We start from the raw sequence: 144179 nt of genomic DNA on the forward strand, positions 1-144179 counted from the left end.
TTTAAGACCTGATAGTAGGTAGTGGATTCTTAAAGGAGGTAAGAGGAGGCCTGAGATGGACTACTGATGTTTAATGTATGTAGAAGTTTTAATTAGCTTTACTGTAAAAGTGTGGAAATATATAGAGTGGATAGTAACACATATAGAGTGGTGGGATTCTGGAGAAGCATGGGAAAAATACAACTGGAGTAACCTATGGACTGAGGTTAGCAGTAATAATATATTCTTGCATCTATGCCAAAGATGTACTGTGTTGATAGAGGAGTGTTGTTTGGGAATTCTGCATTATGTGCATGACAGTTTTATAACTTAACAACTTGTCATAAAAAATATATAGAAAAAATAATAATAGGGTGAATTGGGGGAAAAATACACCAAATGTAAGATACAGGCTATAATTAGTAGTAAGATTTTTACAATATTCTTTCATAATTTGTAACAAATGTCTCACTACAATGCAAGGTGTTGATGGATGGTTGATGTATAGGACCCCTGTATGATGTTATGCATGTTTGCTTTGTAAGTTCACCACTTTTACTATTCACTTATTGTTCCCTATGCTATCGCGAATGATCCACCCATTGGAAATGGCCACACATCTATAGCCATCAAGTGGATCTGTAACTACAGGCATCAGAATACATACATATCAGGAAAGCAAACTTCAGAAAATGAAATTTTGATCATATTTATTTCTTTTTCTCTTAATCATCAAACCCATCAGGTAATTTCTTATTTCTGAACCATCACAATGCAAGAAAAGCAAACTCTGTCACCATTTCAATTGACAAATGAAATGTATTTTTGAGATTGATTAAAAGACAATATACTGCAAAATGTATTATAAAGAAAAATTATATTTTTGGGAAATTAATTATTATTAACAGAATAAGCATACTGATACAATTCTTTCTTTGAAATATTTCAAAGTCATAGTGAATATAAAATATTCAGTAATAAATGTACATCTGTTTCTTTTTCCAGCCCCTCCCTATCATATTAAAAGTATTTTTTAAATGGTCATATGTGAAAAGAGATTGTTCTTAGAATATAAGAATTTGTAGAAACTATGGTTGCACATGCATTTAAGTAAATTTTTAAAACTTAATTGCAAGAGTATGAACATTAGTCATGAATGTGGTTAAGCACTGAAATCCGGGATTGTTTTATTTTGTTGATGAACACAAACTTACCTAACTTACCCAACAGCTTCCGCCTACTCACAGTGTCCCTTAAACAAGTTTTTAGTTGACAAATATATTTAATATATTTAACTATTTGTATTTTTCAACATCCTGCCATCCCTATTGATGGATATGCATCTTTCTAAAATAAGTAATAAATGAAGTGTCTAAAGGAGCATTTATTGTCAAAAGCAAGTAGAAATTTGGTGCATATGCTTTAATAAAAACCAGGAATTGGCATTCAATGATAATGTAATTCTATGTTTTCTATATATATATTTAATTTCTATTTGATAGTCTATTATTTTTTATAAGGATTTGAGTTTTTCTATAGTGATATCCTGATCCACAAATTATCTAGAAGCTAAACAACTATATAAGAAATCAGCAATGTTAAAAAATAAAAAGCCAAAAATATTTACCATGTCATATAAAATGATGTTATTTGTGACCGTAGTTGCATGGCAAAAATACCTCTAAGCATAAACTGGTTAAGATCAATAGGAAAGGGCCTATGGAAGTCATGATGTCTTGACGTCCGATAATGTGTGTCTAATCCCAAGTGTTCTTTGCCTGAAGCTTTAAGGGGTGAATTTTATTTCCACCTGTTTTATTATCATCCTGTTCACAATTAAAATGGGGAACATTTGTTATTTTTCAAAGATTATATTGATTAGGCTCTGAACTCAATGTTTGCCTTCTTGAATTAATAAATGAGACCTATATGGTACATGACTTCCTATTATCACCAAGTGATCAGAGGTAAGATTGAATCCATGGATTCTTTAGACTACTCTACATTGATGATCATGATGACTGAAATCCTCAAGCACAAGTAGGAAAATGCTTGTGATTGATTTATTCAATTTGGTAAGCAGTTCCATATGTATTTGGAAGGGAGCCTAAAAGCAAACCTGACTGAAGTTTGTCAGTCATCTGCTGGAATGGAAAGCTCGTTTTTATCTTTCATGTACTACTTCTTACACCTATTCCACAGCTTATAAAAAATTATGTAAGAGAGTGGATATAGCTCAAGTGGTGGAGCACCAGCTTCCCATGTATGAGGTCCTGGGTTCAATCTCCTATACCTCCACTCCCCAAAATTAAAAATTTGTGCCACCTACTCCTAACCCCACTGTCCTCTCCTTATGCCAGCTCTCTTTCAAAATGCCTGGAAAAGTACTTGTGCTATTCTGGGACTGATAACACCTCCTTTTCCAGCATCTCTCAAATCTTGACAATCATACCCAGGTTTTTATTTCTATTGGTGGATTTCTGCTATAGAAGTTCATCATTAATGGATTCTCTGTTAAAAAATCATTATTCTACTGGTATTGATTGCTATCTTGCCACTTAGACCCCTCATGACTAATAATATATATTGGACAACATTTGTATGAATAAGATGTATTCTATATACTAAATGGATAATCAATAGTAAGGGAAAGTAGAAGCTAGGGACTGTTAGGTAATAAACTCAGAAATGTGAATGAAAAAGATCATCTTATAGGATGTAGGGACAATCCAGAGATTAGAATCTAGTCCTCATTTTGGTTATGGCACATTCCAGAGCAGTCAACAAAATGGCAGATCTAGAGGTTGATCCCTAACCTCTAATTTTAGAGGACCAAGCATTCCATTGCAATGACAAGTAAAGTATATGGCTTGTAGAATTTCCAACTTCCTCTGAGACTGCCATTCAGTCTCATAGAAAACATAGAGCAACTTTATATGAATGAAATTTCTCCTCTGGAGTAATAGGAAATAATATTAATAATGATAATATTTAATAATCATTATAATTATACCATTTGCGATTCTTTACAATATGCTAATTCAACATAAGATTTTGTTTAATCCCTCAACAATCCTGCAAGATTAATGTAATAATTTTAAAAATAATAAAACACAAGTTCAGAGAATTTGATTTGTCTGAGGTCAGTCCTAAATGTCAAAACTGGGATTCAAGATTGCACCCAATGTCCTCAATGCCCTAGCTTGTTCCACCACATCATTTACTTCTATGCTTCTAGTTTAGTAAATAATGCTGTAGTGCCTTAAAGTGATAGAGACCTTAGTATCTCTAGACATCAGCGTAACTTAATTTGCAAGTTTAGCTTTGCTTGATATGGTCAAATATCTAGTTAATCTGTTTATCTATGATAAATTTCAGTATTCATTGAGCACCAATGGCCTTTGCATAACATTGTACATTGGGTTCTGGGTAATATAAAAATTGTAGAGAGAATAGGAGACATAAGAAAGATGTAGACTTAAGAGATATTTATTGATAAGTGATAATTAAATATAAGCAAGCAGAGCAAAGAGGCCAAACACACTGAGAAGCCACAGTTAATAGATAAGGGAAGAGGAAGAGACAAGCATAAGAAGTAGTTGACAAATCACCTGTATTAGTCAGGGTTCTCTAGGGAAACAGACCCAACAGGAGATATCTATAAGCAGTATGAGATTTTTATAAAATTGTCTCACGTGACCATGGGGATGTACAAGTCCAAATTTCATAGGGCAAGATGCAAGCCAGGAAATCAGATGAAGGTCTTCCATGAGTTCCCTGGTAGATCTGGCTATATGAATTAGAGATGGGAATTTGTTCTCTGAATGCTGAAATTACTTCTCCATTTAAGGCTTTCAACTGATTGGATGATATGTCACTCATTTCTACAGGTAATCTCCTCAGTTGATTGTAGATGTAATCAGCCATAGATGCAATCAACTCACTGATGATTAAAGTCCATGAAATGCCCTTGTATTACAATTATTTCAGTGCTTGCTTAACCAAAACAAATGGGCACCATTACGTGGTCAAGTTAACATATTAGTCTAAAGACAGTACACCCATTATCACTTTATAGCCATACATATCCCCTTAAACCATACTTAATCTCTAAATGAAAACAATAACAGATATAGATATGTAATATATATATAGCATATTGTAAAGAATTGCCTGACAGTACTCAACTATCCTGTGTACAACCGAAAATGTACTAAATCCCACCTGGGGGTGGAGGATATAGTGTAACATTCACTCTTAAACTTGGCATCCTTAAATACTACAACATGAAACTAAAGAAATGTCATATGACAAGGGGAAAGATAGGGAAGAAAGAAAAGATATTCATTTTATGTACTTATACAAACATACTCAACAATAAAAGGAAGAAATATTCATGATCATCACAGTCTTCATTTCTATAACTGGTCATGTGATCAAAGTTCATATTTATTACTACCTTCTTCTACTACCCATTCCGTGTTCCCTTCACCCTCAGCAAGCACCTCACCTGGCCATGGTTCTCTGTTTCTGTAACTTAAGGTAAGCTTTTGTTCACTTGACCTAGAACTCTTTTGCTTATACAGATCAAGTAGGAATTTAGTAGATTACACATCTATTTCTCTTCTAGGTACCCCATGATGTATTTGCCAATGCCATAGGTCTATGCAACTCAGACTCTTTTGATTGTTATTTGAGTCTGCCTTTCATTGTGTTAGCCATGCCTACCTTGTCTTTGGTAATAAAGTGCTGCTACTTAGATTCTGCAAGGTGGGGATCCAATGATCCCCATAGTTTTTAAGGATCCTAGTTCCCTGACAGCAGTTCCCATGTAATATCTGACCTACAGAGAAGAGAAACCACAGAGCTCTTCAGGGAAGACTAAGATAGTCTCACAAATTTATTCCTCATTGTCTTGATGAAATGTGTGCCCTCTGGATATTCCTGGAGTCAGTGCACATCTTAGATGATAAATCCATTCTAACATTCCATCCTTTCTAAGCCTTTGGTTCCCCTCATCTTCAGTATACCAGGTTAATTCTGTCATCTCAACCTCAGGCAATGGCAGCCATCTTTTGGCCCATGTTCATCTAGCCACCTGAACAAACTGTCGTTTCTATCCCCTCAACCTACAGCATGGAATATAGTATCTCTGCTTAGTGGGCCCATAGCAATAAGTTCATCCTGTTCCAACTTTATATTCCTTCCACCATTACTCCATAAACATCCCCACACATATTCCACCTGATTTCTGTCTATATAAATTGGAAAATTCATGCAGTTCATTGGAGTATAGTGTTCTTCCTCATGAGTCATATTTTGTACTTTACCTCTTTAGGCTTGTGGTGACTAGTCTACTTATAGATCTGAAAGATGAGAAGTGGTAGGAGTGGGTAAAGAGAAGGATTAGAAGTTTCTTGCAAATCAGTTACCTCAGGGCATTCGATTGGAGTTTCATCTGGTGACACAGGATTAATCTCTTCAAGTGGGGATTGGATGGCAGAAACATCTTGGGACTGTCTTGTAGTCAGATGGTTGTCTCCTTGAGGCAGCTAGAGGTTGGGTGGTTGTCTACTCAAGGTGGGGAAGAGGTTGGGTGGATATCTTCTCAAGGCAGACCATTACAGGTTTATCTGGCAAGGTCTCAGCAGAATTTAGGGTTTCAATATCCCCACTACTGTCATCATCAATGCATATGTCTCCCTCCCAATCCTCAGAATTCCACTCCTTCCCAATGAATGTGCTCACTTTAAAAGCAGATGCTTTGCAAGGTTGAGATTTTAGTTTCCCTTGTAACTGTGCTACTCACACAATGAGACTCTGAGTCTTGTTTTCAGAGATCTCAATTCTGTGGCTGCACAAAATAAGATTTTCTTTCAGGACACACATAGAAACTTTCATATCATTCATGCAGTGTTTACAAATTTGCAAATTTGAAGACTTCACCTCATTCCTTTGTTTTGTAACGGTATCCAACTTATTTAGAAACTGCTGGCCAATATCATTATACATTTTATCTCCACAAAACTCTGTTAATGTTAAAAAAAAAAACTCTTACTCAGAGTCTTGCCTTATATAAGCATGGAAGTAGTTGTATCCAGTGGTGATATTTTGTGTATCTCTATTGCCAACTCACACCCTCAACTGTCAGTGGCCAAATGATTATTGGAAACAGAATCATTAGTGTCCTTAATTCTAATCAGAGTAAAGTGTAAATTGTGAAAATTCCAGAGCCAATTCAGTAACCCCATTTTGAAAATCCGTTTCTCAAGAACCACTAAGCTATAATTTTCAGGTACCAAATTATAATCGTCAGGGTTCTTTAGGGAAATAAAACCAACAGAAGATATCTGTAAATAGTATGAGACTTTATAAAATTGTCTCATGTGACCAGGGGGATGCACAAATCCAAATTCCATGGGCACTCTGATGAATGTCCTTAATGAGTTCCTCAGGAGATGCTGGTTGTCTGAAGTAAAGATGGAAATTCTCCCTGTGAATGCTAAAATCACCTCTACTTTTAAAGTCTTTAGCTGATTGGATGAGATGGCACTTATTGCTGAAGGCATTCTCCTCAGTTGATTGTAGATGTAATCAGCCATAAATGAAATCAACTCACTGATTATTAAAGTCTATGAAATGCCATTTTATTACAATTATCCCAGTGTTTGCTTAACCAACCACTGGGTACCATTACCTGGCCAAATTGACACATTGGCCTAACCATCACTTCACTCAACCAAACTTTTTTAGAATTTTTTGTATAAGTAGCTGAGCAAGGTACTAAGAGGGATGCAAAGTAACAAAAGTCCTAGTTGAGTCTGATTCATTTTCTAGTAGTAATTATCATCTAAAATAGAAAATACTATCAAAGATATAAAGAAAAAGCTAGCTGTTAAAAAGTATTTACAAAGTATGCCTGCAGTTCAATAAACATATCTGGTGCAGTGATTCTCAAGCATTCATTCAAATTAGAATAAGCTAGAATAGTTAAAAGAAATACAGCTTCCTGAGTTCCAGGTCTGTCTCGGAATCAGAATCAGAATCTCTAAGTAGAAAAGTTTTTCTCTTTTCTTAACATTCTTTGCTCTCTTTATCCTTCCTTCCTTCCTTCCTTCCTTCCTTCCTTCCTTCCTTCCTTCCTTCCTTCCTTCCTTCCTTCCTTCCTTCCTTCCTTCCTTCCTCCTTCCTTCCTTCCTTCCTTCCTTCCTTCCTTCCATTTTTTTCTTTACTTATTTTTCCATGTAATTTTGATGAGAAGATGTGCCAGTTTAAATTTATTAATGCATTAAAAAATATATTTTGACAGGAAAAGAAGCAAAGATAATTTTTTACATAATCTGGAATATTCAGTATAACTTCATGGTAGAGATACAATTTTATAGTTCTGGAAATTAATTGTTGGAGAAAGTGATGAAAGGATCTACGTGAGAGGAATAGAGAGGAAAATTTTAGAAATATAAGTTTTTAATTAGTTATCCAATTTATAATGCCTTTGTTGCTGGTATGTTCTAGGCCTTACTAAAGAAGAAAAAGAAGGTAAAATATTGGCATACTAGTAAGACTTTTGCTTATGTCTCAAATGTAGAAAGTCTAATCATTTTATGTTATTTCTTAATGTTCTTTTATGTGAGAAGTTCTGCTTTCATTGAAATTCCCAAAATGCTCCACTTTTATTTGAAAGTACTTAGAAAACATAGTTGCTGTTGTTTAAAGTAATTTAATTTGAGATATTTTGATGCTCTTTCTGAAAATTCAGGACATCGGTATCACAAAATATCATTATGAGAACTATGCAGAACCCCAATAAATTTGGTTAGGTCTATTGTGTAGAAAACTTGACTTACAGTTTGATTGTCAAATATTATACTTGTAAAATATTAGATGAAACAAAACACTTCTCTATATAGTGTTCCTATTACAACTGCACTGAAAGCTCAAATAAGTCATAAGAAGGATTGTGGGGATTTCAGTGAAGCAGTTAAAGAGCTTTTACATTTCAAAAATTTCAGCTACGGCATTATATGTGAAACATGTTAGGGAATATTAAGTCAAATCCTGCTGAAATGGAAGAGAAAGTAAAAATGATTTAAAAAAAAAGAAAAAAGGAGAACTATTAGTTATAGCAATTATGTAGTAGATAGTGGTAAAGCTGAGAACATAATCTCATTCTATTCCAATCTTTAAAAAAAATTGGACTCCCAAGGAATTTCTGAACAAAATACCTTTAAATTAGGTTAAATATATCATGATAAAGAAATTTCTCTTAAATTCTATCACTCTGGTTTCTAGATATAAAATCTACTAATTGCTCTTTCCGAAAAATATCTGGGGTCTGTAAGAGAACAGTCAAGTGCTAAAGTTTGAGACATGGGTGTCCCATGTTAGCCTACAAAGAAACAAGAGAAAATAAGCTTTTACTACCGTTACCACCCCCACCTCATTTTTAAATGAAAATAAACAAATAATAGCTTTCTTTCCCTAAGGGACTCAATGAAGAGAAAGCATTAAAGCTCTCCCTCCACCATCTCTTTGTCCTTCCCCAGATTAAGGAACTCTTTGTTCTTGTCTCAAAGCAAGATGACTTGGAGACTATGAACATCACTCAAGATAAATTCCTGCCAGAAACACTGATGTGTTTCCTTGATGCTGTCTTAAGCCTCTTTATCTGAAAGGCACACCAAAATCTCTTTTCTATCCCTCCAAATTTTTTTGTTAAGGGAGCACCAGTCAGCTAACTAGTTCAGAAATTATCAGAGCCAGAACAAATTTGAATTTTTAAAAGTAAATACTTGGGTATATCATGTTGCACACAGAAATATAAACAATAAAAACTGTAGAAAGAGACAATCCATAATAGAATATTCCAAGTCCTCATGGTGGATTGCTTTCCAGTAATATGAAGATTTAATCTCCACTGTTCCTTTTTTCTTACTTTTGTTGCCTTGTCACCTTATGAAGGTGGCACTTGAAAACTATTTTTTTAATTAACACAACAAAACCCCCCACACTTTTGTTCTCAATGGTAATTTGAACATTAAGTCAGTATTTAGCACAGCTGTTCACACTCCATAAAATAAAGTTTCCCCTCTAGTAGGAACAATGCATTTTAAGCCTCCATTTTGCAGGAGATTTAGATGTGTAACTCAGAGCTCAAAAGATTTAAAGACGTGAAATCAAATACAATAGCTATAGTGAAAGGTGGAAAGTCACAAAAAGCTTCAACCATAGAAAAGTAGCATTAAACTTTCAACTTAGACATTTAGAAATGAAATTTACAGATACCAGTATTAGAAGAAAGATGATTACCACAAAGTATTGCTGCAAGTTTTAATATTAACCACTTAAAAGATTTTTATTTCATAAATTAAAAGAAAGTTACAGATTCTAAGTAGACTCTCAAACAGTGAGCCTATGCTAATTCATTTAAAAGCGCCTCTAACATTTTTTTACTATTTCCCAGGTAATTTCCATGTAGAATTTTACATTGCTAAATTCAGTCATCAGAGGTATGTTTTGAATTAAGCCCAAAATGTAGATTTATGTGAAATTGAAAACATCTGAGTCATGTAAATATTACTTGTAGAAACATAAATTACTATATTATATTAATATACATAGAAAAATAACATACAATATCTTACATTGTCAATGAACCCAATATGTATTTATAAATTTATGGGCAAACTAAAATTTTTATTATAAAATTCAGAAAGTCAATTTTATGTAAGATTCTTCTAACAGCAGAGAAACAGTAGAATTAGTCTATACTTTATTGCATCAATTGCATATATATCAGCTTATATTGTTCCTTCTATAAGTAGTCAGAAATGATTTTTTTCTATCTTTATATTCTTTCTCTTACACCTTTTTCTAGAAAAACTTAATTTACAAGAATATTTGTGAAATTAAATGGTTCTCTATTAATATAACATTTCATGCATGATGTGATATAGTTTCTTATTCAATATTCAAAAAATCTTTAAGTTGGACTCAAGTGACTCTTCTACTAAAAGTGTAGCTATAATTCTATTTTTTGAAAGAAAACAATCTTAAAAACTGAGAACTGCAACAACCACAAATTACTAAATATTTTCATATAATTAAACTTTAAAATTCTAGTACTCTCAATATGTCTACCCATTCCATAAAGAGATGGTAATAAAGGAAATATAAAGAAATAATTTTTGCAATATGAAGTTACAATGACTGTTTCAGTTTCCAACCTGTTAAAACAAATACCATGCAATTTGTTGGTTTAAATAATAGGAATTTCTTGATAGTTTTGAAGATAGGAGACTTCCAAAATCAAGGCATCAGCAATTTGATGTTTTCTCACCAAAAATTGGCATTCTGGGGCTGACTGCTGGTGATCTTTGTTGCTTGGCTGTTCTGTCACATGGCAATGCACATGGTGGTATCTTCTTTCTCTTCCAGGTTCCATTGACTTCCTATTTATGACTGTTCCCCATAGCTTTCTCTCTCCTCTCAGTCTGAATTTCATTTTGTTTAATCTGGACTAAATTTTAACCTGAATCACTTGGGCTATACCTTAACTGAAGTAACATCTTTAAAGATCCTATTTATAATGGGTCCACACCCACCAACATGGGGACCAAGACCATGTCCAAACTGGAGTGCACAAGTCCATTCATCCTTACAACCAACACAAACTCAAGACACACTGTATAATCTATTTCTGAAATAGGCCATGTGTTTGCTTTACCTGTGAGTCCATGCAAAAGCTGACTTTCATAGCCTAGCACAATAAAATTTATTCTCTCCACTCAGAAATCCATTCTTTACCCAGCACCAGGAATAATTTTCCTCACATGCCATTTTTAATATGTCACTCTCTATTCAGGAAATATGTTGCCCCTTATATTTCAATAATGTCACTGGGAATGCCCTAAAAGATCTAAAGAAGAGCACTTGAGAGTGAATAAAGTCAAGTCATAAATATTCTGCCATGGATTCACTCATTCAGTCATCAAATATTAATTACCTACTATGTGCCAGGGACAATATGAGTTGCTTTGAAAGCTGCTGGCAATAAAGAAATGAGGGAGAAAGATGGCCCAGATCCTTTTCCTCATGTAGGTTACACTCTCATGAATAAGGCAGACAATAAGGCAGTGAACAAATAAATGATCTAGATCACAGTTAAGTCAGCCAAAGACCACCGGGAACAGCCTTAATGAAACAAGTTTTGTTTATTACTCATTGCAATTAGGGAGAACATACTCACCTTATGGAATTATGGTGCCTCTCAAGAAGAGAGTGTTAGACAAAGACATATTACAGCATTTGGGCTTTGATTGGGTGAATATTGGAGAGTGCCTAAGGGAGCAGAGGTCTGCTCTAGATTTGGTGTTATCACAAAGCAGAGGCAATTCTATGGTTGGATATCTCAAAACCTTACCCTTAAGGAAAGCATATTAGAACAAAGTTAAAGCAGCATCTTGTAAAACTCTGATAGTCTTTTATTTAGTGAGAGAATGGGATGTTGGTTATTCTGTGGGTTGCACAGTGACCTTGCTGATATGAATGTTTAGTGAGATTATGTCCAACAGGAAAAAAACATGGTTTAGCTTTAAGAGTCAGATCAGCTAATAATAACATGAGGCCTAGGTTTGAGCATCCCATCAGTTGCTGGATATCAGGGGCTGCTTTTTAATTTTTTTTTTCTCAATACATTATTCAGAAAATAAGATAAGGTGATATCACCAGTGGTAGAGTGTTGGCTAACTAACATAAAGTGGTCAAAGAAGACCTCTTTGTGAAGATGACATTAAGCTAAGACCCAAGGAATAATGATTTGGAGGGCTGAGAATATGGCATACCAGGCGAAGGCAAATGTAAGGAACCTGGATGAGAATGGGCTGGACATGCTTGAGATAATTAGAAAGGACAATGTGTCTGGAACAAAGTTAGTGGCAGGTAACAGAAGCCAGAGACAAAGTGTTACTCTGCAGTAAAGGGTTTTCATTTTCATCTAAGAGCAATGGGAAGCTCTAAAAGGCTTTAAATACAGGTGTGTGAAGTGACCAGTTAGAGACTACCACATGCTAAGCCCAAACCCAGGTATCCCAGTTACCAGTTCAGCATCCCTCAATCCCCAAACCTATGGAATTCATTCTAAATGTCCACTGAACCAATATTGACTTTTGCTTTAAAAGTAAGATGTGGCAACCCTTTCCACCAAAAATGATTAATTCATCTCTCTGGGTTTCAAATCTACAGTGAGGAGTTTGGGCAAGAAGATGACTATAACTCCTCTAATCCTAAAAATCACTGGATTTGTCATCAAGGGCTATTAGAATCATATTGCCAAAAATACAACTCTGTATTTATATCATATCTTTCTTGAAGAAGTTCAAAACACTTCAAAGACATTTTCATATCAATTCTCACAGCATCCTGTGAAGGCAGGTAGGTGGGAAATATTATTATTCCTATTTGACATTTCTGTACACCTACTCATTTGATTATAAGATCATTTTAACTGAATATATAATTCTTTCACATAAAAATATATGCCCAAGAGAAAAATGTTCATAAGAAGAATAGAGTAACTTTGAACTATGATCACTGACATGTGCTAAATGACCTCAACTTAGGCTAATACACCAGTGACCCTTAAGATTTTAGTATAGATACTATTTCACCTTCCTTTATACATTCCCTTGAAAAATGTTAGGAATATTAAGAAAATGGCAGCTATATATATATTTTTAATTTGATGCGTTTTTTTGCTTTAGTAGAGAAGTTGTGGGTTTACAGTAAAATCATGCATAAAATATAGGATTGTCATGTACCACCCTATTATTAACACCTTGCATGGGTGTGGAACATTTGTTACAACTGAAAATAGCAAATTTTCATGATTGTACTATTAACTATATAGCACATGGTGTAACTTATAGTTCACTGTGTAATATATAGTTCCATGGATTTTTATAAATTTTTATTCTGTTTCCAATATATACTATCTAACGTTTTCCTTTTTAATCACCTTCAGAATTATATTTCGATGCTATTAACTACATCACAATATTATGCTACGAGCACCACCATCCTTTACCAAAACATTTATACTTTTTAAAGTAGCATCAAACTGAGGAAACTAGGTCTATGTTATGTACATACTCAGAAGACAGTATATATTATATATTTAATGAAGTATTAAAATATTCTGAAGTCTAAAAAGCTAAAAAATCTGCTATTAATATAAATTATTCTTTTATTTTCTTTTAAGAAAAATATCAATATATGATGATTTGTATTGAGTAATACACTTTTAGCAAACAATATTGCAATTTCCAGATTTTTCAGATTGATAAAATCACTCCACCTCAATTTATGTTTCTTCCCCTTTTAAAGGACAAAGAATAATATCTCTAACTCATGGTCCTTCCTTACTTTTAGATTTTTATCTCATATCATTCTCCCCTAGGCTTCACATGCATCAGATTCACTGATCTTCCTTTATTTATTTACTTTTTCTATCAATAAATATTTATTCAACATTGTAAGGCAATGGGGATAAAATATTGAATAAGAGTAAATAAGGTCGTGTTCCTCATGGAGTTTACCTGTAGTAGGGAAATAAATTAAGAAAAACTAATCAAAGTAATTGTATATTTTCAAAGATGCTTTAGTGGAAATAAGCAGTGACATGGATGGATGTGACCAGGCAGAGAGTACTTTTTAGATATGGTGATTGAAGAAAGCATCCCTGAAACAAAATTTGAGCTAAGGTCTTATGAAAAGGGACCACCCTTTGAAGAGCTGGATTAACGGATTTTAAGCAGAAAGAGCTACAGGTCTCAAGGACCTGCTGCTGAAATGCAGATGTGGGTAATCGGGGCAAGCTACAAAATTAGCAGGCCTAGTTCAAAACGAAAATGTAAGGCCCTTTATTTTGAAATTATTAAAAATTTCAAGATGGCAACTGCAGAGCATTAAACCAATTTTGAAGCCCTTCTGAGCAGGGGCCCTTGTGCTACTGAGTAGGTACACACCTATGCATCCGAGCCTGAAGAAAATTGGGTATGGTGAAAGTGGTGGCTCTCTGTGAATCGGCATACTCTGTGGGAATAGAGAATAATAGGATTAGAGAGTTCCAGACTGGTTTGCTTGTTCTGGTAACAAATGCTGTGGAAGACTCGGACTTCTCAAGAGTGTATGAGAAACAGGAAGTTATGGTCTAGAAAAAGTGTGCCCCTTTTGGTTTGTTTATTTATTTGTTTGTTTATTTATTTTTGTCTTAGTCATCGTTAATAAAGATAGCACCAAATACCAGATTGATCCTGCCTGAGTACTAAAACCTGCAGGCTGTTCCTAGTCCTTACCCTAGTTTTTTTCTTCCAAGAATAGGGCAGTTAGTAATTAATACAAGATTATAAAAATATTATATAAGTACACTGAGAGCTATTAAAGTATGATGACAGATCATCAACCCAATTTAACATTTTTCAATTTTTCATGTAATTTGATTAACCAGGGATATCAGAGGTACTTAAAACATCTGCTAAAAATTGCATAGTGAGTCCAGAGAATGCAAAAATCATTCTTCTCATGGTTTGCACAAATAATATAGATTATTCAGAATTTGTGACTAAACCATGTTCATCTTCAACAACATAATTATTAATATGGATTTTTAATTCCTCACCTACAAGGAATTGACCCCCTACATTGCCCTCAGTGCAAAAGTTATACAGAGAAGTAAATATGGTTTATCCAGTATGAGGAATTCTGACTTCCCACAGATGAATTAGAAAAAGGATTCACATTTAGATAACAGTTTGAGACTATGTTTCCCAAAAATATCTGAGAGTAAATATCAGTTGGAATTCTTTTTTTTTAAACATAAGGATTCCCACATCTATTCCTGGAGATTCAGTTTCAACATGCATAGGGCAGGGACCAGGAAATATATATTTTAGAAACTAAAGTACTTCTTATGAATGGATATTTGGAGAAAAACTAATATAGGACTCTCAAAACCAACAGAACTGATAACATTTTGAAAAAAAGGGCTGGTATGAATGTGTATATTAATCTGTTCCTGATTTCTTGAAGAGATTAAAGAAAACACCTATTAGAAAAACCTAGGAAAAACTACTGGTTCTTTAATAAGATGGTTTTATAATAGGTAAGACTAGGCTGCATTGAGCCATGACTCAATTATTTTTTCACTTTTTTTATTTTTAAAGAAGTTTTAGATTACATTAACATTATATAAAAAATATAGGGGATTCTGATATACCCCACCCCTCTCCAAACTACACTTTCTCCCACTACCAACATCTTTCATTAGTGTGGGACATTTGTTACAATTGATTAACACATTTTGAAACATTGCTTCTAACCATGGTCTAAAATTTACACTTTGAATTGCACCATTTTATAGGTTTTGACAAAATGTATAATGGCCTATTTTCACTACATTTTGTCAAGGTTTAATTGGTTCAAATTTCTATGAACTTATATTTTCCTCTGAGGAACTATAGCATACATGCAAAATTAAGTATTTTTTCCATACCAAACAGTTTGTGTTCTCTCGGCATGGAAATCAAGATGTTTAGAAATATAACTTCTGACGTAGTCCTAGGAGAAAACTGGCTATTACTTGGAACTAAGCTACTATCCACATGAATGTTTTCCCCCCAAAATTTTGGGTTTGCCAAAAATTTATATGTGAGTATTAGAAAAGGAAAGAAATCCTGTCTTGGTCTCCCTTCTTGCTCTTGCAGGTCATTTGCCTTGTCTGTTGTGTCTAACTGAGATTACATGCACATACTTTGGTTAATTCAAAAATGAAGTCGGCATGAGTGTGTGAGCAGAGAAAACATTCACTCCTTCTTTAGATAAATATATCCTAAAAATAATGCTTATTTTCAAACTTTTTACTAATTTAAATTTCCAAGTAAAAAGAATCAGATTCACTATGTGCCTTATATGTAAATGTGAAAATTTTCAGCAGCACTGTGTCCTAATGAACTTCCCCAAAACTCCCAAAGCCCTGGGCACACTTGTTGGGGTTCACTAAGAATAATTAATTTTCCATTTATAGTTGTCCATTAATCTATGGAAAAAGACCTGGAATAAACCCCCAAACTATAAGCCTCCTTCCTATAACATCTTCCCAAGTGCTAATTCAGACACTAATCACAAGAACTTCATTAGACAGATTCAACCCAAGCTTAATATTTTACAGAAAACACTGACTGAAATTAAATGTTTTGTCCTGCAGCAATTAGTGAATCTAGTATTTATAATGCAGAGGTCCCAAGTATCCGATATATTATTCAGCAACTACATAATTGTTTCTTTTTTTGTGTGTGCGTGTCTGCCTGCCACATACTGCTGTTGTTGTGACAGAGCTTCGGCAATGGGGCCTAAGCATTTGACCCTGAAAGACTGCCGATCTGATCTTGTCCCCCTCCTAGGCTTTCCAGTATTGAGCTTACATTACGAGGCTCTTCCACTATCTCTAGTTTCTCTGCTCTACTACAACAGTTACTTTACTGGTCAGTCTACTTCTTGAGAATATTAATGGCATAAATTTTTTATGAGAGTTATTGCCATTTTTTTTTTTTTTGGAATGCAGATCTCCAGGTTTAGCAGTTGCAGATTGGATTTGAAAGAGAAGAATTTAAATGAGTAATGCTGCCAGAAGATATAACTTGTTCACTGATTTAGAATCATTGAAATGTCTGACAGGAAAGACTATGTGTTGGCAATAGTGCTTGATCCATGTTTCAAGAGAAAAATTGAAACTATCCTCACATGGGTCGCAGCCATAGATCACTAAAAGAGCTCATAAGAAAAGGCTGCAGGCCCTGCCTTCTCCATCATCCTCTTCCAGGGTGGAGTCATAGATTTCAAAATTAGATGTGTCAAAGCTTTCACAATTCATTGCTGAAGCACATGCCTAAAACTGTCTCTTATTGAAAAAATATATTAATTATATTTCTGCTTTTTTATCATGTAAATTTAGAGCTCATGAAAGGAACCAGATGGACAGCTTTCAGAAATGAATCCTTCCTTTGATTAAAAGACAAGAAAGAAAGTTTCTACACATTCCCTCTCTGAAAAGCTTCCTTCTAAAACTTTTTAGCATTTTTAAATGGTTTGAAATTGTGAATGCCAAGTTTCTGTGTGTGTGTCTGTGTGTGTGTTGGGGGGATAGGGGTGGTAGTATTCCACAGAATCTAAGTTTTCCAGTAAGTATTATGTTGATTAGATTATTTGGACTTATAAAGAGGAAAGCATTTCAATTAAACAGCATTCCATACATGATGTAAACTCAAAGCTTTATAAAAATTAACAAAACACAACTCTTAACTTTTCAAATTTAATTCTTCCTGTTCTGAAATCTCTTACATAGCTTATTATATGCATTTATTTTTCAGAATTTTTGTTACTAAATAACACATCTAATCAGTAGGAATGTGAATTGTTTTTTCTTGTATGAAATAAATATTTACTGTGCCCATTCTTTTTCAATGTCTGAAAAAGACATTGTTGTAAGAGACATTGTTAGTACAATCGTGAATAAAAAGACACTATTCAGTCTTTGAGCATTGGCATCCTAGTAGAAAATGCAGATGAGCCAATGCCAGGGAAAGTATTAAGTGCTGGGAAATCAAATTAAGAATATCACTTACCCAAATTTCGGAGTCAGAGAATAAGTTTATAGATGAATAGGGGATCTTGCAAATAGTTGACTCAGTAAATTTGGTTCATCTAATGGCTGATTGTGAGTTTTGCAGGTGGTTTTAGTTGGATTAGTAGACTTTATGTCTTTGATTCAGTTATGCAGAACTTGCTTCTTATTAAAACTTAGAAATCCATAGCTTAACTTTGTTCATGAAGACTCTGGTGTTGAGAAGATACTACTTGGATATTAGAAAAAGAAGTTATGTATGAACAAACAAGCAAACAAATAAGAGTGTTATAAATAAACTCAATAAGGAGGCCCGTCAAGGGTCAAGAGGAATGACTCACCACCATGTAAGATATATCTTAGTAATGTATTAATGTTTATTTTTTTGTCTCTATTTATTTTTTTAATGTAACATTAAAAAAATATGTTACATTAAAAAATATGAGGTCTCCATATACCCCTCACCCCCTCACCCCCCTCCTCCCCCCAAAACAACAACCTCCTCCATCATCATGAGACATTTATTGCACTTGGTGAATACATCTCTGAGCACCACTGCACCTCATGGTCAATGGTCCACACCATAGCCCACACTCTCCCACAGTCCACCCAGTGGGCCATGGGAGGACCTACAATGTCCAGTAACTGTCCCTGCAGCACCACCCAGGACAACTCCAACCCCCAAAAATGCCCCCACATCACATCGCTTCCTCCCACTCCCTACCCTCAGCAGCCACCATGGCCACTTTCTCCACACCAGTGCCACATTTTCTTCGATTACTAATCACAATAGTTCATGAATAAAATATCAGTAAATCCACTCTAATCTGTACTCTATTCCTCCATCCTGTGGACCTTAGAATGGTTGTGTCCACTCCACATCTATATCAAGAGGGGGCTTAGATTCCAGATAGATGCTGGATGCAATTCTCGTGCTTTCAGTTGTAGGCACTCTTGGCTCCCTGGTGTGGTGATTGACCTTCTTCACCTCCATGTTAGCTGAGTAGGGTAAGTCCAATAAACCAGAGTGTAGGAGCTGAAGTCTGTTGAGGCTCAGGGTCTGGCTATCACATGGCCAGTCCTGAGATTCAGGTCCCCTGGGTATATATTAAACCCCAGCACCAACTACAGTTCTGGTAAAAGTAACAGGAGAGGCTTGTGGACAAAGATCACATCTGAGTCCAGCTCCATCACACAGAAACACAAACTCCAAAGTAGGGCCAACTGACATGGCACTGAACTCTATCTGCCATGACCATAGACCCTGTGGGCCTCTGTAGCCCTCAGAAGAACCAATACCTGGGGTTGTATCTACTTTATCTGTCTCTGGGACTCTGCTGAGGTGTGCATAAGGGCAACCCTTATGATAACCTCCCAGCTCTTTTTTGGAGACTCATAGCCATATAAACTCATTTGTCCTTTCCATTTCCCCCTTTTAGTCAGGTCAAAAAGCATTTTTTTAACTCCTGGTATTATATGTAAACTGAGATACTCTGCTGGTCCGAGTTGACCCTTTTATTCAAGGTCATTTTCTAGTTACATCATCAGCTGGTACTTGGTAGTAATCCCTCGGCACCAGGGAGGCTCATCCCCAGGAGTCATATCCCACACTGGGGGGAAGGCAACACATTTACATGCTGAGTTTGGCTTCAAGACTGGCCATGTTTGAGCAACATGAAGGCTCTCAGGAGGTAACTCTTAGGCACCCTGCAGCTCTAGGCCTTGTTCTTATTTCAGGTGCACAGGCTCACAAGCATAGTCATTGGTATCAAGGGCTCATTGTTGGACCTTCCTTCTTTTTTTGGTCTTTGCCATTGCACTTGGGGGATTGTTGCTGTTCCTTTAGGGACTGTGATAGAGCACCCCTGGTTAGGAACGCAACACTCCCTCAGTTGTTGTTTTTAATAGTAACCACTATGAAAGTATCCAAACATTTTTATGTACCCTCAATATATGCCCTGGAGAATTCCCTGCCAACCATGTGTCCCCAGTCAGTAACATCCCACACCAGTATTCCTCCCCTGCCATGGTTGAACCTCTCTGTGATCCCAAACTTCTTCAAAAATAAAGCCCAATATATTGCCAGGTTCCATTAATAGTAAAATGGAATATAGTGATGAGTTTAAAGATTAGATATAGAATACATATTAATTTAGAAAAATTAAGGTAAAAATAAATAGGGTATCAAAAAATTTAAAAATGCAAAAGCTTTGTTTTTGATGTTTTGCCTTCCATCACTGCAATAAGTGTTGCCCTGTATGCAAATTGGCAAGGCAACTTCTTCCATCTTTTCCTCAGTATCTACATCCTTTCTTTTTCTTTTTTTTCCTAATTATTAAACTTATCTTCACAAAAGTTTTAGATCACAGTAATTCATATATATAATTACAGTACTCCCACATATCCAACATAAAACCCTTTTCCCTTCCACAGCAATAATCTTTTTACATGCTCATACTATATTTACTGAAACCGATGTACAGATATTGAGACAATATCTTTCAAACAAGGTAATATTTGGGTTTACATTGTGGTTTATATTTTAGATTATACAATTTTCTAAATTTTTAGTTTTCTTATGTTTTACATTATGATTTACATTTTAGCCTATCATCCCCTATACATTTTTGGTGTAATTTAACATGTCTTATGTCCATCCTTGCATAATCTTGTGGAACACTTCAATTGCCCACACAGTTACATTGATTCCATCTTTTCAATACCTCTTTACCCCTCCCCTCAGGGCCCACAGTGACAGTCGATCTTCATTGCTTGAAGGGCCATGTTCAGAGATAATTGCAACAGTGTTGAGGGCTTGACATGCTCAACTTCCCTAATGCACTGGGAGCCACAATTTCTCTTGAGAGATACAATTCCCTCTATTTGAGAACATCAGTCCTCCCCAGGATGTGGGTATACCTTCACTCTCATTATATGGGTCTCTATCCAATGATATAACCCACTATGGCAAAATGAGCACTCACACACTCTCTAGAAGCCTGTCCTGCATCAGATTATCCCCTTTAAGTGTCTGAAACAGGTAACCTTCCTTATTATATTTTTGAAAAAGTTTTCTCAGCATTATACTTTCAACCAAATACCTGACAATCTCCTATATTCATATGTTCAAATTACCCATCCTCCCACCCCTAGCCCCCCTCAAGCCTGCAAAGCCCCACCTAAAGGTAACCCTATGCCCCCATTTTATCCCTTCCTTGTACAAATACTTACCTCCAGCTTATCATAGATATCACCCATGTAGGTGTCAGCTTACATCCTTCCTCTACCCCCCAATTTCCTTTAAGCCTATCATTCAGTCTCTAGCTCTTTCAGGTAGCTTGGTTTACTTATTTCATATCATTGAGATCATGTAGTATTTGTCCTTCAATGCCTGGGTTGTTTCACTCAACATAAGGTTCTCAAGATTCATCCATGTGGTCCTTTCCTCAGCTGCTGCTAAGGTGCTCCGTTCTTCCGAGGAAGCTAAGGCCGCTTTGGGGTGAAGCCCTCATTTCATCCGGCGACTAGCACTGCGCCTGGCACTCGCCCGCACAATGGCTTCCGTCTCCAAGCTTGCCTGCCTCTACAAGGCCCTCATACTCCATGACGATGAAGTCACAGTCACGGAGGATAAGATCAATGCCCTCATTAAAGCAGCTGGTGTAAATGTTGAACCTTTCTGGCCTGGCTTGTCTGCAAAGCCCTGGCCAACTTCAGCATTGGAAGATTTATCGGCAATGTAGGGGCTCGTGGACATGCCCCAGCAGCAGGTGCTGCACTAGCGGGAGGTCCTGCCCCCACCACCACTGCTGCCCCAGCTGAGGAGAAAAAAGTGGAAGAAAAGAAAGAAGAATCTGAGGAATCAGATGATGATATGGGGTTTGGTCTTTTTAACTAGAGCCCTTTTGTAAAATGTTCAATAAAGAGCTGAACTCTTAAAAAAAAAAAAAGATACATCCATGTTATCACATGTGTTTGCAGTGAATTCGTTCCTAAAGCTGAGTAGTATTCCACTGTATGTATATACCACATTTTATTTATCCATTCATCTGTTGATGGGAATTTGGGTTGATTCCAACTTTTGGCAATAGTGAACAATGCTGCTATGAACATTGGTGTGCATATATTGGTTTGTGTCCTCATTTTCAGTTCTACTGGGTATATACCCAGCAGTGGAATTGTTGGATCATATGGCAAATCTATATCTAGTTTTTTGAGAAACCACCAAACTGTCCTCCAGAATGGCTGGATCCTTCTGCATTCCCACCAGCAGTGGATGAGTGTTTCCGTTCCTCCACATTCTCTCCAGCACTTGTAGTCTTCTGTTTTTTCATAGCTGCTAATCTTATGGGAGTAAGATGGTATCTCATTGTAATTTTGATTTGCATTTCCCTAATAGCTAGAGATTTGGAACATTTTTTTCATGTGATTTTTGGCCATTTGTATTTCTTCTTTGGAGAAGTGTCTGTTTAAATCTTTTTCCCATTTTTTAAATGGGCTGTTTGTCTTTTTATGTTCGAAATATAGGAGTTCTTTGTATATGCAGGTTATAAGTCTCCTATCAGATATATGGTTACCAAATATTTTCTCCCATTGTGTAGGCTCTCTTTTCACTTTCTTGGCAAACTCCTTTGAGGTGCAGAAAGCTTTAATTTTGAGGAAGTCCCAATTATCCATTTGTTCTTTTGCTGCTCGTGCTTTTGGTGTGAAGTTCATGAAGCCATTTCCTATTCCAAGGTCCTGTAGATGCTTCCCTACACTTCTTTCCAAAGTCTTTATGGTCCTGGCTCTTATATTCAGGTCTTTGATCCATTTTGAGTTGATTTTTGTATAAGGTGTGAGTTGGTAATCCTCTTTCATTCTTTTATATATGGATATCTAGTTCTCCAGGCACTCTTTGTTGAATAGGCCCAGTTGAGAGGGTTTGGTGGCTTTATCAAATATTATATGACTATATATATGAGGATCTATATCAGAACTCTCAAGTCGGTTCCCTTGGTCTGTGTATCTCTCCTTGTACCAATACCATGCTGTTTACACTACTGTAACTTTGTAGTATGTTTTGAAGTCAGGTAGTGTGATTCCTCCAATTTCATTTTTCTTTTTCAATATGTCTTTGGCTATTCAAGGCCTCTTTCCTTTCCAAATAAATTTCACAGCTAGTTTTTCTAGTTCATTAAAGAATGCTGTGTTGATTTTTATTGGGATTGCATTGAATGTGTAGATCAGTTTTGGTAGGATAGACATCTTAATAATATTTAGTCTTCCTATCCATGAACAGGGAATATTCTTCCATTTATTTAGGTCTTCTTTGATTTCCTTGAACAGTGTTGTGTAGTTCTCTGTGTATAAGTTTTTTACATCTTTAGTTAAATTTATTCCTAGGTATTTGATTTTTTAATTTACTATTGTAAATGGTATTTGTTTCTAGATTTCCTCCTGAGCTTGCTCATTATTGGTGTACAGAAATACTACTTATTTTTGCAATTGATCTTATAACCTGTGACTTTACTAAAATCATTTGTGAGTTCTAGAAGCTTTGTTGTAGACCTCTTAGGGTTTTCTTTGTATAGGATCATGTCATCTGCAAATAATGAAATTTTGACTTCTTTTCTAATTTGAATGCCTTTTATATCTGATTCTTGCCTCAGTGCTCAAGCAAGTACTTCTAAGACTATGTTAAATAGAAGGGGAGAGAGTGGGCATCCTTGTCTTGTTCCTGATCTTAGAAGGAAATATTTTAGGATTTCACCATTGTAAACAATGTTGGCTGTGGGTTTTTCATATATACTCTTTATCATGTTCAGAAAATTTCCTTGTATTCCAATCTTTTGCAGTGTTTTTATCAAGAAAGGGTGCTGTATTTTGTCAAATGCTTTTTCTGCATCTATAGATAGAATCATGTGATTTTTTCCCTTCAATCTGTATATATGGTGTATTACATTGATTGATTTTCTTATATTGAACCATCATTGCATACCCGGAATGAATCTCACTTGGTCATGGTGTATAATTCGTTTAATGTGTTGTTGAATATGTTTAGCAAGTATTTTGTTGAGGATTTTTGCATCTCGGTTCATTAGAGAAATTGGTCTGTAATTTTCCTTTCTTGTGGTATCTTTGTTTGGTTTTGGTACTAGGGTAATGGCATCATAGAACGAATTAGGTAATGTTGCTTCTGTTTCAATTTTTTGGAAGAATTTAAGCAAGATTGGCATTAGTTCTTTCCAGAATGTTTTGTAGAATTCACCTGTGAAGCTGTCTGGCCCTGGGCTCTTCTTAGTTGGAAGGTTTTTAATGACTGATTCTATCTCTTTACTTGTGATTGGTTTGTTGAGATCATCAATTTTTTCTTTCATCAATATAGGTTGCTTATGTGTTTCTAGGAATTTGTCCATTTCCTTCCTCTGAATTGTCATTTTTGTTGGAATATAGTTTTTTCAAAGTATCCTCTTATAACAGTCTTTATTTCTGTGGTAATATCTCCTTTCTTATTTCTTATTTTGTGTATTTGCATCTTCTCTCTTTTTTTCTTTGTTAGTCTAGCTAAGGGTTTGTCAATTTTATTGATCTACTCAAAGAACCAGCTCTTGGTTTTGTTTATCTTTTCAAGTGCTTTCTTATTTTCTATTTCATTTAGTTCTGCTCTTATCTTTGTTATTTCTTTCTTTCTTCTTCCTGTGGGGTTACTTTGTTTGTTTTTTTACTAATTCCTCCAAATGTGCAGGTAGTTCTTCAATTTTTGCTCTTTCTTCTTTTTTGATGTATGACTTTATGGCTATAAATTTCCCTCTCATTACTGCTTTTGCTGCATCCCATAAGTTTTGGTATGTTATGGTATCATTTTCATTAGTTTCAAGGTAGTTTTTAATTTCTTTTGAGATTTCCTCTTTGACCCACTGTTTTTCTAAGAGTGTGCTGCTTGATTTCCATATCTTGTTGTGAAATCTGGGCCTCTGTCCCTTGCAGATTTCCAGCTTCACTCCACTCTGGTCAGAGATATTATTTTGTATGATTTCAATCTTTCTGAATTCATTGAGCCTTTCTTTGTGGCCTAGCATATGGTCTATCTTTGAGAATGATCCATGTGCACTTGAGAAAAATGTATATCCTACTGTATTCAGGTGTAATGATCTGTATATGTCTATTAGGTCCAGCTCCTCTAATATACTGTTCAAAGTTTTTGGTGCTTTATTGACTCTCTTTTGAGATATTCTGTCCAAAGTTTATAGTGGTGTATTAAAGTCTCCCACTATAATTGTAGAGGCATCTATTCTTTCACTTAATTTTTCCAGAGTTTGCCTCATGTATTTGGAGGCACCCTTGTTAGAAGCGTAAATATTTATGATTGTTCATTCTTCTTGAAAGATTATCCCTTTCACTAATATGTAGTATCTATCTTTGTCTCTTACAATTGTTTCACATTTAAAGTCTATTTTGTCTGATATTAATATAGCTACTCCTGCCTTTTTTTTTTGGTTATTGTTTGCTCATAAGACTATTTTCCAGCTATTCACTTTCAACCTCCTCGAATTCCTAGGTCTAAGATGTGTTTCTTGCAGACAGCATATAGATGGGTCATATTTCCTTATCCAATCTTCCAGTCTGAATCTTTTGACAGGTAAATTTAATCCATTGACATTCAGTGTATTACTTTCAAGGAATTATTTATGTTAGCCATATTTTGTTTGGACTTGTGTTTGTCATATTTTGTTCGTTGTTTTTCTTCTCTTTTTGTCTTTTTTGTTGCTCTTACATTCTCCTCCAACTCTGCCTCTCCTGTTTTTTTTTTTTTTTCTTTCTTCTTGCAGAACTCCCTTTAGTATTTCTTGAAGGGCAGGGTGCTTGTTGGCATACTCTTTTAATTTCTATTTATCTGTGAATATTTTGAACTCTCCATCATTTCTGAGTGCTAGCTTAGCTGGGTAGAGTATTCTTGGTTGGAAATTTTTTTCTTTTAGTACCTTGACTATATCATACCACTGCCTTCTTGCCTCCATGGCTTCAGATGAGAAATCAGCACTTAATCTTATAGAGCCTCCCTTGTGTGTTTAATGGTTCTTTTTTCTCTTGCTGCTTTTAGAATTTTCTCTTTGTCTTGAGCATTGGAAAATTTGACAAGTATATGTCTTGGGGTCGGCCTGTTGGGATTTATGGTGTTTGGGGTGCATTGGGCTTCCTGGACATGTACATCCATTTCCCTCATTAGATTTGGGAAGTTTTCAGCCATTATTTCCTCCAACACCCTTCTGTCCCCTTTCCCTTCTCTTCTCCTTCTGGGATGCCTATAATGTGTATGTTTGTGAATTTTGCATTGTCATTCATGTCACTAAGTCCCAACTGGATTTTTTTCTATCTTTTTATCTATCAGTTCTACTACCTGTTTGATTTCAGATGTACTGTCTTTCACGTTGCTAATTCTCTCCTCTGCCTCTTCTAATCTGCTGCTATTTGCTGAGAGTGTATTTTTCATTTCTTGAACTGTGGTGTTCATCACAATCATATCTGTTATCTTTTTGTGTGTCTCCAATTTCTTCTGTATTCTCTCCAAGTGTTTTCTTCATATTGTTAATCTCTTCCTTTATTTCATTAAGTTGGTCCCTAATATATGTTTTGAGATCTTTAATTATTTGTCTGATGTTCTGCTCCTCTTCCTGGTTTTTAATTTGTTTGTTGGATTTGGCCATGTTTTCCTGATTATTGGTTTGGTTTGTAGTTTTTTGTTGTTGTCTGGTCATCATTTTATCTTGACAGGTTTAATCAGTTCCTTAGCTTCTTTGTCTAGTCTTGGGGATTAATTAGTTGTTTTTAGTGCATAAGAATTATGTCTTCTCTTTGTCACTTTGTTCTTCTTACTCTATTTTCTTGTTGCTGGCTAAATCACTTTGAAGGAAAATATTAGGGCCAGGGAAAGCAAAATGAGTAAGAAAAGAAAATGTATAAAGTAGTATTGGTAATAAATGTGAACAGCAACAATGTGAGATCTAGGAGAATGGATATTAGACTCATGTAAGTTGTGTAGAGTTATAGCAGTAAGTAGAGTACTTATAATGAGACAGTCAACTGAATATGGGGAGGAATATAGTATGAATTAAAAGGCCAGTGTTTTCATGAGAGAGGGAAAGAGAAAAGAAAGACAATAATATCAAGAGTGGATAAAAGACAGAAAACAGAACTAAGTTATTAGAAATAAAAAGTCAGACAATTTGGGGACCAAAGAAAGGGAGGTGGAATGTAAGAGAAACAGTAGATGATGGAGGATAGAAAGATGTAGGGGAAGGGAGATAGTGTAGGTGGCCAAAATCAATACACACAGAAAACAGGAAATGGAGGATGAGGAAACACAGCAAATGTGAAGCATTCCCTGCAGCACCTATTATATAAAGAAAATAAAATAAAAAAGAAGAAAAAGAGAGAAAAGAAAGAAAGAGAAGAGAAAAATGGAGGGTAAAGAAAAAGGGGAGAAACAAGCAAGAAAAAGAAAAAGAGAAAAAAACTAAATAAATGAAAAAGGACCTTGGGGGATAAAACAGGAGAAAAGACCAGGAGACAATGCAATGTTAGCAACCATGACAAAAAAAAAAAGGAAAAGAAAAGAACCAATGTTTCAAGCTAGGAATCCTCTTTGCAATTAAATAAAATGCTTAGGGATCTGACCTTCCCCCTTTCTCCCTTCCTCACTTCTCTCTCTCCCAGGGCAGCAGGAAAGCTGCCTGAGAGGTCTGGTAGGAGATTCAAGTGGGTCCTTGTTGAACCAACTCAACACAGAAGACTATGACTCTTTATTTCCAGCGTGAGAGCACCTACACCTCACCAGAAACCCCAAATATGCTATTGGAAGCTTGGATAGCACGTCCTACAGTCCCTCCCCCTTAGGTGTGCTAGGGGAGGTCTAATTGATTTTCTAACTCCACCTTCTCCCAGACGAAGTTTCCTATCCCAGTACATTTAGGTAAATTGGACTTCCTTAGCAGATTCACCTCTCCTTTCTTCCCAGATTCTCCCCAGGTCAGCTGGTATACTCCTCCAAGCTCAAGGAGAGAAAAAAAAACAACAACACAAAACACGGAGGGCTAGGGTAATCAAGGACCTCAGATGGACTTCAGGGCACAGTGGATTTGGGAATGGGAAGTCCATGATATTGCAGACTCAAGGTGTGTGAGTCTCTGGAGCATGGGCTACCAGGGTTTAGGGGATACAGACCTGGGAACCACGCATCCAGTTAACACGGGTTTCGGGAACACCGCAGCACAACAAAGTTTTCAGGGATTGCCATGGCTGGGCTGCCAGTCCTAGGGGAAGGGGTTCTGCCCACAACTTCTGACCTCCATGTCAGAAACCCAAAATTCCACCTCTCACAAGAATCTCTTCTGTCACTGTCTCACCAAATCAACATCCAGACATCTCCTGCCCTGCAAGCCCCCGAAACAGCCCGCTCAGGATTTGGGAACACCGCAGCACAACAAAGTTTTCAGGAATCACTGCAGCTGGGCTGCCAGCCCTAGGGGGAAGGGTCTCGCCCAGAACTTCTGACCTCCATGTAAAAGACCCAAAATTCTACCTCTTACAAGAATCTCTTCTGTCACTGTCTCACCAGATTGAAGTCCAGACACCTCCTGCCCTGCAAGCACCCAAAACAACCCAGTCCAGCAGGACTCTGACCCTACTCAGCCGCTTCTTTGCAGGAGAGATTATGAGGCGCACTCACTCAGATGCCATCTTGCCCCGCCTCCTGTATTAATGTTTAAAAGATTTCTCCTACCTTGTACTTTTAGCTCCAATCTCTTTAATGTTCCCTGAGAGTTATCACTGAATGAGAGGAGGGCCAAGTATTTGTTTCTTCTTAGAGTTCGGCCAGACCTGAAGCATCATTTCTATTTCAGCTTCCTTCCTCTTTTGGTCACATTGGCTTTGAGCAAAATCTAACCCAAGAGACAAATGTAGAATAAAACCAAAGGCCAGACATGGATTAATGCCTTCCTTATTGATCTTGCTATAAAATAGATTTGTTGGTGTAACAAATCCTATTACTTTATCTTATTTGGTGGAAGTTGTGCTGATTTTCCTGATTAATTTTTAAGACTGGTTAAATCCAGTATTTTTTCTCAGATATTGACAAAATGCCTAATTGACTGTTTGGTGATATTCCATTATATGATTCTTTCAGGAACTGGAAATTCAAAGTTTTTACTTGGTCATTACCATCTTTTGGTTTTAGTAAGGCTCAGATCCCTAACTCTCAAACATTAGCTTTTAAACCAAGCCTAAAATAAAATGAATAATACACTTCCTATTATATGGTGCTCTGTCTAAATTTTATATTGAAGGATCTGTTTTCCTAGATTGATATAACATCTATAAATAGCATTAAATCATAAAATTATAAAATTTATTTAAAATCATGATTTATTTCATATATTAAAAAATTAACTCTGCCTTGTAACATGATACAGTTTTAATTCTGAGAAGGATTTCAGAAATGTTTCTTCAGCTGAACTAATTTTCATGGTGGTAAGTATAGAAAAGTATGCTTCCTTTGGACTAAGTTCATTATCTCAGAACTGTTCACCTCCTAAAATGTTTACTAATGTCATAACCCTCCTCCCCTCACCCAATCCCCTTGGGAGGTCCATGAGAATAGGGACCTTTGCTATCTTGTTCATCACTGTGTCCCCAACATTTATAAAAACCGGCCCAGAGTAAGTGCTCAGAATATATTTATTATTTGAATGAATGATGAATAAATGAATATGTGAAATGTATGTAATCATATAGTCATTATTCTGTCTTCCATTATAAATAGCATAAAGTGTAAATGAAATTATTTTTTGTAATGCTGGTAAAAACTCATATCTTTTATTGTGCTTTGCCAGGTTAACAGTATATACAACATTTTATTGGATCCTCGTAATCATTTTGTGAGCAAAGCAGTCTCTATTTCACCTATTTTAAAAACAGAAACTTAAATCTGTTCAAGTAGGTGACAGGCTGAGAGTACAAAGCTATTGAAAATGCAGATTTGGAAATCACTGGAGTCTTCGGTGAGAATCAGGGTATGGGGTGAGGGCCTAGACTCAGGAGCCTACTGCTTGGTGTGAATCTGGGCTCTGTCTTTTGGGCAAGTTACCTCATCTCTCAGCACTTCCACAGACTCATCATAGATTCCCTGTGAAGAGCAAAGGAGTCAACAGTTTAAAATTGCTTGGAACACTGCCTACCGAATGGAAAACATCCACCTGATATCAACTTCAGTATCCAACAAAGGGTTCTTTCTATCTTGGGCTAGAAAGAAAATGCTTTCTTCAAATTTTCTTTAAAATTTACCTCCAAGCACATATTTTATGATACATTTTAAAGCATGACAACCAATGCATGATCTAAATGTTATATATTTTAGCCCTATAATTCTAATCTTTTGCTTTACATTTATAGTATTATTATATCTTTCATAATTCATAGATACTATTACAAAGTTTCCATTTCATTTAAAACACTCTATGTGAAAAGAAGTGGTAAATGGAGAGAATTTACTCCAAGTCGACAGTGAATCAGAATTTTGGGGGAATTGACAGCAGTAAAAACATCTCACCTTTAGGGAGATAGTTCACTATAAAGTGTCACTCTCCATCTGTATGGACAAGGTTACTATTTCATCTCTCAGCTAGGAAACAGTTCTTGTCTTAATTTTAATTAGTTTTGGTGATATGTAATAACTAAAGAGTGTGAAATTTTCTGTTAGGAATGAGAATACCATGTCAGAGAATTAAAATAGATATCTGCATTTTTTTCAAAATTAGCTGAAATCCATGTCTGATACTTCAGAGTAGTTCATGCCACTTCAAAATAGGTAGGGAAGAAACAGGTTTTCAGTACATACTATTGTTACAACTGAAGAGTCATGTGTAAAAAGTAACATTGGATAATTCATCTTGCTACTTATACCAAACTAACGTTCAGATGCTATAAACATTTAAGAGTTAAAATTAAAACCAAAGAAGTATTGAATAAACATAGGTGAATAATTTTACAATCTTGGGGAAGGGAGAATTTTTTGAGCATGACATCAAATGGAAAATCAATAAAGAATATATAATAGATTTCATTACATAAAAATGCAAAGATTTATATTACAAACATAAAGAAACTTTAAATCAAATAAAAGTTTATAAACTATATCAGCTAAATGTAGGAAAGGCTAATTATTAAATATGCTAATCTATAAATAAACCTTACCAATCAACAAATTAATAACAAATAACTCAATTGAAAAATAAGCAAGGCAAACAGGCAATTAACAAAAGAATAAACACAAATGAACAAAAAATATATGAAAAGATGCTTGACCTCTCCATTTAGGTATTCCAAATTAAGATAGCACTGAAGGTAATATTTTAAAGATCAGTTTAGATTAATCAGTTGGATAATTCCAATGTGCTGGTAAGGGGGAGAGCAAATGGATATTATATAAAGATGATGCCTATAGAATGGTACAATATTTCTGGAGAGAAATTTGCTAATAGATACATAGGTAGACAAATAGAAAAAGAGATAGCTAGATAGATAGATAGAATATACAGATCCAATTTGCATAATCTCACTCAGAATTTCTAGCTCTAGGAATTTAGTTTATGCACATAATCACAGTGGTGTGTAAAGATTTTATGTTTATATATAAAATTTTAGATTTTAGACAAATCTAAATGTCAAAAATGCAATAGTTTAATTATGGTATACTTATATGATATAATATTAATATTATAGTCTATGAAAAATGTGACTATAGTTCTTGACTGATATAGAAAAATGTCCATCAAATATGTTCAATAAAAAAGATTTCTACTACATTTAAATTATGACCTCTTTTACTTTAATACCTGAAAAAATGTCAAGAAAGCTTTATGCCAAAATATTTTTTTTAACCAATATAAAATGGGGGTATTTTTTTACATATTGTCAAAGTCAACCATTTCGCATATACAATTCAATAATTTTAATAACTTTACTAAGTGGTGGAACCATCACTCTAAATCAGTCATTTTTCAAGCATTTTCTTTCAAACAATAAGATCCTTCATGCCCATTTAGAGTTAATCCCCATGCCCACTCCCAGTGTCTAGAAGTCACTAATCTACATTCTCCATAATTTATAAACTTGTTCTATATTTGTCTTTTGGGAACATTTCTTAAAAATGGAGTCATGCCATATGTGGTCTCTTGCGTATTCCTTCTTTCACTTAGCATAATGTTTTCAAGATTTACACAAATCTAATCATGGATGAGTACTTCATTCCTTTTATGGTTGAATAACATCCAATGTATGCATATACCACTTTTTTGTTTATCCATATTCATGGATGATGGCACTTGGGTTGTTTGCAGTTTGGGACTATCATGTGTATGTCAATACCTGCATAGACATTATCTCTGGATTCTGGGTTTAGAAGTGCTTTTCACTTTCTTCCATATACATTACTGTATGCGCCTATACTATCTTAATAATGGGGGTGGATTAGGTTACATAACACTTTTCAGTGGGACTTAGTATAAAATGAGGAGACATCTGGTTGGTTTAGAAATTTAGATCCCAGTTGAACATGCTTTGGATGCAATTTTTTTTGCAAACCTATGTCCTTTAAGTCAAAGTGTATAGAATCTGCTGATATTCTGTAGGAGGTTAAAGAACTAATAAACGCTCTTTAAAAATAAATACATAAAAGCCACTTCTGCCTATTGAGGTGGGTTGACCCAATTATTATTTTTCTACCTGGTCTCTGTTTTAATTTAAGTCTTAACTGTTTGAGTATTTTAATGAAAATATGTTGAAAAAACAAATATATGCATACACATAAAGATAAGACACATCATATACAAATCACAATACATCATAAAGAAACATAAAATTAATATAAATAGAGAACTTTCTGAAAATAGGTGGCTGTTTGAAGGCCTGCAAAGATTTAGTTTTATGTAGCTGGTTTTGATATAATGCAGGTTTTTTCAAAATCAGTTGCATCCCTTGTATCCACCTATCAATCCATCACATACTTATTAGATCTCTTATATGATAGAAACTTATTGTGGGAGCACTCCTTTTTTGTTCTAAGGGAAGTTTAAAGAGCTACACTTGTGATTATTTAACCTTTGAAAGAATGATTTAAGGTTAAACAACAGTAGGAAACAGCAAGGTTTAAGTATCTATTACTTGTTTTTTGTTGTGCTTTCAAATCAAAACCTAATTAATAAAGAATCTATTGGTTAAACAATAAATTTCTCACTCAAGTGAACTCATCCTTTGAAAATTTATTATTATTGTTGTTGTTTTATTAGTGATATTTTGAGAATTTGTATATTAAAATTTGGGGAGAAGTGTATATTTTGTTTCTTTTATTTTGTATTTTAAAACCTGCCTCCATCATGCAACACTGAACTGAGATATAATTGGCAGCTGTTGAAGTCTAGATGAATAAAGTATCTTTTGTAAATAAGGGCTATTGTGGACGTCTTGTTTGGCCTTGAATGTGCAGAAAGAAATGTCAAGTAGTAGATGAGGGATACCCCTTCTCTGATAGCTGACACTACCATTGGCACTGCGTTGTGGGAGTCATATCTGCAAACTGGGCTGGGTGCATTACATTCATTGCCAAATGAGTTGAATTCACTGCTAGATCTAGAGAACTTTGTAAAGTCAAAGTGCTTGTAGGTTAGCCTGAGAAGATGATATACTTCACAACAGACAATGGAAATCTTAGACTGCAGTCTAAAGTGCAGTAGATACAAATTAATAACAAGTATTTAAAAACCTCCAGCCTTCCTAGAGGAAGTTCATTGCCTCCTTAACTTTCAGGTTACTATTCTGTAAAATTGAAATAATAATAAACTACCTCATTGGGTGAAGGTGAATATTAAATGGGATAATTTATAAAGCTTTTAGCACAGTTCCTGATAACATAATGAATACTCAAAGAGCATTTGCTATTTATTGTTATGAAGTACATTTTAAAAGTATTGGTGAATTTTCACAGGGCTTATTCTTTAAAAATTATATCAGTGTATGCCAGAGTAGTGTGGAATTATTGGAACAACATTTTGAAAAAGTGTTGAATAGAATCTAGGTATTCTTTGTTTCTTTAGGAACCCCAGAATTACATATGAAGCAGGCTCACACTCATCTAGATCAATAGATCAGTGATGGGAAATGTTTTCTGTCACAATTATATATTGCAATTATAATAATATGCAATTGTAATATATTAATCTCAAAATATAGAAAGTGAATTTCAAATTATTTAAACATTTGTCCCTATTTACGTAATTATTTCTTCTTAACAGAGTTCAATTTCTTTGGTTATAAAATAAATGATTGTTTACTGTGAACAATATCAAACTCTGCCCCCTTATTCAGCTAATATGGTTATTGATTTATTAAAAAAACTTTAGTTTTAAGTAATTTAGACAAATAGGAAGTTGCAAAAATAGTACAAAGACATCTGGGTACCATTCACCCAACTTCCCTCATGGTAACAACTTGCTTAATTATAGAGCATTAACAAACCAGAAATTGATTGACACTGTACAATTGGTCTACAGATCTTCATTAGATTTCACCAATTATTTTGTCTGTTTTTCTGTATAGTTCTATGACATGCTACCACATATATATAACCATGTAACCACACACACTTTCAATATACTTTCAATATATAGAATTGTTTGATCACCACAAAGGAACTTCTCATGCCACCCGTGTATAACCACATCCTCTCTCCCCTTTCTGAAATCCTGGCAACCAATTTTCTGTTCTACATCTTTATACAATTGACTACTCTTTTTAAAGGATATAATTTCAGTTTAGGACTCATCTAGGAAATGTTTAATAGCATTTCTTATCTGTTGTTTAAAATGCATGCAGAGAAATTATAGATTCTCCATTGGGGATCTATGAAAATAGGGCACGTAATTGTAAGAATTCACAATATTAACTTTTAAGCTCTGGAAAAAATTCCCCAATACATAACTTTATTTTTTGAACTAGTGAGATACTGATCGTCCCTGACAGTGTTTTGTTTGCAGGGGAAGAAGCTAATTGTTGCTGGTCATGGTGTCCTGATCACGGTCCTGGATAATTGTGATTTTAGAAGATCATGGGAAAAGAAAACTTAGGGAACACTTGCCATTTTACATGGGGAAAAAGAAACTCGCTGCTTTGAAAAACAAAGAAATATTCTTAGATTTCAAATGAAAGTTTTTACTTTTTTAATTCCAAAGTTTACAGAGCATATATAGTAAGAATTTGAAAGAACAGGTGAGGCCATTTTTATTGTTTTAACAAGTGTGTATCTGAAATAAAACAATAAAATGACTTTCTTAAAGTTAGTAAATTAATTTCTGAATAACAATGTAGTGATATTCTTAAATATATATATTTGCATACTTTGAAAACTTAAAATTCTTGAAGTTTTTCTTTCTCCTTCCCCAAAATGAAAATTAATTCATTTGGGCTTTCATGTAATATGTACTCACCACCCTCTAGTTTCTATTATCAAGAAAAAGTGATTTGTAGTTTTGAACAGAAATGAAAATAAAATTTGTTTATTTTTCACAACACATGTTGCAAGTAAATTTTAAATATATGAAGCATGACAAGCAAAGCATAAGTCCCAAGAGCTGAAGTGCGTGGGAATTTGGGGAAGTTCATGCTAAAAAAGACTAAATCCATATTACAAATGGATTTAGCTCAACGAGTTGAGAATTCAAAACCCCGAATTCTTATTGCCTCATTAATGTATAATGTGTTATGTATTAGAATCCTATTACAGCATTAAAATACTTCTTGCTTACTTGGAACAGAAGGTCTTTTTTTTAAGAAGGAATATCTTCATTAAAATATAGTAGTCAATCTTCTATCTAGTAATATACTGTCCCATCATTGTTTGTTTTTTATTTTTAATTTGTATTTATTAATAAATACAAATACGTTTCCCACAGGAGATATGAAGGAAATCCTAGGAAGAGACACATAATAAAAAGTAAAAAAAAGAAAGAAAGAAAGAAAAAATCAGGATCATGGAAAAGAGTTATATAATAGTCTGCACATCTAATGTGATTTGGCTTGAAATTTGGATCTGAAGTGTCTAGCAGCAAAGTCAAAATGGATACTTTAGTCATACATTCTTATTAGAAAGTAGGAAGGGTTTAAATTCCTCAGGTAGAAATAGTGCCCATTTTATTCTTGAGACACATATATAGGACACTATGTCCTCAAAAAATTGTGTGGCAAATAAAAACAAGTTTATTTTGTATTTTCTTGAATGTTCCCTAACCGAACTTTGCAGTACAATATTAAAACAAAATGTTGTGAATGTGATTCTATGGATGATAGCAAACCCTCCCCAGAATGTGTTTTTAGCTATTTCTGGATTCCGTGGGGATTCCAATAACAGTGTTTTCTTTGAGAGGAGAGAATAGGGAAAGCGTTCCATATTTATTCTCCCTGGCCTAAACGAATTTCACTGAATTATGTACCCTTCTTGTGGTCTTAAGTAATCTAAGTTTGAGCTAAAAATATTTTTTCTTTTCTTAAATTTTGTTTTTTAAAGGAGCTTTAGATTACATAAACGTTACATTAAAAATATAGGGCGTTCCCTTATACACCACCCTCTCCCCCTCCCACACTGTTTCCCATTAACATCTTTCATTCGTTTGGTGCATGTGTTACAATTGATGAACACATATTGAGGCCTTGCTACTAAAAATGGCCTATAGTTTATGTTATAATTTACACTTTGTACTACACACAATTTTTTAGTTTTGACAAAATGTTTAATGGCCTATATCAGTCATTGCAATGTCATGCAGAACAATTCCAACATCCCAAAAATGCCCCAAATTACACCTATTCCAACCTCTCCCTTCCTCAGAACCTCTGGTAACCACTGCTTTTATATTAATATTACAAGTTTTCCATTGCTAGAAGAATAATGTTTACTTTAGTCCATAGTTGCATTGCCCTCTTGGTTTTTCACTCCTCAATCTTGAGGATTTGGGGATGGTGATGCCCACTCTGCTTCTGATTGAGTGGAGCCTTAGATGCCATGACGCAGATGCGTAGAACAGTCTTGCTTGCATTTGCAGATACTCTCTGCTTCTTGGAATGGGCGTTGTCCATCATCATCCTTTTTCAGTTGTCCTAGGTGAGTCTGGTCAACTGAAGAGTGGGTGTTGGCTGCAACTCTGCTGAGATTAAGGGCTCAACTGGCATATGAATAGTCTGAAGATTTACCTCTCTTATACATATTAATGGGTAGAGTGCTACTTATAGGTTCAAATAAATGGGGCAGAAGAACCATGTATAGGAAAATTATAAATGAGTCTAATTCTGATACACTGGAGGAAACAGGTTATCATATATTCAAAGAGCTAAAAAGATTTTAAGGAACAGCTGAGTGGTCCCCTGAACTTAACTTTTGAAAAGAGCCCAGATTGCTAATATTCTGCAAAACTATTTGGCTTTAAAACATATGGATCCCTAAAACAGGTGACAAAGCTGGCTCTCTACTGTCGAAACATAGCTTATCCTAAATAATGTCCTAAACTGTTTAGAAGAAATTTCACTACTACTCAAAGAGGCACCTATGAGCAAAATTAGCAGTTTCTTCCAAATAGCGCATAACTTTTTTTTGCATTGAAACTAACTAAATGCATCAAGATAATTGTGACAGTTTACAGTGGTGGGAAAATATCAACATACCTAGAAAGTACCCAATTTGGAAACAAATAATTTTCTCTTTCTTTTAGATCACAAAATATGCTATTATTTTATGATGGACTTATAAGTTTTTAAGTTTAATAATGGACTACTGTCTTCCTTCCAACTCCTCTCTTTCCTATGCTAATTGTTTACATTCTTCCATGTTATTGATGTCTGGGATAGAAAAGCACTAACTAATTCATGTGTAGGAAGAAAAATGCATTTATTCATATCTGAATGAAATCAAAAGAGCAATTCTTTCTTTCACAAGTTCACCATTTGGTGACAATGCAAGATGTTCTTGCTTGATTTAAATACTAGGTCCTGAAAGAAAGTACCAAATAATAAGTAACTCAGGTTATGTGAAAATATTGAAAACAAAACTTTCTTCAATCTTTTATTGGCAAAAATCGAGTTCTCTAAATTTCACTGGGAAAATTGCCTCTTGTAAAATGTCAATGAAGCTTCCATTTATGTGCTCTTGCAAACAAATGGTGAAGTCCATTACCTGGCCTTTCAGCATCCAAGCAAGTTAATGAACTCAGAGGACCTATCTGAGAAGAGCTATTTGCTGTGAATATGAAGAAATGGATGAAATTATAGCTTCCATGAAACAAGAGCTAAGATCAATACAACTTGCCTATACAGAAATCGGTGGTTCCTGGACAGATGAGCATACAGAGGATTTTTTTTTAAATGCATATAATGCCTAATCCAAGCATAATTACAGGTAAAGAATTTAATCTTAAGAAAGCACTATATCCTCTTAACAAAAGTTTATTATTTGCTCACTTGACTTTAGCTTTCTCTACACAGGTTATTTTTTCTCAGTACCCTTTTTTTCCTTCTTTGATTCACCAAAAAAGAACAAGTAATTGAGCATACTCTGAAGAAGTAAAATCATCTGGCAATTGTTTGAAACCTGACAAAAGTCATTTCAAGTTCCTGTTCTACCATGAACTTTCAATTACTGTGAACAAGTTATACTTTACCATAGGGCAAGAATTAGACAACAAGAGATGAAATTGCCTAGTGCCAAGTGAGTGCTAAATAAATAGGATTATAGTTACTACGTTTTATATAATGAACTTCTACTTTTACTTCTGATGATTTTTGCACTCCTCAGGATAAGTTCTCTTTTTCTCTTATTGAAACCATGACAAGATCCAAAAAGCACATCCATGACCTTAGTTTATATCCATGGATTCCTTTCCATATTGTCACCAAGGAGCAATTTCCATGCCACAATTTTGACATAATAGGTAGATGTGGTAAAGAGGAAAGGGAACATGGGATAGTAGAGAGCTGTGCACAAGGACTATGAAGTACAATTCAATGCTACCTCCTGGCCTGTATTTCATCTTACCCTTTTCTTTCTATCGACTATTAATCAGCATTAACATGCACGGAAGTCTCCTTTGAAATTTTAATCAATTTAACATTGGTGTATCTATAGATTAGATGAAATAACTTTTGCTGTCTCTCCCAAGAAACTCTGTTATATGGAGGGCTTACAGCCTCATATTTCTTAATGTGAATTTCTAGATATCCTTCTATTTCAATCTTGTTTTCAAAGAACAAGGTAGAAGATGACAATAGTAATGAAGATTAACTGAAAGACTAATTATTTAGTCACTGTTGGGGGGGGATGAGGCCTACAGCTAAATCGTTCTGTCACAAATATTCATAACTTGTTCAGTTTAAATGCCAGATTTATGAGAGCAGGTGATCCATCTCTATCATGAGCTGGAGTCTTTATTTAAGTTAGGTTCAGAAGAACCCTAATTTTTCATACAAAGCTATTCACTGTATATCGATCCTAGAACATTGTTCTTTTTCCAATTCCCTATGTACTGTGTCTTACTTATAAAACACAAACATTTAGATTGAGTCTTCAATGATTATGATACAGGAGAAATCTCTGTATTTTTCATCACTCACAGAACAATTGTTTTTGTTTGTTCCCAGTTAGAATGACATCTAGATTCATTTGGTTGGTGACTAGTTTGCATCCCATAAACCAATGTGAATTAATTGCTAATTAGTAGATTTAATTGCATAAAGGAGGCACTTTATTTTATTCCTAACAGTTTGATACTATAAGTATTTCAATTGTAGCATATATCTAGCATTAAATTAGCACATGCCTTAAATGTCGACTTGGCTCTTGTGAGTTAATGTCACAACTAATGTAGAGAAGACTTAATTGTTACATGTGCTTTGTAACATTTGTACAATTATAACTATGCCTAATTAAAATGAGCACATCAATTAAGATTTTTTCCTACTTTCCTTAGATAATAATTTGCATTTCATCTCAGTTAAGAAAAACTATAAACAAAAATTTTTCAAGGAAATTGCTAAATTATCTGTGAGTAAAAATGAAAATTTAAGATTTCAATATTTGAAGAGAAATGGCTGTGGCTTAAAAATGCATTCTAGTGATCATATTCCCTAGAGCTATGAACTTTCTAGCTCTTAGAGCTATGAAACATTGCTTTTGGTCAAAATATATTCAGAACTCCAAGCAAATGTCTGTATATTGACCTTTCTCTTCAGTTAATTTTGAGGTATTGCTATAAAGATAGAACAAAACATCTCAAAATCATTCTAACAAATATTTTTCTCAAGTGATTTGTTCTTGAAGAGGGAGACACATCTCTAATATGATTTTTAATTGGGGTCTATCAAACACAATCCAAAGTTCACAGTAGGCCACTTAACCCTTAGTTTTTCTTTCCCCTTACTGTTTTTAAGTTTGGGATACTTATCTGGCTACTATAAGCTGCTGACTATGCTTTTATCATTTGTAGTAAGAGCAAAACTATCGATGGTTTTGACTAATCCATACATCTCCCCAAGGCAAAAGAATTTATCCAGTTTATCTGCTAGAACAACGGAAGTTTGTAAAAGGCTGTTATTTAAATCCAATATGACATGCACATTCTTGAAAAAGTCATGAGGCCAAGAACATATCATTCCATGCTAAAACTCAAGAAAAATACTCAAAATAAGACAAGATTGTTTCTTTTGTTTTCTTTGGATGTGTCTTCTCTCACCATTTACTCAATACCATCAAGTTGCTCTATGGCCTCTGATAGCTCCCAATGAATCAATATTCCATTTCTCTAAAGTGAGCTTTTCTAGCTACCTCCCACTTCTGGAAGTGGCATTGTTTCTTCCCTCTTGAGCCCATAGCAGATATTTACATCTATAGTTGATCACAGTACTCTTTCCTACTGCACCTCAACATGGCCTCACACTCCTTAATCTTGCATCCAGGATGACAAAATTATTCAATCAGAATAAGCAGATAAGATAAAAATTATTGCCATCTTTTGCCCTAACTCATCTAATAGTGGAAATATCAGACAGGTAAGGAATAAATCAGGCCATGCAGTTTTTAGTGTGTTTAATATTTCTTAGAGGTTGTTTGGTTTAGAATACAGTTCCCTGAAGTATATGTTGGTCAGACATTCCAGATATTTTATGCAATATGGGGAAGGAAGGAAGGGAAGAAGGAAGAGAGGAAGGGAGAAAGATAGGAAAGAGGGATTTTATGCTTAAAAAATTGCATTTGGTATGTGTATTAGTTTCCCATGGATGCTATAACAAACTACCAAACATTTAGTAGTTTAAAGCAGCACAAATTTATTATCTTACAGCTCTGGAGATCAGAACTCTGAAATGGCTTTCACAGGGCTGAAATCAAGGTGTCAGCAGGATTATGTTCCTCAGTCTGGACGCTCTAAGGGAGAATCTCTTTGCTTCCCTTTTTCCAGTTTGCAGAGGTTGCCTGCTTTCCTTGAATCATGGACTTCTTCCATCTTCAAAGTTAGAAAGGGTAGATTGAGTCCTTCTCACATCCAATCACACTGACTCTCCCGCCTCCCACTTTCATTTTTAAGGATCCTTGTAATCATATCTCAAAATCAGTAACTTAATCACATCTGCCTTTTTTTCTTTTCTTTTCTTTCTTCCTTTTTTTTTTTTTTTTTTTGCCACATAAGGTAACATATTCACAGGTTCTAGTGACTAGGATGTGGACGTATTTAGGAGACAAACACAAATATGTCTCAAAGGATTCTTTCAAAGATTAATTTTATAATACATCCAAAGTGTTTAGCACAATGCTTGGTACTCAATAAACGTTGCCTATTATCTTTATTGGAACTATGCCTTGCATAAAACATACTGTAAATTGTTGAAAAATGAATGACTTTGCCAATTATTTGCGATTAAATAATTTAATGATGAAACTTCCTTTAGTTCTTCACTATGTATCAATAGGAAATAGCTTAGAATACTTAAGCTCCTGCATATTAGCCATACTATGAATTTCATTCAATAAAAAGATTTATCTATCTCATACACTAAATAGGAACTCAGAGACACTTTTTGTTCATCTTGACCATCTTAGTAAAGCTAAACTTCCCATTTTAAAGTGTAATAAACCATTGGTAACTACGATGTATACTTCATATTATTACCTAAGACCCTACTGAAGCTTTTTCATTACCTGTAATATTCTCAATCAATATGCATTTAGCTTAATAAACATTCTAAAGTCCATGTTTTAGTTTCTTTCAATGTAACATTTTCATGTGACATCCAGATCCAGGAGGAATTTTTTGTTTTGACACCTACAATTAATATTTAAAAACTGGGTGGAATAAAATTAACATCTCAGTGGCATCAAAACAAAATCCGTAGTGGTAGGAGGGACATCTTACTTGTTCCTAGACAAGTTAGAGAAACTAGCTCTAGTCTAGTGACTTTTAAAATTGGAAAATTCTTCTAATTTTCTTAAGCCAGGATTTCATATACCCAAATTCCCTAAAGCATTTTAGACCATATAACTAGATTTAATTTTGCTTCGCATTTTACTTTCAAGCCCTCAATTCCAGCCCAACTGAAAAATGCATGATATAGGAGAAGGAGCCTACGAGTAGTATATCAAACACTTATGTTGAACTACTTTATGGGATAAAAAGAATGGAATTTTGGGAACAGATCTGGATTCAGTCAAGATACATCAATGACTATAACTCAAATTTGGGTTCTTCCTGCTGCACTTCATTTTGTTTCATCTCTATCTCTCAGTAAATGAAACCTTCATTGTTCTCAGATATTGCACATTATTTCCCCAGAACTTTAACTGCTTTAAAGTTATAGTAAGGTTAATTTTTTAAAAATATTACCAGATTTTTTAGTTAATTTCATTTAAATAAGAAAGATAAACCATCAAATATAATAATCATAATAATATGTCCATGTTTCTTTCTGCAAATAAAGGAGGAAAACATCTCCAGAACATTCCGACTTGGAAATTAAACCTAAAAGTTTTGTTCAAATGATTTGGCTGATACGTTGAACCTAATTGAAATAGTACATGTTTAAAATATCTCTATTCAAAACCTATCCTCTACAAGACCGCTGAAAAAATAAAACCTAACCTTGTTGTTTGCATAGGGAAAACTATCTGGTAGGCTTTCCAAGGGATTTAAGTGGTAATATTGTTTACAATTCCAGAGTGCCAATTTTTGAAAGTTCTTTCTGTTTAAATAAATATGTTAAATTCTGACCATTTAATCTGAAACTGAATTTCCAGATTCCATCTAAATAATTCTACAAATTGATTATTTTGATCCTTAGTAATCTAATATTGTAAAGCTAATGTAAATATGATACAAATGTGAAATATGACATATAAACCTGTGGAGAATACAAGTTAAATATAAGTTGGTTTTACTAAGATGGCTAATATCAGTAGAAAATCATCAATTATTGAAAATTAAAGAGTTTCATAGAAATGACTAAAATTAAGTTGAAATTTTTTGTGTAAATAAAATAATCATATTAATTATATATTATCAATGAATAATTTAATTAACTATCATTACATAAATTTGAGGCCCTTGTTGACTAAGTTAGAAAATGTAAAATAAGGCCAGCCCATGGAAACCATGTTGCCATCTATTTTTTAAAAATTAATTTATGTTCTGTGCCAATAGCCAGAGATGGCATGCAGAGAGCAAGAGTACTAAAACTCCCTTCCAACCTAGAAAATCACTGATCATCAAACTTTTTCCCACTGAGCCTAAAATCTGGCTCCGAAGTAGCTCATAGCATAGCTTTCTAAGTAATTACTACTAATGTATTACATTTGGCATGTGAGATAAAAGTTATTTCTCATCCCTAAAATTAATTATCCCAGTAATGGTTAAATTATCTAAAGAACCAGTGTCAAACCAGTTGTTTTTTCATGAATGCTTGGGCATTAACTTGGATTGCTCCCATAAGTACAGTATTATAGAGACAGAAAACCATAATTTATTTCCATGTGTAATATATGAAAAAAAGATTAAATGGAACCAAGGTTCCTTGAAAACAGTTTTAATACATAATTTAAAAATCGACAGGAATTCATTATATTAACAAACACTGAGTAATAGTATGGTTCAGATACTCTTCTGAACTCTAATGATACAGCAATAAAATTTTTTGAAATCTCAAAACTTCCTGCCCACATGAGGTTTTCATTAATGTTAAATTGGATGAGAAGGAAAATAAATAAATAAATATTTAAAATGCACATCCTGTTAACTTGTGATAAATATGTTGGAAAAAGACAGAGAAGGGATTTCAAATTTCATCTTTGACCTGAAAAAACTTGGAAGTCAGCACTACTGTCCTTACAATGACAAAAATTTGGTTGGACAACCTGAAAATCAACACCTTACTTTTGACCTATCAGAAAACCGATATCACAAGTAAAGACCATAAGGACAAAAAAAAAGAGGCAAAAGGAACTATATGTAAGCTGTAGCTGTAAAGAATGGTTGATAACGTTTCTCACAGGAGTAGAGGTTAAAAATTCTGAAATCACGATAACTGTATAATGGAATTGATCAATCAAATGAATGGATGGCAGATTTTGGGAGCCAGATTTCTCCCTGTAGGAGTGGGAAGTTGCAGAGAAACAAAAAGAGGCCAGAGGGATCTAGTTAGTGTTGAAGACATCAGTATAAACCCATGTTCAGGTTAATATAGATACATAGGAATACGTATAGAGATATTTCTAAATATGCATATATTAGTGTGTTGAAACTGTTCTTTATCAAGTGGTGGATGTTTCCCTCTATCTAATTTTCTGATAATTTTTATCATGAATGGGAACTGAATTTTCTCAAATGTCAAATTGATATATGATTTTCCTTCTTCATTCTATTTATGTGGTAGATTTCAACAATTAAATTTTAAGTGTTGAACTAAGTAAGACTTTCATACCTGGAAAAAATTCTATTTGGTTGTGGCTTATAATTCTTTTATACATGACTGGATTAAATTTGAAAATATTTTGTTGATTTTTGCATCTATGTTCATGAGAGACACTAATCTTTAGTTTTGGTTTCTTGTAATATCTTTACCTGCTTTTGGTAATAGAATAATGCTGGCCTTGTAATAAGTTAGGAATCATTCCCTCTGTTTCTATTTCCTGGAAGGAAGTACGAAGAATTGATACTATTTGATCCTTAAGCATTTGATATAATGCACTAGTGAAACCATCTGGGTCTGGTGCTTTTTGTTTCTGTGGGGTTTTTTTTTGAAGATTATTAATTACTAATTCAATATCTTTAATAGTCCTAGTCCAATAATCTATTTCTCCTTGTGTAAGATTTGGAATTTGTGTCTTTAAAGGAATTGATCTATTTCACCTAAGTTATCAAAGGAGTTTTGGGACATCTCCGGAATTTCTGCTTCAAATATTTCTTCTGCTTCTTTCTTTCTTTCTTCTCCTTCCAATTACTGTTTGTTACACCTTTTGAAATTGTCTCACAATTATTAAGTGTACTGTCTTTTTTTCTCCTTTTTGTAATGTTTCCCTTTCAGATTGGAAGTTAGGAGATAATTGCTATTAACCTATCTCAAAGCTTCCTATGGAATGTGAAGGAATTTCCTTTCCTCGTTTAGGATAAGGCCCTGGAAAAGCCATTTTCTCTGGAGAGTTGACCTTTGTTATTTCGTCTTGATTACTCTTTCTCTTCCCTAGCCAGAGCTTTTAAGGGACATTTCTTGTGTCTTCACCATGAGAACTTGTTGTTATTCCCAGAAAAACTTTATTAAGTTGTTTAGTGTATTATTTTATATCTCATGAGCTTGTGGCTTGTTAATCTTCTGGGATCCATGGGTTTATAGTTTCCATCAAATTAGTAGTATTTTCACTGTTATTTTTTCAAATATTTTGGTTGTCTTACACTCCTCTTTTCAAAAGGCACTATATACACATATATTAGGCCAATCGAAATTGTACCACAACTCACTGACATTCTGATTATTTTTTAAATATGTTTTTTTCTCTGTATTATATTTTGGACACTTTAAATAACTAATTCTAAAATTCACCACGTTTTTCTACTACAATGTCTGATCCTCTCTTGATTCCATACAGTGTATTCTTTTTCATCCCAAACATTGTAGTTTTCATTTCTAGAATTTCAAATTACATATATTTGATATATCCCAAGTCTCTGCTTAACATGCCTGTCTTTTCTCTAACTTCTGCAAAACATGGGAGTAGTTACAATTACTGTATTAGAATCTGCCTACTAATTCTATCATTGTTTATGTCTATGTCACTTCTAGGTCAGTTATTATCGATTAATTTTCTCCTCACTTTAGGTTATATTTTCCGTCTTCTTTGCATACCAAGTAATTTTTATTAGATGCCAGACATCCTGAATTTTACTTTATGGATTACTAGCTAATTTTCTATTTCTATAAATATTCTTGAGCCTTGTTCTGTGACGCAGTTGTGTTACATGAAAGAAGTTTGATCCCTTTTAATCTTGCTTTTAAACTTTGTTAGAGAGACAAGAAAAACCTTTATTTTAGGGCTGTACTAATCAGGATTTTCTAAGGAAACAAAACCAACAGGAGATATCTGTAAATAGTATGAGATTTGATAAAATTGTCTCATGCAAACATGGGGATGCACAAGTCCAAATTCCATAGGGAAGGCTGCAAACTGGGGGCTCCAAGAAGGTCCTTGAGTTCCCCAGGAGACACTGGCTGCCTGAGATAGAGATGGAAATTCTCTACCTGAATACTGAAATCACTTCTCCTTTTAAGGCCTTCAACTTATTGAATGAGACATCACTCATTGCTGACACCAATCTCCTCAGTTTTTATTGTAGATGTAATCAGCTATAGGTACAATCAAATCACTGGTGATTAAAGTCCATGAAATGCCCTTGTGTTACAATTGGTCCATGATGCTTTCTTGACCAAACAGCTGAGGACCATCACTTGGCCAAGTTGACACATTAGCCTAACAATCATATAACTAATTTTTCCCCATTACAGAGGCAATTTTCCTCAGAGTACTCTACATGAAGGCCCATGAATTTTGAAGTTTTTTGGGTCCATTCCCAGCCAAGTGTTTTAGTTTGCCAAAGGGCTGCTAATGCAAAATACCAGAAATGAGTTGGCTTTTATAAAGGGGATTTATTTGGGGTAAAAGCTTACAGTTCCAAGGTCTAAAAAGTCCAACTGAAGGAACCATAAGAGGTTCTTTCTTACCAAAGTCAGCTGCCATGTGGTAAAGCAAGATGGCTACCAATCTCTGCATAGGTCTCTCCCTTACCCTCTGGGCTGCACCATCTTCTGGAACTCAGCTGTGAGCAACCAGGCATAAGACTTATCTCTTACCAGGTCTCCTTTTCTTAGGTTTGGCTGCTCTGTTTCTTCTTGAGTTCAGCTGCAAGCTTCCAGGCCTATAACTCATCTCTCCCTAAGTCTTTACACTTTGAGCTTCTCCTTTCTTTCACATGGCAGGATCAAATATGGCTGCTCCTATTTAATGTGACTCCAATTTTATCACACCAGCAAGAAGGCAGAGTCTCAATCTAAGGCATGCCTCACTGACCAGTCTAATTGAAAATGTCTCACACTCACGGGAATGGATTTAGTTCATAAAAATAATCTTTCTCCTTTGGGGATTCATAAAAGAATTCCAAAACTGCCACACTTAGTAATGGTTCTTTCTGTTTTTTTTGAGGATCTTCCACCAACCTAGCCTTAGCAATTTCTTCCCACTCATGTGTTGATCAGGATTCAGCTGAAGTCTTGAGTGGTATCTCTCTCTCTCTTTTGCTCTTGCTCTCACTTCAACTCTCACTCTAGCTCTAGTTATCATCTCTCTCTAGCTCTTTCACCTGTGGGGCTCTATCCTGCAAACTTTACCCTCTCCAAATTCCCAGCTTCATCTACTCAACTCGGATTTCCAGGCTCAGACAGGGTTCGGGGCTCCACATCTGCAGTTTATTCTGAAACTCCTTTCAGGCATTAAGCTGCAACAATCATAGGCTTACCTCATTTTTTTTTTTTTTCCTACTCTACATAGATCACTATACTGAGTTTCATAATTTCTAATATCTAAAGTCTGTTGTTTCAATTTTTTCCTGGTTTTAGTTTATCAGGTTGAAGTGTCAATCCCATCCCAGTTTCTCCTTCCTGGCCAGAAACAAACAAACCAAAATATCTGAAGGGAAATTGTAATCTGAGTAAAAGTATGTACAGGGTTCTGGGAAATGGCACTGAAGAAGGTAGGCATAGTCTGTCCCTCTCACAAAAAAAAAACAAAAAGAGAGAAAGCCAGGACCTATCTAAAGCAGCTGCTTCGGATATATATATAGAGTGGGAATGTGCTCTGAGTCATCCAGGAGGGTCCTGGAAAGATAAAGCAGCTAAAGGAAAATCATGAGTTGCTCACCCCTGTAGCTAGAAACAGCACATATACTGCACCCTCAGGGCAATGGACTGGTAGGGGACATTCCCTGGAAGGAAGAGGAGTCTGACAGAGGGTAAAGAGTGTTTGTTTGTTTTTTGTGTTTTTTTTTGTGGTTACTTTTGCCATCTAACCCCACTTTGAGGCTTGGAAAGGACCCTACCCAACCAGGAGAGGGGAGGGATATCTGCTCAGGCAGGCTGTCCAGTCAGCAATCCAGGGAGAGAAAGGAACTTGATTAGAGAAGGGGCAGGACAGGTGACTAATCAGCAGAACTCTAGCAAACTATAGTCCAAAACGCCTGGGGTAAAGGGGACAGATAGCATTCTGAAGCTGATCACCTTAAGGAGACAATTTGGCTCACTGGAGGAGTTCATGACTTGCATATATAAGGACAGTGGTTTGACTCCCCAGTCTGGGTTATCAGGCATCCAGCTAATACCTTATGACAGGGAACATATAGACATTCTTTTAATTTTAGGTTTACTTGGACCCATTATTTTCTTTTTTTAAAAAGGGAAGGCTTTTTTTTTTTTTTTTGGTTGTTTTTTTTTTCTTTTAGTTGTTGATGCTTTGTTTCTTGTTTGTTGTGTTTCCCTTTTCTTTGTTTTCTCATCTTTCTTTTCTTTTGCCAATTTTTTCTACTTTTTTTTTTCTTAACACCATTTTTCTATCTTCTGTTTTCTATTATTTTCTTTCATTCTATGTCTTTTTTTTGGGGCCTTCAATTTCTTTTTTTCTTTTCCTTTCTTTCTCTTTTATCTGTTTCCTTTTTTTACTTCTTTTTTGTTGTTTTCCTTTGTTTTTTTCTTTTCCTCTCTTTTCTTTATTCCAGGATTTTAATCCAGTCTATATATTTTTCTCCATGTTTTCTTATTTCATTTTTTCTATCCCATTTTTGTTTTTATTCTTCTGAACTTCATGATTTTTTTTACATGTTTGTTTATTTTCCTAGGTCTTGTATGGTTCCTCTATACCATTTTTTTAAAACTATTGCTGTAATTCTTTTTCTCTTGTTATCTCTATCCTTTTCTCTGGTCCTAATTCCTTTTTTTTTTTCGAGGGAATGTAAACAACAAAAAGGAAATGGAATAAGAGGAATCAAGTGTCAAAGTGAAACCTTACCATACACACAAAAACAACAAAAAAATAAAACTCTAGAGTAGAATGGGAAACTAAGCAACCAAATAAACCCATCAAGATAAAAAGCTGCTTAGATACACACACACACACACACACACACAAATTACAAGCCATACTAAGAAACAGGAAGACATGGCCCAGGCTAATGAACAACTAAAAACAGGAGGAGATGCAGAATTTGGAAAAACTAATCAGAAATGTCCAAACAAATATTATGAATCAACTTAATGAAGTGAAGGAAGAGAGTAAGGATATTAAGAAGACACTGTGAGAACATACCAAAGAAATTTTAAACATATGTAAAAAGATAATGGGTATGATGGTGATGAATGGACAATGTAAGAATTAAAAAATACACTGGAATCACATAGCAGCAGATTTGAACAGGAGAGGAAAGAATTAGTGATGTGGAAGACAATAACCAGATATCAGACAGATAGAAGAACATTTAGATAAAAAGATAGAAAAAATCCAGCAGTCAATTAGTAACTTGGATAAAACAAAATGCACAAGTATATGCTTTATAGGCATCCCAGAAAGAGAAGAAAAGAGAAAGGTAGCAGAAGGAATGTTGGAGGGAATAATGGCTGAAAATTTCCCAACTCTAATGAGGGACATTGATGTACATGTCCAGGGAGCACAGTGCATCCCCAAACTATAAATTCTAACAGGTCTAACCCCAGACATATACTGGTCAAATTGTCCAATCCTTAAGACAAAGAAAGAATATTGAAAGCAACAAGAGAAAAGAAATCCATCACATACAAGGGAAGCTTGATAAGATGAAGTGCTGATATCTCATCTGAAACCATGGAGGCAAGAAGATAGTAGTATGACATAGTTAAGATGCTAAAAGAAAAGCATCCAGCCAAGAATTCTCTATCCAGCAAAGCTGGTGTTCAAAATATTCACAGATAAACAGAAATTAAGAGAGTTTGTCAGTAAGAAACTTCAAGAAATACTAAAGGGAGTTCTGCAGGCTGAAAAGAAAAAACAGGAAAGAGAGAGTTGGAGGAAATTGTAAAAATAAATAAAAAGATTTATAAACAACATATGACATACATAAACCTAAAGAAAATATGGTTAATGTAAGTAATTCCTTGACAGTAATAATACTGAATGCTAATGGCTTGAACTCTCAGATCAAGAGACATAGATTGATAGAATAGATAAGGAAATATGACCCATATATATATATATATATGCTGTCTGCAAGAAACTCTCCTTACACTGATGGATGTAAAGAGGCTGAAAGTGAATGGTTGGAAAACATTTTTACATGCAAACATAACCAAAAAAGGGTGAGAGTAGCTATATTAATACTGACCAAAATAGACTTTAAAGCAAAACTATGGTAAGAGATAAAGAAGACCAGTACATATTAATAAAAGTGGTTTTCTATCAAGAAGAATAATCACAAACATTTATGAGCCTAACCAGGGCACCTCAATAAACATGAGACAATCATTGAAAAAACCAAGTGGAGAAATAGATGCCTCTACACTTAAAGTGGAGGACTTTAGTACATAATTAACACTATTAGACAGAACATCTTGACAGAAAATCAATAAAGAAACAAAGACCTTAAATAATACATGAGAGAACCTGCACCAAACAGACTGTACAAAACATCACACCCAAATACAGCAGGATATACATTCTTCTTGAGCACACATGGATCATTCTCCAGTATAGATCACATGTTGGCCACAGGACAACTCTCAATGAATTCAGAAAGATTGAAATTATACAAAGTAATTTTTCTGACCACAATGGAATGAAACTGGAAATCATAAGGGGGAGAGAAGCAGATTAGGCATGAAGTTATGGAAGTTAAGCAACACACTCTTAGACATTCAGTGCATCAAGAAGGAAATTGCAAAAGAAATTAGTAACCACCTTGAAATGGATGAAAATGGCAACACAACATATCAAAACCTATGGCATGCAGCAAAAGAAGTGCTGAGAAGGAAATTCATAGCTATAAATGCCTATATTTAAAAGAAAAATTAGCTTAAGTCCAATACCCAACTGCACACCAGGAGGAATTAGAAAAAGAAAAGCAAACTATCCCAAAGGAAATAGAAAGAAGTAAATAACAAAGATTAGAGCAGAGCTAAAGGAAATGGAAAATAAGAAAGCACTAGAAAAATAAAACCAAATCCTGGTTCTTTGAGAAGATTCATAAAATTGACAAACCCTTAGCTAGACTAACAAAGAAAAAAGAGAGAAGATGCAAATAATAAAATAAGAAATGAAGAAAAGGATATCACCATTGACCTCACAAAAATAAAGAATATCGTAAGAGGTTACTTTGATATTTTGTATGCCAACAAGAGGGATAATTGAGAAGAAATAGACTAATTCCTAGAAACACAAAAACTGCCTACATTCATGAAAGAAGAAATGGTGAGCTCAACAGACCAATCACAAGCAATGAGATTGAATTAGTCATCAAAAACCTCCCAATTAAGGAGAACCTGGGACCAGATGACTTCACAGGTGAATTCTACCAAACATTTGGGAAAGAACTATACCAATCCTGCATAAACTCTTCCAAAAAATAGAAATGGAGAGAATATTGCCTAATATCACCCTAATACCAAGCCAAACAAAGATGTCACAAGAAAAGAAAACTAGAGACCAATCTCTCTAATGAACCTAGATGCTAAAATCCTCAACAAACTATTTGCTAATCGTATGCAACATCATGTCAAATGAATTATACACCATGACCAGGTGGGTTTCATCCCTGATATGCAAGGATGGTTCAACAAAGGAAAATAAATCAATGTGACATACCACATAAACAGATCAAAAGAAAAAAAATCACATGATCATCTCTATAGATGCAGAAAAAGCATTTGACAAAATACAGCAAATACAGCACCCTTTCCTGGTAAAAAACACTTCAAAAAATAGGAATAGAAAGAAACATCCTCAACATGATAAAAGGTGTATATGAAAAACCCACTAACATCATATTCAATGATGAAATCCTAAAAGTTTTCCATCTAAGATATGGAACAAGACAAGTATGGCCACTGTCACTGCTCTTATTTAACATTGTGCTAGAAGTTCTTCTCAAACACATAGAAAAAGATATAAAAAGTATCCAAACTGGAAAGGAAGAAGTAAAATTTTCACTGTTTGGACATGCCATGATCCTATAAATAGAAAGCCCTTAGAAATCTATAACAAAGCTTCTAGACTTATAAATAAATTCAGTAAAGTGGCAGATTATAAGATTAATGTGCAAAATTCTGTAGCATTTCTGTATGTCAAAAATGAGCAATCTGAGGAGAAAAATCAAGAAAAAAATCCCATTTACAATAGCAACTACAGGAATCAAATACCTAGGAATAAATTTAACTAAAGATGTAAATGACTTTTATGCAGAAAACTATACAACACTGTTAAAGAAAATCAAAGAAAACCTAAAAATTGGAAGCATATTCCCAGTTCATGGATAGGAAAACTAAACATCATTAAGATGTTCTACCCAAATTGATTTACAGATTTAATGCAATCTCAATAAAAATTACAACAGCATTTTTTCCTGAATTGGAAAAGCCAACTATGAAATTTATTTGGAAGGACAAGGGGCCTTGAACAGCCAAAGATATGTTGAAAAAGAAAACTGAAATCTGAGGAATCATGCAACTTGATTTTAAAACACACTACAAAGCTACAGTGATCAAAATTGAATGGTATTGTCAGAAGGATAGCTATACTGACCAATGGAACTGAACTGAGAGTTTTGATATAGATCCTCTCATACAGAGTCAACTTACATTCAACAAAGTCACCAAGTCCACTCAACTGGGAGAGAATGGCCTCTTCAACAAGTGGTGCTTGGAGAACTGGATATCCACATCCAAAATAGAGAGAGGAATACAATTGCACACCATATACAAAAATTAACTCAAGATGAATCAAAGATCTAAACATAAGAGACAAGACCATAAAGATCTTGGATGATAATATAGGGAAGCATCTACAGGATCTCATATTAGGAAATGTTTTCATGACCTTACACCCAAAGCATGAGCAATGAAAGAAAAAATAGATAAATGGGGCCTCCTCAAAATTAAAAAATTTTGCACATCAAGGGGTTTGTCAAAATGATAGGAGCCTATAACCAGAATACACAAAGAAATCTTACACAAAGAAAAGAAAAAAAAAAAAAAAACACCCTATTTTAAAAATGGGCAAGTGATTTGAATAGACACTTCTCCAAAGAAGAAATACAAATGACTAAAAATCATATGAAAAGAGGTTCAACATCACCAACTATTAGGGAAATGCAAATCACAACTACAATGAGATATCATCTTACACCCATTAAACTGGTGGCTATTAAAAAAAAAACTTGATGCTAATGGCTATGCTTATGAGCCTGTGTGCCTGAAATAAGAACTAGGCCTAGAGCTGCAGGGTGCCTAAGAGTTACCTCCTGGGAGCCTTCATGTTGCTCAAATGTGGGCAGTCTCAAAGCCAATCTCAGCATGTAAATGCGTTGCCTTCCCCCCAGCATGGGACATGACTCCCAGGGATGTGCCTCCCTGGCACTGAGAGATTACTAACAAATACCAGCTGATGATGTGGCTGGAGAATGACCTTGAAAAAAGGGTCAACTCAGACCAGCAGAATATCTCAGCCTACATGTAATATCAAGAGTTAAAAATGCTTTTCGACATTGAATAAAAGGGGGAAATGGAAAGGACAAATGAGTTTATATGGCTGTGAGTCTCCAAAAAGATCTGGGAGGTCAATAGAGGGGTCACCCTTATGCACACCTCAGCAGGGTCCCAGGGACAGATAAAGTAGATACAACCCCAGGTATTGGTTCTTCTGTGGGCTACACAAAGAACCACAGGTTCTATGGTCATGGCAGATGGAGTTCAGTGCCATGTCTGTTGGCCCTACTTTGGAGTTTGTGTTCCTGAGTGTGATGAGTTGACTCAGGTGTGATCTTTGTTCACAAGCCTCTCCTGTCACTTTTACCAGACCTGTGGTTGGTGCTGGGATTTAGTGTATACTCAGGGGACCTGAATCTATGGACTGTCCATGTGATAGCCAGGCCCTGAGCCTCAACAGACTTGCAACTCCTACCCTCTGGTTTATTGGACTTACTCCAGCCAGCTAACAGGGAGGTGAAGAAGGTCAACCACCACACTAGGGAGCCAAGAGTGCCTACAACTGCAAACAGGAGAATTGCATCCATCATCCAAGTGGAATCTAAGCACCCTCTCAATACAGAGGTGGAGTGGATGTAACCATCCCAGGGTCCACGAATGGAGGAATAGAGTATGGATTAGAGTGGACTTACTGATATTCTATTCTGGAACTAATGTGATTAGTAATGGAAGTAAATGTAGCATCGAGATGGAGAAATTGGCCATGGTAGCTGCTGAGGGTGGTGAGTAGAAAGAAGAGATGTGACGTGGGGACATTTTCAGGACTTGGAGTTGTCCTGGGTAGTACTGTAGGGACAGATGCTGGACATTGTATGTCCTCCCATGGCCCACTGGGTGGACTAGGGGAGAGTGTAAACTGTAATTGACCATGTGGTGCAGCAGTGCTCAGAGATGTATTCACCAAGTGCAATGAATGTCCCATGATGTTGGAGGAGGTTGTGGTTATGGGAGAAGTGGGGTGAGGGGGGTGGGGGGTATAGATGGGGACCTCATATTTTCTAATGTAACATTAAAAAACAAATAAAGGCAAAGAAATAGGAAAAAAAAAACAAGTCTACAAGTTTTGGAGAGGATGTGGAGGAAGGGAACACTTATCCACTGCTGATGGGAATGTAGAATGGTGCAGCCATTGTGGAGGACAGTTTGGCAGTTCCTCAGGAAGCTAGCTATAGAACTGCCATATAATCCAGCAATCCCACTGCTGGGTATACACCCAGAAGAATTGAAAGCAGTGACATGAACAAATATATGCACACCAATGTTCATAGTGACATTATTCACCATTGCCAAAAGCTGGAAGCAACCCAAATGCCCATCAACAGATGAATGGATAAGCAATTTGTGGTATAAAAATGCAATAGAATATTACTCAGCTTTAAGAAAGCATGCAGTGTTAACACACAGAATAACATGGCTGAATCTTGAAGACATTATGTTGAGTGAAGCAAGCCAGACACTGAAGGACAAATGTTACATGACCTCACTGATACGAATTGAGCAAATTGAGCACTCAACAGAGCTAGAGTCTGGAAGACAGGTTTACAGGAGACAGAAAGGAAGAAGAGGGTTGTGAGCAAATGCCCATATGGACAAAATCTATGATAAGGTGGATGGGTATACTTGTTTAGTGGATGGGCATGACATTGGTGTACTGATGCTTTTGGGTTCAGCATTGCTTATCTCTGAGGAGAGTAGGGTAGGGAGTTTAGTTGGACTATCCATGGAACTGTGGGTAGGACTGGCAGAGGGAGGAGGTGAACTCTGGGGATTTGAGAGCATGTGGTTGAAACTACAATATTGGGAATGTTCTTTTGGCAATTATGGCAGGGGAGTGTCTAATAGAGGAGGGTAGACCTGTATGTCAGGTAACTATGTTGTTGCAAGTAATATGAATCTTGTTTTTCAAGGAGTGAAGCTTGGTGGTTGCCATGGGTCCTGAGGGGATGAGGAGGGAGAAATAGAATTGATGGAACATGGGGCATTTGGGGGATGATGGACTTGTTCTACATGATCTTGCAATGATGGATACAGGCCATATTAAATTTCATCAAAATTTATAAGTGTATCATCCAAAATGAAATCCATAATGTAAATCATTGACCATGGATAGGAGCAATGTTTCAATATTTGTACGTCAATTGTAACAAATGTGCCATCCACACATAAAATGTTATTAATAAGGGAAAGGGAAATGAGAAAAGGAGGAGGATGGTGCATATATTGTAATCCTCTGTATTCTTTACATAATTTTTCTGTAACCTAAAGCTTCTTTGAAAACAAAATGAAAAAATTAAGATGCTGGGGGAATAACAGAAAAAAAAATGTCACAGTACACACAGGACATCTGATCTCACAGTGATGGAAGACATAATGTAAAATTTTTTTAATTTTTAAAAAATTTTATATATTATTTCTATTACAAATTTTTTAAATTTTTGTATTTTATTTGTTTTGTTTTGTTTTTAATGTGTAGTATGCTCCTCTCCTTTTAGGGAGAGATACATGTTTCTTTCTCTTCTTCTTCTGTTTTTTTTTTTTTTTTTTTAATGTTACATTCCAAAAATGAGGTCTCCATATACATCCCCCCCCCCCCCCCACTCCTCCGTTTCAACAACCTCTTTCACTGTCACGGCACATTCATTGCATTTGGTGAAAAAATTTTGGAGCACTGCTGCACTACATGGATAGTGGTTTACATTGTAGTTTACACTCTCCCCCCATCCACCCAGTGGGCCCTGGCAGGACATACAATGTCCCAGCAGTACCACCCAGGACAACTCCAAGTCCTGAAAATGCCCCCACATCATATCTCTTCTTCCCTCTCCCTACCCTCAGCAGCTACCATGACCACTTTCTCCACAGCAATGCTAAGATTTCTTCCATTACTAATCACAATTGTTCCATAGTTGAATATCAGTAAATCCACTCTAATCCATACTCTATTCCTTCAGCCTGTGGACCCTGGGATTTTTAAAGCTACATTATTATTTCATTTTCTTATCAATTGTATTTGGTTATTTTGTTGGCTTCATTCTTGAAGAAGTTTTGGATCACAGAACGGTTACAACTGTGGCAGGGTAGGATCATTGGTGTGAAGTGTCAGTGATGGGGAATACATGGGAGGAGGTTCATCCAGGGCATACCTATAAGGCATATGAATGTGTTCAAGTGTTCATGGGGCATTGTCATGGTGGGTGGAGATTCACATACTAACTGAAAGAATATTGAATTCCCATCCTGGGGAGCTCTGCCACATTTTCTAATGGGACAGCAAGAATCCCCCAAGTACAAAGGCAGTGACTAGTAAAGGAGGATGGAATATTGACAGACCCTTGATATTGATGACTGTACTTATGAACATTTACTTTGGACATTAAAACTTAGCCTAGTATTATAGGTTGCCTAAGAGGTACCTCCTCAGAGCCTCCTTGTTGCTCAAAAGTGGCCTCCCTCTTAGCTAAACTCAGTATATAAATGCATTACTTCCCCCTGAATGTGGGACATGACTCCTGGGGATGAGCCTCCCTGGCACTGAGAGATTACTAACAAGCACCAACTAGCAATGCAACTGGAAAAAGACCTTGACCAAAAGGTGGAAATGGTAAAGACAAATGAGTTTATATGACTAAGAGACTTCAAAGTAAGTTTGGAGGTCATCTCAAAAGTTATGCTTATGCACTTCTCAGGAGGCTCTCATTGACTGCCAAAGTAAATATCACCTCAAATAGCAGGGCTCCTGAGGGCTCTGCAGACATCCCAACACTATCAGGGCAGACATCTCAGGAATTTGGTGCTCAGCCAGTGGGCCCTACTTTGGAATTTATGCTCCCCAATGTGACAGAGTTGAACTCAGTTTTGTTTTCCCTACACATGACTCTTCTGCCCCTTCTATTTGAACCTATTTTTAGTACTAGAGTTGATAGGTCTATGTCCAAGAGACAAATCTTTGGGCTGTCCATATGCCAGTTATGTATCACAAGCTAATGTACCACACTAATGAGGCATGTTGTTAATGTGGGAATATGTGGGAGAGGTAGGGAGTGTATCTTATGGGAACCCCCTTTATTTTTTATGTAACACTTATGTAATCTAAGTATCTTTTAAAAAAATAAATAAGTGTATTTTAAAAATGTATATATAGGGGGCAGATGTGGCTCGAGTGATCGAGTGCCTGCTTCCCACATGGGAGGTCTCAGGTTCAGTTTCTGGTGCTTTCTGAGAAAACAAAGAAAAACAACAAGCAAAACAAAACAAAACAAAAAAAACTCAGGAAAGCCAATGTGGTGCAGTGGTTGAGCACCCATTTCCCAAATACGAGGGCCTGGGTTCAATCCCTGGCCACCAGCGCCTCAAAAAAAAAAAGTATAGACACAAAAAAATATTTGCACACCTCATTCTTACTAGTGAAATAATGAGAAACTGTCTTTCTGAGATTGAGTAAGAGACAAAGATGTCTGATCTCACTTCCTCTACTCAACATTGTTATAGTCATTTTTGCCAGTAAACAGGCAGTGAAATAAGGCAATACATGCAATAACAGGCATAGTTGATTGTAAACAAAGAAATAAATCTGTTTGCATGAAATATGGTTTATACATAGACAATCCAAAAAATAACAATACACATAGAATTAAAATTTGCTAAATATAAAATCAGCATACAAAATTATCTTGAGCTCTTCTACCAACCACATTTAGAAATCATATTGGAAAATGGTGACAATTTCAAAAGATAATACTTGATGAATTATATGTCCTTAAGGTAGGAAAAAAGTGAACCTTGACCATACCTTATACCAAATAAAAATTAATTCTAGATTTTTCATAAAACAAAATATAAAAGGTAAAATAAAAAATCATGGGGGAATATCTTCATGACCTTGGACTTGGCAGGGTCACAAAAATGATTACTAAAACAGGAGAAGATTGATAAATCGGACTTCATTTTAAAATTAAGAACATTCTCTTATCAAAAGACACCATTAAACAACTAAAAGGGCAAGTTACAGAATACAAGATAATATTTACAATGAATATATCTTACTGAGGAGTTGGAAACAGATTATACTAAGATATTGTACAAATAAATAAAAAGAAAACAAAGAATCAAAAGCCTTACAAAAGTCACTTCAACAATGTGTTTTGTATACTTACAAAAGCTAAAAAAATAGTAAGCATGTGACAATGTGTTCAACATCATTGATTCATCAGAAAGGTGAAAATTAAAATCCCATTAACTACAACTACATCCCCTATAGAATGGATAAAATAGAAGCAAAACAGTACAAAACTGGCAATAACATGTTACCAAGAACGCAGAATAGCTTTGACTTTCATACACTCTTGAAGAGAATGTAAATTGGTATAGCCATTTTGGAAAACTGGCAGTACTTATTAAAATTAAATATAATCTTGCATGGTAACCCATTGTATTAGTCAACCAAAGGATGCTGATGTAAAACACCAGAAATCTGCTGGCTTTTATAAAGCCTATTTATTTCAGGGAGGGGCTTAGTTACCAGCTCATAAAGCATAAAGATACTTCCCTCACCAAACTCTGTGGCCACTGGTTGGAGCAAGATGGCTGCTGATGTTTGCAAGGGTTCAGACTCCCTCTTCCTCTTAAGGCTCTGTGATCCCAGCTTCTTCCAGTATCAGCTGTAGGCTGGGATAAGTTTCATTTCTCTCTAGGCTCAGCTGCTCTGTTCTCTCCATAAGGTTAGCTTAGACTATCAGGCTCTCTCTCTTTCTGGGGCCTCTGCTGGTTTATGGAGCCATCTCTATTCCTCTGTGTTCTTTTCCTATGTGTTTACTTCCTGGAACTCCAGCATCCAAAACTCCAACCTCCCTCCTCTGCTATGCAGTTTCTCTGTGATTCCCCACCCCCCCAAGGGGGCAGGAATTCCATGTCTTACTGACGTGGTCCAATCAAAGCCTTAATCATAATTTAATCAAGCAAAAGTGAAAACTCTGAAGTTAATGAAATCTAAGATGCCCAGAGGAACAGACCAGTTTACAAATACAATCCAGTATCTATTTTTGGAATTCATAAACAATATCAAACTACTATACCTATCAAATGCTTCTCTTCAAATATAGCCGATTGGAAAAGAAATGTACAAAAATGTTCATAGTAACTAGTGACGCAAGTCAGAATACTAGTTGTTTGGAGGAAAAGGGTGGTATTGACTGAGGGTAGAGATGCATGAAAGAGATCTTGTAGATTATCTTGATCTGAAACATGTTTACATGTATGTTCACTATTTAAAAATACATTATATTGCATACTTAAGATTTGTGCATTATAGTTGCCTTCCACTATAAAAGTTAAAAAATATTTGTCAAAAGCTAAAATTTTCTATGTAATTTTCTAGATGTAAAAGATAAAATAATATATAAGACCAACACAATTTCTACTCTCATGGAAACCTAATGACAGACAATATACAAATAAGCATATGTAGTAACAAAGATAAGAGGTAAAGGAAGTCATTTCTGTTGTAAAGGTACTATACAATCTTTCAATTACAATCTCATTGAAGGGAGGAGCAAGCCTTGTGAAGATGGGTTGGGCGCATCAGAGGAAGAGAGACTAGTAATTCCAACACAGAATCTAGAGAGTGAACATGCTTGCTCTATTTCAAGAACAGGAAGAAGTTTATGACTACAGCCAAAGATGTTAAAAAGAAGTGGAAGAAAATGAGCTTTGAGAGGAGTACTTGTAGGCCATGATAAGGAATTTAAATTTATTTCTAAGTAGAAAAATTATAAGCACATTTTAAAAACTCCTTCACATTTTCAAATGTACTTTGAAACCACCATATTCAAAACACAACTTCATTATTTCCTTTGCCCAAGAGTTAGAAGCTCCAGGTATCATGGGTATTCCAAATTCTAAATTTAAGATAGTCTCTGCAACAATTAATATTGAGTTTTATCACTAAACCTCAGAATACTTTAGGAATAGCTATACCTTCAGTTCACCATGTATGTGTAGCTCCAGTTGTGTGTGTTGATAGTAATAAAGCTCATTGACAATGGAGTACAATGAAAAGGCTACAGAATTAGGAATCAGGCAAACTTGGATTAATCTCACCTTCACCAATTGTACCAGTGAACAAGGAATTATCACTGTTATTACACTCTCGTATATAAAAATGGGATGATATAAGTTGAAAGATAGTATAAGGATTTGACATGAGATTATTATTTCATTAGATATGTACCAGGCCTTCAAACAAATAAATCAGCTCAGAAACAATTAGAGGACCTTTTAACCTGCGATTATTCATCAATTGCATTTATTTATACCTGCAGCATACTCTAAATGACAAAATGTATTTAGGACATCATTTCCTTTTGCATCTTTGTCTTCCAGGAAGCTTGAACTGACCTGGTATACATAAACAATTATTCTTATTCAAGCTATCATTAGCTGATCTTTTATTTAGACCATTTCAAATAATTTCAGGAAATATGTGGAATACATATGGAATACAAGCACAAATAATCAGTTCTTCCTTACTGCTTTTCTTTCTGACAATTTTTTTCCTAAAACTGGAGCAAACTCTCCATTTTACCTTCATTAGAACTTAGCTCTTCTCTTGCTCATATTACTTTTACAACCATCTTCTAAGTTGAAGTTTTTTCCAAGAACTTCTTCATAAAAAGTTATATATTCATTTTGCCGTGCCTCGTTGATTTCTACTTCAATCTCCTTGTGGTCAGGGAACATATTTTGTAAGATTTTCATCATTTCAAAATTTTTAAGATTTGTTTTATGACCAACAACATGTCCTATGATGGTGAATGTTCCATGTGCCTTTTGGAAAAATGCATATTCTGTTGTTGTTGAGTGGAGTGTTCATTAAATATCAATTAAACCCCACTAAATGATAGTACTGCTGAGCTCTTCTATATTCTTGCTGATTTTCTATTAGTCCATCTATTATTAAGAAAGGAATGTTGAAGTCTACAATTATGAATTTTGGATTTGTTTGTTTCTCCTTTCAGTCCTGCTAGTTTTTACTTTGTGTATCTTGAAGCTCTCTTGTTAGGTGAATACTAATTTAGTATTTCCATGTCTTCTTGGTGAATTAACCCTTTTATCAATAGGAAATGTCACTCTTTATCCCTGATGAATTTTTTTTTCTTAGAAGACTATTTTGTCAGATATTAGTAAATTTCTCGTAGACATTTAGTTGTAGACATACAGTTGGGTCATTTTTTAATCCAATATGATAATCATTGTCTTTCAATTGATGGCTTTTCCCCATTTCACTTAAAATAATTATTGCAATGTTTGTATTTAGGTCTACCATTGTGTTATCTGCCAAAGGGGTGCTGATGCAAAGTACCAGAAATCTTTTAGTATCAATAAAGTGTATTTATTTGGTATAAAAGCTTACACTTACAAGTCCCTAAACAGTCGAACTCAAGGCTACTTTCTCACCAAAGTCAGTTGCCATGTGTCAGTTGCAAAGTCAGTTGCAAGATGGTCGCTGATCTTTGCCTGGTCTTTCCTTCCTGGTATTCTTCTTAGGCTGGCATAAGACTTCCCTCTCAGGGCTTCTATAACAGTGTCTGGCATAGGGCTTATTTCTTTCTGGGCCTTCTGATCTGCTTGGCTGCTATGGTCTTTCACGAGATCACCTGTAAGCTATCAGGTGAATGACTCATCTTTCCCTGGGGCCCCAGGATTAAATATGACAGAGTTTTCTCTTCCCAAGTGATTCCTGGAGTGGTTGTTCATTTATATTGGCCCACCAAGGAGGCAGCGGCTTAACCCGAGTCACATCTTACTAGTGTGGTCAAATCAAAGCCTGAAGCTTAACACGTAATTTAATCAAGCAGATGATTTAATCAAGGCCACCTCAATAGAACCCAATATAATCAAAGGGTATCACACCCAGAATAGATTAGTTTACAAACATAATCTTTCTCTTTTTGGGATTCATAAATAATCTCAAACTGCCACAACCATTTTATTACTTATTTTCTATATTCTTTCCAATACCCCCCCCTTTTTTTTTTTTTGCCTTCTTTTGGATTACTTGAACATTTTTTAGCATTTCATTTTAATTTGCCCATTGTGATTTTTGCTATCTAAGTGAAATTTTTGTTGGAGTCTAGAGGGATTGAAAAAATGCATTCTTAACTTTACACAATATGTTTAGAATCTATATTTTACTACTTCCATTGAAATGTTGAACTCTTACTACCATATATATCCTTTTACTTCCTACTCTTATGTTATTATTGTCGTGTATATTACATCTAGAAACATAAAAACACCATCAAATAGTGCTATATTGCTAGGTTGTAGGGTTTTTTGTTTGTTTGCTTGCTTGCTTGCTTTCAACTGGAAGCTTATTTCAAAGAACTTAAGAGGAAGAGAAAATTAGTCCATTATTTTTTATCTAAACAGTGTTCCAATGGGAACTTTCTTATAATACTCCTTAGAGTCCTTACTGATCCAGTATCTATGACATCATGTCATTGGTGTCTCCTAATTTTATTTTCCCATCTGAGTTGAGATTTTCATGGTTCTTCACAGGCCAAATGATTTTGTTTGGCATCATGGGAATTTTGAATTTTATACTATCAGACTTGGGGCATGTTTGTCTCTAATGAAGAATGTTGATCATTTTTTTATCAAAATTTTTGTCTTTTTTTAATACATAGATCATACAAAATGTTACATTAAAACATATGAGAAGTTTCCGTATACACCACTCCCCACCCCACCCCCATTCCTCCCACATCAACAACTTCTTTCATCAGTATGGCACGTTCATTGCATTTGATGAATACATTTTGGAGCACGGCTGCACCACATGGTTTAAGTTTATATTCTTTTTACCTTCTATAGACTGTTTCCAATATCAACTCAGTTTTCAGATCCTTTGCAGTGCACCACCCAGTGGTCAATCTGAGACTTGGCCAAAGATCTACCCCATAACTCAGTTCTCAAAGTCTTTAGTGTGCTAATTAGTACTAAATTCATGTTTGCATAGGTCAGGAGTTACCCCAGGAATTAATAAACAGCTTTATAGGTTTTCTTTCCCTAGATATTTCATCTTTATAATCTCACTGGTATTATTCAGTACACTGGGCTCCACTTTTTGGTCCTATGTTGGCTAACTCCCCTTTTGTGATTGCACTGCCTCTTGGACCAAGTGGAAGAAGCCTCTCCACAGAAGGGAAAGGAAGCTTACCCTCCTCAGAGGTCTGACTGTGGGACTATCTGAGTGTGGCATGCAATATAACAGAGAGAAAGGTTAGAGAGAGAGAAAAATTATTTCCCCCACTTCTCTGAGTTCTGTTAGGTACATTTTCTGCAGCTTGAGCCAGAACTAGGTTACCTTTTGACCTCTCTGTGCCTGACCACAGAGCTCACTTCCAGATTTTGCTTAGCACTGAGTTCAGGCCAAGAGATACTGGAGGAAAAAAATCAGTAAACTCACTGTCAGTCCAGTAATACTTCAAATTCTGATTTTCTTCCCAAGCCTGCCTGGTGTTATTTACTTTTCAGGTTTTTCATAGGCTTTTCATGAAACCTGCCCATGTTTTTAGTTGTATTCAGTGGAAGAGAAAAGTTGGTATGTGTCTATGTCATCTTTTCCAGAATTGGCAGACCATTTTTTTCCATAGTTGATACTTTTCAACATTTCAGAACAATTTAAACCATCATTAAACTTTTGTAATTAGTTTTTTTATATTTTAAATATTTTTTTGGTGTTAGATTGACTTCATTTGTAATGGAACAATTTAAAATGGTAAGATTTGACTTTAATACTTGAAATTTACACCATTCTGTTGAAGTCATTCCAAGCTTTTGAGGAATATTTCCTATTGTAAATTCCTTCTTTTTAATTTCCTATTTCAACCACACCTCCAAAGACTGCCCCTCTTCCATAAGAGTTCACTCACTTCCATTCTGGAAATGTAATCTTTATAAATGTTAATAAATGTTGATCTCAAAATGTTTTTACTTTTCATTTTAATACAATAAAAAGAAAAATGTATCGTTCCTTTTTCTTTCACAAGATTTACCATTATTCATTTCAACTATTTCCTCTCTTTCAAATTTGAGGTCAATTTTAGAAATATTTCTCTCCATAAGAGAATACTTTCATAGAAACTAAACAAAAATATGAAAGTTATTTTAACTAATACCTAATGACATTATTTTTACTCCTATCTGGAGTCAGATATGTTGTTAGGCTGAAAAGTCTGTTTGAAACTTTAACTCCAAATATTCTACCCATTTTCAAGTATATCAATTCATATATCAGTTTTTGTTTTCGTGTTTTGTGTTTTTTGGTTTTTATTCTGTTTATTTTGGGGTGCTGGAATATATCTTATAACCTATATAATCAAATCCCTATTCTATAGGAAACTGGATCCCAAAATGGCTAAGCAATGTGGCCAAGATTATGTAGATAGTACCGAAAGTGGAAATAGATCACATGACACCTGAGACTAATCTCCACAAAACATCATCTCTCTTAGAAGTTCAGGTTTAAAGAAACCAGCTTAAATAATTAGTATATAATTTTCAGCATCATTTTTCTTCTATGAAGATATTTATCTTCATTATTATAATTAAATGTTGGAGTATCATATGAAATCAAATATATATTCTCTAAATATATATTTAGAGAAACTGATATGGTGAGTTTGACTCAGGGAAAATGCTAATAACTCAGGTTTGATCAATAAATACATTAAAGCTTCTACAAATCCTACAACAGATTCCATGCCTAAAGTTGCCTGACAAATTCATTTGATGAGTTAAATGAGAGGATACCTTCTAATTTGTTTTCATATTTAATTATCCATTCATTCTTTTGATTCATAGGCAGTAATTTCATACTGTTGATTCCCTCTTGACCTTGTGCTTGTAACTGGATCCTGAGATCTGGCTTGTGGCCCAGAAATATGTAGAAAATTGTTTATATTAGCAGCAAGCTGCCTTAAGCTGCAATGCTTTGATTTAACGTTATAACTGTACTAAAAGTAGCATAGCTTTCCCATGTACTCTCTATTCTGTTCAAATCCCTTGTCATTATAACAGATGTTTGGATTATTGTTCTGTAAACTATGTCAGAATTTCAATCTCTAGTATCTGTTTATTATTCTCCAAGGGTGATATTACAAATGTTCTCATACTCAGTTAATACTTATAAAAGTCTGTCTTATTTCCCACTAAAAAAACTTAGAAGAAAGTTTTAATTAAGCAAAATAAACATAACTAATTTTAGGAAGAGAGTTTTTAAGTATATATAAACAAATGGTTGGCTAAAAATGGGCAACATTTCATAGATTGTTGTAGCCACTTAAAATACTAATGTTTTTATCTTGTCTTATAAGATATTGATTTAAAAATTATTGAATACATGTTTAGTTAAAAGTTAATATGCTATAATTAAATGCTTTTATTCTGACACTGATATATAATTTAATTTATACAAATCCTATAAAAGCCATATCTGCTGATAAATCCTCGTGGTTTAGAAGCATGAAATGCTAACAAAAATAAAAGAATTGTTAGAATAAAAGAACATGAAGCCCAAATGTTCACAAAGATATCTGAAATATAAAGGGAGAATACCACTACTTAAAATGGAAAACAGGGTTACTGACAGCTTTTTAAGATACATTTTTGAAGCCCGAACTATTGGTTTCCTCCTGTTGTTTGTGTGAATTATGGCAGCTTTTACAAGGGCATGAAATAAGATATCCTGAGGTAACTTGGTCCAAATGGATGTTGATGAAAAGCAAAATCTCTGAAATATCATTTGTTTCTCCTTTCTATTTTTATATTTTAATTTTTGTTTAAAAAACAATTGGGATGTTCAAAATAAGGCCCATATCAAATAAAGGAGCATTATGCCCACTGATTACAAGAGACATAAGCACACTAATCCTCTGAGAAATAATCTGACTGTTTCTAGAAAGCAGGGTCTCTAGTTGAGTCAGAAATATTTACATGAAAATAATTTACTTCTCTCACTTGCTGCAAACATATTTTGTCTTTCTCGTTATTTCCAATTTTTATTGTTTTCTTTTGAATATAAAGATGGTGTAAAAAAAGAGAAAGGAGAGAGAGGAGCCTACTTTTTAAAAATGATTTAAGAGAATGACTGAATTCTTCAGGGAAATAAAAGGAGAGGAGAAGAGAGTTTAAGGAAAAGGGTCAATTAGCTACTCAATCAGCCCCTTAGAAAAGGTGCTGTAGCTTTATTTCATTCATTTTGCCCTGAAGAGTGGACACAGTCAGGGGGTTCAGCGAGTCTGGGAGAATACCAACTCGCATTACATTTGCATTTAGGATTTTAAAACTGAAGGCGAGGGGAAAAAAAAAAAACAAGGTCAGCTTTGGAAATGATGAATGCCTTTTTGCTGAAAGCTGTACTGAACGTCCTTGAGTTTAATCAAAACTATTTGTTTTTAGTCAGCTTTGCTGTTGTCTCTTTTACTCTTGTCCACTGATAGCTTGACATTAATGACATCATAAATCATGTGAAGTGGCGGCTTGGGTTTGGTAGCATTTCACGTGTTTGTTGAGATGTCCTGGACTATTTGAGGGGCTGGTGCAAGGTTGGCTATCGTTCTTGACGGAATCTTTAGTTTATGGCATTATTTGGTTGGTGAAAGCATGCATTGAATTATTAGTGTGATGAGCCTTCATTAAAGAATGTCTGGCTCCTTGTTAAATGCAGACTTTAGAAAGGATCGAATGGATATATTTATCTTTAATTCTATTTATTCAATAAATTTTCAAAAAGATGATTTTTAAAACCAACCTTAAAATAAAGAGCAGGTCCTCTGTACTTGTCAATTCCTACGGCGATCCAATGCCTGTAAAAAAAAAAAGCAGCAGTGTGTTTGCACTGTTCACATTTGTACATTGTGTATAGAGACTTCAAAACAACTTGAACAAATCTATCATTTACACTTTTTAAAAAACTCTTGTTAAGCATAAAGCATCATCTGTACATTGGAAACATGTTCTTTGAAAAATGTCTAGCTTTTATCCGTTTTTTGTTTCAGAGTGATTTCACTGATCCTTCTATGTTTTATGGCTTATCTATGTGACTGTGTGTTTAGAACATGCTTTTTATCATCATTGTATTCTACCATTTACAAAAGAAAAGATTACTCTTTAACTGTTATTTATTCAGTGGAATTTTTTATATTGCAAACTTATATAGATCATAAGAAGAATATACAGATCATTTGCTTTCTTATCAGGTCAATTGCTTAACAAGTTAAACAATGAGATCAACTTTGTTTAAAAAGCTAACTGGCAAAAAGAGATGTCTCTTCTGAAATCATGCAGAAGGATGTCATCTGAAATTCTCATTGCATATTGTAAAAAGAGCCTTTATACTTCACAGTGTTGATGAGATAGTTCAGCCCAAGTACATAAACACATATCCAAATTTTAACAGAAATGTAGTTTTCACCTCTATCCTAAGTGGATCAAAATTAGAACATTGCTACACAATCTCAAGACAAGATACTGAATAAAAAACTTCTAATAAGATCAATCATTTGACATCTTGGATAATATAATCCTTTGGTTTTAAACTGAAATTGAGGAGGGGAAAAATGTTGTGCATAGATGTAAGTACAGATTCTTAAAACTATCACTTTAGATATTTATCACCTATTTTCATATAAATTACAATAATTTATTTCTCCAGTTATCTGTGAAGCAAAAAGGAAAGTAATTTTGTGACAATAACCTAATTTGATATAACACAAAAAGATTTTTATTCTTTTTTCAACAAGATATATTGGCAATATAAATGAGTTACAACACTATTTGATTCTTCCTTCAAATAGAATTGGTCCCTGTTATAAAGAAGAATATCTTTTCTCCATGACTCAAAAGATGGCAAAATAATTATAATGATAAAGCAAATCACAGTTGAGCTAGCGTATATTTAAGATAATATAGTACAATTCATTGTGAGTTGTGCCTCGACTCTCTGGGTTTTTTGCCAAAGCTAAATTAATATTAATATGAATTCTTAACACTAGTGGTACTACCTTAAGACATGTTCTCCAAAATATTTTTTATGATTTCATGGTATCTCTCACTATACTCTACAGATAATATTGTTCTTATGAAGGAGAATTTATTATATACCTTTTCCCACCCAAACTTCCCCTACCTCTTTTATGCACATATGTCTCCCAAAAAATGACAAAATGTCTTTTTTTTAAGTCATTCATTTAATATTTAAGAGTCTTTGCTTTGATCTGATCTACACATGACAGGATGAAACAGGCATTATTTTTCTTCATACCCTAACTATGTGCTATGATTATTCCTGGTCCGTGTTAACTTCTTTTGATTTAGATCCACCAATAAATTACTACAGCCACAGGAACAGAGAGAATTAGTTTGGCTTGCTCCAGAAGAGGAGCAATGATATGCCAAAAGTTTGGACCTCTTGGTATGCAGATGGGATCACTTCTAAGCTCAGACCAGAAACAGTTTTTATTTTAGATTTCCAGATGCAAAATTTTCAGTTTTTCTCATCTGCCTGTCTTGAAAATTTTCCTAAAACATCAAGTGTATACTTAGCAGATCTCCTTTTTCCCAATAACATAAACAACATTATGTTGTTTACGCCCATAAGTGGGCAAATAATGTGTTCCTGGTAAAATAAATAAATGGCAGCATTAAATTGATTCATTACTTTTACTTCTAAATGGTTGATTCTAAGCAATTCTACTTTCTGAACCATTGACAAGAGTGACCTAAGTACTTGGAGAATCTACCTTACACAAAATCACCACAACCTCCCCTCTTGCAAATGTGAGGGTATATACATGCACTCACATATACATACACATACCTGTACATGCATATATCTACTCATACACAAATACATACCAAGCTCAGTTAAAATTACAGTTTTGAATTAACTGTAATTTCATTTATCTTGAAGACTTTCATTTTAATTTATGCTCTTATTGGAAGCCTGATGAAAACCTTCAAGATGTAAATCTATTCCAAGTGAACCAAATCCAGGGCATATATAAATAGTGAATGATGATAATTACAGTGAAGGTTCTGGGATATTATTTAATTCTAAATAAATACATTATATAAATGTGTATTGCGTGACAGTATTTGTATAACAATTTGTTATTGAAATCCTCTGTCTGGGTACCAATTTGACTTATTTTACAACTAATTGTCTCTTATAACTAATCATGAAGTATATATATAGTGTGTAAGTAAAATAATCTAATTTGACAAGGGACATATCAAAAGGAAAGAATTTGTGTCATAAAATACATTGTAGCAGCTTATTCTCATAATTGTCAAATGCAATTTCATAAATACATTGTCATAAAAGTCTTTGAAAAAACTGGTTGCATATTAAGATGGGATTTATAGAAGAATGCAGCACTCAATATTTTGAAAATGTGTCTAGTGAGGGGGAAAATCCTTATTTTTGAGCCAGTACTCCAGAATGAAAGTGCAGGTTCACAGGAACTACCAATGGTAATTGTCCTTCAAAGGCAGTCTCCTTGTACAGTTAACTAAGTTAAGCCAAGTATAGATAAATAAGTTCATTCTCTAAGAGTAACAAAATTGAATCTGGAAGATAATTAGCATTTGGATGTACTCCATAGAGAAATTTTTTTTAACCAGAACTTTCTACAAATTATATTCTAAATTTTATTCAAATTCAAAGTTGATTCTTTAAAACGTACTAAACGTGGTCTACTGGTAACTGATGGAAAGCAATGAACGGTTTCCTAAGACTTTAGATATTGACAGAAAACAGGTCCCCCACATGTGGTTGTACAGGTTGTTCACTGTACAAGAAAATGTAGCTTTTACTCTGTTTGCCACTCCATGCACCCAGGTTAGGGTTCCTTTTTCTATTTCAGATAAAGACAAAAGCTTATCGATCTGAACATCCAGGAGGCTGCATTTGTCTAGAGAGGGTGGCTTTTTCTAATATAAATAAAGTTGCCCGTGAACTATTCATAGGCCTTTGTATAAAAATTTTTATTTAATTAGTAAGTGAAACAATTACACTCAATCTCAAAAGTGAGTTTTGATTTGCATTAGGTGAGACTAAGCCTTACCAAAAACTACATAAAAAAAGGAAAATTTGGAAGGAATATCTTCTATGACAGCCTAACTTCCTAATGATGAGATACCATCATTTTCCCCTTACTAAGTCCTAGTAATCAAATTGTTAAGCAATTTTTTGTGGCTATTATATTTTTAGTATCTTTAAACCTCTTCAAATGGTCATGGATAAATGTGCCAACAGCTTACCTACATCCACGATAAGACTATTGAGAAAAACACACCCACCTTTTCACTCATGTTCACAAAAGTTAAAATAAAAAACTGAGCTAAGAAAATCTCTGTGGAGAAGAAAATTTCAAGAATGTTCCAGAATTTTCCAATTGAAGCATTAAAGTACATAATTTGACCTTATTTCCTTAGGTTATTGATGTGCTAGTGCTAATCTTATACTAGGTCAGGGTTAACCCCAAAGAATAAGCTACTGAGCCTTGCTAATATCTTTGTGGTACGTGTTAATAGCAGTCTGTCTGGCTTGTGACTCTGGTTTCCAAGTCTCAACTTCAAATAGTATTTTCTGTAATAAATACAGTCAAATGAGCATGGTACCCTATGCAAAATGCCTTTTCTTCATTAATTCAATTAATATTTATTGACTACCTACTATGTGAAGGCATTTGGAGGAAAAAGGTTTAGTGAAAGTTTATGTGTCCTCTCCTGGCACATGAAGAGATATCTAGCATCAAAGAGTGGGAAAGGCAGTTAGTTTCATCTATATCTCTTTGTGATAATTTCTTAGATTTAATGAGCTAGTCCTGGGATTTACTTTCTTCTATTTAAGTCATATTGAATATGTTTAAGGATATTTTAAAATATAGGAACCTATTATGTACTTGTTTGTCTTGAGAGTACTCGTAAGGAACAGAAAACCACAAGAGGTATATGACGTATGAACTCCAAAGCAGTATTTTACTATGAAAGCACGGAACCCTGCTGGCATATGTAATTTAATGTGCACCATGCCTCCCCTAATTCAATCAGGCTTCTACATCCCTTCTTTTATATTCCAATTGGATTCCATGTGCTAAAGCCATCAAGATTTTCAGGATGAAATGAGTGCTTGTATTAATCCTGCAATTTCCATTTAAAACACAGCATCGATTTGATTAATAAGGTTTGATGCTGAATAATTATATGGCAAATATGTAGGCTATAGGAAAACCACAGATGTGACCACCAGCAAAATCCTTGTGGGAGAAGGGGGTCAAAGGGAAGCAATGGCCATGACTGAGGTGATGAATTCTTTGGCTTTTCTTTTATGCAATTAACAAGCAGGGCTTCTATTAATTTGCCGCCCCCAGAGCCTTGACTGGTCAGATGCGTCTGGGTCAAGGGTCAGAGGGGCAGAGTAGGGGTCAGCATCACAGCAGCCCTTGAACAAAATGGGAAAACCAAAGAAATCCAAATGAAATGGCTGAGTATACATTCTGCACTATGGAGGGGAGGGGAGGGAGTGCATCTCTTTAATGTTAAGATTGCTGTTTTAGAATAATAAAAGTGTTCTCTGCACATTTAATTCAAAGTAATCAATCTAAGGTGCAGTGCTTGAGCATCCAATAAAAGAAAATCAATGTGGTCTCTACAAGGGAAGACAAACAATGCTCGCTTTTACTAAAGGGATTATAGGTTAACATTTATTCAGTGTATTGTAATCTGATGTCAAGTGGTATAAAATCAAGCCAACAATCCATTACTACCCGTTATAGGCTAGGTGCTGATCTCATGCAAATTGACTTTTCATAGAACTTATTAAATCATTTCTGTGTTCTTGCTATGAAGCATTTTTCTACAGTGGCTGAACTTCAATGAATTGTACTTCACATTGTGAATGAAGACATGTCAAAAAGACAAATACTTGTCATTTAAGTTTCTTAACACAAGTTTCTTATGTTTCCAGTCACTATTTAATTGTATAAAATACATATTATTTTATGTTCTTATTAAAACTAAAGTGACCAACATAGATTCTGAGGGGAGAGAGATGGAGGAATAGGTATAACATGAGGCATTTTGGGAACATTGGAATTGTCCTGAATGACATTGCAGTGACAGATCCAGGCCATTATACATTTTGTCAAAACCTATAAAATTGTGTAGTGCAAAGTGAAACTATAGTGTGAACTATAAACCGTGGTTAGTAGCAAAACTTCAATATGTGCTCATCAATTGTAACAAGTGTACCACACTAATGAAAGGTGTTGTTAATGTGGGACAGTGCATGTGGGGGGCGATGGTATATGGGAATCCCCTATATTTTCTATGTAACATTTATGTCATCTAAAGCTTCTTTAAAAAAATTAAAAAATAAACTAAGAATTTAGTCATGATACTCAACCTGGTTTTTTTTCTCCTAAATCCTTTCAGTGCACTACCGCAAATGTCATTGTACAAGTTCATCTATTTTTACAATATATTGAGATAAATTGGTAATGTGTTTCCAAATTTTAATAGAATTAAGATTTCTTTATAATTTGAGACATATTTCATGCTTTACCAGTACTTGTACGCTTATTATTTTGAGTCTAGTTACTTTAAAATCTGTATTTCACATTCAAGTCATTGTGTGAACAAGCTATCTTTCTGAATTGTAACCTTTTATAAAGAGATTATGTGGATTCTAAAAATTTCGAATTAATAATTGTTAGTATAGTATGGCATCCCCACACCTTGGCAAAAAGGATTTATGTGATTACTGCCCCCATCCCAAAATTAATATTTGAAGTATTAAAACAAGTTAGTGATCTCTCATTAAACATAATTTTAAAAATGGCTAGCAAATCTGTCAAAGTTAATGTTCTCTCAAAGCAATCATGTTTATTGTTGGAATTGTGGCCACTTTTAAGTGTGAGGAAAATCATTACCACATGTATGAAAATATTGGTGATATTTTGCAGATTGTATTACTCTGCAGCCTGGTGCCACTTCAAAACATTTCAGAATTGCTTGGTAGTAGAAAGGGAAATTGAATTTGACACTATTTTTATTATAAAAGCTAAGTTTAGTTTTACCACTCTTGCTTTGATAGACCTTTTAGCTTTTTATTTGTTTAGACATAGAAGTTTGCCTACTTTTTTAAGACCAAAAAATTATAGCCTATTATGTTAAATATTTACCGTAAAATTAAAGATATGTAAAAATGCATTGTATTTTAATCTATGCAAATATTAGTATTTCCAAGAATGCTGAAATTTGTAAATGATATCACAAAAATACCCCCTTTTCTTTCTTAAATATTGTGATTTTTTCCTGACATTTAGATGAAAATAGATTGTACTCTTCCTGATTCTGAATAATGATAGCAAAAGAAATGTAAACCATATTTGTTCTGCTATGCACTTTTGCTGTTATTGTCATGTTTTGCATTTTACATCACTTACTGACTTTTTTAAAGATCCACTGAAAGTACCTACAAAGTTTTTGGGACAAATTGGAACTAAAAATAAATCTAAAAAAGTAATTTTGGCCAATAAACCCAGAGTTCTAATACCAGCCACTAGTTTGCCTGTCCAAGTGATATTTTAGTCAAATTTGTCCCATTTACTTGAAGTACCCATAAAAGATGATATTGAAATCTTAAAATCTAACTTAATAGAATTTGATGCCACTATGTAACACAGCTTGGGTTAATTAGACATTTTTGTTCAAATGTTGAATTAACCCAAAAACAATAATTTCTTGATATTTAACTTTAAATTGAAAACCAAATGAAATAAGTATGTTGAAATGTAGTTATCATATACATATTGTGAATTAGAAGCCTGGATTCTCTCCAAGATGTGGAATTTCCAGGATTTTCCATGAGCCCTAATTTCTTGTCTCATTACCATTAATAAAATAAGGTAGAAAAACTTGCTCACTTCTCCTGGTCATAATTTGTTACTGTACTCCTCCTTCTACAGCAAAAAACAAAAAACAAAACAAAAACTGCTTTAAATTAAAAAAATGTAATCAGAAAAAATGCAAGTGGAAAAATTGATAACTTTTCATTTTTTATTTGTGAAACATTAGTTCACTCTAGGGGATCTAGATAACACAAAATCACTTCACAACCAGAAGATATGAACTTCAGGCTAACAGCAACGGCAAAAATAATTTCAAACTGCAGGAAAAACCACTTCATTTTGAGCACAATGTCTGAATGCCTTCCACTGGACTTTAAATAAAAAATGGAAAACATTTTAGCTAATATAGGAAAGCACTGAATATGTGGCACTGAGAGACATTTTTGATGTTTTTGCATTTTTGCGCAGAAGAAGCCATAAAAGGTTACCAATGGTGTATTGTAAAACCACAGATGAGAGTGAATTTTAGATAGATATTACCATTAAAGGTGATTGAATATCAAGGGTTTAGTAGTGCTTATTATACCTGTTGTTGGGAGACTTCAATTCATTATTGTAACAGAAAGAACACAGCATTGCTGCTGTCCAGGACATGCTTGTAGTATTGATTGGGTTTCTCCAAAGTCTTCTCTTAGGATGCAGAGTGCAGTCAAACATGCACAACATCACTCAGTTCCCCTGATTCTGTCATGTGCTCCCTGTACCTCAAACTAAAGCAGCCTAAGACACAGAAAAATGCTTCTTGATTTGAAATCAGACAAGGCTCTAAGCCTCACTCCAGGGGCTATGCAGATGTGGTGACCTTTCTTCCAGAGACCAGATTTTACACTCAAGTTGTCATTAAAGCTCATTTTTCCCTAGAGGTTCCCAGTCAACGTGTGCGCTCTCTCCACTAGGGTTAAAAGTCAGAGTGGCACCATGCCCACCACACAAACTAAGTGAAATGGAAGGTAAATAAACGGGGGGATGACCCTCCATCCTGAAAAAAAGCCATCACCACAGTCCAGGCAGATGCAGCCAGGTCTGGTCAGAATTGCACAACTACAGGAGAAACAGTTCTCCTATGTCTTAAGAAATGCATACCTCAAATTGGCATTTCCTCCTTTAAAATTTCAAGAACAGTAATAACTACTGACTCAGCCTGTGTGGATCTAGAAGCTCTGCAACTTTCTATAGGCTGTATCTATAGGCTTAAATTATTAATCTGATCATTTAAGACCAAAAAAAAACCAGGAAGTCTTTAGTGGCAAACACAAACTGGTTTGGGGACTTGAATTACCAGAATGACAGAGTAAGTGTAACATCACTAGAATTAGCTGAAAAAAGTTTTTGGTTGTTTTTCCTTTTTTCCCCCTTGCCTATGTAGGTTGCCAGAGGACAAAACAACCTTTTTTAAAAATGCCATGATCTCTCAAACTCATAATGCAGCTCAGTTTAGGGTTATCTCATGTTGGGAGTTAAATCATGTCACCACTGAAAGACATGTTCAGGTCCAACCCCTGGTCCTGTGGGATTGAGCCCATTTGTAAGGGACCTTTGAAGATGTTGCTAGTTAGGGTATGCCCAGACTGAACGAGGGCCTTAATCCAATATGGCTGAAGTCCTGATAAACAAAGGAAATTGCACAGCGAAAGAGAAGCCACAGGGAGCAGCCAGAAGCTGTAAGTCACAGGAACTCAGTATAGAAAGCAGAAGATGCTGTCATGTGCACTTGTGACAGAAAAGCCAAGGAACCCCAAAGATTGCTGGTCAGCCAGAAGATACTGAACACAAGGGAAATCAAACCTTCTAACCCCTGAAAACGTGAGCCAATAAATTCCTGGTGTTAAGCCAACCGATTGTACGGTATTTGATTTAGCAGCCAAGAAATGAAAACATCTCATAAATGAAATTTGGAAAGAGGAAATTTCTCTAATATCCTAAATGAATCAGCCTAATGTTGGGTGATATTCTTGACCTATTTATACATTATTTTTCCCCCTGCAGACCTATGTCAAGACTATGCCTCACTAAAGTAGAAGGCTTTCTGCTTAATTAAGTACCCCTTGATTTGTAATGCCAATGCAAAGAGCTCTGTTTTCTCCAAGTATTGCAAAAGAGGAGGAATGATCATAACTGAATTGCTTCATAAAAGCATTTCTTAAGACTTTAGGAAATTCCTTTATAGGGAAACTGAGAACTAGGCAAGGTATGTCTAAATTAAATCAAACCTGCAGAAATTAAATTAATAGCAATAACTGAATCTGGGATTTACTCCAATATCTAAATATGAGGTATAAACCTAGTATCTGGATTTGCCCTGACATTTTTAGTTTTCATCCACAGGTTTTGGATAATACTCTTACTTAAAATGGTTTTTCATGTCTGTGGTGGTTTAGAACTATACAGACCCCAGAAGATTATATTTTTAAAGCTAATCCATCCCTTGAGGTATGGACTCATTTTAAGTAGAATTTTTGATGAGACTACTTCAGTTAAGGTATGGCCCACCTCATTCAGGATGGGTCTTAATCCTTACTGGTGTCTTTTATAAATGGAATGAATACAGAGAGAGAGAGACAGGGCGGGGGGTGGTTGGGGGGTGGGTGGAGAAAGAGAACCCCAAGGGAATAAGAAGCTGAAAGCAACAAAACTCAACTCAGAAGAGAAGGGAGAGACCAGCAGATGCCACCATGTGCCTTGCCATGTTGCAGAGGAACCCAGGATGACTGGCATCCAGTCTTCAGGAAGAAAACATTACCTTAATGATGTTAATGTGGACATTTTCCTGGAGTCCAAATGTAAGCTAATAATTTCCCATTGTTTCACACCAACCCATTTCATCATATATGCTTTGAGCAGCCTAGGAAACTAAAACAATATATGTTTAAAGGTACAGATGTACTGCAGTGTATGTTGTAGTAGGAAGAATTGGATTGCTTATTAGAAGACCTGAGTTTCAGTTCCTGCTCTGTTATTTCCTGTTTGCTCTTGTGAAAGTCACTTGATCTTTTTGAACTTTTTATTTCTAACTTGCAAATTGAGGCTAATAACATTTGCTTTGAGTACATCTCAGGATTGTGCTGAGATTAAAATGACCTAATTCATATAAAAGTTATCAGAAAGCTATGAAGATCACACACACACACACACACACGCACACACATATTATCGGTGAAGACCTATTATGTCCTGGCTTTAACTGACATGAATTTTAATCCTTACCACAAACTCATTTTGCAGATGAGGAAGTTGAGACTCAAAAATGTTAAATAATTTCTTATTGCCATAAAATGAGTAAATACCTGAGCTAGGAATTCTAGAATTCTTTGCCAGGTTATTTTTACTCTGAAGACTGTATATAGTCCCTCACAGTTCAGTGATTAAGACTTATCACTATGTTGACTTCCAAAACCCCATCTGGAGGAGCTCATTTTGATATAAATATGCATTGCATGATGCCCCCAAGTTCATTATATAGTTCATAGTAATTCCCTGTGATAGTGTTAAGCTTTATGAAAATTGGGCAAGTGTTATAACTTGCATTTTACCATTTTAAAAATTAAAATAGTCTTAAGGTAAAAGGATTACCTCAAGCTATCACCATTTATAAGCTATAATAAGCAACAAAATCATGACTAGACTTCATATCTCATGACTATACATCTAGGAGCTCCAAAACTTACAGTTATCACATATTATTTTCTGCATCCATAATAATAGTTTACAAATTATTAGTACAAAGCTCACAATCACCCTAAATTCAGAAATTTGAAAATTCCAAATTTCATTTTGTCAAAATTGAACTTAAATTTTGCCTAAGAGTAGAAGACAACATAGCTACCTCCAGGAAATTTAGTCAAATTTTTGTTGTCTCAAACAGCAGTAAAAGAGTAAATACCATCTGACTGTCCCACATTTTTCTCTGGAACTTTCCTTCTTTTATTTTTACTCATTGGCATGAGATGACCTATGTGTGCTCGTAGTATCAGGTGAAGTTACCTGACCCAGAGCCATCTGTTTCACAATACCAAGAGATATTGACACCTGTTTGCACTGGCATCAGGGAAATAGCTTAACCAGCCTTGACTTTGGACCCTATCCTTGGACTCCACTAAATTTACAGCTTTCTCCTGAGGTTCTTCCATTGCCTCCGATGAGATATTCCATCATGTGCCTATTCTGTCCCTTTGGTCCCAATCAGCTTTCTTTTAGCTACTTCTCTGGATGCTTGGGAGCAAAATAAATATAGTACATCTTTTGCCTCAGGACTGCAGGACACTTGATCTTTCTTGGGTCTTCTTTCCCAAGATATACCCCATTGCTGACTCTCATTGGTTCATGAGACCTCTATATCAGGCTGGCTGCAACCCCAGACTTTCTCTTGAAGGAAAAATATATACCTTCTCTGCACTGGACCCCAGCAAGTCCAACAGATGTCATTATTATCAGATGATGCTCCTCCAGCAAGCCTTTTCGGTATTAATTGTATCAGTTAATTTTTAAAAATATAAAAAATATATAGATCGCATTACTTTTCAGGCATTTTTCAAGAAACACTACTATTAATAGCCTTGTTTTGTAGGTGGGTATATGAGATAAAGGGAGTCTAGTAATCTGCCTAGAATCACACAACTAGTAAGCAGCAAAAGTCTGTCTAGAGAGTCTTCCTCTCTACCTCTACCAAAGGCTGCCTTTTCAGTGTCAGCTATTATATGCTATTTCAATCTGCTATAGTGCCCAATAATGGCTAATACTTATTTAGAATTTATTATGAACCAGATCTTGTGCTAAGTGCTTAACAAAAAATGTCACATTAGTTTATTTAATCCTTACAATTGCCCCATTAGGTAAGCACGATTATCATTTCCAATTTACAGATATGAAATTTGAGATTTACGTCAGAAAATGAAAGTTCCACTTGACTTCTAGTCTAGTTCACAGATTCCTTCAAGAAAGTAATTATATATATTTTACTTGGCTCTGATATATATATAAATATAAATCTGAATTGTTGAAGGCATTCAGAACTGTGATAAATATTAATATTCTTGAAAACAAGACAAAGACAATTTCTTCACTATTCGTGGTAGCCTGCCCTATCAAGTAGAATTTCATTAATATGGTAGAAAATTAGAAATTAATGACGTACGGTAAGAGTGACCCACATGAAGTATATTAACTGCATCAGAGTAATGAAGACCTAAAAAAGATGTCATTTATAAAATTTACCCAAAGGATCTCAGAGATAAAAAGTATCTCATGTTTATTAATGCTTTGTTCTTATCTAGACTATTTGATCTCCCTAAGAGCTTCTGTCCTTGTGAGTATGGCTCTATTTACGTGTTAAGAAATACTGATGGCTCTTTCAGAGTGTGAAATGGTGAATCTGTTATACCATGTTCTAAAATATAACAGTACCAAGGTCAGGTATATAGTTTAATAATATTCAAATTGAATATAGTCAACATAGGTGGCTATAGTATAGACAGTTCTTCTTACTTAAATATATTTCAGTCATTACTTGGCACAAATTTTGTAAAAAGAAAATATAAAATCTTTGAAAATATGCCAGAAATTTTCATTAAAATACTTTTTCAATGTTTTATCATTTCTAAAATTTTGTGAAATTAAACTTGGTACCATTGATACCCTTCATTATTAAATTTCCTTCCCTAATACCTGAAGTAATTTTTCAAGAAGACTAAAATGCTTAAGGTATACTTAAATAAGGAAAATCGGCAAATTTAATATAAACAGGGATTTCATCTCCCGGCCAAGATAATGTAACAGGGACCATATTCAACACAAAGTGGATAATGGTTTTCAAGGTACTGGACATCAGACAACAAAGGACAATGCTTCCTGAGCAAAAAGAAACTGATGAGCTGAGTTCTTTGATTGCCACAGCTCACTACCTTAGAGAGTTACTGGCCTGTGGCATAGGGATGAAGAACCCAGGGGAAACTCATCAGACTCCCTGAGTTGAGGAGATGAAGCTGAGAGGGTAGGAAAAAGAAGGCACCTCAAGTTCGAAGGACTGAGTATCAGGAAAGAAAGAGTTGAACATAGAAAGAACCCCAGAGATCTGCAGAGAGTCTTCCATGAATATTCAGTTGAGTACTGAGCAACACATAAATCTGAGGAAGCTACACAGGATGAGGAAGGAACTAACCAAGAGGAAGAGAGATAACAGTGCCCAGCATGTCCACAGAGTCAGATTGCAAGAAGTTCAAGATTCACAAAGCATTAAACAGAGTATTTAGAAGGGTCTTTATTCAGTAATGAAGCAAAATAGCCCTAAAGTGGGCATTATTTTGGTTCTGCCTAATAAAGTTTAATGGTAAGATCCAAAAGGATCAATCTTTTTCTAAGTAAAAAGACTAAAAAATATTTATAAGAAACAAAAATAGACAGCACCCATCAAGTTAAATTAACAATGCCTATCATCCAATCAAAAATTACCAGACATTCAAAGAAGCAGGAAAATAAGAGCCATAATGAGGGAAAAATTAAATTAAATGAAATCAACCTAAAACTTTCAGCAGATGTTAAATTCAGCAGACAATGAAATTGACAGTTTATTATAACTGTATTGCATATGTTCAAAAAATTGGATAGAGATATAAATATATAAAGAAGATCCAAATCAGACTTACAGGATAAAAACTACCTTGTGTTAAGTGATAACTGAAAAATATAACAAATGGGATTAATGACAGATAATACATTGAAAATGAAAACATTCACCAAATTGAAGCCATAACAATAGAAACTATCCAAAATTAAACTTACAACAAAAAAGAATTAACTTCAAGTCAACTAATATAAATGTAATGGAGACCCTGAAGGATAATAAGGGACAAGATTTTACTAAGTGTTGACCAGAATGTATAGGAACTTTCACACACTGCTGATGGGAATGTAAAATGGAACAATCACTTTCGAAGGCATCTTGATAGTTTAATAAGTTAAATATAGCCTACCATATGACACATCTGATTCATAGGTATTAATTTGAGAGAAATGAGACTGTACGTGTACACAAAGCCAAGCACATATGTTCATAGCAACTTTATTTATAAAAGCCCCAAGATGGAAACAACTCAAATGTTCATCAACATGTGAATGAATGGAAAAAGAATTTATGGTATATCAATATGCAATACTACCCATAAAAATGAATGAAATATTGTTACATGCTACAACATAGATAAGTTTCAAAATAATTATGCCAGGCAAAAAGATCACCTGCTGTATTCCATTGATATAAAAAGAAATAATAACTACCATATAGTGACTAAAAATAGATCAATAGTTTCCTGGAACAGTTTGGGGGAGGAGGGAAGAATGGTTTCAGAAAGAGGGATTCCAAAGGTCATGAGGAAACTTTTAGGGATGATGAATAAGTCCATCATCTTGATTGTGGTAGGGGTTTCATGAGTGTATACATATGTGAAAGCTTCAAAATTTTCACAATAGATCTCTTCTACAAGATCATTGGGAATCACATCATGTGAGAAGACACTCCTGATAAGTTTTCCTTCCTTCACTTTCTCCGTCCTCCAGTTTATTTTTCACACTGCTTCCAGAGTTTCTGAAATAGAGCTCTGATCATCACTCCTTGATTCTATACCCTACCATGATTTTATAGTGTCTACAAAATAAAGTTCTTATGTGGAGTATATGCATCATTGTTCCTATCATGACTTCCTATACACTCTAAATTTTAGCTGCAAAGAACCTTGAAATACTTTTATTTATAATCACATATATATTGACATTTATGTTTTATAAAGATCATTCCTCTAGATGGAGAATGGACTGGAGAAGAAAAAAAATGAAAGAGTAACTGTAGTTCTTGTGAGATGATATCGACTTGAGGTAGTGTAATAACAGTAAGTCCTGACAGGAGCTCTCCATGGGATGCTCCGCATCTGCTTTTCTATCTAAGGAATAATCTTCAGAGCCCTACAGCAACATAACCTGATTTGTTATCCTTTCTCAACTGCCTAAAACAGATTCTTTTTTCCCATCATTATGCTACCTATCACTCTATACATATTTCTATCATAGTACCTATCTCAATTCAGAACAAGTATTTGTTACTTTGAGGACTTCTTGGAGGCTGGAATAAAGATACTCAATATATTGGTCAGGGTGACCTCAGGAAAAAGCATGTGTAACTCAAAATATGTAACTGGGTAGTGCCTCTGGGACTGTTAAGGAGTGTGGGTGTGTTCAGCTTGCTCTTCAGTCATTACCTGGGCATTACAAGTTGAAAGTTCAGAGCACACAGGTCAATCATGTCACGTGGTACTGGTAGTAGGAAGGAGAGACTAAGGTGTATGTTAGGAACCTGGGAACTGGTGCTAGCAAAGGTGAATTAGAAAGGGCTTTCAGTTATTATGGTCCCTTATGAACGGTGTGGACTGTAGAAGTCCTCCAGGATTTGTCTTTGTGGAATTTGAAGACCCTAGAGATGCAGAAGATGCAGTGCAAGTACTAGATGGGAAGGTGATATGTGGTTTAAGAGTGAGATCTTGTTTTGATAGACCATCTGCCCGATGTCCTTTTGATGCCAATGATAGATGCTATAAGCGTGGTGAAAGGGACATTATGTTTATGATTGTCATTGCTATAGCAGGCAGAGAAGGAGCAGGTTGCTGACTAGATCTGCATTTAAGATCCAGAGGAATCTTGCTCCAGCAGCAGGAGCAGAGGAGGGAGGTCAAGATCAGCATCTCCCTGGTGATCAAGATCTGTGTCGTCTCTTCATAGATTGAGTTCTGCTTCATTCAGAAGACCTAGGTCTGGTTCTATAAAAGGATTGAGGTATTTCCCATCTCTGTCAAGGTCAAGGTCAAGATCCAGGTCTATTTCACCACCAAGGAGCCTCCGATCAAAGTCCAGATGACCATCTCCAAAAAGAAGTGGTTCCCCATCAGAAAGTCCACACAGAAGTGCAAGTACTGAAAGAATAGACTGAAGTTCTCAAGTTCATCTTTTAGGAGAAAGTTATTTTGTTTACATTATCATAGGGGATTTGTGCTATATGTAAGGTACAACCTAGGAGTGGTATTTCAACAAACTAATCAAAGTAGATGTGGATTATTATGCTCTGTAAATTCACAGCAGTAAGGTAAATTTTTGTTGAATATATTAATGTCCTATGATCTGGGTTTTTATTTGGCACATTTAAATAACATGTTTCTAATTAGATTTTCAATTTGTGCTCTATATTAATACTTTTCGACTGGAAAAACTTCAGGGATCAAACTCATGAATTGTTGTAAACCATCTTCATATAGAAATACAAAGTTAGTGGTGTTGGTTAAGTCTTGAACATCATTAACTATTCTATACATACACACTTGGCCACCATCCTAGGGAAATATGTAAGTTTCATTTTGCCTTACTTGGTTTGGGTAAAATAATCTGATGTTGAGTTCCCCATAATAGCATGAACGCATAATGACAAGTCCTAAATTAAGAACTTTTTAGAGTTGGAATTAATAGATGTTGTCACATTAGTGATATCATCCTATTAGCCCCAAGGGACCACAGAGTTGCCTGACAGGACCTTAAGCAAAGAGCTTATCATAATAGATGTGTAAAAAGTAGTTGAACCTGATGCTAGAGAAACAATCTGACTCCTGAAGTCTATTGTGTAGTAACTAATTGAGGTTTTCTGGCCCTTAGGTAAGAAGGTAACAAAATTCTCCATTTGGGGGAGTTCTTAATGCACTTTTATTTCTTTCAATATCAGTCAACCAATTTCGTACTAAAGAGAGCATGTTGAAGGATCTTTCTGAATTTGGGACAAAACATCTTCATGTATACCAGTTTTGCAAAATTTTCTAATACAATTACTCTTCTTGAATTTGTCAAGTGGATTGCCTTACTTTGAGCAGTGGAGATCTGTTAATTTCCAAGATAGGTTTTTCAGTTTCTGATCACCAACATAATTTCTTTTATTTTGCCAGGCTGGTCAAAGTGAAGATGTTAATCAGAAATGTAATGTGATACTCCAGTTTTGTGAATTTCACCTATATTTAGCAACACTTCATGTAGCTAAGGTTTTTTTTGGTAGAACTCAAAATTTATAGCCAATCACTTCTTTATTCAGACTTTAATAAAGGTTTTAAGTATAAAAGGCACTAACAGTAATGAGAGGTTTCTGTTCAAACTTTTACCAGGTATTTTCTAAACTTGGTGCAAAAAAAAAAGGACTTAAGATGATTCAACTGGTGTCCCTTTTATGCTTTCCGCAAAATCATTGGATAGTATTGCACGGTGGGAATGCTGATCTCCCTCAAATTTATGGTGGTCTGAGTGATCACTAGTGTGTCGAAAGTTATTTGGATACTTTATTTTTTTGGAATTTTGACTTAACTGGCTCAACTTATATATATGGTTGGTATAAAGCTATGTGTATAATTGGCAGACTAAATCATCTTTTGCACTTAGCTTTAAAAATTTTTTTCTGTATTATATATAAAGATGTTTACTCAATAATAAATTTACAGAGATTGAAAAAAAAAGGTGATGGTTTAACCATGGATGCTTGACAAAGGACTGAACAGAGGTACATGAAACCAGGGGGGAAACCAGGTTTGGCAATCTTTAGTCACTTAGGCCTAAAGACCTGAGTGGGCAAGGGAAGGAAGCAGTTCTAAGAATCCTTCATAAGCCACAACCATAGTTTACCTACTAAAGTCTTCAGTAAAGAAATCCAGGTGTGCCTCTCCCTTGAGGATGCCCACACCCATGTCTCAGATGTTTACTTTTCCTTTCTCTCATTTCTCAATAAACTCTTTACTTGCTTGCTTACCTTAAAAAAAGAAAAAGAAAAGAAATCCAGCCACTGACAAACTGTAGCTCCATAGAAAGGGCATAGGGTAAATAAATACCTTGATACATGATCTCCTGGCCTTCCGAAGACAAGGAGACCAGCTGAGGCTGTCCACAGAGACTGGCCTCCTGGGCATAAGGCAGTCTGGAAAAGGTGGACAGTGGATCTGGTGCACAAATGTAAAATCTCCAGCAATTCCATACATAGACACTAAATGAGTGATTGAGTTCAGTGATGGAAACATGAATGAGAATCAAACATGGAAAGAGAACAGAAACTTAGGAGAGTTTTCATATGGATCTTATTGTCTGACTACAGAAGAACAAAGAAGATGGCGAAGAATTAAATTCCAAGAATCTGTAAGCTCTATGTCTGTGTTTCTTGAAGTGTTTTCTTAAGATTATCTGCATCAAAACCAACCAGAAAACATGTTAAAATGCAAATTCATGGGCACTACATCAGGCCTAGTGAATCAGAATCTCTGGAGTTAAGGCACACATTTTGAGCTATTGTGGCAGTTTGAGATTATTTATGAACCCTGAAAAAAGAAAAGGAATTATAAACTGACCTGTTCATCTGGGTATGATAACCTTTGATTGTATTAAACTCAAAGGTTTTAAGGTTACTTAATTAAATCAATTTAGGGCCTTTGATTTGACCATATAGATAAGGCTTGACTTGGGTTAATTCCTTCCACTCCCTTGGTGGACTCAAGAAGACCCACAGAAAGAGAGAGAGCCACACAGATGCCAGAGGAAGAAGGCTCAAACAGCTAAACCCCAGGAGGAGATGAGACATTTGCCTGATAGTTTGCAGCTGAAGGAAACAGAACAGCTGAGCATGTGATAAAGCCTGGAAGGAAATGAGCCATATGCCAGGTTGATGAGCCCTATGCCAGCCTACAACTGAAATTGGAAGAAGCTGGGCCCATAGAGGCTTAAGATGAAAAAGGAAGGAGAAACCAGGCAGAGATCGCCTGCCATCTTGCTCTAACATGTGGCAACTGACTCTGGTGAGAAAGCAGCCTTGGGTTGGACTCTTTAGAGCCTTGTAACTATAAGCATTTTACCCCAAATAAATACCATTTGTAAAAGCCAACAAATTTCTGGTATTTTGCATCAACACCCCTTTGACAGACTAATACAGTTATTAAGTACCCAGTTGATTCTGATGAATGGTTTTGTTTTTGTTTTGTTGTGTTTTGTTGTTGTTGTTGTTGTTTTGATCTAGTAACTGTTTAGTCATAAAACTTCAGAAAATTGTGGGCAATAGTCTCTGATTTATTACTCTACATTGGTTTTAACTTTCATGATCAACTATACTTTTTAGTTGAGGTGCTCATTTTAATCTGGAGATAATGTGAGACAAGTAAAATACTCATTGCAGAAAATTGCCAGGCTGTGAGCCCCTTAGAGATAAACTGTCACTGAATCAGAAGGAAATATGCATTGGAGGGGAGTATTTCTTTCCTCCTTCTTTTTCTGTGTAGAGTGTATCTCAGGGAAGCTTCAACTCCCCAGACCTTTGTCACAGGCAGGCAGCCTGGAACCAAATTTATTATTATGCATCATAATGCCAAAGGCTCCACAGCCCTTAGATTAGCAAAGCAAGCTCATTTCCAAGATGCTTAATGTTGGTAGCACTTCTTCAGGTAGTAGCAAATGGCCCCCAACAAACACGTTGTCAATTCAGGGCTGCCAAAAGCATCAAGTACCAACTTGAGGTTGAGTCCAGCTTCTAACCGAGAAGTGCCAGGGGCTTATTATGAGGTTGTGGGGAGACAAGGATGAAGGCACATATGGTAGGCCACATGTGTGAGCACTGAAGCAGTCAAACTGGAACATGGAGGAAATATCCAGCCTGGGAATTGGAGCTATGTGACTTAATCTCAGAATATCAGAGCATTTGTTTCTTTATTCTTTTTTGCCTGTGGAAATGAGAAAAGAGAGTGGGGGAAATATTTTTAACATAAGAAATAGCTTCTCCTAGTGATAACTGAAGCACCAATAAAATAATCCTTATCTATTAAACATATTTTAGTCAGGGATGTCCTTTTATTGTTATCTAAGTGGAGTATTTTGAGGACCTGTAGCATTAACTAGTACTCAGAAATATTTAAAAACTCTTTGGAGAAAACATGAACGAGATATAAGCGATCATAATCATAATATTAATACTGGTACATATTAAGTAGTCACTTAGTTCCAGAGGTACTAAGCACTTTGAATATATCATTTAATTGTTTTATCAACCTTATGACAAACTATGACTCGAATTTTCTGATTTTACAGATGAAGAAACTGAGACTTACTGAAATTTTGGCTTAAATTCCCAAGATCTTATAATTTGGATGTGGTATAGTTGGAATTCTAATTTTACAACTACATAGCCTGTTTTTGGTAAAAATAACCATTCAATACCATTTAATATTTATCCACTTTAAGCTCCTAAAGGTCAGCAAAATTTTAGAAATATTTATAGTGCCTTTTGAATAAACAAAGTAATAAATATAGTGTTATATATATGAAAGATATAGGGATAAATCTCTAGGTTTTGGAATCAGATCAATGCCCAAATAATGATTCTGGTTTATTAGTTAAATAGATTTGGCCATCTCTGAGTCTCAATTTTTATTTGCCAAGCAATATAATTATGAGTTGGCATAATGTGCATTGAAAGCCTAAGCCAGTGAAAATACTCATTAAATAGTGGTCATTCTTATAATGGATAATGTAGTCTTCATACTAAAACCCAAAGGCCCATTTTTAAAAGGTGTTGCATGCACTTTTATTCACTAATCAGTCTACTTATATATTGTCTTTCAAAAAAATGCTTTATATTTTTGGATCTAGGAGGGTCAATCTTGCAGCAAAATTATTTTTCAGCTTACAATATAAGATGCCAAATTGTGATTTCACATCTTACCTTCAGATTAAAGTATATTTATACCACTTGATTATGATTCTTAAATCTGAAGTCACAATTCAAGATCATAGTGGAGAAGCAGCTATGAAAAATGATGATTATATATAAGACATAGTTGTGTTCGTAGGTGGCTTTAAGTGGAGTGAAGATGTAGTTAGAACTGGAGACATCAAAGGACTGTGAAATGAGAATGTGGGTCATGAAGCAATGGGAAGATGATGTCAAAAAGTAAAAAGGAGAGAAAGAGTATGATTAAGTTCCTAAAACCACCAGAAGAAGATAAGGGTCTGTTGGATTAGGTAGACAAGAGCAATAAAGATAAAGAAAAGAGGTTGCCGAATTTCTGAAGGTACTGAGAAAAAGTTTAGAAGCAAGAGGAAGCAAGGAACATGCCAATTCTAGCACAGGTAAATTTCTCTAGCCTTTTTTCTGCTCCTATATCCTCAAATTATGCTAGAAAGAGCTCTATATCCAAAGAACAGTTTCCACCACAGACTCAGAAGCAGTCAACCACTCACGGTTATTAACCAATGCTTTACTGTGTCTCTGTCTGCAGTTGCATTAGGTTGATTCATTTGCTTAAGAACTAAGCCCTACAGACACCTATTATTATCTAGAAAATTACCTCACATTCTACTTAAATGAGATCAAGAGCAGTGGCAATGAGTCCCCACAATCAGGTTCCTATTTTCCTCAAAACTCCATCAGCTTCTTCACTCATCTTTTTCACTCTCCCTCCTGTCTCAGATGAAGATCTCCAGGGCTCATTCATTTGTGCCCTCCTTTCATTCTTTCCATATCCTCTAGGAGTTTACCCCAATAATCACACATCTTCTCCCTTCCCCTTACATAGCTTTTCTCTTTCTATTGACTGGATCCTTTCCCTAAGACTGTAAACATGTTCACATCACCCACTGCCCTACCTGTGTATTCCCATTTACTGCTAGATTTCTCAAAAGACAATTCTCAGAAGTGGAGCTTCCATTTCCTAACTTATTAGTTTGTCATTTGATCCATCAATCTAGTGAATCACTCTCTCAGGGGGTTAATAATAATCCCTAACTAAGGTATTTTTCTTCTGTCCTCTAAACTAAGTTATTTTTCTTCTGTCCTCATCGCCTTTAACCATTGTGCAGAATCTTTTTCATCACAGCTCTCCTCCAGTACCCTTCATGAAACTTCTGTCTCAAATTGCTCCTTCTAGGGCTTCTTTGTGAACTGGTATTCCCCATCTTGCTCCCTAAACAAAAGCATCCAAAGTGTCTATTCTTGGTACCCTTGTCTAATCTCTCTATATTCTTTCCCTGAAACCCCCCCTGGCTGGTTTTAACGGTCATTTCTAAGCAAATGTATATGCTGACCATTACCTATATCACAATTTTCTCTTGCTTCAAAACTCTTCTGAGCATCTCCACCTAGCCACCCTGCAAGTACTTCAAACTGAACCCGTACCCTTTTTGGATAATCCAAATTCACAACTATGAGCCTCCCAGGTTGCAATCTCTTCCCCTTTTTCTCACATTCTAAGAGGTGCTAAATTCTGTTGATTCAACCTCCCAGGATCTCTGACAATGATTTCCTCTCGTTTCTTTCAGAACACTCTTCACTTCCTCTCATTCGGCAGTAAATAATAACTTTTAAACAATACCTCTTTAAAATACATCATTTGGAGTCTCATGAAACTAAATGTGGAAAACAAACCTTCAAAGCTGGATATTTTCATTCCAACATTCACCTTGAACCCTTTTCCAGTCCCATTCTCTGGCCTCATATAAACCGGAGGCTTTCAGAAATATTGCAAAGGAGAGAAAGTTCTTGAGGTTCCTAGAAAATTTTTGTTCTGCTCACTTTTGTTAACATTCAGAGAACTCCCTTAGACTTTATACTACCCTATGGCTTCCCAGAATCTCTCATCTTTCTCTAGGCATTGCCCCTTGCTACTTCTTTAGCTCCCCTTTAAAACTCACCTCACCCCTTCTTTTTTTAATTTTTACCCCATGGTATTAAAATAGAAGAAGTCTGAGATTTGAAGTCAAAATAGCCTAATAGTAAATCTCTCTTCTGCCACTCACTGACTCAAATATTTGAGAGAAATTATATAACACTTGTTTTTCAATCTGTTGAAAAAAGAGGGGGGGGAAGGGACAACACTTATGTGAATATAACTAGTGAGGATTAAATGAAATAACATATGTAAATTACAAGCTACAGCAGATAAACTTTCAAGAAAAAAATAATTCTTTCCAAACTGGTATCAACTCTTATTAAATAATGGCTGGTAGAATTTAATGTGTTTTTGTTTGATTTCTTTTTAAGTTTCCTTGGCTTTATTTCTTAGATAATGTCGTCTTAACAACATGGTCCTGCGTATAATACCAAGGTCTTCTTTAGTGAATCTTCAGTGAATTTTAGGCATCCAGTGAACATGGGATTAGAAGGTTCTTCCTAACACTCTTTAAAACAATCCTACTTTGCTTCATTCTTTGTCATTCCCATGATAATGTGGAAAACTATTGTTATGCTCTAATCTGTTTATCAGAATATTTTAAAATGTCATGTTTTCTAACCAGATGATATCCGGGATGGAAACAACTGTGAAGGCATGGCGATGCCAGTGGGGTTGACTGGAAAGCTGGAAGGTGTGGATATTTGGTGAGAGGTGGCAGTGTTGTTGGGCAGATGGCAGGGGAAAACCTGAAAGGCACAAAGGCTGGCATGTTTACGCACCCTTTGCTATTGACCAAGCCTAAAGGAGATCTGGGAAAGTGAAAAGAAGTGGAAACTCAGGTGGACAATCTTTCTTAACTAGCACTAATTAAATAATCTTAGCTGAAAACCCCCATTTCTACGTAAAAGAAGATGGCAGATCTAGCAGTGTTGGTTGTGCAGAGATTTTAGATTAGGTTTGGTCAATACAGAACGCCACAAGCATTATATGTGCCACTTTTTCTTAAAATTTTTGTTTAAAATGTGAGCATATGATTCATAACTGGGAGCTATTACCATCAATAAAATTCTTTCAGCCTAATGATGTTGCTGAATTCAGGGTAGCTTACATTTCTGTAATTCAGTCTTTACCATTTAATATTTTTTTCTTCCTCAGGGTCAAGCTCTTCCTATTATCTAAAATCACAGAGTCTTTAGTCTTTGGCATTGTGGTCAGGATCATAGACTGTGGAGTCAGACGACCTAGTTTTAATGCTACCTCTGCCATTTATCAGACGTATCACCATGAGCAATTTATTTAACCTTTCCTTGCTTTTGTTTTCTTATATGTAAAATGAGAATGATAATAACAACCTCAAAGTGTCATTGAGATCATTAAATAAGTTAATACATATAAAATACTTAGAATAGCACCTGGCAAATAGTTAGCATCATATACTATTAAGTTAACTGCTAGATTGGCACATGATAAATTTGATATGAGTTAACTATTGCTACTGCTAGAAGTGTCAGGTAAATTCCACATGCTATATTATTCCTTTAAAATCAGTACACTGCTCAATCATCATAGAGGAATTTATTCCAGTTTTCCAGATAAATGTCTAAAAATACTTACTCATCAAAAAACATGAATTTATTCTGTAAATTGAAGAGGCATAGTGGAAATAAATATTTTATTTTTTTAAGAAAAAGTTTTAAACTTTAGTAATGATATAGAATTAAAAGAGTTTATAAAAGCATTTGGCAGAGTCTGATGTTGATCAAGTTCAAAAGAAATGTGAGAGCAAAATAAAATGGTTATTCAATGAATTATTGATTTATTCCATAAGCAATTACCATATGCTTTGCCCTATGCAGAAGGTTGAAGACGACATAAATATAAGATGAGTTTCCTACACTTTTGGAGTTATAATCAAATGACTAAAAGTCAGATAAATAAATACTTTTAAATCATGGTACTGAGCACAATAGTAGAGCCAAATACGAAGTGATGCAGGAAATACAGAAGGACATCATGTGTATATAAGGGGTGTGATGGTTAGGCTGATATGTCAACTTGGCCAGGTAATGGTACCCACGTGCTTCATCTAGAAAGCACTGGACTAATTGTAATACAAGGACATTTCGTGGACTTTAATAATCAGTGAGTTGGTTGCATAGTTGACTGGTTACATCTACAATCAATGGAGGAGAGTGCAGTCAGCAATGAGTGACATCTCGTCCAATCAGTTAAAGGCCTTAAAAGGGGAAGTAATTTTCAGCATCCAGAGAGAGAATTCCCATCTCTATTTTGGACAGCCAGCATCTCCTGGGGAACTCATCAAGAACCTTCACTTGGAGCCCCTGTTTGCAGCCTGCCCTATGGAATTTGGACTTGTGCATCCCTCTAGCTGCGTGAGACAATTTTGTAATATCTCATACTATTTACAGATATCTCCTGTTCTGTTTCCCTAGAGAACCCTGACTAATGAAGTGGGCACTTGATGATGATTTTCTTTGGCTGTTAAAATATGAGCATTTATTCCTACCTTTAAGTAGGATCTCTGATGTATGGGAAGAAAAGAATTCATAACATCAATACTCTCTTGTTTTCATGCTTAATTTTTTTCTCAGTTTGCCCATGAAAAATATAATAACAAACATAGAGACTTAACTCCAAAACACCAAAGATTCAGTCTTCAAATTTAGTAAGAAATAATAATTGTAAGAAGGAATATTAGTGCAACATATTAATTCAACATCATAGTTATTCTCTTGAATGGGGGAGTGGGGAACGGGGGACAAAATAGTACCTGCAACCCATAGGTTTACCTTTAGGAGAATCATATGAGAACATTTCTCCTTGACTCTTAAGTTTTCCCTTGGCTAATGTCAGAGCACTAACATGGTTATATGGAAATACACAGAATGTATAGATTGTTCCTGAAGATTGTAAGCACAGTAACAGCCACTCAAGCTCCTTCATTCAGCCATTTACATCTTCCTCAGTCCAGTGCAAGGTCAAGAATCACAGATGGTTTTTAATCTTGTTCAAAATTATTCATTCATGATGAATCAAATTATTAAACCTTTTAAAGTAAAAATCTGTAATAAATAAGCTCAAAACCTGTAATACAGCTTGGGTGATACAAACTGAATTTTTTTGAATGTATAAATACTATTTTAAAGATTCTTAATGTTGATTAGATGCCAAACACAGTAATGATGTTATGGTTTCATAGTATAATTTTAAGAAGTAAACTAACTAAAAGACAGGAACACTTTTTATAAAGCTAAGCTTTCCTTTTCATCAAGCTTTTTACTCTTATACTTTCACTCTGAGTACGATCTTAGAAAATTAGGAAAATAGGACCTTGGAGGGATCAACCACAGGAAGTTTTGAGCACTAGCATATGATAGTTGGCACAAACTTTGGCACCATAAATCAAATTACAAATATGGTAATTAAACCTGTTACCAACAATAACCAGCTTGGAAATATAATGAAAAAAAAAAAAAAGGAGGAAATTCCATCTACAATAATGGCAAAAAAATAAAATACGAAGGAAGAAATTTGATAAGAAATGCATAGGATCTATGGAATAAGGAAAGCTATAAAACTATAGATGTTGTGTGTGTGTGTAAACAAAGAGTTAATGAACTGGAGAACCTTATTATACACTGGCCACCTTAGCTAAAGTAGTATGTTTCTATATCCTACTACACTTATTCCTGCATGTCTGATATGATTTGTGTCCTTGTTTACTTATTTCATTTCTATCCCTGAACCCTAAAATGAGATTTGTAAAGGCAGATACTTTGCCTTTCATGCTTATTCATGTTTATCACACAAACTGAGTAAAAAGCCTTAATATAAAAAGAATAATTATAACTCAATACATTATTCTTGCTACAGAAAAATAGGTACAGACATTAAGTGAAAACTAATAAATAAATAAACCTGAAGAGGTTATTATGAAAAAAAATTAAACTTCAATGAGTAATCAAAAATAGAAATTGAATCCTTTGTGCCCAGAAAACCAGGGTGGTATTTGCAGGACGGTGACATGAACTTTTAACTCATACTCCAGCTTTCCTCCAGGTCCATGACAGAGACTCTGTTAAAACATCTGTAAAGTGGGGATAATCGCCAGGTCCAAGTGCAGACTATACTTACCTCTTTTGTAAACACAGGGAGTGGAAAACAAGAGCTGCAACAGAGCAAAGGAAAAGAAAACGTAGAAAGGGCCCCTGTTCATCTCAGCCATGAGTCCTTGCTTTGAGCATAAGAGGTGTCCAACAGGCAACATACGAAGAGGCACAGGAGAACATTATTAGTTCTTGCTCCTTAAATTGACAGTACAAACCAAGGCTATTTTGTAAGAGAATATGGGGAGGGTGGAGAGACATATAAAGGCGAAGTATGATATGAATGGATGAAAGTTCTCATAAACCAGGCAAGGCTGCTCACCAGAAGGATCATGATGAAGCTGCTCTAGAAGTGCTGGTGCTGGGTCAGATTGTGGAGGCCAATATCCACCAGTTCTTCATGCTCTTCCTTGGAGCTCATATACCATCAACTTCAAGACACTACCCTAAGCAAGATCCATACACCCACACCAGAGCTGACTCGTTCTTATGTTAAAATGGAATCTCCCCATGAGTTCAGGCCACACTTGAGAAGCATAAAGCCTTTACCTATCTTCTAAGGGACTTCTGGCTCTAATGCCTCCAAAATTTTGCAGGCAGCTGTTCTTCCCATGCCTCGCCATCAAATTATCCTTTGTCACTGCTCTTCTCCTTTTAGAAAGAAAGAGAGAGAGAGAAATAGTAAGAGGTAGCATTTTATTCTCCATTTTTGGTAAATAATTTGGAATTATACATCAAGAGAGTTGTAATTGTTTATGCCTTTACCCATTCATTCTACTTCTAAGGAAGGAATATGAGATATACAAAAAGTGTGTGTGTGTGTGTATATATATATATATGTACCTATATGTGTACATATAAATAAAAAAATATTGGAGGAAAAAACATGACAAAAATTAACTGTCACTCTCCCTGGTTGGTGCAAATGTTGTGTCCCTTATCATGCTTTTCTTTATATTTAATATGGGCTACACTGAATGTGCATTACTTTTATAATTTTGAAAGTTATTAATTATAATTTCTAATTTGCTTCTTTAAAAAAGGTAGATGTTGGAAAAAGGAATGTTGCCTGGTATGTGTAGACTAATTGCCTTTTTAGAGAGAATGTGCTCCTTAATATTTCCAGCCAGTTCTGTCTAGCTTTAGACTGAAATTTTTACTTCTTTTGTACTTTTCTACTATTACGTTTTCCACTTTTTTTTGTACACAGTGGTAGTCGATTTTATTTGTTTATAGGAAACATTTTATTAGAGTTATGTTTGGATACTGTGGCCTAAATTCTTGCTTTCAAGAAGAAATAACAAACTGGGATTCATGAATATGGACAGTAACTAACTGCTCAGTTTATCACATCACATTAGAAATATCACCTCATTGATGACTGGATTTTGGACTTCTCCTAGCCTCAAAACCATGAACCAATAAATTCCCATTATTTAAGGCAGCCCATTGCACTGCCCTTATGGGGCGCACTCCTTGCATGTAGGGCTCCTCTACACGGGGACACCCCTGCGTGGCATCTTGCCACCATCAGCACTGCGCAAGGGCCTAAATTAGTCTTCAAATATAGTTATTTAAGTGATTGCCCATTATCTTTTCATTATACTGATATCCAACAATATATTTAACCCTTCTCTTGTTAGATACAAGTTGTTTCTATGTTTTTATTATTATAAATAACATTATAATGCACACAACTGTTTGAATTTTTATTATTTTTTAGGGATTGATCCACAGGAAGGGAGGTAAAAGGTCAAAGAATATGAGCTCCTGGGGAATTACAAATGCATAATGCCGTTTTTTCCCCAAAAACATTTTTCCAATTTACACTCCTGCCAGTAATATATTAAAATGCCACAAAGAAAATCTTAGACAGAACCACAGATCATTCAATTACACTTAGAAATTAAAAGTCAGTTTAACTGAAAAATCACCTAACTCCAAATATCTATGCAAATACAATTTCTCCCAACAGATCAGAAGCCTAGAATGGGGAGGAGTGAATAGGGAACAATACTGGCCTTCCCTTCACAGGGAGCTTTCTGACTTTCTGGATGCCTCCTCCAATTGGCCACCATAGACCATGTCCCCTGGTGCCTGTATTTCTGATGGTTTGGCCTTTGAGTGTCACTTCGCCCCTTAGGTTGTTCTGTGTAATGGTGAGCTTCCTTGGGGAAATGCATCAGTAGGAATCCCTTTGGCTAAGGTGTGGCCCTACTTACAGGACCCTCTCTCAATCCCTGTGCTGCCTCCCGAATTCTCCCTACAACAGGCCACAGATTCCAAGGGCACATGTAAAACTCCCCAAGGACTTTGGTTGAAGAGAATCCTCTTCACTTGCTAGGAGGTAAAGGAAAATACCATATGGGTTTGGGTGATAGGAATCAATAGTCCTCTCAACATCTTCTCTTATATAACCTTGAGTGAATGATAGATTAAAACTTGCAAGAACAGTGTCACAGTCTTTTAGTATATCCTGCAGAGGTGGTACAGTAACTTACTTCAGATGTCAGGCTTTTGGCATATATTGCATTGAGGTCTCTGCCTAAACTCCAAGACAACAGGTAGGGTCACATTCAACATTATCTTATATGAATGCATTATATTTATTTAAATATACATGATACTCCTGTTTAATTATGTTCACATATACATGTATTCAAAGTTTGATTTATCAATAAATCATAATGTAGAGATTAATGCATTTAGAGAAGGAAAGGAAAAGCCCAGGAAAGGGACAAATTATCTAAACCCACCAGTGTTTAAAGCCTAGGATATGATTTAGGGCAGCATTAAATCTTAACAAGTGTTAACTTAATTATATCTTTACAAATATTAATCATAAGGCTTTGAAAGTTTATCCCTAACATCTCTACCTTATCTTTACCAACTCTCACTTCTCATCTAGGCCCTAACAGGGCATGTTGATATCCTCATTAACCTGTTATTTCAATTCTGATGATTTGCAAAGCCAACTCACAAGGATATTTCTTTAGATATTGTTTCAAATTTTTAGAACTAATATTAGGAATCCTGAGGAAGCATCATCTACTAAAATTTTCCCTCACAGTCCAAGTAAATCCAATTCAAATATCTAATCTTTAAAAGTCCATGCATCAACAGAAGTGTCTCCAAAAGAGTCTAATGCCTAGAAGAAAATACCAGGCCAGGGACATTCTGAAGGTTTGTATCTGACCTTTCTTTGGTTTTAATCACTGAAGTTCCGACAGCTTAATAAGTTGAAGGTGCTGGGTCACAGTCTAACTTAATAAGGCCTACTGCAGAGGCCTGGCCACCTCTGATTGCTCCCATAAGTCTTAGCACATCTGGTACTCTGTCCTTGGGTGAGAAATGTTTTCCATAACTTTCCCCTTGTTCACTATCCTGCATATAAATTGTTTTTATTAACCTAAGAATGGTACAGCCCTGTATATTTGTGTGAGCTTTTGCCATTTTCAGTTTTATCCTATAGAATGAGATTTGATTGTTTTCTCCAAAATGGAATTAAACAGTTTATCACCAGTGTCTTCTTTTCTATTTTTCTACCCTTATTTAATATGGGTCAAACTAACCTTCAGTTTGACATGAGATTAAAGAACAAAACATTGTAACCAGACTCTTTGAGACAATTTACAAAACTCCATAGATGTGGGAAGAAAAGAGTCAGATAAAAATAAGAGATCACTTTTACAGATTTTACATATCCAGATGTAAATATCTGGGACAGTTCAATTGTATATGGAATTGTTTATATTTGGATGATTGACACATTCCTTTGTTCAGAATGATAAACAAATTGGTAGACAATTCATTCTGCTTTATTTCAAAAGGTTTTAAAAGTCTAATGAAAGTCATATTTTGCTCTTTAGAATTTCCCATATGGATAATAGTATATGGAAGTTGATCCAGATGGATCAAGCTACAATTCTATAGCATGGCACTGCATCTATATCCTCCATCTTGACCTTGGTCATGGAGAATGCATCTCAGGGCCATTATTGTGAAGTAAAGAAAATTGAGCGTCTTTAGAGAGAAATTGAACCAGAAGACAACCTGACTATATTTTTATTAAGGAAACACTGCAAGTGAAATCAGTTTATGCCCTAATCCATCTCGTCTCTCTGAAAACTAAAATATCTGCATACCAAAGTCATCGGCAATCCCATCATTGACCCATCTTTTGAATGAAAACGTTTGAGCTCTTTTCTGATTTAATGTTGTCAAACCTGAACTCTTGTGCACAAACATTTCCCATTATTGTTCACGTGATATTACACCAAAAATTATAAAAATGAAAAGAGAAAGCTAGCTAGCTAGTGTTAGGCAGAGGATGGCTAGTCATTCTGTTTGACACAAGATGAAGACCAGCTCTGGTCTTGATTAGACCAGATCCATGATAGAACAGGAAGAGTTCCTCCTGCATCAACCTGAGGGCAGTTTTGGAAATAGTTAATGGACTATTTCAGGTGTACTATTTTTATTTGCATGCTGAAGTGTTGAATAAAATGTTACCTCAAGTTTTCCCTGTATCATATGTTCCTGTCTTATTTTACTACAGTTGCTGTAACATAGTACCTCAGACAAGCTGTCTTAAACAACAGAAATTTATTGTCTCATGGTTCTGGAAGCAATGTTTGTGCAATGGGACCATGAACAAAATGGCTATGGAGGAAGAGATGGAGATTATGCATAGACTCCTTTTCACCAAAGCTAATCTACTGACTGAGACTGCTTAATGCCCATCCTGCCAGCAGCAGGACTGTACCCTAGCCTTTGGTAAAGCACCATTTCTTGATGTTACTAGCCACTTGGTGACAGGTTGATAGGACCCCATCTTCCCTCAGGGATAATCTATACCTACTACTAAAATCTATATCTACTCTGAATATGTTACTACCTTCCCTGATCAAAATGTCTCCACTAGATCTTACAGAATGCCTCCTTTATGTGGAATATCACACAACATAACCTCAGAAATCCCTTTGTGTGGTAAAGGAGTTGTCATTTCCAGAAAGCCCAATTTCCAGAAAACGCTAGTCTAATAGAATAGTGGAGCAACCAATTTGAAGTCACAGCTCACATATGAGCTTTGGGACAACACCCTGCAAGTTCGGGAAGCTGTCTTCGAGTACCAAGTATATATACTCAACCAAGAGCTAGAATACGGTCAACATACCAGAGTCAATAAAACAGGAGATTCAGGTAGATTCGGAACCTCTCACTATCATTCTCAGTGACATCCTTACAAAGTTTTCATTTGCCATTCCTTCCACAACTTTTGCCAGGTTAACAGTCATGCTTGTCAAGGGTGCATTGCTTACACTAGGGATACAGCTACATTTCCAACGAACTCAAAGTTACAGTACATCTTGGTTAAGTTGGGCTCTTTTAACAGTGGACTAACACTAAGAAAATGATGTTTTACTAATAGGAATAATTGACCTTGATTACTAGGAGGACCTAGGGTTGATGCTATGAAATGGAGAGAGAGGAATATCTGAAACTAGGGGTTACCTAGGTTGCTTGTGGTACTTTCATACCCAGCAATACCTGACAAAGATAAGGCAGCTCAGACTTAGACCACCTTGAGGATGAAGGTGTAGGTCACTCTACCAGGCAAGCAACACAAACTAGCCAAAGTACTGGCCTGGGATGTGGAAAATCATGAGTAGATGGCAAAGAACAGAGATAATAAATATAAATCATTATCTCAAAGCCAACTGCAGTAGCAGGTTATATAGCTGCTTTCACTATCCCTCTTGCCTTAAGTCTTTTCAGAGTACAGCCGATTACCATCAAGTAAAAACCTGTACCTCCTTCTCAGGTAAGTAGTGAAGGCATCTTTTCCTCATGAAAATGGAGACACTATAGTGTAATATGAGAGCTGAATATAATGGAGATCATGAACATATCTAATGAGGCAAAGAGTGGACTATATCTATCCACCACTTCTAATCCTTTCAGGCTTCCCTGTCTCCCCAGTGATGCAAAAAACTTTTTCATGGGCTCTGACTGACTTCCTGCAGGGATAGTGGGATAATGCTTTATACCTCCACTAGGACTCTCACCTCCTACTCTGAGGCTTCTATGTTGGGTTTGAAGCAAGGGATGCTGTAGGATCCTGCTTGGTGCTCTTACATGAGTAACCTGGAAGTGCAGAGGAAATTAAGACAGCATGGAGTAAAATTTTTATCCCTGAAATATGTGAATTAATGGATAAGATTTTTTCCCTTTTATCACCCAGAGTGCTAAAAGAGGCATAATTTGTATACCTTCTTGGAGGACAGTCCCATGAAATTGAGTTGATTGATCACACTCAGTGTTGATCAGTTTGATAACATCTTCCCAATGGCTTTCTCCATCTTCCTTGCTTTAGTCCTCTTGTCCCTGACTCCTGAACCATGGATATCCATGCCCCATAATGTATCAAAACATAAGCATTTGTTTCAGCTTCTGCTTTGTGGAGAACCCAGGTAAATATAGAACTAAGGAATAAACAAAAAAGAATGGACCTTCCCATTTTACAGTATGTAGGGGATATGGAAAATTTGACATGGAATTATAAAAAGTATTTGTGGTAGGCATGCATGAACTGGTCTGCCCAGTTCTTCTCATTTTCCTTGAGCCTGACTCGCACGCCTAACTTATTCACTTGACTAAAGTGGGAGCTTCCACTCCCTTATGTGGTCCCTGTACCTGACTCCTGCAGTCAGTTGAATGATTTGGGGTGAGATCTTGACCTACATCAAGCAGATGCTTCCCTTTCCAGGATTCGTGGTCTTGAAATAATGTAAGATTATTTGTCCACTTTGAGTGATAGAATAATTCAATAATAAAACTTCTTGTGGCCATGTGTACAAACACATGAAGAAAGCTGGACTTCTGTTAAGTGAGAAACATGAATAAAGAGAGAAGCAGAGACAAGATATAGAAAGAAATATCAGGCAGGGTTTGGTTTTTAGATCCAGGTTGTAGGTAAAGCCTGCGTCATCCCTGTGTTTTCCAAGGATTGGTAGTGAAATATGGCTTTGGGTTCCATGAGACAATAAGTAAAACTTTTTGCATACACAAGTTTGAGTTTGTATCTGTCCAACGCACCCCAAAGAGTTATTAATCTTGAGCTACAATGACAGAAGTATAGCATGCTAAGTGGTAACCTAACCCAAAACAGGGAAGGGAGGTCATAAAATCTTCTTGGTTCTGTTGTTCCCTAGATCTTAATAAAGTATGTGAATTACCAAGTAAAAGAAGACTTAGCCAAGAGGGAAAGATGAGAAATATATTCCAGGTGCTAGGAACAAATGATGAAAGGGCTGAAGAGCTCATATCCATTCCAGGAACTGAAAGTTTATGTAAAAGATATGAGAAGCTATAGCCAGATCATGAAGTTTCAAAGAAACCTTCAAACCACAAGGAATTTTTATTTTATTTTACTTTATTTCATTTTATTATTTTTAGAGCATTTGAAGGTTTACAGAAAAATCACACAGTAAGTGCAGAGTTCCCATATATGCCCACATACCTATACCACACACATGGTTTTCTCTATTTATAACCTTTTGCGGTAGCTTTATTATAATTGATGAACCATATTATTATAATTGTATTAACTATAGTCCATAAGTTTTAAGTCCATAATATTTGTGTTGTACAGTTCTATGTTTGTGAATATGTGTGTTTAAATTCTGGTAACATATATAAGCATAAAATTTCCCCTTTTAACCAGAAAACTTTTGAATCTGGTAAAATGAAAGTGTTAGATTTCATTTTCAGCATGCCTTTTTCCTTCTTTGTTAAGCAGCATTAAATTTTAAGATAACTGATGATATTCCTCCATTTGAAGGTGAATCTATTTCCAGCCCTCAAGGCATCAACCTCTCTTTTGCCTTAGTCTTCTGCATACCTCTCTCCTTAAAAGTGATATTGGAGATCTGGGAATGTATTAAATACTTGAGGTTTTTTTATCAATGACCTTGTAGAGTTCCATAGTAGAAAGGCTTTTTAAAGGTCATCTAGTTCAAGCTTCTTCTTTGTTTCCCCATTTTTAAATCTCAAAAATGTTCTCCATTTCTTATGAAAAAATATAAAAATAAAATAAGGAAAAGTAAGCATCAAATTGAAGCTTCCAAAAATTTAAGAGTCTGCCAAAATTGAGTTTTAAGCATCTACAATTCAGGGATTGTAAACCCAAATGTCTTCAGTGACCAGGCAAGTAAGGAAAATGAGAAAAATGGACCTAGTGTACAGTGGTAGGGAGTGATAGAAATTTTAGTTAACCAGATTGTGCCTCTTTTAAATTCAATTTTTTTAAAACTAGCCCTGTGAAACTAAGGCTGGGGGCTCATTTGTGATTTCCAATACAAGGTACCAAGCTGTATATAGTTAGTGGTTAGAAATTAGATCATCAAAATAACCCCAGCATTCAGATTTCTGGTATCTACCTTAGGCTCTTGGTTTGATTTATTTTAGTTTGCTTTGGTTTTGTAGTTTGTTTCCCTTAGTCAAAGCAGTAATTTAGGTGACATTCCTTCATACATTTACTCAGGAAATATTTAATATATATCAGGGACTGTTCTATTTGCTAGGAATACAGTAGTGAATAAAACTATTTTCCTGATCTCATGGAGTTTGCATTCTAGGTAACATCATAAAAAATACATTTCTCTACTCTTAATGACAACCTGAATTCTATTTACTGTAATAGCCAAGCTTGAGTCATTCAAGAAAAGTCACTGATTCATCTAATAACACATACAAAAAATTAAAAATCATATTCTTCCATTATTTTATTACTTCTAATACTTTAGAAGCAATATATCCACTTGATAGTCTATTAGTACAAGCCAGTTCTATATATCCAGTTATATAAAATTATGAGGATAGACTAGCTTGGAAAGGGTTAACTCAATTAATATCATGAAAGTATGAACTGAATTTTCAGTATCATTCAAAAGCATGTATAAAAAGAAAAGCAACTTGAAAACAGCTAAGAATCTAGGTTCATACATTTTATTTATTTTGTAAACTTAAAGTAACCTTAACTAACTTGTACATTTTGATTCCAGCTGTGTCGCTTAGTGCCAACTTTCTATTTTGTCTTAATGTTTAAGGGCTGTTCATGGGAGGTAGGTTAGAATCTAGAATACAAAGTAGAGATGAGTTTTTAAGACAAGTTTTTCTTGGCCTCCTGCCATGGTAGAATTTTCCCCAAGAACCTTGCATTTTTTTCTTTGAGTCATATCAAATAGTTTCTTCCACTTTCACCAATCCCAGTTTCATCCACTGGATGGTCAGTGCATACCCCTTGCTTAAAAACAGCTGGGAAAAAGAAAAAAAGAAAAGAAAGAAAAACACCATAACTAACCTCAATTTTAGATATAAAAATTTTAACTCCCAAGAGTCTCGAGGCATTGTGGTCTTGACTTGCTAACCTTGGCCAACTGTTACAGCCACTTATCCAAAGGAAACCACCTAGAAGGGAAAAGAGAGAAACCCTGGAATGCGTTTCCTGGCCGGGATAAGCACAATCTAGAGGGAGGGAAAGAGCATGTCCATTTTATTCATCGGGTAATGCCAACCACATGGAAAGCCTCATAAACACTCATACACAACCACAATTTTTTATTTTTATTTTTATTTTACATTTTTGGCTGCACATTAATTTCAGGTGAGCATACCTTTATCCAAAATTCTTTGTGAGCAAGCAGCTGTGCTGCAAATTATGCTGGTTGATGAGCAAAAATTAAGTACTTTTCCTTTTGAAGTGATTAGAATAACACTCTTTAGACACCAAAGATGAAACCATGAAGCATTCTCTAGAAATATTCCTTTAATAGGCCTACTTCTTTCTTCTCATCTATTTTGTTTGTTCAGTTGTACACTGTCTATATGAAAGGCACTAGGTAAAGTACTTCATTTGTTTGTTAGAGGTAGAAAACTGGAATTCTTTGCCATCCTAGTCATTCACTGTGATCGTGTTATTACCTTTCTTCCACCAGGAAATTTTTGTAATTTTATTTAGGGAAGAGAACTTATTGGATAAATTCAAATACATAATCTACTTAAAACAGGGTACTGTATAATCATATTTTGGAGAAAAAGATCTCCAACGTTGCCAGAGTTAATAACTCATATATTTCACAGGAACCAGTTTGTTTTCAGGTTGCTAAAGTATAATAATTTATAATGATTTTTCTTTCAAATCTTTCCTGTAAACACACATCTGTTCCTTTTGGCATTTCATTGTAGATACTGCCAACATTGGCCAAAGAGAAAAATATCTGTGTTCTCTTCAAAACACCTCTTGTTTTGCATATAATCAAAGGCGCAAATCCATAGGATCTTGGTTTCACATTGCTGTTTTTAACATTCCAACTTAATGGCTTCAGGCTTACCAAGAAAAAGTATTAAGAGTTTAGGGTGCGAGTGAGGGACCAATTTCATTGCATCATTGAGCCTGGTATCCGGCTGGTGCTGCGTCTTCCTTATTGAATTGTTTGCCCAGGAAACCTGACCCATGATAAATAGACAAATGCCTGTGATCATTGCTGCTCCGTCTCTGATGAGGCAGCTGCCTCCATGCTGTGTTTGTTGTTCCGAGATATGGTAAATACTAATATTTTATAAGCTCTGGTGGAGTTTAGAAATGAATCTTGTAAACATAATTCGCTATTTCCAAGTTTTCAAAAACACACAGCCTGAAAGAATCTTAACTCTTGATCAGCCTGTGGATTTGGCCTTGAGCCCCAAGACCTGGGATGGGCAGAAATCTTCCCATAGAAATGCCTTGGGTAGCAGATAATTAGAAAAAATTTGCAATTTACAAAGACTCAACTATTCTGTCTTTCAAGAGGGCAGAAAGAGGTTTAAAGTTACAGAAACAAATATAATTCCTATTATAAAACTACAGAATAGGAAAGGAGTGCACTGAATTTAAAATACGTAAAAAGCATTTTGGATAAATTAAGGGAGCCTGGAGGACAGCACAGGTTAAAGGAAAACCCTCTGTGTTGATGGTTGAAAAGGAACCATAATTATTATCTTTCTTTTCTAGCAAAAACAAAAGGCTGCTATACATTATTGCATGCAAACCATCATTTTAGGATATTCTGCTAAAACAAATAATGTCTCCTATGCTCACGCTCATGTTTTTCTCACCCTCATTTAGCAAGCTTTTGGGTCTGATTTATGTCCATAGTCTCTCCCTTGTCCTTATTTCTGTATTCACAGAACAAAGCCTTCCCTGCTCTTTCCCCATTCTTTCTTTCTCTTTCATAACTAATTCGAGTCTTCATTGAAGGAATTGACTTTTCTGCCCACTAACCACTTAGGCTCTCTTGGCAAATAAGTACTTATCCACATAATATATTGTCAGTCTGCCCAAAAAGTAAAGATGTTAACTCCATTTTAGATACTAGAGATTGATGAGGTTAATTTTATTAAATAATTTAGTGTATATGCTGGTAAATGGAATAAGGAATGAAATAAAATCTTTACCTTAAATAATGGCAAAAAAATCTTTTTACTACATGACTAAGACAGACACTATGTAAAAGTAATGAAGTAGGTGAAAATATTGTGTAAATTCTATAACACTATGCACACATTACTGTGATCATTTTTCCTTCAAGACACTGCACTGAGAGTGAGTCAAATAAGATGCCAATGGCTTTAGAAACATATCCTTAATTAGAATTGGGAACCCCCTCCCCACCTTGTATTAAAGGGCAATAATGATGGAAAGCCCTGCTACATGTGCGATCTTTCTTTTCTTTACTCTAAGTTGGTGATGCTATTTGGATAATAACTGATGAAAGGACTAGGGTGCCAACCAATTTGCAGTTAAGTGGCTAATTAAGACCCAAAGCGAAGCTGCCAGGAGGTTGGGTCTACTAGCTTTAAAGTGACACATAAAAGCAATTAGAATGGAGCTGGCTTTGCTAGGACATATTTAAATTTGGACAAAAGTTTGAGCCAGTTATTATTTTATGTTAATATATTCTTCTGTAAGACAGCATCATAGAGAAAAGAGAATCATTTAGGACATAAAAAATAAATTAGACTATTACTTGGATTCAGTGAACTTCACATTAGAATAAAAAGAAAAACTGTAAAATCATTTCTATGTTTGCAGTCATAATGAGGATAGCATATGTAATTGCATTTCCCACCTTCAGAGGAAAAGGTACATGAAGCACAGTTATCCAAGAAGAGGAAATCTCTTAATTCTTGAGTGTATTGTCACCTGTCTGTCATATCGCATGAGTTTGACACCTACCCCAGAATGGCACAATTTTTAGAATTGTTAGATTTAAACTTGGGACAGTTGGGTGTTCTATTTAAATATAGACACGCTAATAGCATAGCAGTGGAGCAGGGACAGATTCTTTCTGGAGTTAGAAAGAAGGTTTGAAGTTGATAAGGAAAAGTAGATAGAACAGGGAAGTTATAAACAAATTAGGGAAATGGTGGCTGGGGAGAGTAGAAGACTTTTAAAAATCATAGCTCCAGCAGCATCCTAGAGTTGTGGAGAAAGCCCAGTACATTTGCACCTTGCTCTTGTGATTTATGATGTCACCATTAAACCCCTTGATGGCATTATATCCTTGTAATTTGTAGTTCCCTAGCATTTTTTACATACAACACAATTACTCATTGTGTAGCTACTTCACGCACACATAAACACATACATTAGTGTGAATATGTGTGTGCCGAATCTGTAGTCAGTGGAAACAATGATTTTTGATTTAATAAAAACTTGCGTTAATAAAAGCAAGAAATCAGGGGCTGAATGTATAGTCACTGTGTCACCAGCTTTGTCATGAGGCAGCATAAGGAGACACAGCACAGCATGCTACTAAACAGACTTAACAGGGATTTTGTATATTTTTCTAAAAATTGAAGAAGGAAAAATGTTTGTAAAGTCAGCCAAGAGTTATTATTGAAGGAAATATGTGAGAGATAAGAAGGAAATATTTTCAATTCATCTAAACATTCTAGTAATAAGAATAGAAAATAACAGGATTAGAAACATTAAATCTTCAAGGCTAAATCCTGCTGCCCCAGGAGATCTGTGGGTGGACCTTCTGATTGTCCAGGGAATGTCTGTTTCCTTCCAGATCATGGCCACTAATTGTGACACCATAAAACCGGAGAAAGAGAAGGTTTTGGAACCTTTGCTTTAAGACCATTATAATACAACTAGTCATTAGCATTCTGTGGGGGGTGAGAGATGGTGTTTCAAGATCTCCTATGCTAGCTTTTAAATGGACTTTAGGTAGTTATCCTCCAACAGAAACATGAACGCCAGTGACTTTCTGGGAAGTTATTTTCATCTCTATTTGAATATTTTAGCTGCAATGCTAGGTATGCACTGCTGAATCTTTGAGAATGCTATTCAACAATGCTATATTAAAAAATGACCCCCAAAAACATATGTTGCCTCAATTAAATATATCCCAAGATGAGCAATTTTATCTCGATTTATCTGCATGTTGGCTAGTCTCTGCATCTTACGCAGGTCTGATAGTTGAGATGGAAAAGGCTAAAGCACTTCAGGTGCTATAGGAGATCCCTTTGTCTTTGCTTTCATGGAACAGGGAGATTAAATATGTGGCTGCTCTGAACCCATCAAGATTTAGAGTAACATCCTCAATGAACAAGGCTGCAAGTTTGATATGAAAAAAATGGGGGGCTTGTTTTAAAGCAGCATAATATATACAATGACAGAATTATGTAGCTTCTCAAGAAGATATTTTTAAAAGGTGCAGGATAACTCTTTCACAATGTGTTTGAAACCCACATCAAGCAAAATTTTGAAGAGTATTTGTTCCTGTGGAATTGTAATCTCATCTATACTGTGGCCCATGCCACATGATAATGTTATTTTTTCACATCAGTCTCATATATTAATGGTGAGCTCCTTGTACAAAGGATCCTTTACTTACCATGTTTATATTCCTACCAGCATTCCACACAAATCAGACCAATTGTAAGCATTCACTAGATATAATTTAAGAAAGGTTGAATTCTACTCTTTGGGATATTTATTGGTGAGATATATACATAGACACAGAGATAGACCCAGATATAAACATAGAGAAATAGATATATATCACTGTATCTCCCTGCAGCCCACAATAATTTCTTCTGCTAGGCTTCTTTTGTTTGCTTTAGGATTTACTTACAGAAATTTAAATTGGGATTAGACTCTGTGTCTTGCAGATCTGCCTTCCATGAAGTCAGAAAGCCAGTGAGAAGGTTATCCACAACAGGTTCAATACCTTTGGAAACTTTTAGTGCCTTCAAAGAAAAAGTAATGAAGGAGAAATGCTTAACAAATAGAGTTTTGTAGTGAGCATAGAATCATTTGCCTTTCTCCTATACTGTATTAGAATCCATCAAAAATTGTAAGTGGCTTTACTACCAGCTACATTTTCCCTCTTGGGTTATTTCCTTTTCTGCTAAGTAATTCCTTAATGCCCAGGGACTTAAGCATTCTGTTGAAAAGGGAGCTCTAAGTATCTTCTAAGAGCCAAAGCCCTACTGAAATGTTTTCCTTGATCTTATAATTTTAAAGTGCTATCAAACAGTTCAATGTCTCAGTCATAATATATTTATTTTAGTGCTATTTCTGAGATTATGCGTATTTACAGAGAGGTGTTGTGTAATAAGAATTTCACTCAAGCATTCTTCCATCTTGATATGTTATCTAATGTTTTCTAAAAAAATCACCTCTCAGCCTTTGTTGCAAAGATAAATATAATACTTTCTGGAAGCTATTGAATATTTAATCTTTTCTAATTATTATTCCAATACAAAATCATAATAATAGCTAAAGAAGAAGGGAGAATCGAAGATATGTCAAGTTCTGTTTTGTTGTTCTACTCTGGGTCTGGCATCATCTTTCCAGTTTTCAGCCAACTTTTACAGAGATGCACAAGTATGTCCACCAACAAATGAAGTTTTTAAAAGACATATTGTGAATGCTTTTACTATTTCTTCACTAATGAAAAGCATGATTACAGTTCTTACCAAAAACAGATAAATTTATTTTCTCGATTTTTAGGTGGAGATTTGATTACAGATTAATTTATAAAGTGATCTTCTCTCGAGATTAGTACATAATCAGAGAGAACTTACTTATTTCTATGTTTTATCCCTCTTGCTTTTGATAAAAATCACAGATGCTGGTCTTTGAACCCGTGTTAATTCCAGTCATTTAATGTCTTAATGGCTCTCCCAGGGTGGGAGTGGCTTTTGGAAATGGTATGCTCCTCTTCAGTATGTAGTGATGCATTGCTTGGAAGCTGACATGGTTTCAGCAGTTTGGCATATTAAAGAAAGTTGCCAGTGGATACAGCATACACAGACGTGAGTGAGTGAGTGTGTGTACATGTGTGTGCAATCCTAAAATGAAGAAACATCTATTCTGGTAATAGCTGTGTACTTGGACTCATCTACAGTTTGATTGTACATCAGTTATGATGTGTCTCTCTCTAACAGGAAGGATACCGGTCTTGATGAATAGCTAAAAGGTAAGATCATTCTTAAAGGTGTGAGTGATTAATAATAGTCATGCAAAGATTTTTTTCCAGGAGTGTAAATAAAATATATCATTCACATGAAGGACAGGAGTTTGGCAGAATGATTCATAATGCATTTGAAAGCATAAAAAGTCAAAGGTAGAGTCCCTTCTAAGCATGCCAAAGAGGAATCTGTTTTTAACTGTTGGAAGTATTTCAATGGACATTGGTGTAGAAATCACATGCATTCTGGGATACTGAGGACTGGGCTAATTTAATTACCACCAATAAAACAAAACAGAATTTTCTCTTTTAGCAGTCAAAAAACAATACTATGACAAGGAGAAGTGGATAAAAGTTAAAGGTGATGCTACTGTGCTATGGGATTTTGACCATATACTTCAATCCAACCAAGATTTACTATATGACCTTCAGATCTAAGGTTCCTAAAAGGAGAAAACCCATAAGCTGCAATATTAGCACAAAGTTTAACTCTGAAATGGTCAACATTCATACCAAAGCAGACTATTAAATTGTTTACTATTTAATGAAACCAAGATGGGGAAAACTGCTATTTGAAGACTAAAGAATTACTGCTAGTCTTAAAATCTAAGTCCAATAACAACCTGCATGATTGGCCTTTATTCTCTGCCAGTAACCTAGAGCGCATATTTTCACAGTGCTTAAGTAAACACATCATGCGCCTCCTATGATCAAGTACCACAGAGTTTGTGCCCATCACAAGAGGAAAAGGCCTTGACCCTGGGATGGAGATGCCATCTAAAATTCTTACACAAGTCAACAGGTGAACTAAGGGGTTAGCTGTGGAAACGGAGGACTTCACTTTTCTGGCATTAAATGAAAGTGAAGAAGCTGATGATTGATGTCATAAACCATGTAAAAGAAATGCTGATAATTACCTGGGACCAAAGTCCTATATCCATTAAGAGAAGCAACAAGTCATCATTTCTACTCTCTTAAGAATAATGATTTATAAGCCACCCATTATCATTGTTCATTTATTGACGTTTAAAAGATTTCTATGACTATTGTTTTCTTCATTTGATCCCTCTGAATGTGAGAACATCCTGAGCTTGATAGAAGGCACAGTGACATTCTTTCTCTGAGGTTAACACAGCCTTTTCCCTTTGTTCTTTGACCAATACTGTTCCCTGAAAGCTGGTTCTTGTGTAAACAACCCAAGCACATGGTCTATTGATGGATGAAGATATGACATATACGCCGACACCATCAGAAGCACCATTTCTGAATGTCCAGGGAAAAAACATATGAAAATCAGAGGACCATGTTAGATGTACTTTACTATATCAAAGTTCTTTGAGAAAATCTAAGATAACTATATACTAATTTGCATTCAGCTGTCTGCCTCTTTCTCTCTCTTTCGATTACTCTCACTCGCCTTTTTTTTTTTAAGATTTATTTTTTATTTCTCTCCTCTTCCCTGCCTCCCCCCCATTTGTCCACTCTCTCTGTCCATTTGCTGTGTGTTCTTCTGTGTCCACTTGTATTCTTGTCAGTGGCATCACGAAACTGTGTCTCTTTGTGTTGTGTCATCTTGCTGCGTCAGTTTTCCGTATGTGCAACACCACTCCTGGGCAGGCTGCATTTTTTTCGTGTTGGGCTGGTCTCCTTACAGGGTGCCCTCCTTGCTTGTGGGGCTCCCCTATGCATTGGACACCCCTGCATGGCACGGCACTCCTTGCACACATCAGCACTGCGTGTGGGCCAGCTCCACATGGGTCACCCTGGACCTCCCATGTGGTAGGCAGACACTCTATCTGTTGAGTCAAATCCACTTCCCTCTCTCCTTTCTTTTTAATTCTTTCTCTCTAAAAATAGGAGCTTTAGGATAATTCTGTCTCTGATTGAGGAAGTATAGATATGCATATAAATTATAGGCATGTATCTTCTGAATATCTTCAGCTTCCTGGGTGGTAGGATTTAAAATTTGTTCAGTTCTGTAATACATTTCAGGATTTGGGGATCTGTGGATAAACATGAAGCCTATTGCCTAAAACACATGTTTAAACAGAGAATTCAAATTTTAAAAATTATGATCTATATACAGTAATCACTCTAATGAGATACTGTCATGTTATGTACAATAAGTTCCACCTTCAAATTATAAATTGAGTAAATAAAAATGAAAGCATCAAATGGCTCAGAAAAATCAGAACTGGGAAAGTGACAGGGAGGTAACTAATGGTAGAATTATTAAAAGGCCAAAGCATGTTGTCCTCCTCCAAATTTCCTTGTTTCCCAATTTTAAGATATAGCTATTTAGGGTTTTAATAAAGAGATGAATATTTTCATTCAACAATTTGAAAGGTACATACCGTTTTCTATATAGTGTGTGTCATACATTAATAATTTCATTGTGGTCTATGAGAAAATGAAACACGCAAACCACTCATCAAGCAGACAACTGAAAATCTACTTTAAACCTTTCTCAACAAATTTGACTTTTTTCCCTTGACTTTGTTTCCAGAAGGTGAAAGTAAGGAAGTCATCTACCCCTTCGTCCTTCCTGTCTGATCTCCTGTCCTTGGAGTGAATTAATCCATGTGATTGTCTTCCTCATCCTTTTAGCCTGGGTGGTTAAGATTCTGATGATTCTCCAGAATGTTGCCTACCTAGCTCCTTACCAAGCACTCCTTTCCCTGTCCTTTAAAGGAATCTTTGAGGAGCAAGTAGGCTGCCTATAACTATACAATGAACTCAGAGATGATTGTGCCTTCTTCTAGTCATGCTAGTTGTTTCCCTGGCTAAGCAGCAAATTGAGACACATAGAATAATACCAACCAGATGTTATAGATATTCTGCAATATAGAGGGAGAATCAACTTACTAAAAGAGTAAGACACTTGGCCATACCTACCTTAGATTTGCCCAAAGTGCTAATTCTCTTGTGTCTAACTATGATTTCATACCTTCCATGGTGACACAGAGGCTGTTTCATGTATTTTTATTTTATTTTATTTTTAAAGAAGCTTTAGATTAAATAAATGTTACATCAAAAATATAAGGGATTCCCATATAACCCAACCTCTACCTCTCCCACACTATTCCCTATTAACAAATCTTTCATTAGTGTGTACATTTGTTACAAATGATGAATACATATTGAAGCATTGTCACTAACCATAGTCTATAGTTTACATTATATTATAGTTTACACTTTGCACCACACAATTTTATAGGTTTTGACAAAATGTATAATAGTCTGTATCTGTCATTGTAATATCATGCAGGACAATTCCAAGGTCCCAAAACTGCCCCAAGTTGCACCTTCCTTCTCTCTCCCCTGAAAACTTCTGGTGACGACAGCCTTTATATCATTGTGGCAAGTTCTTCTATTACTAAAATAATAATAAGTCTACTTTAGTCCATAGCTGCATCCTCCCCGCCCCACCCCCATGTTTGTTCATGCCTCAATCTTCAGGATGTGGGGATGCTGATGCCCATTCTGCTTCTGATGGAGAGGTTGCTTAGATTTCATGGGGCAGATGGATGGAACCATGTTGCCTGCAATTGTAGATACTCTCTGCTTTTTGAGATGGTGTTGTCCATCATCATCCTTTTGTTAATTGTCTTGGGCAAGTCTGATGAACTGGAGAGTAGGTGTTGGCCGAAACTCTGCTGAGATTCAGGGCTTAAGCAGCATGTGAACAGCCAGAAGATTTAAGTCTCTGGGACATATATTTAAAGGGAATAGTGCTAATTATAGGTTCAAAACAGGGGGCAGAAGAACCATGTGTAGGAAAATTATAAGGAATAGGTTATCATACATTCTAAAGTAAGGCCCAATGATAGGGAGCCAAATTCCTGGGGTTATCTGTCCTGTCAGTAGTATCTAATATGTCTAGAGCCCTCACCCCCCTGTATGAGGCACTGTTTACCATGACAGTCAGTGAGATCTCCTGGGACATACAGAATCATGACCTCTAGAATGACCTCCCAAATCATTTTGATGCTCTTAGCCATAGAAACACATTTGTATTTAATATTTTCCCCTTTTGGTCAAGGTATTCTTCCAAATGCATCACAAGTTGGTGCTTTGTAATATCTCTCAATGCCAGGGAGGCTCATCACCAGGAGTTGTGTCCTGTACCAGGGGGAAGATACTGAGTTTACATGCTGAGGTTGGTTTGGAGAGGCAACATTTGAGGAACAAAGAAGCTTTCAAGAGGTAATTCTTAGGCAATGTGTAATACTAGGCTAAGTTCAATCTCATAAGAACAAGGTTCATAAATACAACTATCAGTGTCAAAGGCTTGGCATATTGGTTTGTCCTTCACTAGGCACTGACTGTGTACTCTAGAGATTCTTGCCACTCTATTAGAAAAAGTAGCAGGACTCTCCAGGATGGGATTTCAATATTCTTTTTTTTTTTTTTCTTTCTGGTTTTTATAAAAGGTATTTATTTGGGGTAGAAGCTTATAGTTACCAGATCATAAAGCATCAGTTACTTCCCTCACCAAAGTCTATTGCCACATGTTGGGGCAAGATGGCTGCCGAAGACTGCCAAGATTTCAGTCTTCGCTTCCTGGGTTCCTCTCTTCCCAGGACTCTGTTTCTCTCTGGGCTCAGCTGCTCTGCTCTCTCCACAAGGCCAACTATAGATTATCAAGCAAATGACTCTGTCTTCTAGCCTGGAGCTTCTGTCATGTCCAAGGAGCCATCTCTATTCCCCTTGTGTTCTCCTGTGTGTTCTCTTCCCAGGCTCCAGCTCAAAAACTCCCTCAATATTCTTTTGGTTATTGTGTGGTTCTCCACCCACCAAGACAACACCCTATGACCACTTGAACACATTCTCTTTCCAGAGAGGCATGCCCCAGGTGCACCCCTCCCCACACATCCCCCCACCTCCATAACCTTGCATTAGTGATCCTACCCTGCCACAATTGTGACTCTTCTGCAATGCAAAACCTCTCCCTAAACAAAGCTAAAAATAAATAAATAAAATATTAAAGAATAAAAAAAATAAAATAAAATAAATTTTTTTGTATTGTGTCTTTCATTACCATAAGTGCTGTCATCTTTTATGTTCAGTGGCAATTTCTCCTATATGTTCCCCCAGTGTCTTATTTTTTCACTTTATTTTCAAATAAGTGTTAGGTTGCAGAAAAGTCATATGGAAAACACAGGAGATTCCCTTATCCGCCACCCCCTTCCTCTCTCGCATTTTCCCCTGTTAATAACATCTTAGGTGAGTATGGTACGTTTGTTAAAATTGATGGACTGATATTGAAGCATTGCTACTAACCATGGTTAATGTTTTGCATTATGATTTACATTTTACACCATACTCTTTTATAGGTGTTGACAAAATGTATAATGGCCTATATCTGTCATTGAAAGATCATGAGAACAATTCCAATGCTCTAAAAATTCCCTATGTTCTATCTATTCTTCCCTTTCCCTTCCCTCAGAACCTATGGTAACTCTTTCGTATATTTTTATTTTCCCTTTTCATGACTAATTTTGCCCTGATCCTCACCACTTCTGTCTATTCTCAACTCTGCAGGATCTGAAAAGACTCTGTCTTTGCCTGGGCAAAGACTTTCCATGCTGACATCATTCCCTGCAAAGCCTCTAGTAGTTTCAAGATTTGGAACATTATTAATATCTCATTTTGTTTTGTTTTGTTTCATCTTACTACTCTTCCCTTATCAACACCACCAACCATTTGCAGATTAGCTCTCATTTAAGAGCCAAACAGATCCATAAAATAGCAAATCAATGAGTTGCTCAGTGAATAACATAAAAACAGATAATCTGATAAAACAGTATCATAAGAAATCAATCTCTTAAGATTAGAATCTGTCCAGGTCTAGTCATCAATACAAAATATTGTACAAAGTACGGGGAGGGGAAGCTCTTCATTCTTAGCATTGTGGCTAACACTTCTATTCAAAATGTAATCATACTTTAACTTTAAATGCTTATTTTAAGTGTGCTTTGTTTGATTTTTTTTGGTTCAAAATGCATGTATACAATCAAACCAAACAGGTTTTTCAATGAGAGGTATGTTTATAAGAACAATTCAGGTGAGGTATTCCAGATTGACTGGATTCAGTTTTAATGACACAATCATCCTCACGTGTCTACTAACTCATACTACATGCCAATGACTTATTTTTCAACATACAGAGTGCAGGAGGGCTTTCTTCTCACTTTTAAGTTTTATAGAGACTATTTGAATCGAGTTGAAAGGAAGAAGGGAAGGAAGGAAGGAAGGAAGGAAGGAAGGAAGGAAGGAAGGAAGGAAGGAAGGAAGGAAGGAAGGAAGGAAGGAAGGAAGGGAGGGAGGAAGGGAGGGAGGGAGGGAGGGAGGGAGGGAGGGAGGGAGGAAGGAAGGAAAGGAGAGGGAGGGAGAGGAAGGGAGAGGGATGGAGGGAGAGAGGGAGGGACAGAGAAGTTGTAAAGGGAAAGGAAAAATAAAGAAACACTCCAGGAAGCAAAATTTTAAAATCACAGGAATATATGCTAATGATGTTAAACTCTGTTTCAATTCATGTTAGTCCCTTTTTCTTCCAACTCACAAGCATCTTTTGGTACTATCATGTTCCAATATATTTTTCAGAAAGTTCCAAAAACCATAAGGAATAAAACTCCAGGAAAATTATTTGTTAGAGACCAAATGTAAATAGACACATGCTCAGCATGTGAATATAGCAGAAAATTTCTCTAAAATGGTCCATATGTTCTTCTAGAAAAAGCAGCAGCCCTGACAGTGAACCATGAAATATTCTGGAGGCAAATGGCAGAGTGCCAGTGTCTTAGGGGACTGCATTTCCACTTTAAATAGCAGATGAAATAAAGCTTTAAAATGTTCTTGATGATGGAGCATTCAGCAAACCCTTCAAGGCAATGTAAGAAAAACCTTTTCTTCTTAAGACTGATGCTGGGAAGAAACAGACAAAAATTAAGAATTATTCTGCCAAGCAGCAAAAAGAATCAATTGGTCTCTTTCTGAAATTCAGGAAATCCAATGAATCGATAGACTGTTGGGAATCAGACCACACACACTGAAAGTGATTCCTTATAAGTACTAGATACCCAGCGATAACACAAAGCTCTTCAGAAAGCATAAAGCACAAGCATGTATTAAAAAAGACTAAATTGTGACCCAGCAGGAGATGAAAACAGTTTCGTTTTGTTTTTTAACAGCAATGAGGACATTTTGTCAAGAGTAAACCAACACTTAATTGAAAAATAAGCAAATTGTAAGTAATTATCAAACTTTATTTTTTAAATTTATTTTATTTTTGTCATTTCTAGTTCACTTACTCTAAAAATGGCAAAATCCCTGTCATAAAATAATTTGGTTTTAATTGACATTCCCCAAGGCAAGCAAGCTGGAAGTATAATAATTCTTTTGAAAGCAAACACCCTTTGATGACTACCAGAATCAAGTAAGATCAGATAATTTTTCTTGGTCATTTTATAAGAGCCTGTCTATCTTTATGTGGCTTATGACATTGAGTTTAAAATATATAAAATGGTCTTTTTAATAAAATTGTTAAATAATCAGAGAGATAGCTAGGTATGTAAAGAAATTCTTTCCATTTTAATGAAAGTGACGCTAGACTGAAATATCTGTTTAATGCACTGTTTAAAAACCATTTAATTTACTATTAGAACATGTAAACTTTATCCAACTGAAACTATGATTATTATTACAAGTAATTCCTTATACCTTTTTCCAAAAAGGGAAGGAAAAAAGTAAAAGAAAACAAGGAAGCTTTTTTTATTTCTTTAGGAAATTGAAAAAGTTACTATAAGAAACTGATTTACTACTACTAATTTTTGGTATATTGACATTATCCTTGTATTTATTCATTGACAATTAAGCCAGGACCACAAAAAGAAAAAACAAACCGGTAGATTTGAGTTTATTTCATAATAATATGCTAGATTATGGATGGTCTTTTTGGGATTTTAAATGTGTCTAAGTTTTGAAAAATATCTCTCAACAGTAATTAGGACATATGATATTCAAAATCTAATATGTACAGTAAAATAAAGCATTAATTGAAGTAACAATAGTGACAAGTACTGTAAAACCAGTTGCACTTTCTAGGATAAACTGTAGCACAGGAACAAGATCAATGTTGTATAGTATACTAATTCTGAACAATTAAAAAAATGTCTACATACCTAGCATAGAGCATGGTGCTCAGTAGGTGAACAATTACTGCTTTTACTGAATGTCTTTATTCAGTCTGCAAACTCAAGGTTATATGTTTATCTTTATGGAATCAACTAATGTTAGCTCCATAAAGCTCCTTTGGAGTGCCTCATCTTTTTTTTTTTAATATATCAGATTGAGAACCACTGTTCTAGGCTCTCTTAGGTGGTCTCTAGTTAGATGTTCTCTTTTTTTTTTCTTAAAGATTTATTTATTTCTCTCCCCCTGGCCCCAGTTGCCCACTCACTGTGTCCATTCGCTGTGTTCTTCTGTGACCACTTCTATCCCCACCAGCCACACCAGGAATCTGTGTTTCTCCCTGTTGCGTCATCTTGTTGTGTCAGCTCTCCGTGTGTGCTGTACTATTCTTGGACAGGCTGCACTCTTATGCACTGGGCGGCTCTCCTTATGGGGTGCACTCCTTGTGCATGGGGCTCCCTTATGGGGGAAACACCCCTCTGTGGCAGGGCACTCCTTGCACGCATGATCACTGTGCATGGACAAGCTCCACACGGGTCAAGGAGGCCCGGGGACTGAACCTCGGACCTCCCATGTGGTAGGCGGACACCCCATCCATTGGGCCAAGTCTGCTTCCCTGGAGTGCCTCATCTTAAGGTCAGCATTGATTAGCCAAAGCATTCTTGTATAGGTATCCTCATTATCCAGTAACTCCTTTTGAATTTAAAATATTTTTATATCTTTAAAAAATGTATACACATGCCCTCTTATCTGAACATATAATTTTGTCCCTGAAATAATATGATTATTCATTGATGGCTCATGAGCCATCAGACCCTCTGGATAAACAGTGGTAACATATTCCATTAACTCTCCTGCAAATATATTTGGAGAATATATGCTAGATTTATATTTTCCTTTCTGGATCAAAAACATTCAGAGAAGTTGACAATATTGCATCTAATTTCCTATTTTTTTGTTACTTACAAACTCAAGCAAATTGTAGAAAACATGCCTATTTAAATATTCTAGTCTGCCAAATACTTTCTTTTTAAGGTATGGATTTCATTAAATCACTGGTACAAACAAATAATGGAGACTGAGTTGAAACAGGCCTCCCTGCTCTACCATAAATTCAAAGGTTGTGCAACTGGGCTATTTTTACATTCTTGGTAGATGGTAATACAGCTTTTTGTTGTTGTTGTTGTTGTTCATGTGCTCCTTACTTATTTTTTTTTTTTAGAAAGAAGATGTATTTCAAAATTACTGGTATGCCTATTCATCTGGCAGGATATGCTATTCTGAGCCAAGCATCAATCTGTGTAGGAATCCATGAAGTTCACCATGGGAAATAAAATGAGTCTGTAATGATGGAAGCAAGGGACTCAAGGAAATGAGTGAAACTGAGAATTTTTTCAACCACATTCTTGACATAGTCTAGGATTCCCTTTGATATGTTTTCCCAGGGCTATCAATACTTGTGAGGAGCCTTGGACAACTATGTTTGTGAGGCCCCTGTCTACGTAAACAGTTTAATTTAAAATGTATCATAAAATTCATGTGCCCATAGGGGGAAGAGATGAAGATTTAAAATAATGGCGAGAGAAGAAATACTTAAATAGTTGTTTATGGTCCAAGAAGTGAAAATTCTTTTCAATGTTCAGGTCCCATCTCTTCCTGTTCAAGTTCAGGGACCATCTCTCCAAATATATTTTTTTTAAGATTTATTTTATTTATTTTTCTCCCCTTCTCCCCCCTCCCCCGCCCCACCCCAGTTATCTGTTCTCTGTGTCCATTTCCTGCGTGTTCTTCTGTGTCTGCTTTTATCTTGTCAGTGGCACCAGGAATCTGTGTCTCTTTTTGTTGCGTCATCTTGCTGCGTCAGCTCTCCGTGTATGCAACGCCATTCCTGGGCAGGCTGAACTTTCTTTCGCACTGGGCAGCTCTCCTTACAGGGTACACTCCTTGTGCGTGGGACTCCCCTACATGGGGGGACACTCCTGTGTAGCATGGCACTCCTTGCGCGTGTCAGCACTGCGCGTGGGCCAGCTCCACACAGGTCAAGGATGTCCTAGGTTTGAACCGTGGACCTCCCATGTAGTAGGCAGACGCTCTATCCATTGAACCAAGTCTGCTTCCCTCTCCAAATAACTTACTGTCAAATGTTTCTTTAGTGAAAATAATTTCAGATCTCATAGCACAAGAAAGAGATGGTAATGCTGTTATTACTCATAAAATGACACAATGACTACAGAACGTGTTTGTACTGAAAACAATATAGATCTTCTTGCCACTGGAATTCCTTAATACCCCATATGTATCTACATCATTACACATGATTCTGCATCATGAAATGGCTTCCAATGACACAATCAAAGGTTAAATCTGTGCTTCATCGATGATGATCACAAAAGCAAATTTTACCCAGAGTATACAGGAAAATGTGAGTTACATTCATTTTATTGTCATGTTCATTTTACCACATAGAATTTTGTAGCTTAAGTGTAGAATAGTGCATCTTTTAACCATACTTTTTCTTGTACGCTTTAGCCAAAATCATTGCATTCCTATAATGTTACAGCTTTCAATGTTGAACATGCTTCTGCATTCCATGTTCTACCATTAGTAGAGAAGATTGGTGAGGACTAAATGAGCTGAACAAGAAGAGTGGTTCTATTCATGCAAGGAATGTCCATCTCTTGACTTGCAAGGCTTAGACTGACCCTGACAGTGTTTCACCACATCAAACACAGGCAAGAGAGGATCTTGAGAAGGGCCCACTGGCTTTGTGGAGCAACCTAATGGAAAGCTCTCAGAGGATACAGGCACAGTGGTCCTTGGAAGTCTGTCTGACATGTGGTACAGAGGTTCCTCCTGTGGAGGAAGTGAGATAACTTTCCTGGGTGCCAGCTATTGAGGGCACACAAGGTAAAGGATGCTGGCCACTGCCACCTTCAAATGCTGAAGATCAGAGGAAGCATGTGGTCTGAACACAGAAAGATGAGAACTGACCCATCTTCCCAGACACATGGCCCAAGACAAAGGGTCAGAGCACTGCCAGTATCCCAGAGTCATATAGGTGAATAAAATTGTGTACTCCATTTCGAACATATTCTTGATCTTGGTCTCCATCTGGTAGATGTGAACCCATTGTAAATAAATCACTTCAAGATGTTTCTTCAGTAAAGGTGTGGCCCAGGTTGGACTTTAATCCTGATTACTGGATCCTTTATAATCACAGTGAAAGTCAGATGGAAAAAGAAGACAGGGGAGGAGCCAGAAGCTGCAAGTCAACTAAAACCCAGGATAAGGGAGAAGATACCCCCATGTGCATTGCATGTGATAGAAAAACCAAGAAATAAGGATTGCTGGTAGGAAGCCCCTGAATGCCACAGTCTTCTGGGAGAAAGCTTTGCCTTGCTGACACCTTGACTCTGGACTTCTGCTCTCAAAACCATAAATTCCCACTGTGTAACCCATAACAAATCAACCCATTGTATAACATTTGTTTTCGCAATTGGGAAACTGAAACAGCCCTGAACTTTTTCTGTGTCCAAGGTGATTAAGAGTCACTGAAAATCAGTTTGTTGGCACTGTTCAAGTAGCCAATTCCAGGTGATCCTGCGATAGAAATCCTGTGATCTGGGCTCAGGACATTGGGCCTGGGTGACACTGCTATCTCCTATGGGTTCTAGACCCCAAAAAGGGCTCTACAGCACCCTAAAATGCCAGCCAAAAGCAAGGACCCTGTTTGCCAGTTCTTAGATCATACTGTGTTTTCCTCCTAATTGCTATATGAATTCAAGTCCTATTTTCATATAGCAACAACACGCCACTTTCCATATTACCAGTAATTGTATTTTCTAATGCATTGCCAGAGAGCTAGATAGCCAATACTATTAGAATAATCTTGCAGAAAGACATCTTTCCTTACATGTCTACTATACTCTATAAAACCTGGCCCAACTACAATCACATAAAACACAATAAATAACTTCTTGACTGATAACAGCTATTTACAAAATTCAGTTAACCAGTAAAAACTGTAGAACTGCTAAACCTCAGAAGTCAAGAGCCATTGATGCCATGAAAATAATTGTTACTGGAAAATAAATTCACGGTAAGAATAGTTATTCTTCATCATAAAGATCTCAACCTAAGGAAAGCAGTATTATAGGCCAATTCTTTGGTCATAGTGAATAAGCAACATTGATTTTACATTTCCTAAACTTATCAACCAAATTAAGCCTCTTCAGTATTGTTTCTTTTCCCTTATCCTCTTTTCACTATTGAGTATATGCATGTCCTCCTTATTCCTTTATACTAAGCCGAATTCAATATTTCATTTTACAACCAAATTTAATATCTCCTTTATCTATGACTATCCCCATGCCACAACAACCTATTACTTATATTGGGGCAACAGTTCTATATTTGCTTTATACCAAATTGTTCCACATCTGAGGGTCACTATGTATGAACATGTACATATGTGTATATGCATATGTATTTCATATATTATCTGTCTCCACAAGAAAATTACACCCTTTATGCTAATGCACATATTTCCTATAGCATGTATAGTACTTTCCCAGACCCAGAATAGGAGCTAGAAAAAGTTTCCTGCATTTGATTAAAGTTTGATGCTACCATTCTATGTCTGGCCTTGTGAAGTCTTTTAAGAACCTTAATGCTCATTAAAAATAGAAATGAGATTTAAGAGTGATAGGCTTCAATATTTAAGCAAGGTCATATTCAAGCAAATCTGTATCAGTAAATGAAATAAGTTAAGAAATTAAACTAGTGTGGATTATCCTGGGTTATATATGCGCAGATCTTTATTTTTTCCCCAACAATTATTTCCCAACACAAACCAAAATCATCACTAATCATGATGACGACTAACAGTACAACTAAACATGCTAGATTATTAAATTCTTGGGAGTAGATGCCATACATTATTCCTATTGCTATACTTAAGTAAATAGCACATAATAGGGCTCAATAAAGATTAATTAGGGAAATAAATGAGAATCTATATTGATTTTCCTTCTTTACACTGATCTAGTCATATATGAGTCAACACAAAATAGCACAATATAATTCCTTTCTTTAACAGAAGTTGTATGGGAACAATTACTTTGACAAAGGTATGGCATTATAAAGGAAATCTATTCTCTGGCTTCAGGACTTTACAGCTAACTAGTCATTCTTCTCAAGGTAAACTAGGTAAAAGGATATATGTGGCTTTTCTTTTTCTACCAGCACCAGGAGAAAAAAAAACAATCCAATCATGTGTCATCTTCATTTATGAAAATATTATGTTAAACCAAATCAGGAACAGAGGACCTCACTGTTTAGGAAAAGGGGGCTAAATATGACACACTGGAAAACATAAGGGTGAGGAAGATAAAGTGAAGAAAAATACATAACTTACCATTTGCAGTCAAACATTACTAGTGACAAGAAGTCCTCAGCATTATCAATAATAATTGTTTAGAAAATGGCTTCAAAATAGTTTATAATAAGACATTCCCATAAGATTTTTAAAATTAGGCTATCTTTTGAAATATGGTATGTATATCTTATTTCTCCATATTTAAGCTGTATAAGCATGTAGAATATATTGAAGAGTAGTTTACAAGTACTACAAGTACTTTCCTGTGATTACACAGGAAAAAGGCATTATTTAGTCTTCATTTCCAGTTCAAAACAAGATAATCTTCCATATCTTTACCATCAGGTGGATTCTGGAAAGTAATTATTTTGCATGCTCAGTTCAGTTTCTTGATTCCAACACAGGTGGTTACTACAGGTTTTAGAGTAGGTGAGAGCCTAGATGAATAAATGTTATTGTTATTGGTGCCCTTTAGACAAGACAGTGTCCCAAATGAATGGACATTGGTCATTCATATGGAAAACGAAAGCCTGTTTATCAGCTGGCTAATTGCACTCAAATATAAAAGATTCCCAGTAGTAAATCTCTTTCATATTTGTATTTGTCACCTAAATTATAAGCTATAATTGTAAACTGTGAACAGAACCGTTTCCAGCATCCAAATGTTTACCATAATAAGGCACATCTGCACAGATGACTGCTGACCTCCTAAGTTCAGTTAGCACCTTAGCATCTAATGCATTTCTAGGAAAGGAAGAGGAATGCAAGTTTCCCGGCATTGCCATCTTCCTTTTATTTGTATAGCTTAACTCTGAGAATAGGAAATAGCTAAATACAGCTAGAACAGTGAAAATATTTCTTACACAAATGAATCTGGTGAATGATTTTACTTCCCATTAAATTTTTTTGGATTTGAGGAAGACTGGGTCTTTTGTTGTTGCTATTAATACATTTTTATTAGCATTTTATTTAGTTTCAAACTTAACATCCAGAAAGAATTATTCATGATGTAGTAGAAATTGGTTACTAACATTTAATCTAGTCTATTTGATACCTGCTATATCGTTCAAGAATCACCAAGAATTTTTACTTTACCAGTGGGAAGACAGATTCAAATTTAGGACCTTGTCTTTACTCTGGAGTTTTGGGACAAGCTGGATGGTCAGCAAAAGGCTAATAAAGAAAGACAAAAGTAATTTCCCCTCTGCTCCAGTGGAGATTATTAGGCCTAAAAATAAACTACAAAAAAATAATTACAATTCACTGAATACTTTAATCAGGTATTACACCAAGCATGCTCTTATTCACATTCCCTATTATTATGTGGCCTTGCCAACTTGGGCACAACCTCGGTGCCTGTGGAACATATGTCTCATTAAGGCTGCCTTCTAGAAGGGATGCTATTTATCTGATTTTGAGTCCTGTGGGCATCAGATTACTGCAATCATGGGCACATGTAGCCCAGTTACAGGATTTCATTAAATATTAATACCATCTCTTTCTCCATCCCTCTTTTTCTTCCTATCAAAGAATAGCTACTTGTCTAAAGCATTATTATTAGGCCCTTTTGGCAGACAGAGCAGTTTAAAAGCTATTCCCTATCCTTCAGGAACTAATCATCGCATTAAAGTTTGGTAAATAGATATCTGCTCAGTTTTCATGTGTCTTCCTAGTAAAACCCCAGTTTCCTGTTTTTGGAAATCCACTCTTCCTCCTCATGTGCGTGAATTCCATGAGCCTCTCCCTTCCAGAAAGCTGAGGCAGGTGAAATCATCCTTTATCTGACTCACTCATAGGGTAGGAAGTTCTAGCCATGGCTTAAATCTGCTTCTAAGATATTGGCAGTAACTTGAGTGACCCAAGAATAGCATCACTGTGATGATATTCTAACTACTCTGCTCCAGGCACTGAACGGATACCTTGGCTCCTACTTCCTGCATCTTGTCCATGCTAGATTCTCTTGGATCATGGTCTAAAGCCATGATCTACCAGATTCTTGTTAATTGTGTGAATGCCTGATATTCTTCCAACCTCATATTCTTCCAATACATTCTCTTATACTTTTTTTTTTTAAACCAGGGTTGGTTTCTGTTGTTTGCAAGGAAGAACTATTACTATACATAAAACATATAATTATAAAAGTTAGTTTATAATGCAAGCTAATATATTGATATTGGGAGTGGAACAGACAAATATCTGAAGTATTTAAAGAAAGGGGAGACAATCATGGCCTTAGCTAAAACAGGAAAGGATGGTAGAGATGGTGAAAATTAGGGAAGAGCAAAGTTTCAATAAGTGTAGTAAGACAAATGAGAAGGGGCAAAACATATTCAGAGAAAAGTAAATAGATCAATTTGGGTGGAGCAGCAGATGGCCTCACAGTGTTCTTCGCACACAAGCATTTGCTTTATATTTACTATCTGTGAGTCCTATGGGAACACAAATACTGATAAAGTAAGGTACCAGGGGAGCAAAAACACTGCTCATCTCTTCAAGTGAAGAGAGAAACTCTTGGAAGGGAGTAATAAAACAAAGTTTTGACCACTGCCTCAATTTTGTTCTGTGGAGAAACTACCTTCTCCAAAGTAAAATTTTGGTGTTTCTAATGCATTACTTACATGTAGAAAAAGGAAAATAAATGCTAGATTTAAATAAAGGCATTTAAAATAGTAATGAACAGAGGTTGAAGGCTTCAAGGGTAGTGCTCCATAAAACCTGTCAGAGTTTATAGTTTCAATTGATTTTTACTTTAACACTGTAAGTGCAAAAACATTCATTTAAAAAATATCTAACCTATATGTGAAAGAATACTTAATCTTACAATCATGATTGCTTTACAAACTTCTTCCAAAAATCCTTATTCATAACTCTGCTTCTTTCTAAGAGATTTTAGCCAGAGTTTTGTTTTATTTTGTTTTTATTTTGTTTGTTCATTTGTTGTCATTCTTTTCCTCCTGAGGGCACAGGTAAAGCAAAGATGCTTTCTGTGGGAGAGCTTATTAACACAGTTTGTATCTTCATTGTATATCTTGCTCTATCATAGGCATTTAAAAATTCTTTTGGTGCTTAGGAACCAAAATAAACCTTCCATTGGAAGAACATGGATACCAAACAATCACTGTATAGCACAGGAGAGCAGCTTCCCTGCCTGATGTATTTAAGACGGTGTACTTGTTAAAGCAGTTCATGAAGTGTGGACTGCCCACATAGAATACTACCCACAGAGACTTCTGGCCCAGCAATATAGGGTTGCAGAGATGTTAGCTTAGGGTTGCATTTCTCTTTGCTTGCTCTGTGTTTGCTGACATCCTCATGGCAGGTGCCTTAGTGTCTGTATGAAATCCCTGGCCCCAGTGTGGTGGAATGGCTGACCTCTGCTGGTGGCCGTGTGTGCCTGTGGGCATGCGATAACATCTATGAACCTCAGTTCCCTCGCCTGTAAGATCAGGTGGTCACGCTCCTACCTCACAGGGATTTTGTGAGGGTTCAATGAGATGAGGGGAGCGGCAAACAAGTGATTGACACACCTTAAAAAAAAAAAAAAAGCACACCAGAGGAGTGCTTATCAGGAATGATTTCCATTTCATCCTGATTTGGACAAATTGCCAATGGTGATGGTATTTCATGGCTGGAATTAGCAATGATGGCCATCTAGATATAACCTAATTTATTTAATCAATCTTTACAGTTCACATTTAGGTTGATTCCTTTTTAATTACCCAGATTATCTGATTATTTATTTTGGATACATTCCAAGCAGTAGAATTGCTAGTATGTACTTATTTTCAAGCTTTTAACCTATAGAGCATCTGTCAGATTTGATTCTTCAGTAAAACATTGTAGCAGTTTATACTCACAGCAGCGCTGTGTAATTTTTATGGCAACATTGTCTTTTGAATTGGAGCCCTGGCGAATGGGTCATCTCAGGTGCTACAGGAATATCTTATCTGCATTTCCACTGCCAGTTAGAAAGCCAGTGATAACCTGAAGCCTAAATTGCCAGGCTTTCAAACCTCTCTTTCTCTTTATTTGAGTGCTGGTTATATTAGCATAAAATACCTCTACCTCATGCATTTCAAATAATAATATCAATATCAATAGAAAGCAATCAACTTTCCTAAAATACTATCACAGAATGTCTTTTCCAGGTATGAAGTTCTCCACTTGCTGTAGAATAGATGCACCCAGGGAAAGTCAGGTTTGGACATATTGCACCTATATTCATCCTCACGCCTGTGTCTTTACTCCCCATACTCCTCTTCAGAGAGGCTCTCTCTCCTCTCCAAGGCCTATTCTAAACCTTTCTTCCTTCGGTCTAGTGGCGCAGCCCCACCTCTGCCATGACACCTCCCTGTCTACCTGGCTGACAGTAATCATTTGCTCCCCTCCCCACCCTCACAGCCCAGTGCTATAAATTGGAGGATAAATATTTACCAAAGTACTGTTACTGGTGCATTTAGACTTAATGGCCTTCAGAAGAAAAGTGTTTCACTGGTGATTTGAAGAATGATTATTTTCAGGGTATTTCTTCTCTTCACCTGATCACCTTGTTTTTGTCATGGCAGAAAGAAATTACCAGTCATCATAGAAACAAATAACTTAAAAAATAATTATCTTCTTTGGGAAATACATAAACCTTTGTCTTTTTATGATAGTGATCTAAAAATCTGAATTTATAAGGCCCTGAATTTTTCCTTGACTCCTCACCAGGTCATTATTTACAAAGTTTGTTATTTTTCAAAGTAATTGGAGTTCCTCAATTATAGAATGGATCTCTTATTAAATATTAATGAAATGTGGAATTAAATATATTCATTTTGAAAACTCCATTATGAAACAGTTACTATTCTCAATACCAGTGTTCCTATATTAAACTCCTTTTCTCACTATCATCACAGAGACACATAAGCATACTCTCTCTCTCTCTCTCTCACACACGCACAGATACACACATATTCCCCCACACACACACATACAAAATCCACAAAACAAATCTTTGGTTTGAAATAATACTTAAGAAAAAAATTTTTATGCAACTACTCAACTGCAATCTTTAATTGCTGATCATTTGAGCCCTTCTTCCCACAAAATAGAAAATGACTACTTATATTGAAATTTGTCTGCTAAAATATTTTCACAAAACAAATAAATTGAGATTGAAAGTGGCCTCCTATTTCCTATCAAGTCAAATTTTTACATTGCAATACTGTCCTATTTAACTTCTTTACCCATATATTTCTGATAACTGAAAGTAATAGACTAATCTTAAAATTGAAAATAATTTTCTATGTGCTATTCAAGTTTAATAGCTATAAAATGTGTCAATATCAGTTGTTATGAGATATTTTTAACTAATTGTTTTCTCTAGGAGATTTTTAAGGACAGTCACAAATAAGCAGTAGAAACATGACTACAAATAAAGATACTATGAGAACATTCTCAGGTGTTGGATATAATCATTTCTGCCAGGACTTCTGAAATAAGTACTTAAATGTCACAGTTTAGCCTAAATCTAATGTAAGTGGAAAAACAAGGTACAGTAATATTATTTACTATTTTAGTATGAAAATAAATTTCACATGCAAACAAGCAAAATTTCCATATGATCAATTTGTTCAATATTCTACAAATGAATCTGTCTTAAAGACTGATTTGAAGTCTGGGTGAGGCTGCAAATCACTTTCAATTTCCAAACTTTGAAAGCGAAACAAAAATTGCCCATTTGATAGTTAAACACTCTATTAAATAAGCCTTCTTTCATGTCCATCCCTTTAAAATTTTTTCCCACTTTATACCAGGGGAAAGGAAAAAGGCGTAACCAGGACATTACCTTCCTCCTGTTTTCTTGTGTTATTTCAATTGTGCTCTCTCCCCGCTTTCTTCATTTCTCTGGAAAAATTTAGAATGCGCCTTAACACCTGCTGGGGCGGTGACAGCAGTTGCGCTCGGCTGTAATGGTACCCTGTGAGTGCTTAGAGTAGCAAAGTTCACTGTTTCTATGTTCCTGCGCATCGCCTGGTCAGGCCTGGCACCAGAAGTTTGGCCAAATGGACTGTGCTCATGCCCACCATGGCTAGACCGAGAAACTTGGGGCTCTGAGCAGTTGTGACTCTTCCTGCCCAATGAGACTGAAATAGAATATTTGTCCTTCCACCACAGATGGTTAACAGAGGGGAGTGCGCCAGCAATCTAAGAGGCCAGCCTTATTTTAATTACAAATTACTCAGTCTCTCCACATTTATCTCTCTGTACCTGTAGTTCAGGCAACAGACAACTTAATATGCATTATTTAAATAACCATCAAAACTTCTGCTTCCCCACCCTCCACCTTTCTCTGGAAAGACGGCATGTTTGTAGGGATTTATAACTGCAAGTGCCTGAAGTCAAGTTTCAGTTCTAGCAAATGTGAGGTAGATGTGATTTTAAAACAAGCTGATCAGGCATTGGAACAACAAAGACAGAAGGATTATGGCACTCCGTGAAGATGAAAGTGTAAAGAGATCTTTAGGGGAAAATAGCTTGAGAGCAGCCTTTTAAAATTCAAATGAAAAAAACTCTCATCAGATTTGCTCTTACTCCTTTTTCAAAAGTTTAGTAACATGTGCAAGGAGTTTTAAAAATCACTTATCACATCACATCTCCCATTCTAAAAAAAAAAAAAAAAAAAAGAATTAAGGAGAAAGCCTTATAACTATAACCTTTCAACAATTTCCCCCAAGTTATTCAGCATTATTGTCACTAGGAGAAAGAAAAAACAACATTTAATAAGTCGAGAACATTTTCTGGCATAAAAACCATGGAACTGGAAGGGAACCAGCGTCTTTGTGGAAACTTAGTTGTTTCTCCTATATTGAACTTGTCCATGCAGCCGTAGAGAACTTATGACATATTTCCTTGCTATGTGTATGTATACTTTTTTTTGTTCAACAATGCCAAAAAGTGATAACCTGGAGACTGAGACTTATGTTGACAGTCACCTGTCATTCGTTGCCCTTTATTCTGACAACCTCAGGCATTCAGGCATGGATTTATGGGTTTTTCCCCCTTTCACTTTATTTTTAAAGGGATTGGGGGTTGGGGGAGAATATCAGAGGATTCAGTCCTGAATAGACTTTTGTTTTGCTCTTTCTTTTACCTCTTGACTGTGTCAAATGCAGTGTGTCTCTCATGCAGTTTCCCTCTTTAAAGAGCCTCTGGCTGGGCCAGCTAGTTAGTATTCAGAGACAAGGCATAGAGGATAAAATTCTTCTTTCTGCTTGCTGAGACTGCAAATAAGCAATTAGACTAAAAGCAATGTATTGGAGAAAGAAGACCATCGGAGACATCACTGGTGACTGGAACCTGCCAATATAACTTTAAAATTGTAAAAACTTCCTAGCAGGGGGAAATAGTCACTTAGAGGCACATAAGTTGGTTAAGACATTCAGTCAGTATTTGCTACAGACATTTCTGCTGTGTAATGTACTCTGCGAACTGTACGATTTTCCATTTAATCTTGTTTACTTATTGTAATGAGAAACAAATGGGTAAAATTAGCAATGGTGATAGAAAATTCAACCTTTTATTATATTGCATGTTATGAAAACATTTTCCAGATTGGCATGTTACTCCCATTTTCATTTGCACTCACTTTAAAGGATTATAATGAAGGGCTGAAGGTTATAAACTCTTTTATGGCTGACCAAGCAATATCGTACAGCTCTGCTGCATAGCTATATGGGAAGTTTAAAACAATATATGCCAGCCATTTGCTGGATATAAATGATGGTATGTGAGCTAGTTCTTAAGACTCTTCTTCCTCCCTTCTTTAATATAAGAATTGTACGCTGGGTTCTAGCAATTGATGCACTTTCTTGCAAATGCTCAAATGCTCTGACTCAGTTAGTGAAACTGGGATTACCCCATTCTATGTTGCAATAGCCCAATCTCCAGTAAGCCTTCAAGCTTGCCCAACTGCTGGGAGGTAACAAATAGATCTTCTTATTTTCCTCTTCCCACCCCCCATCCCCCAAGCCATGTTTCCCTAAAGTTGAAAACTGCTAGCCTGATGGATTTATTTTTACATATTCTAAGCCAGGAAAAAGAAAGGAATCTGGATTATTGACATTCTTTACCGGAACTACAGTAGACTAGAGTTAGCAGAAAAGAACTGCTAATCATCACAGTTTTCGTGTTGGAAGCAATTTGCCTATAATTAGTAAGTTGATAAATACCAACAAAATGGGTGCTAAAACGAACAACTCTTGTGCTGAGAGACATTTGACTCTACATTACACTTCGCATTTTTATATATGCAGCATTACATTTTGTTACAAAGAGCAACAACTTTAGTGGCAGCTAAAGCACTAATCTGTCTTCTGAAGAGAAGCAGACATACATCTTAATATAACAAATTCTTTTATAAAACATATGTTTTTTCAAGGACTAAGCAATACATGGATAAGAAAAGAAGTCGGTCTTTTATTTACTTTATATAAAATGGTGGAGGAAGTCGGAAGACTTGTTTTACTAGAAAACGAAATGTCATAGCATATAAGAGTATACCGTACCAATGACTTCAGTATTTTTAATTGGTAATGCCAAATTCCTATGGTTTGTAGATATTTGTTTTCTACCTGACATATGAAATAGCTGTTCAATTAAATGCATCAAATCTAAATAAAATCAAATCCATGGTCGTTTTTGTTTAATTCTAACAAGGACATGTGTCTGGTGTACTAAGAAAAAAAGTGAAACAAATATTTTAGTCAATTTAACAAGATGTGGTATATTTTTACCTTTGAAATCAATTATGTATATATATACAGTTGAAATGTTTTGATAAAACGCTAGCTTTAGTAAAGGATCTAAATCACAATAGGTACACTATATACAATAATGGAATATGATGGCTTTATCAGTGTATTCTGAAATTCTGCCTCATCCTTACTTATCAGAAAACATAATAGCACAATAAATTCAATCTGTATGATCTGATATAATAAAAGAGGTCATCCCAAGAAAGAAAATGTGAGGGCATAAAGAAAGAAATTTCTTTATGTGAATGTGGTTGGGAAAACACTACACTTTTCAAGTGCTTTTTAAATGGTAAATGTTTATAGACAGAATTTGGGGATCATCCTTATCTACAGACACTTTACAGGTAACTTGGTTATCACATGTTATCAGAGAACTCACAGTGTCTCCATACTACAGATCATATGGTAAATGTTGCTTGCTTCTTATCAACTCTCTTTTACTGTAACTTTATAATATATTCTTGCATTTTTAATACATTTCATTAAGTTGAGGTTTTTCCTTTCCCTCTAAGCAATACCCATGGTATTGCCAAGTATGAGTGAGATGGTAAGAAATGACCACAGGCAAAGAAAATGCATGTTTTCTTGCCCTCTTCAGAACATTCAATAGTGGGTGGTAAAATATCTAAGCAATTTGAAAGCCATGTGAACTATCACAAATATGACAGAGGCAGAAGAGGTGGGAAATCACTATGTTTCTGCAATTAATCACCATAAAAGCTAACATTTAAAGGACCAAGTAATTTTATTTTCATTTACAGTTCATATCAGTGATTTCATATCCTGTGTTTTGCTTATTTGAGATATAGTATAACTTTGATCAGTAGTGGATTGATGATTTTTATGGAATAAAAAAGCAAACATTTTGATGAAATACAAATCATTTGTGAAGTATAAGTTCCATCCCATTAATGATGATGATAATGATGATGGTGATGGTGATCTTCCTTCATATTCAGTCTAGCTGACACTTGGGCTTCAATTCATTTTGCATATATGTTTTTAATAATGATTTATGCAAGAGATCAAAATCCATTTTGTGCATGTAAATTTTTCATGAAATATTATCTAAGAAAAACAAAGTAAATTTTTTCATGTGAAAAATTAATTTTGTAACTGCTCTTATTTATTTTCCAAGATCAGGAACAACACACAAAAAGAGTCTGAGATTAAAGTGTAAAGCTATGCAACTTCAACCTATGCAATTTTGGCTGCCAGTTTTTCAACAATGGTTATTTCTTTCTTTCTTTTTTTTTTTTTTTTTTGCAGCTCTTTTCCATCAACATATGGCTCCATTTAAAAGTTAGCAATAATTTTCAAATGCCAATAATCTGTTGTTGTGAAATATTTATTTCCAAAACAAAGTTATATACAGTGAACTGCAAAAGTTCTTCTTTTTGTGCTTGGTTTATTCCCAACCTTTTTGTCATTCAAAAACAACGCTGACACATGCTTGAAATGACAAATAGTATTAATGAAATAAAGGAGTTAAACCAAATCCAAAGCACAGTCATATATTAAATTGTCTTAAAAAATACTGACCTAAGCACCTCTCTGAGATGTTATTAGTAAAATTTGAAGACAAAGAAAAAAGACATTTGGAAGTGAGATGTGTTCTCCTTTTGTAGCCTGTATAATTGCTGATTTGCCATCATGTTTGCTTGAGATGTTGTCAGATCAATATTCCATGTCTCTTTGTCAAAGGAGAGGTTTTTGAGCCTTCTTCTGCACCTGGGCAACTGCTGCCATGTCTCAAACCCAGTCTCCCAGGGCTATAGCAAGGTGTCCAAAAAGCTTTCTATAAAAAGCCTTTTAAAAGGCCCCTCATTCCAGCTCACTAGATCAACACATATATTTTACCAAAAGCAAAATTCTAACATTTCAACACAAGCTTCCCTCACCAGAACTGTAACTTAGTGACTATTTTTCATTAAGAGATAGTGTTGAATAAATATTTGCCCATTCCCACACAGAATGAAATCTAATACAACTGTTACGTCAACTTCCCTAGTAAGTGGCGATTTTCTAGAATTTGAAGATTTACAGTGCTTTTCTAAAAATGGTTAGTTTTTCTAAGTAGATTTTTCCCAACACATAGTAAGTCTATACAGAATAAGGTAGGCTAAAAGCAAGTTTATTTTTCTTCCATTTACATCTTTCAGAGAAGTTGAGAGGTAATGGTAAAGTTTTTCATATCAGCAACCAAAAATAGCAAAAGAAATAATGGTAGAACATACAATGATAGAACTTATTTTCTTTGTACATTCAGCTATCTGAAGCACTACTCAGTTTGGCCCCACAGTTACTTAAAATGAGGGTCGTTGTGGAATAAGTAGAAACATCTGTTACCATGAACCATCACAGTGGCTATACAAGGGGAAAAAAAAAAAATCTCTTCTTTGATTGGGACTGGTCTTCACTGAATATTCTTATTAGTATGCTTAGAACAACCATGCAAATCTCTGAGCCAAATTAATTATTCTTGGCATTCCCAAGAGACAATCCTACAGTGACATTTTACCAAAAGCAGGGAGTGAGGGAACCCTTTCTCTGTACATATTTTATGTTGGTTAGCAATGCCTAATTGTCCTACTGTATGTTGCCCTATTTTACCAGCTACAGTCTGAATTCATTCCCATCTTCTCCTCAAAAGTTTGAACCCCCTAGTGACAGGAATATTAATGTGCCAACACTGTCATATCTATTTCAGCTCATACATATGCAATGTCTTTGTTTTCAAAGATTTATGTCAGACTTTGCTGAAGTGAGGTATTCTACCATTTTAGATAATAGCATGCCAAAGTGATGGTATCAGCCACATTCAGCACTCACTCAAGCAAACAGGAGGAGCAGCCATTCCTTCATGGCTTAACTCATAGAAACTGTTATTTATCCTTATTTGATGAGAAAAATCTTTCAGGGGGAAATGGTGTATTTTTAGAAGTAGATTATGGCCATCCTGCGGATTATCTTTTAATTATGAATGGATGATTTGTGCCCACTCTGCTGTAGCAAACATCTTGCTGCTAATGAAGTTTAAAAAGACTTACTTTATTTAATTACAGCTAATCACCAGGGTAAAATGTGGAATTTTCTTTGATCCTACATGTATTGTGGTAATCCCCTATGGCAGATAGCATCTCCTCAAAATAGTCTGAGTTTTTCCATCCGTCACATCTTTGGCAAAGGTGGATCTACTTTTTCACTTAAAAATGCCTTTCATTTTCTCTGTAGTTGCCTACCATGGCGTAAGATATTATACAAAAGTTTTTATAAACTGAGATGTCCCTTTAGAAAGTCTTGAAATCTCCAAATATTTGAATCTTTTACTTTGTCCATTTTTCAGAATAGGGTTCTTTGCTTTGTTCAATGATTTAATTCTTCCAACACTATTGGATAATGTCAATACATCAGGCACTGTGTTGGGCAGAAAGAATTGAAAAACAAAGGGGACATGGCCACCCCCAAAACCAACCCTTAAAGATGGACCTTGTCTACTTTCTACTGTATGTCGTTCACTAGGATAGACATAGGAAAGTGAGTTTTAAAACACAGAAGTGTTTTTGGTTTGGGTTTGATTTGATTTAAATCATCAGATTTGAATTACTTTGCTCACTCGAACATTCTAAAATACACATGAGGGGCTACCCGTTTTGGTCCCCGCATGCCTCTTCCTTTTGCAATCAAGTGTGGTATATTAACTAACATTTTCTGGCCTTATTCTTTCCTGACTCCCAAAGAAAATTATTTTGAGAATACACATGAAGCCAGTCTTAATTCTAGGTGTTATCTGTCTCTGATTTTTTACCTTCATACCAGACTAGATCATTGTCCACAAAAGTAGAGTGCAATTCTTTGGCGTGCTTTCTTTTTAATAGTTACTCTTTCAAATGTAAATTATCTTTTTTTCTGAAGTAAAAGTCCATCCCCAAAATTAATTAGCGTGGTGTATGTTTTTAATCTCAAAGAAGTCACACTGTTCTTTCAAAAACAATTACCTTCTTTCTCTCTTTTCCTATGTTTTTGTTCTGTGATCCTCAGTTCACGTCATCCAGCCAATGTCTGCTTGTTTGGCATAAAGGCCCTGAAGGGCTAGGTCCTGTGAGCTGGGGGAGGGAGAGGGCAGTGACAGCTAACAGCCGGGCAGAGCAGAAGGGCCTGAGGGCAGCAGGGGCCTGTGTCAGGCAGAAGAGGGCACCAGCAAACTGACCTACTCCACCCAACTGCAGGCACTCACTGAGAGAGCTTATCAAAGCAGCATCTCAACAGTGAAGATGGGCCAGTTTTCATAAAGAAAACAGAATTTTCCAGGAAAATGAGTATATTTAAACTAATGAATCAAAATGAAAGAAATCTGTGTCTTGGTACACTTTTTTATGACCTTACAATTGGCTGCTTTCAAGAATATAAAATTCAAAATCCAGCAGTTCTCCAAAAAGAGGGACAGTTAGTCAAAGGTCAAAGGGAAATAATCATTTTTGAAACTAAATAAATAGCCTATCAAATTATTACTCTATCATTTTGTAACGTAAAAAGAAGTCATCAGGGCAGATCTACTTGCTTTGCACTTCCAAATATTCCCCACTTTCTTTGACATATTTGAGTTTCCATGATTTTCGAGTTGCCAGGACTTGAGCAGATTTAAAGTCAGGGTACAGGTCTCTAGTTCATACCTAGGGTTCCATTATCACACAATAATGAGAACTATATTCCCACTGCCTGCATATGAATGCTTAAAGATATTCCTTCCCTGCATATTTTACACTGCATCACCCCCATGTTGTAATTTATATGCCACTTTACCCACAGCTACGAACATCCTTGTAGTAATCATTTAGACTTACAAAGTAATTAAGATTGGAGGAAGTTCTTCCAAAGTGCAATCCTTGTGTCTTGAAAAAAAAATTAAGCGTTATAAAGTAGGAGAAGCGAAACAGAATTTGTGGTTCGTTCCTGTAATATGTTAAACATCTGCAGTTTTGTCTCTCCGTCGGGATGCAGGGTTGTGCTGAAGTCACATCCTGATAACATCTGCACATTACTGATAGCTTGTGCTTTATTCTTTATGGTCTGCTGATGAGAGATTCTTTAACATCCCTTCAGTCATCAAGACCCCAGTTGGATTTCTTTGCTTGTGACAGCCTTAAAGGTGGTTTCATTTACATTTGCTAAAATGTCACAATATAGGAAGATATTTTCAGTTTGATGTTTCATCCTTTCCTTTTTTTATCCGGATGCTAGTTTTAGCTTTTCGAATGAATGTCGATCTCAAAATAGATTTTCCATGAAATATATTTTGTCTGATTTTTCAAACACCATGTCTGCAACAGAAGACTTTTTTTTCCCCAAAAAAAAAGTTTTCGGCAAGGAATAGCTGAGGAACTGAAGAAATCTCTGGCTGCCGTTGCAGCTCGGTGTACTTTCTGGACCATGTGCTGCTATGTATACCTGAAGTACTTGAAATGCACATTTGGGGAGACTTTGCCATCTAAATGCTTGGTTGGATTAAGTGCCTAATTGGGATGGAATGTCAGCAAGTTAGAGTAAGCATGCAATCGGTACTTTGGTCTGGAAAGTCATATGGTTCATCTTGAAGTATCATTAACAAAAATTGGTACTAATTTATCTCTAACTCAGTGTCTAAGAGCTCAGTTTCAGCTTACCAGTCATGCTGCCCAACCACCAACAAGAGGATGCTGTGGCATCTTTTGCTGATGTTGGATAAGTAGCCAAAGACGATGGAGAGTGTTCAACAAGATCAAGGACAGAGGTCAGATTAAGGCAACAGCTTCAGGAGGACCTTCCTTTCTTTGAGAAATCCCCAAGCAGGCAGATTTCCTTACCAAATCTGTCTCAAGAGACGCCTCAACTGAGTACTACACCACTGGCCAATAACAAAGCACTGAGAACAGCGCTCTTGAAAATGAACTTGCCACTCTCAGAACTCAGATCGCCAAAATTGTGACCCTGCAAAAGCAGCAGAATCTCACTGCAGGTGACTTAGACTTGACCACATCTGCTACCACAGCACCACCTTCTGTCCCACTTCCTCAACCTCCACATCTGTCACCACATGTCCCCTCCCTCCAACAGGGCTCCATCAAAGTACATCTGCTATTGATCTGATTAAAGAGCTAAGAGAGAAAAAAGCCAATGCTGAAAGACTTTGGTTAAGAACAGTCCAAAGAAACGTGACATGCCAAATATGCTAGAAGTCCTTAAGGATATGAAGAGTGCAAAACTTTGTTCTGTTATAAGGTCAAGCAAGATGTAAAGCCCAAACCAGTGGACCCTACTGACCCTGCCGCCCTCATTGCAGAGACTCTGAAAAAGAAATTTGCTCATCGGTATTGAAGCGATAGCCAAAGTGAAGTGGAAAAAGTAATTCCAAATTCAGACTCAGAGACCACCTCAGGAACAGTGTTGTTTGGGCCACAATTGTTGAAGTCTGCAGGAAAAATGAAGTCTTTAATTGATAATGTTTCAAATTCCTAAATAGACAATTAGTTGAGAAAGATTATCCTGGTTCAACTGTTGGTTTGTTAGGGCTATATTTGCCTAGTAGAAATCAACACTACTTAGTAAATATCTGACTATTTGGTAGTCTTTTTTAAAAACTAGTTAGAGGATTAAGCAATAATGAAAGCACAAAGTTAATGAGTTTTGTTTTATTATATTATGGTCTATCTGGACCTATCCAGTATTCTGGCATGTTTTTGATGAATAGGTAGAATGTTCAGGTTTCCAGTCAGGAAAACAGTTGTTCAGATTTGAGAACTTAAAAAGGATGCTTGTGGATGTTCTTGTGAGATTTTTTAAATTCCTAAACACTAATTTATCTGTGCAAATGGTTTATATGCATATACTTGGATAGAAAACAGTTTATATAAAATAGTAATGAAGTCAGTGAAGGTACTGTTGCCTTCACTCATTTTCAATGATAATTTACTACACAAGGACGGAACAGCTGGTGTGACACAAGTTAATGCAGTGAAATATTTGAGGTTGAAATCTTCTTGCCTTGAACAGAACTTCCATCTTATATATCTTGCTCACATTTTTGTGGAGGCAGGGCTTGAACAGGAACAGGATAATGCTCACTGCTGAAATTTCAGAAAGCTTTTAAATGAAGGGAAGTAGAGTACCATGAAAGCTGTTTTCAACTCAATACCACCCAGTGCTGAGGAAGAAAATGAAGTTGTCAAGTAATGAGGAATCAGATTATTCAATTAAATCCCTTTAAAAATAAAAATAAAAAACTAGGAATAGTACTTCTATTCTTACTTGCAATGCAGCAGCTATAAGACCATGCAAGGGCTAGGTTGTTTAACATCCAGTAACCCAGAATGCTGTGAGCATTTTAAAGGTCATGTATTGACAGAATTCAAGATGCTTATGTTTCCCTAATGACCCCAATTACATCCAAGCTGAGGAAATAGTCAATAATCAATAGCATTAACGTATTTCGAAAAAGTGTTTATTTTACAAGACAAAATTGGCAGTTCCTTGCCCTGCTCTAGGAAAACTCAGAGATTTTAGGGATTTTGAAAGATGATGGGACCATGAAAAATAGTATAGGGCACTTACATAAATAATCAGGATATCAGAAAGGATTGTTATATAATCTAATAGATATTCTTGATGCAACTAGCCAGTGGTTAATGACAATATATGTTAATTTTTAAAACCCCATAAGCGTTATATTTCAAAATAATTAATTAGGTTTGAATGTTAATTTTTTTCATTTCATGATAAAATGCACCTTGTGCCAAAAAAAAAAAAAAAAAAAGTCCATCCACCTGGGTATCAAAATGTTGCAATGACATTTTTTGAGAATTGAGGTAGTAAAACATAGTTCTTATTGTTCCCAAATATTTGGGGGTTTCCCATATATCTTATTGATTTCTAATGTAATTCTGTTACAGTTAGAGAACACACTGTAAGATTTCAATATTTTAAGATTTTGGTAAGACTTATTATTTGGTCTAGCCTATTATGTATCTTAATCTTAATGAAGTTTCCATGTATATTTGAAAAGAATATGTATTCTGCAAGTGTTTGATGGAGTGTTCTGTAAATGCCATGTAGCTCAAGTTGGTGGTTGATAGTGCTATTCAATTTGCTATATCCTTACTGATATTTTTTATCTAAATGTTCTACCAGTTACTGAGAGATGAGTGTTAAAAATCACTGACTCTGATTATGGATTTGACAATTTCTTCTTTGTTTAATATATTTTGAAGCCCTTTTATTAGATATGTGCACATTTAAGATTGTTCTGTCTTCCTGATGAATTGGCCCTTTTATCATTATGAACTACACTACCTCTGGCAATACTACTTGTCTTGAGGTCTACTTTGTCTGATATTAATATAACCACAAAAGCAAAGAAACATGTTTTAAGTGCCTGACTACATTTGTGGGATAGATATATAGAAAGATTGCATCAGCTTACCAGTCACTATGCAATCCCCTAAAGAACAACCACATGGGAGAGCATGGTCTTCCTCATGAGCAAGTCATGGCCTTCTGAGACAAGAGAAATCAGGGAAAGAGAAATTAAACTAAAAGGAAAGATCAATTACAAGGTGACACAAAAATACCCAGATCAGAATATAACCATTATTACTTAGAAAACCCATACTTGTATTTTTAAAATTATTTTAAAATTTACTGAAATTATGAACTCAATTTTAAGCCATAATGGGTTGAGTAGTGTCTCCCCCAAAGTTCATGTCTACCCAGAACCTCAGAATGTGACCTTTCTTTGAAAATAGGGTCTTTGCAGCTATAATTAAGTTAAATGAGGTCATACTGGATTAAGACTGTTAAGAATCCAATGACTGTTGTTCTTATAAGAATAAAACAGACAGACAGAGACACATACAGAAACAAAGACCATGTGAAGATGGAAGCAGATCGGCCAAGAACTCCTAGGATATCTGGGAGCCATTAGAAGCTAAGAAGAAGGAAGGAAGGAATGGATCTTCCCTAGAGCCTTCAGAGGGAACATGACCCTGCAACACCTTGATTTCCCACTTCTTGCCTCCAGAAGTTTGAGAGTAAATTTCTGTTCTTTAAGCCAGCCAATTGTGATAATTTGTTGCAGGAGCCTTAGAAACTAATACACAAATTATCTCAAATCTAAACAGCTCTCTAGATTAACGAATTCTTTTAAGGAAAAGTTTAAGAGTTTTTAATAACTCTTAAGAAAGAAGAACACTCCACATATCATGTAAATCGATTTGGGGGAAGATTATACCATTCATTAAACCCATCATGTCCTGGGAACTCCAAACTGGAATAAACTTCTGTGATGGTTAGGCTAATGTGTTAACTGGGCCAGGTAATGGTGCCTGGATGTTTGGTCAAGCAAGCACTGGGATAATTGTAATAAAAGGGCATTTCATGGACTTTAATCATCAATGAGTTGATTGCATAGATGACTTGTTACATCTATAATCAACGAAGGAGATTGCAGTCAGCATTGAGTGACGTCTCATCCAATTAGTTGAAGGCCTTAAAATGGGAAGTGATTTCAGAATTGAGAGAGAGAATTCTGATCTCTACTTTGGATAGCTAGTGTTTACTGAGAACTCATCAAGGGCCTTCATCAGAACCCCCCTGGTTTTTAAACTACCCTGAATAATTTGGACTTGTGCATCCCCATAGTCACATTAGATAATTTTATAAAATCTCATCCTGTTTACATATATCTCCTGTCAGTTCTGTTCCCTAGAGAACCCTGGTTAATACAGCTTCTAAAATCAGTTTATTTTTTGTCATTTGTGTTTATTTTCTAATGAAAATGAAAAAAAAATAGCAACATGGATTTTATTTTAATTATTTTCATTTTTATAGAATTTTATTGAAGTGTATCTTTCATACACTTAAAAGTACATATTGAATATATATAAACAATAAGTGCATAGTAAAAGTTGTGAACTTACAAAAGAAACATGCATATTATCATAGAGGTCTCCCATATATCACCCCACCACCTACACCTTGCATCATTTTGAAATATTTGTTACAAATTATGAAAAAGCAGTGCCAAAATATTACTACTAACTATAGCCATATCTTATATTTGGTGTATTTTCCCCAACCCAACAAATTATTAACACCCTATATTAGTATTATGTATTTTTTATAGTTCATAGAGAACGTTCTCATTATTTGTTGTATTAACCACAGTCCATCTTCTACCACTGGATTCCCTATGTTTTACAGTTCCATGCTTTGTGCAACCCATTGAATGTGTACACTCAGTGGTTTTCATTTTCATCACAGAGATGTGCTGTCATCACCTCAATCAATTTTAGAATGTTTTCATTACTCCAAAAAGAAAAATTCCATATTCCTTTATAGCCCCCTATTGTTGTCCCTTAGAATTGATATATTTATTCTTTGCCTTTGCTGCAAAAATATTACAATATTGCTGTTAACTATATCCATAAGTTACATTAGTTGCAATTTTTCTGTTTCACAGTGTTCTTAAGACATTGTAAATGAAGAACATACTTACATTTATACTATTAACCAAAATTTTCATTCACCACCAAAATCACTTTGCTATATACACCCTAAAATATTCTTTAGCTTCCTTTAATTTGGCATTTATGTCCAGAGTACCCCTTTCAGCTACAATCACATTTATAAATCAGTAGTGTTAATTATACTCAAAATAATGTTACCATCAATTCTACTCATTTACACACTTTTACAATAAACCTTATTAAAAATTCTGCATATGTTAGCATCAGCTCCCATTCTCAACCCACTTTCTATCTCCCAGTAGCCTATATACTAGCATTTACCTCTGTAAGTTTACCCATCATATTTAGTTCATATTAGTAAGACCTACAATATTTGTCCTTCTGAGTCTGGCTTATTTCATTCAACATAAGGTATATCCACATTGTCATATGTATGCCTACTTCATTTCTTCTTACAGTTGAATAGTATTCCATTGTATTTATTAATATATACCATGTTTTTCTTATTTTATTTTTATTTTTTAAAGATATTTAGATTATATAACTGTCATATAAAAAATATAGGGCATTCCCATATACCCCACTCCCCACACCTCCCATATTTTTGCATATTAACAACATCTTTCATTAGTGAGTGAATCATACATTCATTGCATAAGCAAGGATTAAAGTTTTCATTGTAGTTTACTCTCTCTCCCACACAATTCTCTAGGTTATGACAAGATTTATAATTGTCTGTATCAGTCATTGCAATGTCATTCAGGACAATTCCCAAGTCCCAAAAATGCCCCCAATTACTCCTGTTTTCCCTCCCCCTGCCTTCAGAACCTCCAGTGGCCACTGCCTCCACATCAACAAGATTTCTTCCATTGCTAGAATCCCCATAAGTCTATAGTAGACTACCAGTAAGTTTACTTTACTCCATAGTTCATTCCCCAGTCCTGA

At 35.5% G+C, this 144179-nt stretch overlaps 2 pseudogenes; both read left to right on the top strand.

Moving 5' to 3' along the window:
• The first annotated feature begins 21210 nt into the window (after positions 1–21210).
• Positions 21211–84041, top strand: LOC101440232 (serine/arginine-rich splicing factor 7 pseudogene; annotated as a pseudogene).
• A 54186-nt stretch (positions 84042–138227) lies between these two features.
• On the top strand, positions 138228–139230 carry LOC101420036 (mitochondrial fission regulator 1-like; annotated as a pseudogene).
• The last annotated feature ends 4949 nt before the right edge of the window (positions 139231–144179 follow it).

Source organism: Dasypus novemcinctus, chromosome 2, assembly GCF_030445035.2.
Source record: "Dasypus novemcinctus isolate mDasNov1 chromosome 2, mDasNov1.1.hap2, whole genome shotgun sequence".
NCBI lineage: Eukaryota > Metazoa > Chordata > Mammalia > Cingulata > Dasypodidae > Dasypus > Dasypus novemcinctus.